The sequence below is a fragment of the Pan troglodytes genome, chromosome 1 (genome assembly GCF_028858775.2).
Source record: "Pan troglodytes isolate AG18354 chromosome 1, NHGRI_mPanTro3-v2.0_pri, whole genome shotgun sequence".
In the NCBI taxonomy this organism is placed as follows: domain Eukaryota; kingdom Metazoa; phylum Chordata; class Mammalia; order Primates; family Hominidae; genus Pan; species Pan troglodytes.
This window is the reverse complement of record NC_072398.2, coordinates 42,208,062-42,351,418: the sequence shown is the minus strand read 5'-3', so window position 1 is coordinate 42,351,418 and position 143,357 is coordinate 42,208,062. Positions and strand designations below refer to the sequence as shown.

Here is a 143,357-nt window from a genome sequence, read left to right as displayed (position 1 = left end):
TCATTGCAGGGCCCTTAACCGTAATCCCATCTGCAAAGTCCCCTTTGCCATGTAAGGGAACATAGCCACAGTCTGGGGACCAAGACATGGGCATCACTGGGGGCCAGGATTCTGCCACAGAGGCCCGTTGCACAGCCTTCTTGGCCTCATGCCCAACGTTGGCCCTTGTGTTTTGCTTCCTTCCCTGACTCAGCCCATTTCAGGAGGATGCTTTTGTGGTCAGCAAGGATTCAGGCTGGGGTTGGCTTTCAGGGAAAATGGCTGGGGCGAAGGGCCAGGAGGGGTCTGGCATGGTTAGTGGGGTCTTGCTACAGCTTTTCACCCCCATGCCCATGTCCCTGATCTTCCATGCTGGCATCGCCCTGCGAGTCCCTGTCTCTAGGGAGAGCTTAACACCTCTGCTAAATGCCTGGGTGGGATGGCAATGGAAACTTTTGTCCCTAAGGGCAGATGCTGGCTTGCATGGGTTCAGGAGCAGGTGTGCTTCTTGAACACCCTTAAGTAGTGTGAGATGTAAAGAGGAGCATAGAGACACTCCTGGGCCCCTGCCAAGTACCGATGCTGGGCTCTTCCCCTCCATCTCTTCATTATCAGAACCCTCTGAGGTAGTCAGTCTCGTTTCCAGCTTACCTGTAAGAAACTCCAGCTCAGAGGAGTAAAGGGACTCGCCCAGCATCACACAGCTAGTCAGGGATTCTGACCTGGATCTCCTGTTTCCAAGTTTAGAGCTTCTTTAAGAAAGCCCATGGACATCGTCTTGGTAAGGGAGTGCAGAGGGGGCGGGGAGGAGAGGAGATATGAGGCTGGATTCCACTCCACTGAGGAAGGTCTAGTTTTCTTTGCTATAGAAGGAGGGTGATAGTCCTAGGCCTGTGGCTGTTTTAAGGATTCAGTGAGATGGTGGATTTATTTATTTATCTGAGACAGAGTCTTACTCCATCACCCATGCTGGAGTGCAGTTGTGTGATCTTGGCTCACTGCAACCTCCGCCTCCCAGGTTCAAGGAATTCCCCTGCCTCGGCCTCCTGAGTAGCTAGAATTACAGGCACATACCACCATGCCCAGCTAATTTTTGTATTTTTAGAAGAGATGAGGTTTTACCATGTTGGCCAGGCTGGTCTCGAACTCCTGATCTCCAGTGATCCGGCCACCTCAGCCTCCCAAAAAGTGCTGGGCTTACAGGCATGAGCCACTGTGCCCAGCCTAGATGGTGGATTTAAATGCTTCCTAAAATGCCAGCTGCCAGGTGGCTTTTATCACCAGGAGGGTCCCACCCCTCAGTGCGCTGCTCAGCAGTAGGAGCACAGGGAGCCCCAGGCTTGGAGTCGAGTCAGTGGCCTAGGCCTGGTCCATGCTCCTGCCCTGAGCTTCACGGTGGGTCTCTGTGCCTTGGGGTGAGCAGGCAGTTGGGTTGGTAAACAATAACAGTAAATTTGGGGTTTTCCTTTGACTGGGTTGGAGACAGGAAATGCAGGAGGCTGTGAGTGACGAGTGGGTAGAGTGGGTAGCAGGTAGGTCGGGTAGGTCGGGCCTGCTCAGGGTGTGAAGGAAATTCAGTTATTCAAGGGAGGAGGGTGAGGGTGGTGAGGCTGGGGAAAGTGGCTGGCCCACTTACTGGTGAATATAAACAAACCCTCTGGGCACTCCCCAGGTGGGGCAGAGTGGGGACAGGGGAGGCTTTGAGGGGCAGCCACCGCATCCTCAGCCCTGAGAATGCAGCTCCTTTCGGGCTCTGTCTCTGGAAGCCTACATTTAGGGGCTCCAGCCGCCCCTGGGTCCTTTTGCTCACTTCATCTTCCTGTCGTCTCCCTGCACTCAGTCAGAACAGTGTGGCTCCCCAGCATACTCGACCACTAGATAATCCAGGCACTTGGTGTATGTCCTGTGCTTTGGGAGAAACAAATGAAGTGTAGGGCACAGTTCCTGCCCTTGAGAACCTAGTTGGGGAGATACAAAATGCCTGTGTGCAGCAGCAAGTGGCTTTGTCTTTCCTTTCCCTGTACCCACAGGCCTGGACACATTAGGGGCTGTTCCAGACTGAGAACAATGTGTCATTCAAGCCCAGGTGGCATAGGGCAGCCTCTTAGGGCCCCAGAGGTTTTCAGATGAGCATGAGTGAGGTGAAAAAACCAAAATGACAAAATAAACCACACCTTGGATCCTCGTCCTCTGGACGAAGATCTCACATCCATGCCTTGTTGGGGAGGATTTCAGTCCTCCCCAACCCAGGCATGTGAAGATTAAATGAGGCTGTGCCAAGACTTGGAAAGGTGGGGGAAGTGCAACTCGTGTGGAAAGATAGGACTGCCCCCTGGGCTCTGGGCCACCATTCAGACAGGTCAGTGCCTTGGCCTTTTCAGCCTAGGCTGCTCTTTTAAAAGAAGACCTTCAGCCACTATCCAAGAGTAAAAATGTCACATTTTCAACATTCAGCTCATCTTGAGCACCTCCTCTGTGTCATGCCCAGTGCTTAGGACTTTGGAGACACACAGATGAGTCCAGAAGTGGGTCTAGCCTTTGTGGAGCTCAGCACAGAGAAGTGGCGGGCATCGCTGTAACAGAAGGAGAACTGATGCTCTCCAGAACAGGAGCAGAAGTGGTTGGAGTGCATAAGGTGGAGCTATTCTGTTAGAGACCCAGGAGAGCTTCCTAGCAGCCCTTCAAGCTGGCACCTGACTGACAGTTTTGATGGCAGAAAATGGAATAGCATGATGGAGATTTCCCCATTGCATTTCTGCTCTCACTTCTCTCTGCAAGAGCTGGATCCTTCCTTCTCCAACAGGTTCACCCCTCCTTGTCTTGTGGTCTGAACTGCTGTCTGTCTGCTCATCTCGTTAGCTTGACTTTTGACCCCTCATGGGTTCTGCTCATGGAAATCTGATTTACTCCTCTCTGTGGGGTGCCCTTGGTGTTTTCTGTCCATTTTCCCTTTCCAGCCCCTCCAACTTGGATTCGCCTCATAAATGATGTTTGCTCCCTGAAAAACAAAATTTGGGGATGTGGTCTGATGGGGCTTTTGCCACGTTTCACTCAATTCATTAATTTTTAAAAAAGTGTTACAGTGGTACACCTTAAACTTAGATCTTTTGTAGTTAGGCACTTTCTGAATCATCATGGAAAATGATGACATTACATGAAATTGAGAGCCCTCCTGGAAGAGCAGGATGAGCAATTGTTAGGGGCTTCCTTGCCCCTCTTCCCTCTGCCACTAAAAGGCCTTTCTCATCCCTTTGTCCTCATGGTTCTTACTCCACTCAGTTTAAAAGTGGAGCCCTTGGGAGCCTCCCTGGCACTCACACACAAAAATGTCAATATACTTGGCGTCCACCCTTTCCATTTTTAACACACCACCATCTGGAACCCAGAATTACCTTGGAATTTACTTGTCTCCTCTAGAGGGAGTCATAATTGCTTGGAAGGTAAGTTACTGCCCAGAGCCTCTGGCCAGGAAGTCTTTTGGCTGTCAAGCCTGCAGGATTTCAGGTGGGGCTGCCAAGGTGGTGGAACCTGTGTTTGATAAGTCATTTTTAGGGACCAGGGCTGCCATGCAAATGCATTTGTTTGCATAACTTTCTTGCTCTCAGGGACAGTAAAGTTTCCTACTGCCATCCCACACCCCTGCCAGGATTTGCAAGTGAAATACCAGGACTGACTTTCCACTTTCCCCCTTCATGAGTCCTCCTCCCTTCCTAAGTCCTCCCCCACCCCTTGGTTTTGGTTTTGTCTCTGAGGTCCTGTGTGACCAAATACTACTCTCAACCTCTCTGATCCTAGGGTAGTAGTGTTTCCAGGACCCTGATATGCAAAGTATCTGTACAAGTTACGCAAATGAGCATCCTGTCTGGGTGGCTCTGGTCCTAGCCCCGGGCAGTTACTAGCTCTGACTACTGCTGTCCGAGTGTGTGAAACGTGATCTTGCTCCTTCCTCTGTCCAGGCAGCTGTGGGTCTCTTGTTCCTCAAACAGCTACTGCCTCTTGGGGTAATAAGGCCTCAAGTTTCAAAATGAGCTGAGTTCTCCTAGCCCTTACCTTCTGATCTGGAGACATGTGGTTCTGAATTCACCAGTCAAAGGTTTACTTTTGAAAGAAACCACGATCTCATCTAAGTCTAAGACAGAGACCTTGGTTAGCTGGAGTCTGTGGTGCAGAGAGACCTGGTATTTGTAGTAAGACCTAGAGGGGCCTTTGGTTTTCTGGCACTCAGCTGTCTCCTTTTCTGGTCACAAACCTATTCTAAGGAAATGGTCCTCATAGTGAGACTCTAGCCCTACCCACCCACAGGAGGGTCGAGGGCAGGAGGGGAAGGATGACAGCCAGGCATTCTTTGAGCCAGTGTGCAAGGAAGAGAAAGGGTAGACGAGAAATTCAGTCTGATCGGCTTATTTCAGGCTCTGAAAATGACAGCTGACTCAGGGTAGGTGCTTAGTATCTGTTGGATGGATGAAAGCATCTAAAGGAAAATTAACACAAGTAATTTTAGTAACTCAAACAAGACATTATATGTACATATACAGACATACAGAGTGAGGCGTGAACCTTTCTCTTTATAACGTCTCCACCTCAGTGATGCCAATTCCCTCTCCAGAAAAAACTTCATTGAACAGCTTTATTTTTTTTGAAATTTTTATCCAAAAAGTTTCTGAACATTTATCTAGATACAAATATACTTATAAGCACAACTGAGAAATTTCTTTGGCAGTTATAACAAGTACAAATGGAATCATTAGGCATATTGTTCTGCAACCTGCTTTTAAAAAATTGTGATAAAATACACTTAACTGAAAATTTACCATCGTAAACATTTTTAACTGTAAACTTCACTAGTATGTTCACATTGTTGTGCAACTGACAGACTTTTTCATACCCATGAAACAACATACAGCTTGCTTTTTTCACTTAGCATATCTTGTGAATTTCCATGACCAAACTCATAGAACTATCATTCTTTTTCTAAATAGTTGCAGAGTATTTTATAGTATGATGTACCACAATTTATCTGCTGTGGATGGATATTTCCCACCTCCTTTCTTTTTTATTTGTCTTTTAACCTCATTTGCACTGAAGGACTACCCTCCCCCCCTTTTTCTACTATTTATATAGATCTCACAAATATCTTGTACAGTATCTTCGAGTGTGTGTGTAAGGATTTCTGTAGTATAGATCCCTAGTAGTGGAATGGCAAGATCTAAGGGTATACACATTTTAGTTTTTGATAGGGACTGCCAAAAAGACAGTATCGATTTATGAATGAATGCACTTTGCATATTGCTTTCCAAGTGAGAGCTTTACGAAAGGGTTTGCTGTCAGCAGCAAATCTGGGGGTAGAGTCAGTCAGCTGAGAGTAAAAGGGCATTTGTAGCACTTCCCAAAACTGATAGATGTAGACCCTTGGCCACATTGTGGGCGAGTGGAAAAGTCAGATGTAGAGGGGTTTAGGGGATTCCTTCAACATCTCCCCACATCAGTGGCCCTGCTCACTCAATTATGGTTATTTGCATACATTTTGGGCGTGTAGGCAGAATGGCTCAAAGACAAAAATCTGAGGTTCAGCCTTGTTTGGCCTCCTGGTGTTTGATCTTGACCGGGCTACCTGTTTCTCTGACTGGCATGCAAATGCCTGTGGGGGATGACAAGTGTGCACATAACATAAGTGACATAAGGCCAACTCTGGTGGATGCTGTAAGAGAGGCCCAGAGTGCTGTGGGAAGTTACAGAGGAGGCACACCTCTGGTTAGGAATAGCAGGGAGGAGGAGGCGGCTTTGACTCTGGGTTGTAGGTGTTGTGGGGCACACAGGACACATGCAGGTCCCACTATACAGGAGCTCACTAGACAGGAGCTCAGCCACATTGCCTCCCAATGTGACACTGATTGTGTGCCCAGCCCTCTGCTGGGTACCGAATCTGAGGCATCAGTCTTGGGGATGGCTTGGGATGTGGTGGTCAGTAGCTCAGTTGCATATGGCACACGATAAATCTTTGGAGTTACTCTAAGCTGGGTCCCAACTATGAACAGATGACTTGTCCTCTCTGAGCCTCAGCTTGTCAATTGGTAAAATGGGAATTATTATTGAGGCATCCATGAACATGTGCCCCAGAGACCTCCTATTATGGGGAGCTTATTTGTCCAAGGGCCCCAGCTATGGCACTCTGAAATTCATTGTCTCATTTGTGTGGAGGCCACACTTCCTTCCTCGTGCTCCCAGTCAATGACAGTACAACAGGGATGTGAAGACGCACCCGTTCCTGGGAGAACCAGGACTCGAAGGATGGCCAGCTTTGCCCCTGGCAACTTCATAGACACTTGTGCCTGGGGCCCTTGTGCGCATCCTCCTCTCCCTCTTTCCTTAGTGGGGTCACACACCGGTGGTTCCCCAGCCTCGCTTCACACTCCCTATTTTCTCTCATAAAGAAATTTCCCCTAACTGAACCCTTGTATGTGTAATCCTGTTTTGGCATCTGCTTCTTGGAAAATCTAGACTACAATATTATCACCAACCTTAGAAGGTGGTGAGGACTAAATGAAAAATCAGGTAAAAAAATCATATGAAAGACTTAGCATAGTTAAATCATATAAACGATTATGGAAAAGCCTCAGCCTGGCACATAGTTAGCACTCATTATTATCATATATTCTCATGCATTATATAGTGGGTACTGTAGCCATCATTGTACCAGTGTGAGCAGGTTAATTTAACTTAGGAGACTGCATTTAGAAGTCAAGAAACCTGCTTTCCTGCCCCTTCCCTGCTCTATCTCCCGAGTTCTCTATCCCCTCACATGTGCCCTTTATATAAGAGTGGCAGTTGTTACTCTTAACTCCCTAGGCTGGCCCCGGACTCCTCTTTTTGGGATAAAGGTGATTAACGCCGTGTGGCTTTTGCTGAGAAGGGAGGCTGCTACAAGGGTCTGCTGCAGGGAAGTTCAGACTCAGTGGATTTGTAGCTCTTTAGCCCCGCAGAGAGGAGCCCCTGCCCTACTGAGCTGTAGGCTTGCTGGGAGGTAGCAGGAGTAGATGGGTGGGTCACTGAGGGGTGCTGGCAGCCGGGCAGTGTTGGCGGTGGGGGCTGAGGGAGGATGATGGGAAGACAGTGAGCCTCCGAGTGAAACAGACCATGAGAGGCGAGGTGAGTCACAGGTTTCTCTCAAAACCCCCATGCCCATGGTCTCTAGAATGTGCCGAAAGTGGAGCCCGCCATCCCCAGCCTAGGCCCCAGTTCTAAGAATGCCTCCCCTTCTCTCCCTCCCACAGTCGCCCAAATTAATCAGGTCCTCGGCTTTGGGGGGTATCGTTCTCTTTTAAGAATGCGGCAGAGAAAACCGCTGGGTTGTATCCCAGCAAAGGAGGCCACAGAGATTAGGGCTGATTGGGAGGAAATGTGAGAACAGCTGTGTCTAGTTTAGGTTTTAGAACCTGGCTCTTCCTGCTCACACCACCAAAGAAAATTTGGCTTGAGAGATTCAAAAGAGGTTGTGTGGTGTGTAGGCTGCAACCCTAGATTCCTACAGATCTGGATTCATGGTCTTGCTCTAGCACCCAGCAGCTCAGAGCCCTCAGTGTTTGTATGCCTCAATTCCCCAATTAGTAAAAACAGTGATTTAAGAGCATCTTTGTCATAGCACTGTTGTGAGAATGAGATAGCGAATCAGTGTTAACCTTTAGCCCAGTTCCTAAATTAAAGCCCTATGAAGAGCCTCTCAGCTCAGTTCAGAGACCGCCAGTTCCCCCTTGTGAGTCTTTCTTTTCTTTTGGATTTTTGATCTCCAAAGACTCCATAAGGAAGTGAAATAATTATCCCCATTTTATAGATTTGTAAACTGAGGATCAGCTTGATTAAGCACCTAGGAAACAATCCTTTGTAGTACAGGACCCTGAGGTTTAACAGAGGTTTATCGCCTCCTTGGGACACCACCCAAAGGCAAAAGGGAAGCAGTGAAAGCATTTGAAGCTCAGAGAGGCTCAAGGCCAAGCCACAGCTTAGGGACCTGCAAAGTTCGCGGAGCTGCAGAGCTGGACGGGTGGGGCAGAAGCCACTCTTTCCATCCTCCAGGTCCTTGCGGTGGAACATTCCTCAGTTATCAGCACAACTCATTTTGAGTTTTGTTCACATGTCACTTTTCCTTTTCTTTCTTTCTTTCTTTGTTTCTTTCTTTGTTTCTTTCTTTCTTTCTTTCCTTTCTTTCTTCTTTTTTTTCTTTTTAGAGGGAGTCTCGCTGTCTCCTAGGCTGGAGTGCAGTGGCGTGACCTTGGCTCACTGCAACCTCCGCCTCCTGGGTTCAAGTGACTCTTATGCCTCAGCCTCCCATGTAGCTGGGATTACAGGCACCCGCCACCAGGCCCGGCTACTATTTGTATTTTTTAGTCGAGACGGAGTTTCACCATGTTGGCCAGGCTGATCTCGAACTCCTGACCTCAAGTTACCCACCCGCTTTAGCCTCCCAAAGTGCTGGAATTACAGATGTGAGCCACTGCCCCCTGGCCACATGTCACTTTTTCAGTGACACCTACCCTTATTGTCTGATTTAGAACTGCAATTTTCCCTCCCACCTTTGACTCCTCACTCTGGGCATTCTCTATAACCCTTCATGGCTCTATTTTTAAAAATCGTTTTTATTGAATTACTGTGTACATACACACAGTTATCCTACTTAATTTTCCCCCATAGATCTGATCACCTTCTAAAAATCTGTACAACTTGTTTATAATGGCTGTCATGTAACCTCCACAAGGGCAGGGATTTGTGTCTGTTTTATCCATGGACACATCCCAGTGCCTGGCATATAGCAGCTCTCAGCTACTTATTGAAGGTTGGTGGGAAACTGCTGGCATCCAGTACTCTTTGCAGAGAATGAAGATGAACCTCCCTGACTTAACAGTTTCGTGGAGAACAACACAAGGCGCTGTATGAGTCAGTGCTAAGGGCTGTGGTAACGACAGCAGCACGTGCTGGGTGGGGCCAGGAGCAGGTCCCCAGAAGTCAGTGAGATCCAGGGAAGCCCTCCTAGAGGAGGTTAGTTGGCACTCCCATTTCTTTAGCTCCCCCATCAGCTGAGACAGCTCCCCCTGCCCTAATAGAGGGAAGGGTTCACTCTGTCAAACCCAGATACCTCCTGCTCTTTCTGCCCATTTCCTCTTGTTCTGCCCTCAGTGGGTCCTGTGGCGGTAACCGCACTAACCATTCCAGCCCATCTCATTCCTTACCCCACAGTCCCAGCAGGCTAAGTATGGGCTGCTGCAGACAAATTGCCCACAGGCTTGTGTAGCTTGGAAGGGGCAAGCAGCAGACAGCTTGCCCTTGGAGTAGGGTTGAACCCATGGATGCACATCCTGGCACTTGTCATGAAGCCCAACACATAGATGATGCTCAGTAAATATAGGATGAGTGGATGGATAAAGCTGAGAGTTAAAAGATGCCTGGAGGCCAGGTGCAATGGCTCATTTCTGTAATCTCAGTGCTTTAGGAAGCAGAGCAGGAGGATTGCTTGAGACCAGGAGTTCAAGGCTGCAGTAAGCTATGATACCACCACTGCACTCCAGCCTGGGTGGCAGTGCCCTAAAAAAAAAGAAGAAAAGAAAAATAAGATGCTCTGAGAAGACATTTAAATGACTCAGTCTCTGTCTAGACACAACAGTGGCATCATTTAAACAAATTTCTGTTTTTTTTGTTTTTTGTTTTTTACTTTACTATGTGTTTGTATTTAGCATTTTATTTTATGCCACTTTTCCCAAATGGAAGCTTGCGTGATTGTATTCTGTGTGGCACAAAATCAAGGAAATAAGAAAATAACAATGAGAATGTAGGGAGAGGAGGATACATACCAAAAGCCCTCAGTCAGTGGAGCCAAGTGGAGCTGAAACCCAGATAGTAAAGCCTGCTGTTGTCTAGATGTTCAGACCCCTGCTCCTCCAATGAGCCATTCTGAGGACAACCCTGGGCCACAACCCTACTGTGGGGGTAGGAGTATGTCCCTTGGTCCTCAAGCTTATAGGAGAAGTGGAGTGTCACAATTCTTACGGGGTCCCAATTCCTTTCTGTGTTTATATTAGTATCACATGTCCCTAAACAGGCATATTGAAGAGTAGGTTGAGACATGGGCATTCTGGGGTATTTCTGAGTCACAGAATCTCAGGGCTGGAGGCCCACAAAAGGATACCTTTGTTTATTTCTCAAACTTTCTGAAATCATAGATCACCAAATCATAATATTTGCCATGCTCCACCCTTGCAAACTTTTTACTTAAAAGATATACTGACTCCAAACCTCTGAATAGCCACATATAGAGCATAAACTAAGGGGATGGAATTGTTTTAGGTATTGTGGTTGCAAAAAGATAACATTTCATCAGTCTTCACTACCAGAACATAGAAAACTCTATTATTTTTCCCAATTCTAATAGCACACTTGCAATTGTTTTCATAGGATCTAGACTAGAGTTCCATGAACTCTATAATTGAAGTCACCAATCCCGGAATGTACTTACTCCTAAGAAGGAGTTCTGTAGCCACATTGGAAACCACACCCCTTTCTTCTTGATTTGTCCTCATAGGACATGAAGAGTGGTTGGTGATGCCTCTTTAGATTCATTCAGTGATAACTTACAGCCTGAGGCTTTCATGGGGAAGCCAATGAACACTGAACTTCAGAGCCTTGACTTGTGGCCGGATGCAGTGGCTCACACCTGTAATCCCAGCACTTCGGGAGGCCGAGGCAGGAGAATTGCTTGAACCTGAGAGACAAAGTTTGCAGTGAGCCGAGATCATGCCACTGCACTCCAGCCTGGGCAACACAGTTAGAATCCACCTCAAAAAAAAAAGAAAGAAATGTGCTCTGTCATAATTCTGGAGACTAGTGGTACAACATCAAGGTACCTACAGGCATGTTTCTTCTGAAGGCTCTGGAGAAGAATCCTCCTTATCTCTTTTAGTTTTTGGTGGTTGCTGGCAATCCTTTGTTCATGGGAGTTTAATTCCAATATCTGTCTCTGTCTTCATGTGGTTGTCTTTCCTATGTGTGTATGTCTCTGTGTCCAAATTTTAGTCTTATAAGGCCTAGTCATTGGATTAGGGCTCACTGTAATCCAGTGTGAACTCATTTTAACTTGATCACAACTGCAAAGACCCTATTTACAAACAGAGTCACATTCACAGGTACTGGAGGGTTAGGACTTGAACATAATTTTGGGAGACACAGTTCAACCCACAACACCCAGTATGGTCAACAACATGGTGCAGCTGCCACTAAAGGATCAGCGATAGTGGTGAGGCTGCATCACAACAGATGATCCTGGAGAAGGAGGATGATCTTCCTAAGCTGCCTGGACCAGGCCAGCTCCAGGGGTGTCAGCAGGACTTGACTCCTGTGGCTTCCCTTGGCTCCAAGACCTCACACTCCCATCTTCCCTTTCATCTTTCTGGCTGTTCCCCCTTGGTTTCCATTGCTGAGATCTCTTCCTCAACTCAACCATTAAATGACTGTGTTCCTCAGTGGCTTAAACTTTCTCTTCTCATTATATATATATATATATATATATATATATATATATATATATATATTTATATTTATTATTATTATTTTTTAAGCTGGTATCCTCTCCCATGGCTTTAGTTATTTATATACTGATGACTCCAGAATCTTCTGGAGACATCTCCTGAAATCCAATTAGACATCTCTACTTAGGTATCTTAGAGTAGCTCAGCTGAATACATTCCAAATTGCGCTCTTGTTTTTTTTTGAGATGGAGCCTCACTGTGTCACTCAGGCCGGAGTGCAGTGGTGTGATCTCAGCTCACTGCAACCTCCGCCTCCTGAGTTCAAACGATTCTCCTGCCTCAGCCTCCTGAGTAGCTGGGATTACAGGTGCGCACCACCATGCCTGGCTAATTTTTGTATTTTTAGTAGAGACAGGGTTTCATCATGTTGGCCAGGCTGGTCTCAAACTCCTGACCTCAAGTGATTCACCTGCCTTGGCCTCCCAAAGTGCTGGGATTATAGGCATGAGCCACCATGCCTGGCCTAAATTGGGCTCTTTATTGTAGTCCTTTTTAATTTAATCTAATTTAATTTTTGTTTTTTAAAGACTAGTCAAATGCAGTAGTGAGAAGCAGGAAAAGAGGATAACAAGGAGTTTGATCTGTAGCTGATAGTGAACAATCAATCGAGATAATTTACTACCTTTGGACCAGCCAATTCCCACCCCCTCTGCCCCCACACTTTTTAATTTTTTTAACCTAGGCTTCCTTCAAGATTTCCAGCCTCAGTAGGTGGCACCACCATCTGTCCATTTGCCTATGAAATCCTTGGTTTCTTCCTTTCCTTCACTCCTCACATCCAGCCAGTCACCAAGTCTAATTGACTTTACATTTGAACTAGCTCACAAATGTGTCTACATAATGTCCTAGTTATTTTGACTACCACTACCTTGGTTTCTGGCCACCCTCTGATTTTTTTTTTTTTTTTTTTTGCTTGGATTACTGTAACAGGTTTTGAAATGGTCTGCCAGCTTCTGGTTTTATTCTCTTCAAATCCACTTTCCATACAGCAGCCTGAATGCAAATACGATCATATTATTTTCCTGCTTCAATCTCTCCAGTGGAATCCCACCCTCTTTAGGATATGAGTCAACCTCCCTAACATGGCCTGCTAGACACTGCAAGCTCTGACCCCTACTTACTTCTCGAGCCTCATTTCTCTTTATTCCCTCTTCTTTCTGTCACTTCCCCTGCCCCCTGCTTTCTCCCCCACATTTTTCACATGCTGTTCTTTCAGCCCAGCACACTGTTCCTCCCTTGCTTTACATAATTAACTGACAGTCATAGTTCAGGTCTCAGCTTAAATGTCCTTTCTTCTAGGGAGGCCTTTCCTGACCCACAATTTGCTTGCTCCCATCAGTGCCTGGTCACCAAGTTGCACAACTCCAAGGGGTGAAATTTGCATTGTATTATGTGTGAATGGTGCCCCTGAAATGGTGCAATGCGCGGGCCAGCACACTTTGTTCCTCACTGTCACTGTTTAATTGTCTTCCCTCCTGGACTGCAAGCTCCAAGTCAGATTCTCCGATGTAAATCTTGTATTAAGTAAGAACTCAATCAATATTTGTTGAATCAATAAATGAGATCTTAACAGAGAAATGGCTAATTGGAATGTGTACAAGAAATATGAAACAAATTTCTGGAACCCTCCCCTCTTACAGAATAATTTAAGTAATTGAAGATATTTAGTTTGGACAAATGAAGATTTAGAACAGATATAATAGCTGCTTTCAATATTTGTAGGGCTAGTATGTGAAAATAGAATACATTTATTCTTTTTTTATCCCAGAAAGATAAATAAAAGAGCTGAAGATAGGTTATAGGGAAGCAAATTGGGGCCTGATAATAAAATTGAAATAAACTTCCAACCCTGAGAGTTGTCCAGAAATGAAACAGATGGCACCCAAAGTAATGAGTTCTGCTTCACTGCAAAGATTGAAGTCTGTAGGATCGAACTCCATCTGTAGGATCATTGAGGGCAGCAGCTGGACAAGAGAGTTTTGAGGCTCTAACTCAAAATTTTATCTGTGATTGTATGGCTGTGGGGAAAGTTTACTTTCTACTTAAACTCAAGCATTTATGTAATGCCTCTGTGTGCTGGGCACCACTGGAAACATGCAGAGATCTGCACTCATCCCTGTCTCAAAGGTTCACAGCCAGGTTGGAGGCACAGTGTCAAGTTCATAATCTGAAGGCAGAACCTTGCAGAGTATCGAGTGTCTAAAAGTTCAGTACAGAGTGAGGTCTGGCGTTATGCTGGAAGGCGTCACAGAAGAGGAGGGGCTTGAAAACAGACAGTGGACGGGCAAGAGCTGGAGAGGAGGGTCCACTTCAGGAGAAAGAGGCTGATGGTGGAGCCTGCAAGAGAAGCAGACGTGGCCAGTACACAGCCGGCGTGCCTCACACCTTTCATTTACAGCCTCGGAGTCTGCAGTGGGCTTTGTGGCGCTCTGGTTTCCCTAGCTGAAACCAATGAGGAAGATGGGATGGGGCTGGCCTGAGAATTTGCTAAAATGCAGGAGTCATGTCCCGTGGTGAAAGGGAATGAACTCCTCGTCTATCCTGAACTCCTTTAAATATTTGGGGTTCACTGGGTGAGTCGGAGATGACTTAGCTGCTCAGAAGAAGGAAGGGAGTAGGGGAAGCCTTGGATCAAAGGTGCCCAACAGTTTATAGCCTCAGACTTCACGTGTCTATTTTGTACATCTTTTGGCTGCAAGCACCTGAAAACCCAATTACCAATGACTTAAAGGAAAAATTATTATCTTACATATGGAAAATGCTGAGGTAGTTCTGATCTTGGATTGGTTAATTCATGGGTTTAACAAAAACATCAATGTCCTACTTCTTTCTGTTATTTCGTTTGTTGCTTTCCACATGTTGATTTATCCTCTTTGGCTGAGTCCCCTCATGGTTCCCAGAAGACTTTGGCAATTCCAGGCTTCAAATGTGGACATTTAGAGGCAGAAAAAAAGCCTAGCTTCCTTGCTTTTAAGAGTAAGAAAATATTTCCTGATACTCCTTCGGTCCTGGAGAGACTCAGACCTCTCTCCATGTTTTGTTATCCAGGTTATATCACAAACCCATTCCTAAATCAGTCACTGGACAGGCGAATTACCATGGAAGGGGCGCACTTCCCCTGAAGCACATGGATGCCCGATAACTGAACAAAATCAGGATTTGTTATCATGAGAGATAAGGATGTCATGTTTTCTCCTGAGTTAGGATGCTAAGTTCTTCAGGTATAATGGAGACCAGGGTAGAGATGACCTGGCCAGTACTATTTGCCTTACCTGAGCTGGGGGTCCCAGTCAGGATATGCTGGCTGTGCTAGGGTAGCTGTGGTTGGTTCCTTGGTGGGGACTGAGATTCTCACTGGAGCAGTAGGTTGTGGGTTCAACCAGATGACCTTTAAGGCAACTTACAATCCTTACCATGAGCCTGGTATTGTGCTGGGCCCACAGCACAGTATCTCTTACAATCTTCATCTCAGATCTGCAAGTGAAGAATTATTATTCCTATCTTCAGGTAAGGGATTAAAATTATGTAACTTTCCCAAGGTCAATAGTAAGTGAGAGTGGGAATATGAAATCCGGTTAGTCCACGTATAACATAAGTGTTTGTCCAGTGTATGTCTTGCTATGTCTTTCTTCCAACTTAAAATCTTCCAGGAGTCTGGAACAAGCCTGGGAGTGTGGCTTAGACCTGTACTTATCAAATTCTCTTTGGCTAAGAGCCAGATTTTTAAAAAATTTTGATCCATTATGGATCAAAATTTTTTGTAAAATATAAAAAAAGAAATACTTGGAAAATGAAATGAAAATATAATAAAGATATACAAAATACAAGCCCTGTTTTAAATTATTTAATATAACACACACACACAGACGCACGCGCGCGCACACACACACACACACACACACACAATCTGTCAAATTGCTATAAGATTTTCCAAACTCTTAATTTCTGTACTTACCTTGCCACAAGCTGGCAACAAACAGATCATGGACCAGCCCTGGTTTTCAGCCCACACTGAGTAGCACTGATTCAGATAGCTTTCTGCCTCCATCCTCTTCCCTGGACTGCAACTAAAGATATTCAACGATTGGATGCCTCTGCCGAGGTGACAGTGGGAGAATTACTGGTTGCAATGTTAAGGCAAACATCAGAGGAAGAGATTAGATTTTGCCCTGTTGTTTTCATAGGAACTTCTGTTTTCTTTCTTCCTTTCTTTTTTTCTTTTTTTTAGAAGAAGAAGAAAATTTTATTATTCAGTAAGCATTAAATAGAACGGGATGTTCGTCATAGGCAATTTGCACATAAATTGCAAAGTCAGAAAACAAAATTCACCCTTCTATACAGACAAGCCCATACAATCCTTTTTCCATACACGTTCTCAAGATAAACATGACTAGTCCTCAACTTGACTAGTCCTCAAGTAAGAGGACTTGACTGCACTATTTGTTACACATCCTAGATTCACCTGGTAGCAGGGGTGACCGTCTATGTTTGCTAATTGGATTTATCCAAAGGAAAAATAAATTTCTTCATATCTTTGTGACAAGAGGTGAGTTTTGGAGAGAGGTGCCTGCCCACCTTAGGCTCCTACTCTCCGGAGGAGACGGGAAGTAGGGGCACGGTCTTCCTTAATGATTGCATTTCAAAGAGATGGCTCCCGGGTACTTGAGAAAGACATTCCTGAAGGGAAGAAAGCTGGCAAGAGGCTTATTTACCTTTTAAAAAGATTTACATAATTTCAAACAGGTAGAGAAAGAACTTAAAATTACAAGTTTTCTAAAGTAAATGCTCACAAGGAAAGTTAAGCCTCTTTTTTGGAATTTTAAATTCAGAGGTACAAGTGCAGGTCTGTTACATGGGTAAACCTGTGTCGTGAGGGTCCACTGCACAGATTATTTCATCTCCTGGGTATTAAGCCTAGTGCCCATTAGTTATTTTTCCTGACCTTCTCCTTTCTCCCACCCTCCACCCTCCAGGACATCTATTTTCTTCAAGAGATTTATATTAGACTTGAGAAAACAATTTCTCCTTCCTTCCTTCCTTCCTTCCTTCCTTCCTTCCTTCCTTCCTTCCTTCCTTCCTTCCTTCCTTCCTTCCTTCCTTCCTCTCTCTTTCTTCTTTCTTTCTTTTCTTTCTTTCTTTCTTTGTTTTTCTCCTTCCTTCCTTCCTTTTTCTTTCTTTCTTCTTTCTTTCTCCCTCCCTTCCGTCCGTCCTTCCTTCCTTCCTTCCCTCTTTCTTTCTTTTCTTTCTTCTTTTTTTTTTCAGCGTCTTGGCTCTGTCACCCAGGCTGGAGTGCAGTGGCATGATCACAACTCATTGCAACCTCAAACTCCCGGGCTCAAGCGATCCTCCCTCCTCAGCTGCTCAAGTAGCTGGGATTACAGGCATGTACCACCACACCTAGCTAATTTTTTGTATTTTTTTGTAGAGATGGGGTTTTGCCACATTGCTCAGGCTGGTCTTGAACTCCTGAACTCAAGTGATCTACCTGCCTTGGCCTCCCAAAGTGCTGGGACTACAGGCGTGAGCCACTGTGCCCGGCCTCCTAGGAAACAATTTCTTGATGGTGATTTTCCATCTTTTTGCTGTGTAGGAAAGAGATTGAGCTCCATGGTAATAGGTGAGAGAGAAGAGACTCAAGGGACTAAGAACCTGTGCCACAAAAGGAAGGTCTGTTTTGGAGATTTGCTGGAGCTTCCCCATTGGATGTGTCATTGAATGATGATTCATCCCGGCCAAAAATAAAAGCTTCTTAAGCTGAGTGACTCTAAGTTTGTGTGTGGTTTACGCTTGGACATGCGTTACTTTTATGACATAAAAGTGACTTCAATCTGGTAAGATATATTTATAAACATAGAGGTCCTTTCATTTATTAGGAAATTCCAATTGTGTTACGGGGTCTTCCCAAGAGATCTAAATCTATTCTCCTCTAAGATTTAGGAAATCTAAGCCGGGCATGGTGTCACTCCTGTAGTCCAAACACCTTGGAAGGCCGAGACGGGTGGATCACTCAAGGCCAGGAGTTTGAGGCCAGCCTGGCCAACGTGGTGAAAGCCTGTCTCTACTAAAAATAGAAAAATTAGCCAGGTATGGTGGCATGCACCTGTAATCCCAGCTACTTGGGAGGCTGAGACATGGGAATCACTTGAACCTGGGAGGCAGAGGTTGGAATGAACCACTACACTCCAGCCTGGGTGACAGAGTGAGACTGTCAAAAAAAAAAAAAAAAAGTTTGAAGAAATCTGGAATGATCATTTGTCCAGTATATGAAACTCTGAGAATACTACACATGTGGAAACTAGAATCTATCAGAAACTCCGGGATGCTCAAATATCTTCTCCCTCTCTTCATTCACAAATGATTTGAACACTTATATTTTTCCTTCTACTGCTTTCTACTGATTTTCCTTCTACTGCTGTGAGTCTGATGGGCTTCAGTACCATTGTGGTTGACTTATCCAAATGTGACTTTTCAATTCTGTGACTTTTATATTTCCAATGACCTTTTCTTTGCCTCTACACAGCAATTTGCTCTAACAGTTACAGCCTGGATTTTGTTATTCCTCGGAAAGACACCACCTCCAAAAATCCCTTCATTTGAGCATTCCATTCTCTTGCCACAGCCTCCTCTCTTTAGTGATTCAGATACTCCCACTACAACTCTTCCTTGACCTCATGATCAACATGCTTCTTTTTCTTTTTTCAGCTCTCTCCTGCCTTTATTTCCTGCATTATTCAACTTAGACTGCTTGGTTCATCTTTTCATTCAGGCTCTTAGCTATACAGACATACCTTAGAGATATTGTGGATTTGGTTCCAGACCACTGCAAGACAGTGAATATCACAACAAAGCTAGTCCCACAAATTTTTTGGTTTCCCAGTGTATGTAAAAGTTATGTTTATACTAGACTGTAGTCTATTAAGTGTGCAATAGCGGTATGCCTAAAAAAGTACATCAATATACGTATCTTATTTGAAAATACTTTATTGCTAAAAATGCTAATGATCACATGAACCTTCAGTGAGCTGTAATCTTTTTGCTGGTGGAGGGTCTCACCTTGATGTTGATGGCTGCTGATTAAGGTGGTGGTTGCTGAAGGCTGAGGTAGATGTAGCAATTTCTTAAAATAGACAGCAGTGAAGTTTGCTGGATTGATTGACTCTTTCACAACAGATTTCTCTGTAGCATGTGATGCTGTTTGATAGCATTTTGCCTACAGTGGAACATCTTTCAAAAGTGGAGTCAGTTCTCTCAGGCCTGTCTGCTGCTTTACCAATTATGTTTATGGAGTACTCTAAATGCTTTGTTGTCATTTCAACAATATTCACAGCATCTTCCCCAGGAGTAGATTCCCTCTTAGAAACCACTTTCCTTGCTCATTCATAAGAAGCAACTCTTCATCTGTTCAAGTTTGATCATGAAATTGCAGCAACTCAGTCACATATTTTCAGTCTCCATTTCTAGTTCTCTTGCTATTTCCACCACATCTGCAGTGATTTCCTCCACTGAAGTCTTGAACTCCTCAAAGTCATTCATGAGGGTTGAAATTAACTTCTTCCAAACTTCTGCTAAAGTTGATATTTTGACCTTCTCCCATGAATCACGAGTGTTCTTAATGGCATCTAGAATGGTGAATCTTTTCCAGAATGGTTTCAATTTACCTTTCCCAAACCCATCAAAGGAATCATTATGGCAGCTATAGCCTCACACAATGCATTTCTTAAATAATAAGACTTGAAAGCCAAAATTACTCCCTGATCCAGGGGCTGCAGAGTAGATGTTAGCAGGCAGGAAAACAGCATTCACCTTTTTGTAAATCTCCATCAGATCTCTTGGGTGACCAGGAGCATTGTCAATGAGCAGTAATATTTTGAAAAACATCTTTTTTCTGAGCAGTAGATCTCAACAGTGGGCTTAAAATATTAAGTAAACCATGCTGTAAAGAGATGTATTGTCATCCTGGCTTTATTGTTCCATTGATAGAGCATAGGCAGAGTAGAATTAGTATAATTATTAAGGGTCCTAGGATTTTTAGAATGGTAAATGCCCTCAAGGTGGGCGGATCACGAGGTCAAGAGATCAAGACCATCCTGGCCAACATGGTGAAACCCCATCTCTACTAAAAATACAAAAATTAGCTGGGCATGGTTGCACGTGCCTGTAGTCCCAGCTACTCGAGAGGCTGAGGCAGGAGAATCACTTGAACCTGGGAGGCGGAGGTTGCAGTGAGCCAAGTTTGCGCCACTGCACTCCAGCCTGGTGACAGAGCGAGACTCCGTCTCAAAAAAAAAAAAATAAAAAATAAAAAAGGACCTTGGCCTCAACTTAGAGTCACCAACTGCATTAGCCCCTAACAAGACAGTAAGCCTGTCCTTGGAAGCTTTGAAGTTAGGCATTGACTTCTTTCTAGCTATGAAAGCCCTAGATGACATTTTCTTCCAATATAAGAATGTTTTATCTACATTGAAAATCCATTCTTTAATGTAGCCACTTTTATCCATGATCTTAGCTAGATCCTCTGGTTAATTTACTGCAGCTTCTACGTTAGCACTTGCTGTTTCACCTTGCACTTTTACGTTAAGAAGATGGCTCTTTTTCCTTAAATCTCATGAACCAACTACTCATAGCTTCCAACTTCTCTTCTGCAGCTTCTTCTAATCCAGAGCAAGGACCTTGAATTGAAGAGAGTGAGGGCCTTACTCTGGATTATGCTTTGACTTAAGGGATTGTTGTGGTGGATTTGATCTATCCAGACCCCTCAAACTTTCTCCATATCAGCAATAAGGCTGTTCCACTGACTTATCATCTGTGCATTCAGTGGAGTAGCACTTTTAATTTCCTTCAGAAACTTTTCCTTCACATTTACAGCTTGGCTGTTTGGTACAAAAGCCCTAGATTTTGGCCTGTCTCAGCTTTCAACATGCCTTCCTCACTAAGCTTAATCATCTCTAGGTTTTAATTTGAAGTAAGAGATGTGTGAGTCTTCCTTCTCCTTGAACACTTGGAGACCATTGTAGGATTATTAATTGGCCTAATTTCAATATTGTTACATCTCAAATAATAGAGAGGTCCTAGGAGAAGGAGAAAGCTGGAACAGCAGGCAGTTGGTGGAGCAGTCAGAGCACATACAACATAAATGAAATGTGAAATTACTTTCTAAACCCCATGGAGGGAAATGAACAATTCCCTTTTCCCCTAAAATAATGCTACTAAAGCAATTAGACTTAGTCTAGACAAGACAGAAGATGTATAAGTGAAACATTAGAAGATCCTTAAATGAAGAGCGAATTGTAGTTGTTGGTGAAAAACAAGATTAATTTTATATTTGCTACCATAAAGTTTTCGTGTATCACTTATATCAATAATGTTATCAAAAGCTTACAAAAACAAAAATAGATTTACTTTTTAAAATGTTGTTTTAATTTTAGAGAAAATTGACTATTTAAATTGAGTGAAACTGCATGCGACATATGAACAAATGTGACAGTTCAGTACAACATAAGAAAATCAGAGCAAGGAAAATATTTTTCTGACTTTGAAGGCAAAAATTCGTGCACAAATAATCCTCAAACTAATTTCAATAGAACCTATTTTCTGCTCATTGTAGAACAAGCCATAATCTCAACTGTAGAGAGATTTGAACAAATTGGTAACTTTGAAATAATTTAAGATGTAGCATATGGTCCTAGATATTGCTTTAAGAGATAAAAATTACAATGTAAGTGATAGCAATTTATAGGATGAAATTAAAGCATTTTATATTTTGTGCAAGAAAATAGAATACACATGACATTGATCAGTTAAGTTCTCTCTCTTATATGGACACAGTTTGTGGTGTCCCAAAACAACTACAGTATTAGCATCAAAGATCACTGATCACAGGACACCACAACAGACTGAATAATCAAGAAAACTTTGGAATATTCTGAGAATTACCAAAATGTGACACAGAGACACAAAGTGAGCACATGCTGTTGGAAAAATAGTGTCGATAGACTTGCTCGTCATGGATTGCCACGAACCTTCAATTTATGAAAAAACCCTGCATTATCTACAAAGCACAATAAAGTGAAGTGTAATAAAATGAGGTACACTTGTACTCTCAACTCCTCCTCCTCGTCTTTTTGTTATACTAACGGGGCAAAACAATTCTGCCTTCTACGTATTGCTCCCCCGGCTGCCAAAAGAATCCTGAGAAAAATGATACAGTCTGGCAGACCATTTCAATTCATGATCACCTACCTCAACTGGGCTCAACACTGCCTGGGAATCTACTACATTTCTCTAGAGTCGTTTGTCTTCCGTATCTCTGCAAACATCATTTCAAACCTTTGTTTCTCTCCTTAAACCGCCCTGCATTTTCTCCTTATTCATTCTCTTAAGAGTAAATATAAGTCATCTGATGAAATTAACCTCAACTTCCTGCCAACGATTCTTCAAACCAACCTGCTTCTGTACCCACCGTCTCTACTTTCTTCCTGTTATTATTCAGAGGAGGTGCCCTCTTCATTTCAAAGGTAGTTCTTTGCTCTGCCTGCATCCCACCCCGTCCTGCTTTCTGAGTAACCTGACTTCATCAGTTCTCCCATCTCACTCTTCTGTCTTCAACTTCTTCTTCTCCTCTCCTGGCCCAATGTCTTGAAACAGTTGTCCACGCTTGTCATCCTATTATTATTATTTGAGATGGAGTCTTGCTCTGTCACCCAGGCTGGAGTGCAATGGCATGATCTTGGCTCACTGCAACCTCCACCTCCCTGGTTCAAGTGATTCTCCCACCTCAGCTTCCCGAGTAGCTGGGATTACAGGCGTGCACCACCACACTCGACTAAATTTTGTATTTTTAGTAGAGATGGGGTTTCACCATGTTGGCCAGGCTGGCTGGTCTTGAACTTCTGACTTCAGATGATCTGCCTGCCTTGGCCTCCCAAAGTGCTGGGATTGAAGGCGTAAGCCACCACGCTGGTATAGCAGGCATGAGCCACCCCATTTTTTCACCTCCTATTTCATGTGCAACCATCCGTCTTCCATCCCTACCGCTCTACATCCCTACAGCTCTACATCCTTACAGCTCTTCTTGATAAAATCAACAGCACCTTTCATGTGTTCCATGCACTAGGGGCTCTTTTGTCTTGATTTTACTTGACGTTTTGATAGCATTTGATCCAGCTGACCATTCTCTTTCTCGAAATAGTTTCTTTCCTTGTCCTCAGGGATGCCACTCTCTTCTGGTGTTTCTTTTTATCACTCAGGCCACTCTTTAATGAGTTCCTTTGACAGCTTCTCCTGCTCTGGCTTATGAATATCTGGGTTCTTCGGAGCTTGGTTCTGGGCTCTCTTCTCTTCCATTCTGCACTGTTTTCCCTTGGTAATCTTACCCACTCCCACGATTTTACTCACCATCTTTGTATCAATGACCCCCACATAGTGATCTCCAGACTCAATCTTGATGTCCATCTGACCACGTGTATATTTTCACTTAAAGTCTCAGAGGCACCTCCAACTCAGCAGGACCAGTGTAGACCAGATCACCTTCCCCTTCAAACTTGCTGCTTCTCCACCCAACTGCTCAGACAAGAGATGAGGGTTCACCTTGGCCGTCGCCCACTCTCACCATTCTGACCTAAATAATTGCAGACTATTTGAAACCTTGCACTTCTCTCAATTCCTGTTTATTACCACCTTAGTCCAGACCACAATTTCTTCCTGTCTGGACTGGAAGCAAATGGCTCCTAAATGGTCTCATACAGAAGGTATATATTATCCTCTCTGTTTAATAGCCTTCAATGGCTTCCCTTTGCTCTTAGAGTCTAAATTTTTGACCATAGCCTACCATCCCTGAATGATCAGACCCATGCCCACTTCTTCAAGCTCATCTTAAATCTCTCCCCATCACATATAATATCCCTTACTCTCTGTGATTCATCTTTTAGTTTCTCAAAGAGTTTAAGTTTCTTCTTGCCTCAGGGCCTCAGAACATGAGATGGGATGGAGAAGTCAGAGAGCTGTGAAGAGAGCCCAGGGTCCAGCTGGGTCGTGAATTGGTACAAATTTACCTTTGCTCCAGAGATAAACCCCTTCTCCCCCGTTCTTTGCTGTTCTTAGTGGTCTTTAAATCTTCAAAATGCTCTACTTCTTACCACCTCTCTCTTCATTGGGCCAGCTCCTGCTCATCCTTCATGTCCAGTTGAATGTTACCATCTCATGAAAGCATCCCCTAGCCCTGAGTCTAGGTTAGTTGCTTTTTAAATCTCACACTTCTAATTAATAGAAATAATCGTGATTATAATAACATTATATAGTTAACTTTATAATATCTGTTTCCTCAACTAGCTATTAAATCCGTGTAGCTAGAGCCAGGATTGGTGGGAGGCTAAGGCAGGAGGATCACTTGCACCTAGGAGTTCAAATCCAGCCTGGGCAACACAGTGAGACCCCCATCTCTATTTAAAAAATTAAAAGAAATCCACGAGGGCAAGGATTATATCTGTCTTATTCACTGCTTTTTCTTCGACACCCAGCATAGTACCTGGAGCATAATAAGTTCTGAGTGAATAAGTGTGTATCTTGTAAAACCTCTGGCTTGGCTTGCCTCCAAGCCAGAGGTTTGGAGACTCCTTTCCAAAAAAAAAAAAAAAAAAAAAAAGAAAAAAGAAAAAGAAAAAGATGTAATAGATGACTGCCAAATAGAACTCTGATTGACATGAGGCAACCTGTCTTTCCACACAAAGTGGATGACTCCATCTTTGCAGATTATGGAGAAGCAATCTGCTTCTCTTTCGATTTGGGTGTCATGATCATCAGACATGAATGTGGAGATTATTATGTAGGGAGATTCAATTAGTTACTTAATGCCACATACTGACCAAAGTTACTAATTCAGCCTTGGTGAAGAGTATATAATAGGGTCAGTTTGCGGAAATAACATCCCACTTCCCTAAGTAATGCAGGAAGACTTCTTTAAATAAGCATAAGATTCTGGGTTGTATACTGGACACACAATGAGCTCTGTTATGCAATGGCTTCATGACCTTGGAAAATATTTTTTTCTTGAATAATAGTAAGGGAGAATAGAATAGTTGGCTGAATTCTCATATTTCATATTGCTAGCAGATCAGCAGCAATGATGGAGAAAGCATATTTGAGCAAAGTCCAGTGCTGTAATCAAATAAGCTTTCTACATGGTTAATCTAATCTATACTTAATAGTATGTGTAGCTATTATTGCTCTAAATGGCAGTTAGGCATGTATATTAAGCTGTTCACTGGATTTATAGAACTCTAGGGGCTATAATTCATAATGTGTATTTTTTTACTTCACCAAGCCAAGCATTTCTGAGGTCACCTTCAGGAAATTGAAAGTGGGCACTCAAAAATGGTTGCTTCCTTTCTTTCCCTTCCAAGTGCAGGGAGAAACCATTTACTCTTTCCGCCCAGAAATGGTGGTAGGGAGGCAGAAGGCACTGTAAGGAAAAGCCCAGGTCTATGATTGGTACCAGCGCAAGGCATGTCCAGCTATTTTCCATGGTGTTGGCACCTATTGTTCCATCTGGTTGGATGGGAGCATTTTCCCAAATGTCTGCGATAGAGCTGCTTTTATTAAGCATTTACTCTGTGCCAGGAGACTTTTATGTATTCAAGCCTTTATTTTTTCTGACGACACCTTGAAAGAGTAATTATTCTCTCCATGTTACAGAGGAGAATACCAAGCTAGGGAATGTCTCAAGGTCATGTAGCTGAGAAGTAAGTGGAAGCCTGGGCTCAGACTCCAGAGGCTGTGCATGTCACCCTGTGCTGTAGAGTCAGAGGTATGCTGTGTCACTTTCCTTAGGTCTTTTATGTCCCCCTTGTCCTCTCCAGCCAGGGTGCCAAGGAGGCCTCTGGAAGCTAAAGGCTCAATGGCAGCTCAATTCTGCTGGGGGAGGGAGCTGTTGATAATACACAGATAAATGGGAACTGCCTGGCAAATTAGGAGTGCAGATGCTGTAGACACAGGAATGAGTCCTGGAGGAGGAGTCCAGTGGGAATAGGCCTGGTGGACTGGAGGAGTCAGTGGCTGGAATGAGGAACTACAGGCTCGAACAGAATTTAGAGGTCATCTAGTTTAGCGGTTTTGAAGCTTTTAATTGAAGGACTGCTGCTATTAAATTTCTCCAGAGACTCTCTGTTTTAAAATGTTTTGGCTGCTTAAAAACTTTTTAAAGAAATAATTCCATTTTCTGATTGCCTTAATCAAAGATGTAATAGATGGGCTGGGCATGGTAGCTCATACCTGTAATCCTAGCACTTTGGGAGGCTGAGGCAGGTGGATCTCTGGAGGCCAGGAGTTCAAGACCAGCCTGGCCAACATGGTGAAACCCCGTCTCTACTAAAAATACAAAAATTAGCTGGGCGCGGTGGCGGGCACCTGTAATCTCAGCTACACGGGAGGCTGAGGCGTAAGAATCGCTTGAACCTGGGAGGCAGAGGTTACAGTGAGCTGAGATCGTGCCACTGCACACTCCAGCCTGAGCAACAGAGCAAGACTCCTTGGCATAAAAAAAAAAAAAAAAAAAAAAGAAAAGAAAAGAAAAGAAAAAGATGTAATAGATAACGGCCAAATAGAACTCTGACTGGCATGGGACAAACTGTCTTCCCACACAAAGTGGATGACTCCATCCAAACAGGGAGAAGTGCTTTTTAATGAGCTTGTGCAGACTTATGAGAGGAGGTGTTGCTAAATGCACAATTTCCATGAGGCTTTTTCAAATTTTGGAAATTTCTCAGACTACCCATCACCTGCTATAAGCGCTGTCACTCTTGTCCCCAGGGGCGACTGGCTCCACTGTAGTGGCCACAGGGGTGAATGGTTTTCCCCAAGGGAAACCATTGATTCAGACCTATTTTCTTATTTATTGTTGAGGAAACTGAGTCCCAGACAAGTTAAGTAAAATCTTTGAAGTCACCAAGTGAGTTAGTGCCTAGAAGGGGTATTGAATAATGGAACCCATGTGTCACCTGGGACCCACTAGCCCCTGAAGATATGCAATTGACTGGTTCATTCTGTAGCCAGTTCTGTCGCTTATGAAAGTTGAAAGATCTTCCCATCATTTAAAATTCTGGGTTTATGTTCTTACAATTCAGCTCCCATTTCCTTGGAGTGTTAGGTCTGGTTTTCCCTAAATCACCCCAGGACTAAAGCTGGTTCCCGTATTCCACAGTTAAAACTACTCATATAAGTGTTTTGAGGGGGACACATGTCACAGAATGGGAAGTTTTTGTCACTGAACTAACTTGCCTTTCTCCTTTCCTTTCCTTTCCTTTCTCTCTCTCTCTCTTCCTTCCTTTCTTTCTTTCTTCCTTTCTTTCTTTCTTTTTCTTTTTCTTTCTTTCTTTCTTTTTCTTTTTCTCTTTCTTCCTTCCTTCCTTCTCTCTTTCTTTCTTCCTTCTTTCTTTCTTTTTTTCTTTCATTCTTTTTCTTTTCTCTTTTCTTTCTTTCTTTTTTTTTTTTTTAAGTTTCGCTTTTGTTGCCCAGGCTGGAGTGCAATGGCACGATCTTGGCTCACTGCAACCCCTGCCTCCCAGGTTCTAGCGATTCTCCTGTCTCAGCCTCATAAGTAGCTGGGACTACAGGCTCGCGCCTGACTATTTTTTTTTTTTGTCTTTTTAGTAGAGATAGGGTTTCATCACGTTGGCCAGACTGGTCTTGAACTCCTGAACTCAGGTGATCCACCCGCCTCGGCCTCCCAAAGTGCTGGGATTACAGGTGGGAGCCACGGCACCTGGCCTCTTCTTTCTTTTCATCTCTGATCTCTTCCCCTTCCTTCTGCCTTGTGCTTCACTCCCAGGGTGGAAGAACCCATTTGCTTCTTCTCTAATTTCTGTCAGTGGCTGCATAGGTAACCACATTGTCATCACAGATTGCAGGGGCTTCTCACCGGTTCCACCTTCCTTACCTCCAAAGCCAGGATCACAGACAAACAGATTTTCATTCTCCACTGTTTTCCAAACTCAAGTGTAAGGGCACAGAGTAGACATGGAAGAGAGGAAATAGATGCTTTTCTTAGAGAAAAAAGGCTTGTTTGAAAAAAAAATCCCATCAAAACCTCATCTCTGTGCTCCCTGTTCAAAACACATATGTACCTTCATACCTGAGATTTCATTTGGCAGTTATAGCAAACCTGGTATATTAGTCAGCTCAGGCTGCCATAGCAAAATACCACAGACTGGGTGGCTTAAACAAGAAAAACGTGTTTTCTCACTGTTCTGGAGGCTAGGAAGTCCAAAATCAAGGTGCTGGCAAGGCAGGTTTCATTCTGAGTCCTCTTCTCTTGGCTTGGAGGTGGCCGTCATCTCACTGTGTGCTCACATGACCTCTTCTTTGAGCACACTTGGGGGTAGTAGGGGGAAGACAGCAAGCTCTCTAGTGTCTTCCTCATAAGGGCACTAATCTCATCCTGAGGGTCCCACCCTTATGACCTCATCTAACCCTACTCACCTCGAAAAGTTCCCCACTTCAAGTACCATCACATTGGGGGAAAGGGCTTTAAAATATGAATTTTGGTGAGACACAAACATTCAGGCCATAGCACCTGGGAAGACGTTTTGCTAGTATTCCAGATGAGAAACTAAGCCTTAGAGAAATAAATCTATTAGAGTGAGCCTATGAGAGAGGACTGGGGGTGGGAGTGTGCATGATGATGGCCTATCCAGGCACACTGAGGCCCACCCAACTCCTCCCCTTTTCCCTGCCAGTTCAAGAGCGCAAAACTATTTCTTCTAGATTCTTAAAAGGTTGTGATTGTTTTAAAATAGGTGCACAAATTCTTGGACACTCCTCCCTTCAAAAGGCAGAATCTAATTCTTTTTCCCTTGAATGTGGGCTAGACTTACTGGTTCACTTCTAACAAATGGAATATAGCAGAAGTGATGGTGTGAGATTTCTGGAATTAGGTCGTAAAATATACTGCAACTTTCTCCTTATTCTCTCTTGCATCATTGGCTCTGGGGAGGACAGCTGCCATGTTGTGAGGACACTCAAGAAGCTCTGTGAAGAGGAACCAAGGCCACCTGCCAACAGCCCTGTGAGTGTGCCATGTTACTCATGAATCCGTTAGCCCAGTCAGGCCACCAGGTGACTGCAGCCCTGGCTGTACTTCTGACAAAGCCTCATTAGAAATCCTGAGATGGAATTCCTAGTTGTCACTCCCAGACTCCTGACTTACAGAAGCTGTGAGATAACAAATGACTGTTGTTTTAAGCAGCTAAATTTTGAAGACAGCAATAGATAATTAATACAAAGAGAAAAGTATTTTATTCTATACTCAGTTCTCCATTCTCCATGTTACCCATGTGGCCAAGCCAGATTGACATTTCTCATGCTCCCAGACAGCCAGTGGGTCAAAGAAGAAATTAAAAGAGAAATTTAAAAACATCTTGAGACAAACAAAAGTGGATACACAACATACTATAAAACCTGTATCTTAATTTTTCATGATACAAACAGAATTATATTAGGAAAGAAGAATGATGCAGTAATTTACCTGTGAAAATGACTTTAGGAGTGTAGGATAATCATTAAGACCACGGACTGTCTTTTAATAGCTGGATGACCAAAGGTAAATTATATAGCATCTCTGGGTCTCATTTTCACTACATGAAAAAATGGAGATATTAATAGTGCCTAATAGTTTTACCTGATAATTAATGAGCTAATATATATCAAGTACTTAGCAAAATAGCCAGCAAATGACTTTAGTCAATGTTCATATTGCCATTAACATAAATATCAGGTATACTGGAATAATTATACACACAAACAGATGATAAATTGGAAGTGCAGAGCCTATGTTTTCTCCCAGGTTAACCTGTGATCAACTCATGATTTAAAAAGCTGGGTTAATATGGTTGTTTAGAAACCCTGACTGTCAAATATGATCTACAGAACGTTAGATTATTAAATCCCAATAAAGCAAATGTAACAGAAAAAAATGACTGAGTATCAGCTTCCTCTTGGAGAAAACAGCAATAATGCCATCTTATTGCTACATAATACATACCAGATGGCTTAAAATAAGTGACTAGCTTAATAAACTGTAGTTGCTTAATAAATTGTAGCTATCATTAACATCTTATCAGCTGTACAGCTTTTTTTCAGGTGAGTTTCTGTTTGTTTCAGATGCCCACTTCGCTCAGATGAAATGCCAGGCTCAAACTAAAGTCAGTATGCATTGCCTGGAAGGCTAATGGCCTAAGCCTTCCAGGCCAGGGGACTTGTGAACACTGAAAATTTAAGACAGGTCTCAGTTAATTTAGAAAGTTTATTTTGCCAAGGTTGAGGACATGTGCCCGTGACACAGCCTTGTCACACAGCCTCAGGAAGTTCTGATGACATGTGCCCAAGGTGGTTGGGGCACAGTTTGGTTTTATACATTTTAGGGAGACATGAGACATCAATCAATATATGTAAGAAGTACATTGGTTCCATCCAGAAAGATGGGGACAACTCAAAGCAGGGAAGGGGCTTCCAGGTCACAGGTAGGTAAGAGACAAATGGTTGCATTCTTTTGAGTTTCTGATTCTTTTCCGAAGGAGGCTATCAGATATGCATCTATCTCAGTGAACAGAGGGATGACTTTGAATAGAATGGGAGGCAGGTTTGCCCTGATTAGTTCCCAGCTTGACTTTTCCCTTTAGCTTGGTGATTTTGAGGCCCCAAGATTTTCCTTTCACAGACTCAGGATGTCTTCTTCAGTTCAGGATGGACAGCCTCAGAGTAGAGAGCTTCAGGCCCCCTCTCCTTATCTTCTGCTAACCTCCATTCTTACTCCTACCCTTTCATCTCAGAATTTTCGCTTTGATGTTTCCCACTTCCTTCCTATGGTTACTTTAACCGAAGTGAGTCAGGTCTTACTGAAAAACTGACCACAGCCTGTCCGCTCCCAGCCTTCCCCAGACCAGGGCTGCCCAGGCAGAGCGTGAGGGGGGACTAGTGTTTACTCAGCCCATTTTTTTCCTCCTCTCTCCTCTAAGTCACGGGGCTTTGAGTAGGGCTTCCCCAGCCACCGTGCCCCTCCCAGCAGACCGCAGTCAGAAGCCAATCTCACATTTGTCTGGTGGCTCAGAGAGGGGACAGAAAGAGCAGCAGCTTATGTCCTTGGCTATCCTCTCAAGTGGGCTAATTTGCTTATTTTCAACTCTGTTGGGTCCAGCCCTGTTGCCTCTGATCTCAGCTCAGAGAGGATTTGGCGGGAGTTTTTGGTTGTGATGACCAATAACAACCAACTATACGCACTGCGAACATCTCCTAGGGCCAGAAGCCCTGTTAGCTCATTATCTTAATCCTCAGGATAACCTAGGCAATTCGTATTCACCCTAAAAACTTCCCCTGGCTGGGTGTGGTGGCTCACGCCTGTAATCCCAGCACTTTGGGAGACTGAGGCAGGCGGATCACTTGAGGCCAGGAGTTCCTAACCAGCCTGGCCAACATGGTGAAACCCCATCTGTACTAAAAATGCAAAAAATTAGCCGGGCGTGGTGGCACATGCCTGTAGTCCCAGCTACTTGGGAGGCTGAGGCAGGAGAATCACTTGAACCTGGGAGGCGGAGGTTGCAGTGAGCTGAGATCATGCCATTGCACTCCAGCCTGGAGACAGGGCGAGACTCCGTCTCGAAAAGCAACAACAAAAACAAAAACAACCTCCAAAAAACCTTCCCCTGTTTACCTTTCTAATTTTGGTACCTACAGAATCTCCCCATTAGCCTTGAAAATCAGCATGATCTTTAAGGATTTAGGAGCAAATCTTTAAAGGATTGAGTTGTGGGAAGACCATGATGTCTTTGCTATTGGCTTTTGCAGTGAGAATAGCTTTTTCTCTGATCAGGTTTGGAGCCTTCCCTCTCTCCTGGGGCTGGGGGGTAGCTGGCTTCCTTTCTCTGAAATGCAGAATTCATTCACCCACTCTCTTTTGTCTTGGGAGCTTTGAGAGAACAATTTTAGTCAGACAAGAGTCAACTGACACCAGAACATGATGTGAATAAGATACATTTATTTATTCAAAATTAAAATCTGCTATGAAGACAGACAAACAATGTAACATTCCCAGAGGAATTGAATAAATTCTAGTTAAAACTGAGTTCTATTAGAACCAAATTTATTTTTATTTTTATTTTTTGAGACAGAGTCTTGCTCTGTCACCCAGGCTGGAGTACAGGGGCATGATATCAGCTCACTGCAACTTCCATCTCCTGGGTTCAAGCAATTCTCTTGCCTCAGCCTCCCAAGTAGCTGGGATTACAGGTGCGCGCCACCATGCCCGGCTAATTTTTGTATTTTTAGTAGAGACGGGGTTTCACCATGTTGACCAGGCTGGTTAGGAACTCCTGACCTCAAGTGATCCACCCGCCTCAGCCTCCCAAAGTGCTGGGATTACAGGTGTGAGCCACCACGCCCGGCCTAGAACCAAATTTAGGTTGTTATAAATAACAAGCTGGCCACAGCTTTCAAGAATGAAGTGGTTGGGGAATGAGGTTAGGGGAATCCCTCCGAGACACTGGAAGGTGAATTAATCATCAAAGGGGCTCCCTGGTTTCTCTTCCTAAGAGTATTTGTAGCAGTTGGGAAGCCCCAAGCCCACAGACAAGATAAATTAGAAGGAGGTCAGGGAAAACAGCTCAACAGCTAGAAAGCGTGGTCAGGCTTGGAATGGAAGCTTCTGTTGGCTCCCCAAAGAACATTTTTTTTCCTCCCTTATGTAACTTATAATTTATCTTAAAACACTCAAATACCATAGTGTGTCACCCTATGGAAACAGCTTAAAAACAGGTGAAAATAATAAATATTGAAAAAAAATTATAATATTGGGCTTCTTTCTAAACCGTTCACAGAGAAGCTCAGTAAATAAATAGAAATGGGGGTTGAGGTATCAGAGGTAATAAATATTCTATGAGAGAGGTACAATAAGGTTTCTCAAGGGGCTGGGTCAGCTATCCCAGAGCCCCAGATCCGATTTTGGAGACCTCTAATTTATGGCCTAGAGTCTATAGAGTCGCCACCCTGATGTCTCAGTTTCGTATCTTCATTGTCATGTAGGCTTCTATGTAGTTGATGAAGATGTCAAACTCACTCATGGCTTTGTAGATGCCTTTCTCTTGGAGCTGTGCAGAGAGATAAGAAACATTCAGTTAAAATCCCTTCTGGGGACTAAATAGGCTCCCCTCCCTCATGCTCATGGATGGGCATGACCTTGAGTGCAGAGGCTGCTTGTTCTCCCTCACGCTGGGAAGTAAACCAGAGGATAGGCCTAGCTGCCTTGGGAAAGGCTGTGCATTGACCTTCATCTCCTCCAGGCCTCCCCCTAGCAAGGGGAGCATTCATTTTGCAAAGCACTGTCTTCAAAATGATGCCTTTTCAACAATTTTAAAGGTCACGTACTCACATGATGATTATGCAGAGTTTGATGAAAAGACATTAGAGGAAGCGCTTCGAAAGCAAGACGGTGAGAGGAGAGGAGGGAGCCTTTTAAATGTCTGTGTTCTCCCACCAACACACTGAGCAGGCCCTGCCCTGCCGCCCTGACCTCCTATGAGAAATTCACACCCCCTGATGTTGGCACTCTGTGCAGTGTCTGTCCCCAGCCCACGAGGAGGACATAGGCCGCATGGTTTCTGGGAAATCAGACTGAAAAAGTTCACGCACAGTTGGAAGTGTGAAACCCCATTTCGTTTGGGAACTGACATTCTCAGGCACCTCGGCAGGTGCGAAGGGCAGATGGAAAGCGGGCTTGAACCAACTCCAGGTTAAGTGAGAATCCAGCTTCCTGCTCATTCTGAGTTCTAGGGAGTCTGGGCTGAACCCCCAGGTGTATTTGTATGTGCACATTTATGTGCCAGCTTCCTGCACGTGTGGGTTCAGCCTAGATTCCCAACAAGCTACTTTCTGTACTTTCTGTTTCCTTTGTCACTCTCCCCAGCATGCAGCTCACTGTGTTCAGAGGCTGGCCGGCCAGCCTAACCCGCAAGCCTGCAAAGGCAGCGAGCAGTCATTTAGAAACCCCCAAAGACACTTAACAGAAAACAAATACAATCAAGGCAGCAGCTCCTCACTGGCTGAGCAGGTCATACCATCTGTCAGGTTCCCACACTCTCTCCAATGAAGAATGGGGCCTATTGAGTCCCCACCACCTTCCATGCTTTGGGGTTGGGGAGTGGGCATGGGTTGTGCTCTGCAGACCCTCTCTGCCACCATCCAAGCTCACCTTATTAAAGGCATTCTTCACCTGCTCCACGGCCTTGCTCTTGTTTTCACAGGGAAGAAATCGATGCTGTGGAAGAAAAGAGAAAGTGTTGGTGATCCTGGCTCCCAGCTCCATGTCCATCACACTTGGGGGACAAGCTGGTGGCATCATGAGGAGGCCAGATTTATCCAAATGCCTCGCCTCACAGCTCCCAGAGAGAACTGAGCCCTGCTTCCATGGCCCTGGGAGTTAAATGTATTTCTCCAGGACTCACTCCAAGATGTTTGCAAGGCTTGGATGACAACCCAGGTCTTGGGATTCCTTCCTCCCCCAGAACTCTACAGTATCTCCTGCAGTGCTGAGCGAGGCATTCTTCAGCCTGTCCTTTTCTGCCTCTCTCTCCTGTCCCTCCCCGTCAGTCACAGCCACCGAGGAACACTTCTAAGCATCTGAGGAGGGAAGCTACTGGGACCAAACCCTTCACATAGCCTTGTCCTACAAATAGACACCAACTGATTTTCCAATATTGGTGACAGAACAGGGGAAACCATTAGTAGTGACGGCATCATTTCAGTTGGAGAAATAAATTACCTGGAGGAATTACTCATAGACACTAGCCTGGGGATGAATAGCCCCCTTGTCCCTTCTAAAATGCCAGGGGAAATCCTGTCAGTCAATCGGGCCCTTCTTAGAGCTTTGCTTTCAAAACATTGAGATTAAAAGAGGTGAATGATGTTTCCTCTGCTTGGGAACCTTAGCTCCCAGCCCAGGGTCTAGTTACAAAGAGGCAGTGGAGGCCTGACTGAAGCTCTGGGCTCCTTTTATGAAGAGAGAGGGGAGTAGTTAATAACCCACAAATGACTCACAAATAACAGGAAAGCTGTTTGCAAATTTCACATGTAAATGCCTAGCAGCCACCCCCAACGCCTGCTCAAAGAGAAATGAGCAAGAGATCTGACTCCAGGAGTCTTTCCTCATTTACAGCTAGCTCTGCCAGTCTGTGTCTTTGCTGTGTCTGTGGATGTGAGTGTCCCTGCTGGTCTGTAGGAGATGGTATTTTGGGGGCAGCTGCAAGGGAAAGAACTGATCTGCTACTTACACAGCGCCGTAGCCTCAGCCTGAGGGTCTTCAGGTTCTCCCCCAGGGAGTTCACATGCACCTTGATGTCTGGGTCTTGGTTCTCAGCTTGGGGCATCACCTCCTCCAGGTAAAACTGGATCATCTCAGACAAGGCTTGGCAACCCAGGTAACCCTAAGGGCAGGAGCCAAAGGTGAGTGAGAGATTGGCGGAGGTGGCTGGGAGGAGGGGCTGCTGCAACTAGCTTAAGAGGACAGCTTGGTTCTCGCGATCCTCCTTCACCAGAAGCTTCCCCCAAGGGACTGAGCCCTTTGTAAACCCTCTGGCTGCTGGATGTGCTGAGTTAACATCTTCCCACTTCTCCTTTTCAAAGCGAAGGAAACAGACCCAATTCCCTGCAATCAGGAAGCAGAGCCTCCCTTCCCTTAATCATGCTGCACACTCCCCCAGCACCCCGCCCCTGCTCTCACCTTAAAGTCCTCCAGCAAGGACTCCTTTAACAGCAAGTTGTCCAGCTGATCCTTCATTTGCTGCAGGAAGAACAAAAGGAGAATGAACTTGAGGTTTGGGGAAATAACTGAAATGCAGTCTTTTTGATGCCCTTTCATTTAGAGATTTTTTTTTTTTTAAATCAAATTGGCTCTGGCCCAAAAAAATCAAAAGGGGAGTTTTAAAAACAGAGGATTCAACAGTGATGGGACCATCACTTAAATCAGCTCCTCCTCCTCAGAGTCAAGTTATTTAAAAAATCTGGCCGATTTTGAAGGGAAAGCAGAAGCTTGACTCAGTCCTGGTCTTCTTTCTGCGGAGCTACATTCGGCTTTAAGGGACACCTATGTCAACCCTTCGGGGCCTTGAGCCCCCCCTCATGTCCTGTTCTCTGCTTTTCTTTCTCCCCACTGTAGACATCCAGTTTAGCTTGGAAAGAGCCCAGGGATTAAGAAGCTCCTTCTAATGCAGGTTTCCCTCATGTAGAGTGCTTCCCTAAACCACTGGTCTTTCAGGTCTGGAAATGCTCTAAGCAGAGGCAATTTAAATTTCCCTGCTGCAAGGCATGGGGAGCATCTTCACCTCGAATCAAACCTTTCTTTACTTCTCCTAGCCAATAAAGTATAGAGCGCCAGCAGGATCTTATAAGTTTCTCAGCACGAGAGAGAACGCATTTACTTTATAAGGCAGCTTTTCCTGCACATTTACTGTATCATCTGGCTTAGCTTAACTCACCAAACCCATGGCTTGATCTAGGATTCTCTTAAGAATTTAAGTTTGGGGGAATAGGTGTTGGGGATGGAGGTGGAGGCGCAGGAGGAGGGTTCTTATAGTTCCAGGAGAATGTCTAGTTCAGGCAGTCCCAGGAAGAGAGAAAGGACAGGAAGGAATCATACTCACAAAGAAAGTCTTCACTCTGCTGAAGGCATCTCGGAGATCTCGAAGCATGTTAGGCAGGTTGCCTGGGAAGTGGGTGCAGCTGTTCTCAGACTGGGTGCCCTGGCCTGGGCTGGCCCTCACCCCAGTCAGGAGGACCAGGCAACAGAGCAGTGCTGAGCTGTGCATGCCTTCTTTTGCAAGTCTGTCTTGTGGTTTGGTTTTGCAAGAGCAAGCCCCTGATGTGTAGACCTTCACCTCTCTGTCCCCCTTTTATATTGTAAGCTCAGGGAGGCCTCTTCATTCATTAAAAAGCCACAATCAAGGTTTCCCGGCACAGGATTTTTTCTGCTTAGAGCTCCTCCTTCTCTAACCTCTCTAATAAACTTAGTTTTCAATTTTTGCATCGTAAGCAAAAATGATTGGTTGAACATGAACTTCTGCATTACAGCTATTTTTAGGATGGGCTACCTCTCTTAGAATAATTTTTTAGCTTCTCAATTAAAAAAAGTTGATTTCCTGGGGAGAACAGCTGTTCTGTGCGCAGAGGCCCACAGCTGTGGGTTCCCATTCGCGTGTTCCTAGGTCACAGTGACGTGGACAAATTGCCCATTCCAGAATACAATGGGATTGAGAAATAATTGGGTCCCCCCAACCTGGGATGAATACCCAAGACTTCTCCTTGCTAACTTAGGCAGTCACCTTAGGTCTCTGGGCCTTAGTTTCCTCAAGTAAAAATGAGGGGGTGGGCTAAATATCCTCAAAGTTCCCAAGCAGCCCTTCCATTTTACTTTCCAGAGACTGGCTTCCTACAGGACAGGCGGGGTCACAGGATGTGTTCCAGGCTCCTTTACCCCGATTTCATTAGGATTCTCAGGCACATGTTTCCACCTCTTCAGCTGTCCCCCACCCCAACTGTGCTTGGGGGAAGTGGGTAAGAGTAGTCTGCACTTGCTGAAAGCTTCTTATATGCTAGTCAGGTAGTGCTCACCATGACCCCTACCATCTCTATTTTATAGTGAGCAAACTGAGGCACAGAGATGTTATATCACCTGTACAAGGGTACACCAGTGCCAACTGAGAATTTGGTTTCCTCACCCTACTGCACACCATCTCCAGCACATAGAATGAAACCTTGGATTAAATTGGCCTTAGAGTTTCTTTTAGTTGTAAGCTTCTGTGGCTGGAGTCTAAAGTTTAAAAGATGGGGCGGAAGAAGTTGAAATAACAAGGAAAAGAAGTCAGGATTCCATGGAGGCTGGATAGGAGGTCCCTTACTTTCCTCTTACCTATCCCTACTTCCCCTTCCCAAAGAAGCCTTAGTAGTGTTGTCTTGGATTTGTGTGTGTGTGTGTGTGTGTGTGTGTGTGTGTGTGTGTGTGTGTGTAGAAGGTAAGGGGAGCCAGTTGGGTTGCGGCGAGGAGTGTTGCTCTACCTGGGGAAGGACCGGGGCAGTGACATCAGGACTTCTTCAGATATCTGGAAAGTCTCTGGGGATCCTTTGATTGAGCCTTCACCTTCCCCTTCCACAGGGGCTTTGCCTGCCATTCCAGTTTAGACTGTAACTGGGAGGAACACTGACCTAGGTGCAGGAGGCCTGGGCTCTGCCTTGGCCCTGCCACTCTATAGTCAGGGCAAATCACTCATCCTCCCTGTGTCTGTTTTTCATCTGTCCCAACAGGGCAATAGCACCTGTCCTCCTGCCTGCCAGGGAGCATTGAGCTTAAGTAGCCATGGACCCAGATGGAGGGCATTTCCAGTGTTCTGCTAGTTCTTCACCTTTCTGCATCAGCAATGGGACAACTCCAGTGGCAGCAGGTTCTGAGCTTGCTGCACTAGAGAAGGTCACTCACTGCAAGGGGTGCAAACACCTTGGGGCCCAGCCAGCGCGGAGTGAGTGGGAGGGAGGGATGAGAGGGCCCACGCCCACCCTGTGGATGTCCCTGCTGTGTGACCTATGGATCAGGGTCAGGGGACTGTGGTGTCTCTTCCCAACTCTTCAGGGAGTGTCAATGTAGAAACCTAAGAATCAGGAAGTGAGAAAGAGCCTGCTAGAAACTAGTATGGAGCTAACTCAGAACTTACTGGTCCTGCCAGACTTAGACTGGCTTAAGGGTTCTGTCTGAGTTCTGCTGCCAGGAAGCAGAGAGAAGGGGACCAGGACCTGGGTTTCCCCTGCTTGCACCTTTCTCCTTCCCCCTCGGCTCCTGGGTTTTCTGGGCTGTGTCTGTGTTAGCCTGCAGGGCTAACCCCCTCTCTGAGCTGGGTGTTCCAGAAGTGGACTCAGCATGGACACCAGGCAGGCCAGGGGTTCTGAACTCTGGGTGAGGCTGTGAACCCCTCCTTCCTTTGTTTCCCATCATGCCTTGTGCTTACCTCACTAGGAAACCTGCAACCCTACGTGGTTATCATTCATGTACACACCATGCCTTGCCGAATCAGCTTTGAGCTCCCTGAAACAGGACATTGTTTTATTAATCTTTGCGTACTTGGTACTTAGCACCAAGTCTGGCCCTTGGAAGGTATCAGCTATACTTGGGATGGGCATAGAAGAGTGCCCTTTAAGCCTGGAGGGTGCGAGGCTAAGGAGGTGGTCTGGGCACAGGTAAGCATTCAGAAGGAGAGGGAGAGTGACTCAGGGATGCAGGCAGCCTCCCTTCAATTTTCTTATATGAGATGTGTGTGTAAATACACACACACACACACACACATACAAAATGTCAGGGAGAAGGGAGGTATGTAAAAGCCATTTGTACCTTTCTTTCATCTATAATCTGTTAAATAGGGCTGAGGTTAGGATCTGACTTCTTTTTTTTTTTTTGAGACAGAGTCTCGCTCTGTTGCCCAGGCTGGAGTGCAGTGGCATGATCTCAGCTCATGGCAAGCTCTGCCTCCCGAGTTCAAGCCATTCTCCTGCCTCAGCGTCCCGAGTAGCTGGGACTACAGGCACCCGCCACCACGCCCGGCTAATTTTTTTTTTTTTTGTATTTTTATTAGAGACGGGGTTTCACTGTGTTAACCAGGATGGTCTCGATCTCCTGACCTTATGATCCGCCCGCCTTGGCATCCCAGAGTGCTGAGATTACAGGCATGAGCCACTGTGCCCGGCCCGGATCTGACTTCTTTATTTGTTCTGAAATGCGTAGCTAATTATCTCAAGCCATTTGCTGAAGATTTGATTCTTTCCCCATTGATTTGAAATTACTGTCCACTCTCATTTCAAAATTTCAGAATTTAAGTGGTTGGAGAGAACCATAGGCAAGTTCCCTGGTGCAAGTCCTCATTTAGCATATGGAGATAACGGCTTCTCCATCAATATGTCTCATAGTATTTCTGTCAAGAGATAGATATGAACATTTGAATAAAGACCCTGTGCCCTTATATTGACAAAGCAACAAGAACAACAAACAGGACTCCTAGTTCTCAAGTTTTTGAAGATATCTGTTCATCTGAAAAGTCACTGGGGTCCACGGGGAAAAGTCCCAAGCCCATAGGTCATGTCTGAGACATGAATGCCAACACTCACATGTGAGGAGATTTGGGTTTGGATTTTGGTACAAGGCAAGAGCCCATGAAGAGAGGGAAGTGAGAAGGCAGGCACCTATGGATGGATAGAATGTCAGCCTGGGCACAATTTAGTCCTGTGAATTTCAAGAGGACACAAATGCCACTCTCACACTGTGAGCTTCTTGAGGCCAAAAGGCCTGAGTCCAGTTTGCCCTCAAGCCCAGATGCATAGTAGGCATCTAATCAATGCTTATTACACTGATTTTAAATGAATTTTTCCAGTGGGGGATGTACTGGGAAATCAGAAGGTTGTGGGAAGGGGAATACCTCTCTTCTTCCATCCCTGCTCCAAAATATTCTCTCATTTCTGTATTTAGCTGCAAATGAAGGAAAACCTGAGTAAGCATGGCTTTTAAAAGAGGGGATTTTATTTTATTTTCTGTCTCACTCATCAAGAAGCCCAAAGCAGGCACTCAGATGTCATCCAGGACCCGTTTTTTCTGCATTCTTGTTCTCCTAACCTTTGTTGCAAGGAGATAGGAGAGATAGGAGGTGGTAAAGTCCAAAGGTTTAAAGGCACACCAACCCAGGAGACCCTAATAATCTTTTTAGGAAGCTCCGCCCAGTAAGTTTCATCACTTTAGCTGCAGAGGAATCTGGGCAGGCAAGAACTGCTGGTGTGTGTGTGTGTGTGTGTGTGTGTGCTTATGCAAATAGATTTTGGAGGGTGCATTCTACAGTTTACAAGATCTTATAAAGAATCTGCCTCCCATTAGAGCAGTCATCGGCCAACCTCCCCAACAGCACTTGGGTTTTCCTGTTGAGAGCGGGGACTGAGAGACAGGACTAGCTGGATTTCCTAGACCAACTAAGAATCCCTAAGCCTAGCTGGGAAGGTGACCGCATCCACCTTTAAACACGGGGCTTGCAACTTAGCTCACACCCGACCAATCAGGTGGTAAAGAGAGCTCACTAAAATGCTAATTAGGCAAAAACAGGAGGTAAAGAAATAGCCAATCATCTATCGCCTGAGAGCACAGCGGGAGGGACAATGATCGGGACATAAACCCGGGCATCCAAGCCGGCAATAGCTACCCTCTTCGGGTCCCTTCCCTTTGTATGGGAGCTCTGTTTTCACTGTATTAAATCTTGCAACTACAAAAAAAAAAAAAAAAAAAAAAAGAATCTGCCTCCCTTGTCGGGCACGGTGGCTCACGCCTGTAATCCCAACACTTTGGGAGGCTGAGGTGGGCGGATCACGAGGTCAGGAGATTGAGACCACCCTGGCTAACACGGTGAAACCCTGTCTCTACTAAAAATAGAAAAAATTAGCCGGGCGTGGTGGCAGGTGCCTGTAGTCCCAGCTACTCGGGAGGCTGAGGCAGGAGAATGGCGTGAACCTGGGAGGCGGAGCTTGCAGTGAGCCGAGATCGCACCACTGCACTCCAGCCTGGGTGACAGAGCAAGACTCCGTCTCAAAAAAATTTAGCCAGGTGTGGTGGTGGGCGCCTGTAGTCCCAGCTACTTGGGAGGCTGGGCAGAAGAATGGCGTGAACCCGGGAGGCGGAGGTTGCAGTAAGCCGAGATCGCGTCACTGCACTCCAGCCTGGGCGACAGAGCGAGACTCCGTCTCAAAAAAAAAAAAAAAAAAAAAAAAAGAATCTGCCTCCCAGCTACTCTCATGCTAAGCAAAATGGCAGCCTTCTTGGTGTAGTTACCCCATGCCTTACTGCAATCCTGCAGCTCAAACCCAAGAGTGGGGAGCAGGCTAGCAGCCTTGTGAGGGTGGCTCTGGAGCTGCAGAGGGAAGGTTCAGGGATCCGGGCTTGCTGGACTCTGGGTTTAGACAGCTTGTTGGGCAACACGGTCAGCCGGCAGAGAGCAGGCAGGTTGACGATGCAGGCAGAGAAGGTGAGACCGTGCCCATCTTGGGGATGGGTGACAACTGTCCTGATGAAGAAGCCCCTCCGGGCTTGACTCCTATTTGCCATTAGTAGTTATTTTTTAAAGCTGATAACGGGAGTTTCATTTCTTCTTATCCAGGACATTTAGTGTGTAAAATAGCTTTGCCAGCTTGAAATTTCTAGTATTCCCTCGAATAAGCTTCCTCAGCTCCTAGGACAGAGGCTTCCTCAGAAGCTGTGCTGCAACAGACCCCAATGCCTATCACACACCCAAAGCGTGGCCAGTTTGGGGTGCAAGGAGACAGGAGTCTGTGAGCACTGTATTCCTCTGCGCTCTCCTGACATTGGCATTGATAGTGTCTGGGGTACTTCAGAATAAACGCCTGGTGGGCCAGAAGTTTAAGAGGAGCCCGGGCTGGGGCTGGCCCTTGGGTGGAATGGAACAAGGGTTATGCAAACCGGATTAAGCGCCCTTCCGAGGATCATGGCCGGCAGACACTGCAAACCACAGATGAACGGAAGGGCTGATCTTTGGGCAGCCAATGTGGAATTCCCCTTTGTGCAACTATGGCACCAAATCAGGCAATTTGGATTTTCCTTAGGGGATGGACACTGTGCTCTGTAACTTCTCATATGAGAAGTTTGGCTTATCAGGGACCAGGACACCAGGTGTTTGAGCCTTGGCCACCCAGAGGACCATAGTTGTTTCTGCTCTGTCTGCATGACTACCTAGGATAACTAGTGGGCTCCTGAGTGTGGGGCACAAATGGATTCTTTTAGCTCCAGGACTGTCCCTCTGGTGCGCTTTAGTTTGCTCCAGTCTCCACTGGATGGCTGGCACCTCCAACCCAACATATCCAAGCAGGGCTGGGTTTGTAGATAAGTGACTTCTGCAGTCACACAGGGTCCCATGACTAAAAAAGTCCTCCCCTTACTCTGCTACCACCATCTTGAAATTCTCAATAACTGTTGAGCAGGGGGTTCCACATTTTTATTTTGTACTGTCTTCCCCTGCCAATTTATGTAGTTGATTCTGTATCTGAGAGTAAAATCATCTCTCTCTGGTTTCACCTTCATCCAGCGCACCCTCGCTCAGTAAATGGAACTATCAATTAACTCTAGAAATGATTTGTTGGTCCCTCCCTCTTCCTTGCCAATCTATGTTCAATCTATCACCAGAACCTCCAGATTTTTCTTCATAAACATTTCTCTAATCTACTGATTTGTCTCCATTTCCATCATCACCAGCAATGACTGTCTGGTTCAAGCTGCTATCTGTTGGTAGAAGAGCTGAGGCAGGACTGGCTTGTCTGTCATAATATAAAAGAGTCTTGGGAGATGTCCGGGGTCCAGGGTCTAAAACCGCTCGTGGCCTTTGGAACACCAAGCTCTGTGCCAAAGGGTAGAAGGCTGCCCTGCTGCACCACAAATCTAAGCCCAGGGCATAAAATCCCTCCTGGCTTGGATGGAATGTGCACAGACTTGTTGGTTGCTCTCCCAGGCTCGTAAACATGCTCTCCATTATCTTGAGCAGCAGAGCATATTCTATATGTGTCAAAGAAAATGCTAAACCATCACAGCTATGCTTGATGCACCACTACCTTTCTACCCCCACATCCTCACGCCCTCACCTGTTTACCCCCACGTCCTCACCACCTGCTTCTTTGTTTGATCACCAATAAATAGTGTGGGCTCCCAGAGCTCGGGGCCTTTGCAGCCTCCATACCAGTGTTGGCCCACTGGACCCATTTTATGCACCCTTAACTTGTCTTTTCTCATTCCTTTGACTCTGCTGGACTTTGTAGCCCCCATGGCCTAGTGTTGGGTCTAATCACCCCAACACTGTCTCATCTCTCCTGGACTCCAAAATAAATGCCAAATTGTTATTCTAATATCCATTCCCTAGACTGTTCTCCATGTTGTAGCAAGAGTAATTATTTCCAAGCACCAATCTGATCATGACTCTGTTGCTACTTGAACCCTTCCATGGCTTCCCACTTTCCCTCTCTTGGTCAAATAAGGACTCATATTCTAATGTTTTCTATAACTTCCTTTATCATCTGACACTGCCTATCTCTTCTGCTTCAACTTGCGGCACTCTTCACTTTCTACTTCCCTCTGCACTCCAGCCTCATTGACTTTCTTCTTCTTTTTTTTCAAATGATCCGCATGCTCTCTCTCTCTCTCTTTTTTTTTTTTTTTAAAGAGACAGGGTCTTGCTATGTTGCCCAGGCTGTTTTTGAACTCCTAGGCTCAAGTAATCCTCTTGCCTCAGCCTCCAAGTGGCTGGGCTTACATTGCACCAGCCACTATGCCCAGTGATTTATCCCCTCTCTCTCCTATCACAGGGCCTTTGCGCATTTAGTTCTCCCTTCCTGCTCTCCTCCTGTCTTCATCCTTCAGCTCTCAGCTCAGATGTTCCTTCCTTAAATGAGTTCATCATTCCCCAGTCTAGGTCAGGCCCCCTGGGTGTATCTTCTCAGAACACCTTGCTCCCATCCCTCTGTAGTATTTATGTCAGTTTGTAATTAGACATGTGGCTATGTGATCATTTGATTGACCTCTGTCTCTCCTGTTAGACTGTGACCACTTCGAGGGCAGGGCCTGTATCTGTTTTTGATGAGTGTTGTTTGCTCAGTACTCAGCATGGTTCTGGGCACATCCAAGGTTCTCACTAAATATTTGTTGGCTGACTGGGCGGCTGAGCATGTGCTTCCTAAACTTTTTGTAGTGCTACATGGCTATATGTCTGTTCTTCCATCTCTTATAAAGTAGAAGTAGAGAATGGATTCATCTGAAGAAACCACTGTCCTTACAAACTATATGCCTATACCCATTATAGCTTTTCCAGTTTTTAAAAGAATTGATCTGATTACTAATTAGTGCTCTTCCAGGCTGATGTTAACTCCTCCATGGCTGCTGGAATGTTAAAATTCTATATGGACGTCAGAAGAGGAGGGGGTCTTAGACATTATCAAATTCACGTGTCTTATTTTATAAATGGGCAAACAGAGGCCTAGAGAAGAAGACTTTCCCAGGTCCTAGAGGTAGTTAATGGCAAAGGTAGAATCTGAATGCAATTCTTTTTCAGATCAGTACCTAATTCCTTTACTCACGTAAGTATCAAATCACTCTGGGTTCTCTGGGCCTGCAGCAACAATTAGGGGCAGCTGTCTAAGATGTGTTCAGTGTGTGAGGTTGTGGTGGTAAGAAGTTGAAAGTCTGTGACAATAAGTTTCCATCCATTAAACAGTTATGAATCTATTTTGTACTCCTTGGGTACCTTAAGTTTAGGAATTGGGAATGATAGTGAGGGTGGCTTAGATATTTTTGTCTTAGGGGAAGATTTCTGCCTTGGAGTGTTTTCAGACAGAATGGTGTTTCTATTTTGTCTCTGATCCATGAGTGTCACAGTGTTATAAAGCATAGTTTGGCCTGCCTTCCCACTGCAGTACCCCTACAGGAGCAACACCTTCCAGAAACCTTATAAAAGAGAGGAGAGGGGCCAGGCGCGGTGGCTCACGCCTGTAATCCCAGCACTTTGGGAGGCCGAGATGGGCAGATCACTAGGTCAGTAGTTCAAGACCAGCCTGGCCAACATGGTGAAACCCTGTCTCTACTAAAAATACAAAAATTAGCTGGGCGTGGTGAGGCTGAGTCAGGAGAATCGCTTGAATCCGGGAGGCTGAGGCTGCAGTGAGCAGAGATCGCGCCACTGTGCTCCAGCCTGGGTGACAGAGCAAGACTCTGTCTCAAAAAAAAACAAAAACAAAAAAAAAAAGAGAGAGAGGAGGAAGTTGAGCACTTTGCTCAGAAGGGCATCATCCTGCCCATTCTGGTCCTTACCTCTAAAACGTGCCACTGACTCTCAATCCTCCCCATACTCCGTGTGTTTTGTGCATTTTGGATGCACAGCTGCATCACACATGAAGATGCAGGTGCTTCCTCCCACCCTGGATTCATGCTACTTCCACTATGACTGTCATTTATATGTGCCCCTCTTAGCTCATAGACTAAGGAAGAAGGGAAAGGGAGTGGGTGCGAGCAACTGCGTCCAGCCTTGCCCCCGGTTCCCTAAGTCAGCTGTTGGCGAACTATGTGGATCCAGGACCCTTTTACACTCTTCAAAGTTATTGAGGACCCCCAAAGAGCTTTCACTTATGTGGGTTATATATACATATATATGTACATATGGTTATATATACATATATATGTACATATGGTTATATATACATATATATGTACATATGGTTATCTATACATATATATGTACATATGGTTATCTATACATATATATGTACATATGGTTATCTATACATATATATGTACATATGGTTATCTATACATATATATGTATATAGTTATCTATACATATATGTATATAGTTATCTATACATATATGTATATAGTTATCTATACACATATATGTATATAGTTATCTATACACATATATGTATATAGTTATCTATACACATATATGTATATAGTTATCTATACACATATGTATATAGTTATCTATACACATATGTATATAGTTATCTATACACATATGTATATAGTTATCTATACACATATGTATATAGTTATCTATACATATATATGTATATAGTTATATGTACATATATATGTATATAGTTATATGTACATATATATGTATATAGTTATATGTACATATATATGTATATAGTTATATGTACATATATATGTATATAGTTATATGTACATATATATGTATATAGTTATATGTACATATATATGTATATAGTTATATGTACATATATATGTATATAGTTATATGTACATATATATGTAAACATTTATCATATTAGAAAGTAAAACTGATAAATTTTTAAAAATACCTCCTATGACATCTTTTTAAAGTCATAAAAAATAATAAACCCTTACATGTTAACAGGGCATTTTTCAATGAGATGTAACTATTTTCCAAACCAAAACACATTTAGTGAGAAGAGTGGCAGTGTTCTGCATTTTTTTCCAAGCATTTTTAACTCTCTGGCTTGATAGAAGCAGGATCCTCACAACTGCTCCTACATGCGGCCTGTTGTAATATGCCGTTTTAGTTGGAGCATAAGAATTTTCCCCTGGAAAAGGGAAGACCTCTCAGGGTTTCTCAGACCACCCTTAGAGAATGAATGCTGTAACTGTTTCACAGAAATCTCTGGGTGAGGACAAGTAGGAGGAGAATGATCAAAGTGTGGCCTCAGAGGCAGGTGCAGAGGATGTACCCACAGGGCACTTGGCTTGGGTAGACAAGGGAGAAGCCCACTGCTGTCTTCTTTATTCAGAGTTTCCAAATAGCCAGGGTGGTCTTTCAGTTTAGCAGCTCCTGTGAGCCTCTCACATGTCACGGAGGCTACAGTGCCTCACAAGCAGTGTTTGTGGTTTCAAGTCAAAACCCATGGGAGTTCTGGGGTTGATTTGCCAGTGACCTGTCATTACTGTAAACCCCTTCTCCAAGGGGCCCCAGGCCTAGGACTAGGTTCTAGAGGCTGGGTGTGGTCAAGGGGCACAGAGCTGTTGGACAGGCTCTACTGCAGGCTTATTTTGGGCTCTGCTTTCTTCTTCTGCCTTTTATTCTCCTCTCTCCCTCCTCTTTAATTCTAAGGGGCATTAAAAACCCTGCTTAGTCTTTGGTAACTCTTGTGCTTTCTCAGTTTTTAGAACAACATTGAAAATAAAAACAGACATTTCCTAGCCCCACTGGCCAGAATTTGTCCAATTAAATCAATATCATTGGCTTGCCATTCTCGTCTCATCCCATGCAGATTTGCCTGGCACACACAGTAGGTGAGCTCTAAGTGCTCTGGTGAACTCAGAAATCATTTTATAAGGAGGGCACCCTTTTAGGAACTGGGTCAGACATTGTGTGGTCATATTAAAGCTCAATCCCTGGTTGCCCACCTGATTGTGGGAGACCATCTATAGAAGGAGGGGAAAAAGAAACTCCTTTTCCCAGGGTGCTGGACTAAGAACTCCAGAGGCCCTAAGTTGTCTCGACCTTCAGATGTAGTTCAAAATAGTTTAAGGAGGCCCAACAAGGTTCTGATACTCTTTTGATGATTTTAAAAGTATTCTTTTTAAGATTAAAATACTTAAAATACAAGGAATACTTTCTAAACAGTATTATTCTTTCAAGTAATTAAGGAGAATCTGTTTGTACCTTGGCTTTTGGGTGATCTGAGACTGTTCCCAGCAAGAACCTTGAATTCAGGTGCCTCAAGCAGTGGGTTGGATATAAATTGGTATCAGGTAGTCAACTGGTTTCACGAAAGCGGCTAAGGGTTGTGCACTGGAGCCTCTCTTATGTGGCAGACCTTATATACCTCTGACAGCAAAGGCTGGAAGTGCCTTCCCCACTTTGCTCAACCCCCAGCCCTACCCTGGGTCCAAGTGTTCTGTTATTGGAAACCCCAAGATGTGCTCTGTCTTTGGGCTTGTCTTTGCAGCAGAGCATGGTGGTTAAGTGTGCGGGCCCTGGAGTCAGACTGGGTTTGCAACCCAGCTCTGCCCTTTCCCATCTGTGTGACCTTGGGCAAGTTTCTGAGCCTCCCTGTGCGGCAGTATCTATATACAATTGGAGATGATAATTGGTGCTGTCGTAGTGTTGCAAGGGCGGAATGAGTGACTGTACACAATGCTTGGGTGAATACTTGACATACAGCAAGTAGTCAGCCCACCTGAAGTGTAGTGGTTGATGTTTTTCCTTGGGAATACTCAGCTGCTAAAAGCTAAGTATGTCTCTTCGTGGATCTGAAGACTTGGAACAGACCAATTTCAACTCCAATATTCTGAGGATGTTACAGGGAGACAGAGAAGTCAATCTCATAGTAGAAAGACTGACTGGCTCAGGCATTTAGGAGGCCTAGTTTCCAGCCCTGGACCTTCTACTATGAGATCCCAAACAAGTTCCTTTTCATCCCTTGGCCTTGCTTTCTGCATCAATAATCCAAGGGCTTGCCAGAGTTGTTTTTCTAAGAAGATTTCCAAAGCTAATGCCCTTAAATTTTGTGATTCCCCTATCTCTCCTCCCAGCCTGCCCCTTCTGTTCCCCTCGGCAGGAGCGAGCGAACATGAGTGGTTCTGATACATATTTTCCTTCCTTTCCAAATCCACCAGGTCAGCACAAGACCAGGCCCTGTCAGCCTCTTGTAGCTCATAGCTTCTGCCCAGCCCTGGAAGTGCCATTCTGTAAGAGAAACAAAACCTTTTCCTCCGGCAGCTTTTGCGTGTGTTCACCTGTATTTCCTTCTCGCAATCCTGGCCCCCAGCACTTTGAGGTTGCAGTTTCGTTGTGAGTCAGGCCTGCTGAGAGCAGTGGAAATCAGAAGAGCCTCCACTTGGTAGGGGAGGACGTGATGCTGCCTTTTCCTCAAGAGCATGGCCCCGGGGGCGGCGGGGGTGTGGAAGGGAGGTGGTCACCTTCCGGAAGTGGATTTCTCACATTGACTGTTTCAGGGAGAAAAGAAGATTACTGGAAAGCCCTAGAAAGCGCTTCACATCTCTTTCAGAAAGAACTTTGCGTTCTCAAGCAATTATCTGCACCACGCAGTAAAATGTCTGTGTTGCGTTGATGCCTGCGCGACGCAGGCCTATGCCGAGGAGGAAGTGTTCTTGGTGTACTTGGCTCCTGACGTGGGACTCAGATAATAAATTCCCTTGAGAGAGGTGACCATGGGATCCTGGATTCCCGTGGCAGAGCACAGTGAGGCCAGTCTGGGTGCTGGTTCAGTCCCAGGAGTTGCCAGCTGCTATGGGCTTTGAAGTATTAAAGTCCCCCAATGCCTCCATTGTATCCCATGGGAAAAGGCAAGCAGGCAGGGAGGAATGGCCAGTGCTAGAAACAGGATATCTGACCCCTGTGAAAACCACTGTGGATGAATACTCGGGTCATGCAGGCTCTGGATCAGCAGATTCTTGGATCCTTGAAGGAGGGTCCATGCAGGTAGACTTCAGGTAGACTGAAGACCCGTGGAACACAAACATATAGATAATGCAAAAGAACACATACACCACCCCCAATTTAGAAGTGCCTGTTTTCTATGGACTTGAGTGGCAACCATTGGCACTTCCTTAACCGTGCTTGTGAGAAATCCTTTACGAAATCACCAGCAACTTCTAGAGAGTCAGGAGGTCAAATACAGTGGTGGGAAAGAAGCCATGAAAATAACACTGAAATCCCTGGGTGGTTCTAATCCTGGAAGCTGAGTTCCTGTGGGGCTGATCTGTGAGCTGGGACAGGTGGGGAGGAGAGTAAGTCATCTGGGAGCATGTGGTTAAGCAGAGCAGAAGGTTAGCATTTCAATGGAGGGCTTACAGCCCCTCAGAGGGGAAAGTGCAGAGGGACCTCCAGAGAGGGCAGCCAGGGAGAGGGAGCAGAGTGTGACAGAAGTTGACCCAAGATGACCTCGACTATTTCAGATGTTGCCTGAGGCTGTTCATATGTCCAGTAGGAGAAAGAAGCTGTCCTTTGTAAATCTCATAGACCCCCAGCTCCCAAGAACCTGAACTAAGTTTGGTCCTATTTATAGTGTAACCCCTGCTTTGTAGGCTGTGAATGAATCAACATTTATAAGTAGAGTTTCTACAGAGATGTTGCTCCAGTTTCCAAAGAAGTGACTTACAGACATCTGTGCAAAATTGGAAAGCTACCTGCACCGAAGTGTATAAACATATATCTGGTCAAAGGGGTCACAGGATGTAAACTGTGTGTTAGGGAGGGGTGGTGACGGGGACTTGGGGTGGGGAAGTGAAAGGGGAGGGATATAGGACATCCTTAGAGGGTATCATGAGCAAGCAGGCCTCACCAAAGCTCTGCCATTGGAATCCAGAATCCCATGTACATCTTTACCAAGGATACCCTATCATATCTGTAAGATGGAAAACATAATGATACTTACCTGCTGGCTATGAGAAAAAAATGGGAAAAATGCTTGTCATAGTGCACGGTTTATAGCAAGCACTCAATGACTTTTACCTGACAAGCCATTGCTTACTCTGCAATGACTGTAACTGTACTGAGACTACTACAGCTACTACGGCCAGTACTATCACGACAGCTATGACTGTTGATATCACCACAATTTCTCTTTCTCTTCTGGGCTTCCTGAAATGACTGAACATTCAAAGATTGGTGCAAGTGGAGGGAGAGTTAGTGTCCCCACAGTCCTTTCTGTGTGAGTGAGGGTTGGCTGGGGACTACAAGGCAAGGTTCTTGGTGGAGTGGGACACAGGAGCTTCTGGTCACTGTGACCATAGCTGGGGCTGCTGTTTCATTTCAGGTAAAATCAGAGGGCTTTAGAGTAAACAGGAGGGGAGGAGGAGAGACTGAGTTGCAGCAGCCCACGTTGAGCCAGAACTTGCCTCTCTATTGGCAGCAGTGGTGGGAAAATTGAGGTTGAGGCTGCTAGTGCCACTGTAACCAAGGTGCGGGCCTGTGGAAATGGTGCAAGGGATGCTGAGCTCTTCATATTGACCTCACCCTTCTCCCCAGTACTTCCCAGCCTAGCTGAGCTAAAGGCCACATGGAGGTTTATTCAGCTGTAGTTACTGCCATCAACATTCTGAGAACAACAAATTAACATGTTAAATTCTGTTCTCCAGCCCCCAAGCCTCCGGAGAACAGAACGCATTCTTAAAGTCTTAGTTTTTCCAAACCACCAAGCCAGGTTCACTTTTCAAAGCACTCATTTTATCAGCAAAACTCCACTCTCACAAAGCCCAGGGCTTTCAGAACACAGCCCAACCTAGCTTGACATTTGCACTCCCAAATGCCTTCACAGCTTTCCTTCCCACAGGTTCTCTCCACAAGATCTCTGACCAAAACACGGGGGCTCTCACTATTGTCAGAATATGCCCTGTGCTCTCCCACGTCCTTACTTCCACTCATGGCTTCACTGGCCTGCAATGACCACCCTTCCTTTTTACCAACAGAATTCTTTCAATTCAGCACTGCCTCTTCCATGAGCCTTCCTTTAACAACCTGACTCCACTGAGATTTCATTTTTAAAAAAATCCTCCAGTGCTTATGACCATCCTTGGCAGTACTTTGTGTACCCTGCCTTAGAGTTGTGAGATGTCTTTGCCTGCATGGATGCATGTGTGCACATATGCATATGTGTGGGTGTATTGTGTGTATTTCATCCCTGTGGACTGGACACATGTTTTATATATGCCAGAGATAGAGAGGAGATGCAGTCTAGCTTGGTGTGAATATTTTTCTCATTTTGACTAAGGCACAGGTTTACGATTCTCAAATGGTAAAGACCTAGGTCCGGGAAAAGGAGGCCTGGGTTTCGGTCTTTCCTCTGTGTGACTGTGGAGATGTCTTCCACCTTCAATGAGTCTTGATTTCTGTCTCTGTGAAATGGAGAGACTCCTCAGTTCTTTCTCCTGCTTTACAGAGGATCAAAGAGATTTGTCAATAGGTTGAAATACTTTAAAGCCATAAAATAGCTAAATGCATGAAAGAGCCCCTCTGTGGTCTTGTCTTTGACTCAAGAAGGGAGGCTCTGGTGGCTTTTCTCAGAACCAGCAGTAGGACTAGGATCCAGGAGTTTCTCCTCTCCAGCCATGCCACAAACCACCAAGCTACACAATCTTTTCCTGGGCTGCGTTATCCTTTCCACTGCACCATGTGGTGCAGCCCCATCAGGTCTCGCTTTCCTTTCCACCAGCCACATTCATAGCCATGGGAATCCGTGTTTTTCAGCAAGCTTCCTTCTAAAATCCCCCTCTGCCCAGAGTTCCTGGGGACCCTGTGGACCTTCCTTCCTTGTGACATGGTTGGGGAAACACATTGGTCTTCAGACCTCTTATTCATCTTCACGATCCCGGAGGTGGCTTGAGCAATCTTATCTGTTGTGTGAGTGTGCTCACATGTGTGTGCGTGTGTGACTCTTTGCAGCTGTTCTATGACTAACTGATGCCAGCTATCTGATACTGTATACTGTGTGCCCACCATATGCTATAGACTAAGACATGTCCTGACCCAAGCCCTAGACCCCAGGCAAGGCCAATGGCAAACTACTACCTGTCTTAGTTGGTTTCCCCTATTGCTCTTTGATGTCTTACTATATACAAGACACTTCATATTGTTTCATTTTAAGTTTTACAACAATCTAAAGATTTGATCCAATCATTAAATCTATTTTATAGTAGCACAAAATAAGGCTCAAGTCTCCTGATAATCAGTTCATTCCTTTACCCATATCTCCATGCAGAGACAAATAATGTGACGCTAATAGTTAACTTTTTTTTTTTATCTCAACAGCTTTAGAGGTACAAGTGATTTTTGGTTACATGGATGAACTGTACAGTGGTGAAATCTAGGATTTTAGTGCACCTCATCCAGGCCTCTGACACCTCATCCCCTTCCCTCATTGCCCCTCACTGCCCCAGGACCAGATTAGTTGAGGCAGAAGCAGTTGGAGGTGCTAGAAAAGCATTAGGGTTTTCACCATCTCCAGAATCTGCTTAGCACATGTCTCAACCTAAGGCAGTGCAGGCAGGACGGAGGCAAGAGCCTTGATTCCATAGCGGTTTCTCTTAGCACAGATTCCAGAAAGTTGAGGATGACATGATAGATGACCCTTGATATCTTTCTTCATTCCTTTTTGCTAAGTTATTCTCTGTTGTGTGGTGCCTGTGTGTGTAAGGCATTTCTAGGCAGAGGAGCTTTCCTGGGTCTGGTCAGTTTTACCATCTCATCTGCTGATCAAGATATAAAAGATGGACAGTGTCTGTTGTTTCCACCAATAATCAGATACCAGTCAGAATGCCAGAGTGACCTTTTCCTTTTCCGCCTTGGAAAGAAAGAGATTGTTTCAAGGAACAGCTGTAGGGTTAGATAGAGAGGACTGACTGGAAAGTGATTTGATGATCTGAAGTCCTGGCATTCCATGAAGGTTGCTCTGGGCTTATAGTACAGTACGAGAGATCTTTGTTGAACTGAAGAAGATGCTCTGACCATTAGGGTCATTAGACACTATGGAACCTTCTCACTGAAGTTCCCTTTTTGGAAACTGCTAAACATTGTACCCAACAGGTAATTTTAAATCCCTTATCCCCTGCCCTTCTGAGGATCCAGTGACCATTATACCACCCCTTATGCCTTTGTGAATCCATAGCTTAGCTCCCACTTGTAAGTGAGAACATGGGTGTTTGGTTTTTGATTCCTGAGTTATATCACCTAGAATAATGGCCTCCAGTTCCATCCAAGTTGCTGCAAAGGACACTATTTTATACTTTTTTATGGCTGAGTGGTACTCCATGGTGTATATATGCCATGTTTTCTTTTTTTATGTTTCAGTAGTTTTTTTCGACTTTTAAGCTCGGGATGCATGTGCAGGTTTGTTACATAGGTAACCTTGTGTCATGGGGGTTTGTTGTCTTACTAATAACTAATGGGTATTAAGCCTAGTACCCATTAATTATTTTTCCTGATCCTTTCCCTCCTCCCACCCTCCAATAGGCCCAGTGTATGTTGTTCCCCTCTATGTGTCCATGTGTTCTCATCAATGAGCTCCGACTTACAAGTGAGAACATGTGGCATTTGGTTTTCTGTTCCTGTGTTAGTTTGCTAAGGATAATGGCCTTCAGCTCCTTTCATGTCCCTGCAAAGGATAGGATCTCATTCTTTTTTCACTAATTTGTTGGTGGACACTTAGGTTAGTTCCATATCTTTCCAATTGTGAATTGTGCTGCAGTAAACATATATGTGCAGTTAGTTGTCTTTTTGATCTATATAGTGACTTCTTTTCCTTTAAGTAGATACCCAGTAGTGGGATTGCAGGATTGAGTGGTAAATGTGCTTTTAGTTTTTTGAAAAATCTCCATACTCTTTTCCATAAAGGTTGTACTAATATACATTCCTACCAGCAGTGTATAAGCGTCCCCTTTTCACCACTTCCACACCGGCATCTATTGTTTCTTGACTTTTTAATAATGGCCATTCTGGCTGGGGTAAGGTGGTATCTCATTGTGGTTCTTCCAATAATTTTTAAAAGGCTGAAAAATGTCATCAGGGCACGGTCCTCTCATTGTGCCATCCTCTCAGTATCCCAGAAAAAAAACTGAGCCCCATGGCATGTTCTGTTTCTGTCTCTGATTGTGGCCTGCTTATGGTCATTCCTTCCTCGTCTACTGCAGGGGAAGGAAAATACCCAGCACCTCCCAGGTAGAAAAAGAAGGAAAAAATGTAAAATGTAAAAACCCAAGCTCGGCAACTATAGAAGATAAACAACGTTGAGTCTCAGTATGGTTCATCGGCAGAATTTTCCCCAGAGCCAACGGCCTGTGTCAGAGCTATATTTTCCACTCCGGCTACTGTGATTTGGTTGTGGCACTCTTGGTTTCTTTCATTTTGGTGGAGACAGACTCTGACGCAAGTTTAAGGCTCTGGCAGGTGTCTGGGGGTTTACGAACTTGTCCGGGCCTCTGACACCTCATCCCCTTCCCCCATTGCCCCCCACTGCCCAGGACCAGATTAGCTGAGGCAGAAGCAGTTAGAGGTGCTGGAAAGTTGTTAGGGTTTTCACCATCTCCAGAATCTGCTTAGCACACGCCTCAACCTAAGGCAGTGCAGGCAGGACGCAGGCAAGAGCCTCGATTCCATAGGGGTTTCTCTTAGCACAGATTCCAGAAAGTTGAGGATGACATGATAGATGACCTTTGATATCTTTCTTCATTCCTTTTTGCTAAGTTATTCTCTGTTGTGTGGTGCCTGCGTGTGTAAGGCATTTCTAGGCAGAGGGGCTTTCCCACATCTGGTCAGTTTTACCACCTCATTTGCTGATCAAGATACGAAGATGGACCGTGTATGTTGTATCCACCAATAAACAGATACCAGTCAGAATGCCAGAGTGACCTTTTCCTTTTCCTTCTTGGTAAGAAAGAGATTGTTTCAAGGGACAACTGTAGAGTTAGACAGAGAGGACTAATTGGAAAGTCATTTGTTCATTATCAGGACGGAGCTGGGCAAATTCCCAGCAGCTCTGCTGCTGGGTATGACCAGGAGGTCCTTAGGTTTTTTTTTTTTTTTTTTTTTTTTTAGATGGAGTTTCGGTCTTGTTGACCAGGCTGGAGTACAATGGCATGATCTTGGCTCACTGCAACCTCCACCTCCTGGGTTCAAGCGGTTCTTCTGCCTCAGCCTCCCGAGCAGCTGGGATCACAGGCGCCGGCCACCATGCCCAGCTAATTTTTGTATTTTTAGTAGAGACGGGGTTTCACCATGTTGGCCAGGCTGGTCTCGAACTCCTGGCCTCAAGTGATCTGCCCGCCTTGGCCTCCCAAAGTGCTGGGATTACAGGCATGAGCCACTGTGCCCAGTCCCTAGGTTCTGACTTTGGCTCTCTGCACACTGTGCTCAGTCCCAAAGCTTCCTGTGCCCCATGCCCAGCCCCAGTGCCCTCTCACTAGCGTTTTGGCTTTCAAAGCCTCAGTGTGGTTTCCTTCACCAAGAACTTCACCCTCATCAGAGGCTCCTTTCTCCTCCCCCTGTAAAAGCCCCGTTTTCTTAAAGGTAACTGGCCAACTGAACACTTTTAAAAATAGGTTGTAACTGCACCTCTCACCCTCCCAGAAAAAGACTTGTAGTTTTCACTGGTAATATCCCAGACAGGGTGTCTAAGTAAATTGGAACGTTCCTGGTCCTGTGCATGTGTGTGTGTGTGTGTGTGTGCATTTAAGTGTGGGTGGGGAGGCCCTGGGTCTTCCCAGGCTGGTTGGATTTATCATCTCTTCTGCCTTTCCCAACATTTAAGATGGGCAGTGCCACTCACGGGCAGATGCCCACTTCTCTGGAATTGCCCCATCCTGGTAATATTTGTGGCTTCTGAAGGCTGAGTCTGAGATGCCTTCTCTTGGTTCCAAGATTCTGAGAAAGCCTGGGGAATAGCATAAAAAGTCTACCCTGGAAATAGTATACAAGCAAACCAACTGCCCACCCACTTCCTGAGTGAACATTGCTGAGTGTTCCTGAGTCAGGGGCAGACCTAAATTCCTTAACCATCTTTTTCTTCCCTTTCCCAACCTGGCACGGCCTCATACCCCTCCGCCCCTCCATTAAAGGCTGTATTTATGAGCAATGATGGATGCTCCCTGACAGGGCCACCCTAGAAAAAGTTGTGTAATGACAAAAACATGATGCTCTGATTGACCCTTTGTGGTTAAGTACATTCACAATCCCCCCACCCCGCCTTTTTTTTCTGAGATGGAGTCTTGCTCTGTCGCGCATGCTGGCGTGGAATTGCATGATCTTGGCTCACTGCAAACTCCGCTTCCTGGGTTCAAGTGATTCTCCTGCCTCAGCCTCCCGAGTAGCTGGGATTAGAGGTGCATGCCACCACGCCCAGCTAATTTTTGTATTTTTAGTAGAGACAGGGTTTCACCATGTTGGCCAGGATGGTCTCGATCTCCTGACCTCATGATCCACCCGCCTCAGCCTCCTAAAGTGCTGGGATTACGGAAGTGAGCCACTATACCTGGCCAGATGTATGTACCTCTCTTAAGCCCATCTTATAGGTGAGGAATCTGAGTTCAGAGAGGTGATGTGCCCAATCCAAGCCTACACAGCTGATAAGTGTCAGAACCAGGATTGAATCCTGGGCAGTGTGGCTGCAGAGGCCACACTCTGCTGTCCCTTAACAGAGCTATGTGGAACTAATTGGCATATAATTAGCTGAAATGAAGTACTTCGTGGTGCCTGGCACAAAGGTACCACAATAAATATTAGTTCCCTTGCCCCAAGAATGGTTTGCATTTTAATGACTGTGGAATGAAGGGCTTTCAGGATCCATTGGAGTTAGAAGGATTTGCATCCGAGTGCATGAATGCGCTTGTGGGACACCCACGCAAGCCACTGACAATCCTCAGGGTTGGTCAGCCCCATCCTCAGAGGTTTATACCTGGAGCTAAATCCCGACGGGGACTTCTGCCGATGACTTTTATAGCTTCTGACATTTCAGTCTCTTCATCTCAGGGAGTTGGTTCTCTGAGGACTTTGGGGGTAACAGTTTTAAAAATAATGTAAGGCAGCTGGTGATGGCTGCTTTAGGGGCAGCATGTGAGCTGGGCCCCAGGAGGGGAAAGCCATGAATCAGGGGTCATGTAGCAAGACAGGGCTTTCCTACGGGCTGGATTTGGTCAGCATGGGCCCCTGGTTCCCTTGAGGGATTCCCCAACTGTGCGGCCTGGCAGTCGCACTCTGGTCGAATGCCTCCGATTCCCCCAGCCGGCCTGACTCACCCTGCATCACTCAGACCTCTGTCAAGGTGCTGCTCGGAGAGTCAAAGTGGCTGCAGCAGGCAATCCCCTTGCCCACTGCAAGGCTGGTTGGGAGGCTGAACAAAATGGCACATCCTCTCAACTCCAGAAAGGTTGGGCCTTCCTTTCACCCTCCATTTTATGCCTGGAACCTCAAACAACAGAAAAAAACACAAGGCAGAAAAAAATAATTATTATAGTTATTAATGCTTTCTGAACCTCTAACGCCACTCGATTAGTCACAGTCATAGTTCGAGTGCTTGTTATGATAACACCTCGGTGGCTTCCTTAACTGTTGGTAGTGATTAATGGCATCATCTGGTCGAAGGGCTAGGGAGGAGTGTGCCTGTTGACAAGAAAGAGGGGCTGAGTAGCAGGGGAAGGAGAGTGGGGACAGGGAGGTGTGGGTGGAAGCCTGGGCTAAGGCTAGCGTTACTGCACCTGAGTCAAGAGGGCAGATCCCTAAGTTAGAGACCACCACTTAATGTTCCAAAGACATCTAGGTGCTCCTGGGTCATGGCTCTTCAGGTGGTGGATGGGCAATGTTCTCTAGTACCTTAGACACCATGGCCAGGCCAATCTCTTTTCATCACCATCACCTTCAAGTTATTCCCCAGTTTGGTCACTGGGAGAGACTTCTCATTGGCCACCAGAACAACTCTAAATTCATATGAACCTTTCAGTTTCCCCACCTGCAACTTGGAAATAAAGATAACTGCCACTCTTATTGGGAGGATAAAATGAAATAACAGATGGAAAGTTCCTGGCACGGCATACAGTAGGCACTCAGTACGTGGTGGTTTATTTCACTCTATTTCTGTCTACGGTCCGTCACATCTTACACTTCATTGTCTGTCACCTGTTCCATGACTCCTGCCCTGCCTCCCACACATTCACTGATTCCCATGACCCCGTGTCCCTCCTTTGTGAAGCCTCTTCCCACTGTTCCAGCTCACGTCAACACCCCCTCTCTGAGCTCTTACACTATGGTTGGCCCCGGGTCCTCCTGTTGGGTCCTTCCTACTTGTAGCATGGGTGTAAGTTTCATCTTCTCACGTAGATTTTAGCTTCTCAAGTTCAGGAACTGGGCTCATTGCTTCTTTTGATTCTCATGCCTGACAAGTCACAAGGTGAGCAATAGGTTCTTTAGAAGAGACCTGCGAGGTGGGTAGGGGTGGGTGTGTGGCAATGGAAAGTTACCCAAAGTAATGGGGAAACCATCTGGGGCACTTCTGTTTGGGGATTTCCCTGGACCACGTTTTGTGACCTGTACCAAGCCCGGTGCTTTGTCAAGCTGGAATCCTGCTATGCTCCCCACTTTCCATACCTATTTCTGCCCATGGCACTCATGTGAATTGGCAAAAGTGCTGTGGGATGGAAAATATTGGAATCTCAGGGAAAAGGGTCAGTGAGTGCATCCTTCAGGGCAGGATGTGGGGTCCCAAAACTGCTTTGTGCCTGGCAGATCACCCAAACACTTCCTCCATTTCCCCATGCCAGCTAAAGCAACCTTGGCTGTTATGCTCTGGCCCAGGTGTCTTTCAGGGCCTTTCATTCTCCACACAAAAAGCTTAGGCATAGGGACCAGTCTAGATCCAGACACAAGGGCCAGCTGGAGAATTGGGAAGTACAGTAACACCTGGCCACCAAGGCTGGTACAGTTCAGCCTGACAACAGTCTGAGGGCAGTAGTCTGTCGTGAAAGGGGACAGATATGTCACCTTGAAGCTGCAGCACTTTTCTAGAGCAAGCCCACCTTCTTGAACATTTCAGTCTCTTTGCATCCAGCTGGGTGTATTCTGTCATATACACAAGTTGCCTTTGGCTCTGAGGCTGCTTTATAAGAACTAGTCCTGGATGGTGTTTGGTCAGGGATGAGGTTTGAGTTTGCTCAGCCCAAGCAGATATGCTTAAATTACTCTCAGATTGGATGCCTCAAGAGCCTGGCCTACTCCTCTCCTACTGACCATCTGTTTTCTACTCAACCCAAGCCAACTCACCATTTGACTCCTTCCCACACTTTTAGGATTGTGAACTGTAGAATGCTGGAGTTGGAAGGAGCTGTAGAGACTAGCTAGTCTACCTTCTTCCTCATTCTATGGATGGGCAGACAGACCCAAGACTTGGGGGCGATTTGCTATGAGCTTCTTACAGCCTCTGCATACTACACATGGATAACTGTTTACCTTCCTGCTTCTGGATCAGAGCCTGCCCTCAAGTTATCCCCCATAGCCCACTCTTGTTCCATCAGTTGTGTCTGAATCAAAGACTCCCTTCTTTTTATTCCTTCTATTAACAGCCTTAAAACTCACCTTCCCCAAGAAGAAGCCTTCTTTGATTAATTCAGTTCATTTTTGTATGAGGATTTTCCAGAGAAATAGAACCAATATAAATATATATATGTGTGTGTGTGTGTGTGTATGATTTATTATAAGGTATAAGGTATGGCTCACGTGATTATGGAGGCTGAGAAGCCCCATGATCACCTGTCTGCAGCTGGAGACCCAGGAATGCCAATGGTATAGTTCGAAGGCCAGTTGGAGAGTCCCATGGTCTAGATTCTAGTTCAGGTCTGAAGGCCTAAGAACCAGAAGCTCCCAGGCAGGAGAAGATGGATGTTTCAGTCCAAGCAGTCAGGCAGAAAAGGGGAATTCTCCTTTCCCCTACTTTTTTGTTCTACTGGAACGCTTCGTAGATCAGACTTACTACTTCATGCCTACTTACACTGGCAGGGGCAATCTGCTTCACTCGGTCCACAACTTCAAATGCTAATCTCTTCCAGAAACATTCTCACAGGCACACCCAGAAATCATGCTTAACCAGACATCTGGACATCCTGTGATTCAGTCAGGTTGACCATAAATTAGCCATCACAATCCTCCATTCTTTATGAGGCCGGTGGCTTGTACTATGTTAATTTTCACTTACCATTGTTTTTCCCCCATGAGTTCCTGTAGGATTACAGCCATACACCAAGTAATGGTGTTTCTGTCAATAATGGACCACATATATGATGGTGGTCTCATAAGATTATGATGCTGTATTTTACTATACCTTTTCTATGTTTAGATACACAAATAACCTACCATCATGTTACAATTGCCTGCAGTATTCAGTACAGCATCATGCTGTACAGGTTTGTAGCCTAGGAGCAATAGGCCTTACTGTATGGCCTATCTTATTGTGTAAATACACTCTATGATGTTTGCATAATGACAAAACCGCCTAATAAGGCATCTCTCAGAACATATCCCCAACGTTAAGTGACACATGACTGTATTTTAATGTGTTCTATATCACCTTCATTAGTCTGGCAGCTTCCTCCACCATTCTGGGAGGCCCAGACAGTAATGGCTGCCTTGCGACCTTTGTCTGGATTCTCACCCTTTGTCCAGCCTAGGACTACAGACTCAGGGATGTTCACAGCCCAGTAAATGGGAAGTATTGCTCGAAAACCGGATCACAAAGCCTCCTTGTGCTGAGGCTGGGGTAAGACTTGGAGGAAGAAGAACCTTCCCTGACTCCTTCGCTGGGGTCAGCCTCTAAGGGTCAGGGCTCACTCCCTGCAGTGTAGAGACTTTGCTGCGGGACAGGATGTGAACATCCTTGGCTTTTGCATGGTCAAGTTAAGTCACTTGTCCAGGGTCATAGTGACACAATCATTGCCAAACCTGTTCATTTCACCAGGGCCCCATGGGATTTTGCCAAGTCAGTCCTCCTTTGTACTTTCTTGCTCAACTGGTGTAGAATTCTAGAATTCTCAGGCAGGAAGGGAATTCATGGCGGAGGGTGGGGTGAGGTGGAGGTCATGTCGTACATCCTCCTAAGCAGACACATGGACGTCAGAGGCACCAGAGGGTTTCCACACTGACCTGCAGTCACCCATTTACACATACCCCACCTCTGAGAGTTCAGGTATTCTTGCAAATGTCTCCATTTCTGCTACTGTAGCTTATCCTGAGCCCTTTACTCTTTTTCCTGGAAAACAAGAAAATGTTTGGGAATTTGTATATTGGGAATGGGCAGGTGTCTACATTCATTTGCCTTAAAAAATTATTTGAAACATTGCCCTTTAAATGGAAAAATCATTTTCCTGATCTTTTTTCTCAAGGACATTTCCTGCTGCCTCCTCCAGACCTACTCTTATCACTCACAAACCCTAGAGGTTCCATGGCCGAAGGAGGACAGCAGCTGGCCATTTCAGACTATGTCCCCACATGGATCAGGACTCCCTGGGACATGATGGGAGTCTGGAGAAGGTGTCGTGGTTGGCAGGAAGTGCCACATTCAGGGATATTGACTTCTGGCTCTTTCTCCACGTGACTATGAGATGAAGCAATTTCTGAAGAGGGTTAAGATAAAAACCTTAGATGTCATCCAGCCTAATCCCTGATTTTACAGGCAGAAGAAGTGGATTTCAGAGCTAGCTAGTGGCAGAGCCGTGACTCACAGGCCACCGACCTCCTGACAGGCAGTCCTTTCTCAGAGAGCCCAGCACCTTCTGTGTTTGGTTGTGTTGAGGTGGAGTTGAAGGAGGAAGCATGGCACACCTGCTGTAGGTCATGGGGACAGATGACTTTCCCCAGACCTCTTGCTGCCTATTTCCTCTTTTAATGTTTTTTGAGATGGGGTCTCACTATATTGCCCAGGCTGGAGTGCAATGGCTCTTCATTCATAGGTGCGATCAAAGTGCACTGCAGCTGCCTAGTTCACATTCTTCACCTGGCCCGTTGTTCCATCCAGTCTTGACCTCGCTAGCCTGCAGGGGGCGTGTGCAAGCCCACACTACAGCCCAGGCATCCCCTCTGCAAGGGAAGTGGTGCTGTTGTGGACCTGTAGTCCTTGGGGGGCTTCAATTTGTATAGAAATGACAAGGACAGAGCAAAGGAAAGTGGGATTTAATTTTAAGCGCCCACCTTCCCACCCCCAAGTCAATTTCCTGTGACGCTAATAAAAGCTTCAGGATCTCTTACTTTCATTAGTCCTTTCCACAGCCAAAGTAATTATAAACACATTTTTTTTTTGAAAAGACAGTTCTCCCTCCCATTATATATGCCTCTGGGCCCCATAAAATCTGGCCACCCTCTTCCCCGACCGGATTTACCAAATGTCAGAGTCCCACAACGCACTGAGAAACACCACTGTCCTCCTGGAGCTCTCCCACACAATACAGGCCTTGATTGAGGGTGTGATTCGGTTCAGAGTAGCTGGGTTGAATTTTTGTAAAGAGGTTGCCGTGTGTGCACTTTTGCCGACCTCAAAGCCACCAGAAGGAGGGAGCTGAGTGTACCTTTTTGTAATGATGACTCTCTATGATTTTCTCCATAGAGCGGTGCTTGCACACACTGACAGGAGTCCAAGAATGTGCACTGAGGGAGCATTTCCGCACAGATCTGCATGTTCCTTACCACTCATACATGTGCACACACATATCCATGTGTGTGTGCCAGTGCTTTGGGGCTCCGTTCCATGGGGTGAGTAATTTCTGCTATAGGGACCCTGGATGTGGAGCCATTCTCTGGGACCAGAGATATCCAGTTTATTTCAAGACTCTGGAAGACTGGGTTTTCAGACCCCTATGAACTGACAGGACTGCCTTTGTCTGTCATAAAGTTCCTTATTGCCAGACTGCTGGCCAGGTTTAGGGGAGAAGGGGGGGTCACCATACTGGAGATGCTGAGGGTGAGTGAGGGAGTGTAGGGTGGAAAGGCAGACAAATAAACCATATCTGCATACCCCTTCCCCATCAGCTCCCATACTGGTCATGGCCCATTTCTTCACACAACAAAAGTCTTCACCAAGGTTGCTAGCTGCAATGGTACAGTCCAGCTAGCTGCAGCAAAAAGGGGGAATTTACTGTAAGGAGCCTGGGGTGTCTCAGAATATCCATGGGATGGAAGCTGCTGCACGACACAGAGGGACTGGAACCAGGAGCAGAAGTCATCAGAAAGCCAGAACTCAGCTTCTCGCTCTCTGAGGCCACGTAGTCACTCCTTTCTGCTTTTCTTGGCAGCTTTCTCTGCATCTCTGAGCAGTTTGCAGAGGACTGCAACTGCACAGCTCTAGAGGCTACCAGTCTTTAATTCAACGGACCAGCCAAGACTGACTAGTGCTCTAAAGTCCCAAGACCAAATTACTGGGAGACAGAGACTAACAGATCAGCTTAGGTCAGTTGTCCACTTTCCAATCAGCTATAGCCAGGAGACCAGGGTCACATGGCTGCCTGTGGACCAAGGTCAGGGTGGAAAACATCATCAATGGTGTCCCAAGTTAAATGGCTTGTCCTCTGTGAAGACCCTCTGATCAATCCTATGGAGGAAGTGACCTCTCTCCTGAATACCCACAGCACTTTCTCTTCTTGGTATGTATTGCTTTCTATCTTGTGTACTATTATTTTTATAAACATCTCATCCCCTCTCCCACTTATCTATAAGCAAGTTTGTTTATCTCCATATATTTCACAGCTTGCACAAAAAAAGATATATTTAATAATTATCCAAAGTCATTGATAATCTTCAGATAAATCAATTTTCAGGAACTTAAGCAACTTGGCCAAGTGTTTCATTTCACTGAATTGTCCAGGCTTGATTAAATGCAATTAATTCAACCAATTTTTATTGAGTGCCTTTTACACACCAGACTGCTGAGGGCACAACACTGAACAAGACAAAGTCCATACCCCATTGAGCTTCCAGTGTAGTGGTGAAGACCATCAATCAGTCAACACCGTTTCCTCTAAACTAGGCTTTCAGCTGGGTGCCAAGGATAGAAATGTGTAAGTCTCCAGCATTGCCCTGGAGGAGTTGTCTCCCTGGGGCAGGGCAGTGGTGGTGGGGTGGGGGGGAAGGTCACAGATGAATGGTCTGATATGTTGCTGTGCAACATGACAGTATTATTAGTTAAGGGTTGGGGAAGAAGTGCTGTAAGACCCCAAAGAGAGAGTGATTTACCACCTGGAGGAGGAGGGTGTGATCAAGGGAGGTTTTGCTAAGAACAGTGACACATGACTGAACTTGAAGGGTGAATAGGAGTTTGCCAGGGAGAGTGGGAGTTGAGTATGTGAGTGTGCATGTGTTTAGGGAACCGGGATGGGGAAAGGAGACAGGAATGATGGTGATCAAGCCCTTCCAGATGAAGTCATTTATCTGGAAAAAGATTTTAGGCATTGTGAAAGAGCTGCTGTGTCTGGAGGAAGGTGAGACATTTAGTATATCTGGAACACAAAAAATATGGGGAAAAGAATGGGGAGATTGGCCCTGGCCCCTCCTGGCTGTGTGTGCTAAGTCCGGGAGGCAGTGGGTAAGTAGCCACTGCCAATTGCCTTGGGGTCTGGAAGGCAATGATGTTGGCTGGGCATGAGGACCAGGCACAGCCTGGAGACCAACCACCTCTGGCCAGAAACATATTCCAGAAGGCCTTAGGATGAGACATTACTCCTGCCTGTGGTCGTTGACCTCTGGCTCATGGAGCGAGATGGCTGGATGCTGAGATTCTGGTGAAATTTGTCACTCCCAAATTGCAACCTTCCTCAGAAAGCACTGGATCTTCTAACTTTCACTCTCTCCCTAGTGGAGTGGGATTTTCTAAATTTTGCAATTGAATTTAAGAAATCAAAGAAAGTTGTCCATTCGTAGTTTAAAAAAAAAAAAAACAACCACAGATGTCTGCCTCCAGACCCCTGTGTCTTTTGAATTACAAGCCTGTAGCCCATGGCCTTCTAGCCAATGATATGAGTGGGACTAGAGATGAGGGATTTCCATGGACTGCTCCTGCTCTGGAATGTTCCTTGGAGATGACAGATCTGCTCTCCACTGTCCTCATGTGCCTGGAGGCGGGGGGTGGAATGGAGGCAACTTCCTGGACCTTTCCCTGGCCAGACTCAAGGCCATTGGCACCTGGTCCTCTTCTCTTTCCAGCTCTGTCTCTGTGCCCTCCCCATTCCTGGTCAGCCTCCAGCACTGTTGGCCCACCTGCCTATCTCAGACCTCTATGGCTCTGGGTCAGTCTTAGACAAACTACTCCCTCTCCTCTCCCTGTCAAACATCACTTATCCTTCCAGTCAAAGTTCTGTGTCTCTATAAAGGCTTCTCCATCCCACCTGAGTCAGACCGAAGAGCTCCCTCTTCTGTGCTGTCCCAGCACTTTTGAGTCACTTCTATTATTACCCCCACTTCCTTGGAGGACAGTTATTTGTTCTTATGTTCATATTGTTCTTATGTTCTTATGTTAAGTAGACTGAATTTCTTGGGGACTAGACCTTAATCATCTCTATATCCCTGGTCATGAGCAACAGTGCCTGACACATCACAGACTCACAATACATACTCTATTTGTCAATGAAGGGTGATTATCTGGGTATCTTGACTGTTGGGATTGAGGTAGGATGAAGGCAGCTTTGGGAAGAACTCCAGTGAGCAGAAAAAGGGAAGGGACATTTGGGTGGAAGAAACAGTTTGAACGAAGGCACCTCCATAGAAAGGCATGGACAAACATGGGAGCTTGCAGGGAAGGAGGGGAAGGGGAGGCTGCAGCACAGGGGGCTCCGAGCATGGTCCTGAGCTCCTTGTGTGCATCAGTGAATGCACCAGGCCTTTGCAGAAACTTGATGTATTGGCACTGATCCATAGAGAAGGGAACAGAGGCCCAGGAAGGAAGGTCACACAGCTTATGAGTTGGTGATGGAGATGGGATTAGACCATTCCATTAGACTTTAAAACACATGGCTTATTGGGGCCCTAGAGAACACCTAGTAATTCAGGTTGCCTGGTGCCTACAGTAAGTCAGTAGGTTGTGAGAGGAAAGGTGTACATGACAGAATTATATTATTCATAATATCTGGGTGGTTTTTTTTTCTGCCTTCCATGTGCCAAAACCTGGGCTAAGCATTTTTATATATTATCTCATCAAAACGAACAGCACCTTTATCAAGCGATTACCCCTATTTTACAGATAAGGAAACTAAATGTCAGAGAGTTCAATAATTTTCCCAAGATCACGAAGCCAATAAGTGATGGAGTCATGACTTAAATTCAGGTCTTTTGATGACACAACCCAGACCAATTGGGAAAGAGCTTCATGGGTAAATCGTGAGTCATACTTAATTTCAATTCCTGGTGACATAATGAAGGTACAAATTTTCAATTTTTTTTTTCTTTTTTTTTTGCCATGGGTAAGTTCCAAGCCTGGGCTTCTCTTCCAACACTGTCCCTCCCTTCCCTGTATAGTTCTGCTCACTTGTCCTGTCTTCTTGCTCTGTCCTCTATGCCCACATGTATAGAACTGGATCCCCAATCAAGGCTAACTGCTAGCCTTAAAGAAAGACCTATCTTTTGGCAGATAAGAAGGACTGTTAAGGAAGACGAGGGGACAGGAAAGCAAGGGGAATGTCAAAGAAATAAGGGGCCTGGCCAATATCTCAAGAACAGAAGCAGCTGTGGCCCTGGAAGGGTGGGGGGGACGTCATTTCCTTTTCCAGATCCCTTTTTTCCTTTGAGGTTCAGTCCCAAATGGGTAAAGTTCAAATACTAGTCTTACTCAGAATTCCCTAGTCCTGCTTGCTCAAAAGGTGGATTTTCTGGCCTCACTCCAATCTTCAAAACATCTTTTTGTGGGGCTTGAGAGTCTGCCTTTTAAAATAGCACCCCAGAGAGTCTACGCATTGAGGGCCTTGGCTTCTGTAATGCAGTTACATCCATGGGCTTTCGCTGTTGCTGCTGAGAGAACTTGGGGTGCCAGGAAGTTGGGGTTGGATGCCTTCCAGTTCCCTGCCCTAATCAGAGGCATTGACCTGGAGGCCCTGTGTAGGAGTCCCCATCTTTCGGAATTAGTGATGTGGTTAGAGTAGCAACGTGACTCTGTGGACGGAAGAAGGTAGGTCGGATGTGAGAGTCTCCCTCCATGAACATGTGTGCGTCATCTGAGTCAAAGCTTGTATCTTTACTCTCAAAAACAAGTCATTTTTGTTCCTGTCAGCATCTTGGCCAGCCCACAACAAAGAGTACAAGCTGGATGCTTGTACTGTGCTGCGATAAAGAGGCCCAGACACAGGCCTCAGGTGATCCTACAGAGCATGGCTGGAGAGAACAGGAAAGGATTATTCCCCTGGGGGCTGATGGGGCTGGCTTCAGCAACACAAAAACATGCTTACAGAAAACTGCTGGAGGACATAGGAGTGATCTGCTTGCAATGAGGTTTTTCAACCACCAGGAATGGGGTGACCTAGTCCAGAGCCCTCTAATAAAGTGACTTTCAAACTGACTGCACTTCAAAATAATCCTAAGCTTTAACAAATAGAGATGCCCAGGCTTCATCCCAGATGTACGAAATTCAACTCTCAGGGACAGGGTCTGGGACTCTGTGCAAAGCCCCCTGGGAATTCTGGAACAACTAATCTGGCATTGCTCTAGGAAATAGCACTTGGAAAGCACTCCAGCAAAGTGGGAGGGAAAATTATTCCAGCTTGAACACTACAATATCAAGTAATCCTTTCTCTCTTCGCCCTGTCTCTTCCCTTCCCTTTCTTGCTCTCTGTAACAGGCAGGAGGCTCAGAAGAGCTTCTTCTCTCACGCTTCTTGCAGGGCAGTACAGGGAAAGATGTAGCTGTGTAAATTCCAGGAGGGCTTCAGGTATATTTAAATATGGGTTGCTTGCCACATTCACCTGCCTATCAAGTTTGCAGATGACAACGGCAGAATGTGGCACCCAGGTCTTGAAAGTCATGAAGCAGAATTGGATAACATCTGTCCGAGTCATGACAAAGAGGGTTCCTGTGCTGGGAGTGGGGGCTAATGAACCTGGAGATCCTTTCCAACACAGACATTCCCTGATGCCGATGATAACCTTTTCAAATTGTTGTTTTCTTGATTTTTATCTGTTTCTGGCACCTCATTTGATTCCCTATATGACAATAAACCCCAGGTTGAGTGCACTGAAATAATTTAGGTAATGAGAAGCTGAAAGTTACTACAGATGGAAGGAATTAGGGTGTATAAAGTGTGCATTGTGTGAGTCATAGGCTGTGTCTTTAAGCAACAAGTTTTATTGGTGTCAGCATCTTTCTAGGCACAATGCAAACCCAGTGAGGATGAGATTTGGGGTTTAAAAGTCTTTCTGACCAGAGATGCCTGAGGGAATGACCCAGGGATCAAACAGAGATGCAAGAGAGCAAGGCTTCAAGGAAACTCACCTCAGCCTGTTTCCTCAACTGCTTTCCGCACCTTTGTTTGCGGGTGGAAGAATAGAAAATGGGCTTGAATTTTTCAATCTAAAATTCTCTGTTCAAACCTGAAATTCTCTTACCTTATAGGAAGAGCAGCTGTATCTTTCAAGGATAGAATGGGTGCTAACTGCGTGGGTGAAATTATCTGAATCCCAGAGAAATGCTCTTTAGAAGAATCCACCAGACTCCTTCCTTTCTAAATCATACCCTTCTTCGAAGTTCCTTTCAATCCTTGGATCCTCTGTGGACACTGTTCTGATCATTCAAGCACTAAATGATCACCTGCTGTCTGCATACCTGGCTCTGATTCTAGAGTACACACCTGTATCGGCACAATTTATTTAGCTATTAGTCATGTATGTGTTTCTGATAGCTCTCAGTTAGCTGCCTGGGATGAATATTTACCTTTTTGTGCTAGTTTTACCTTCTCAATGGGACTTTGAGCAAATTAAGAGTGAAAACACATCTGTACTGATCCGTTTACATGTCCAATAAATAGATTTTAGTGCCAACTTGTGCAGCCATTGCTCTAGGTCTTGATACAGATATATACCAGGTGGTAGAGGCTATAAAGACAAAGCAGGCTAAGGGGAGTTAAATGATAGATTCAGGAAAATCATTGAGCTGAAAAATGAATAATAACCTCATTCACTTTTTTCTGTTTATCAAAGAATGCCATATGCTAGATGCTAAAACAATTTACATCTGTGTGACTAGAGCAAGCCATTATAAAAAGGAAACAATCCAAATGGAAGAAATATTTTATCAGGCTGGAAAACACAGTTATTGAATTAAACTCCAAAATGGAAGCCATAGCTTACAAATGGACACTGCAGAAAACTGAATTAATGAGTAAAAGGCAAACTGAAGATAAATTTCCTAGAACACAAAAGCAAAAGATAAAGAAATGAAAATGAAAGAATAGAGTAAATGTGAAATACAGATATCAAAGAGCTAACCTACACATAACAGGAGTTCCTAAAGATAATGAACAGATTCTTTTGGAGCAGAAGCCATATGTAGAAAATATAATGGCTTTAAGTAAAATCTTATTTTAAAAACTGAATGCGCTTACTGTATTCATCAGGAGTCTGGATCGTGTCAGGCTCAGTTCAAACCAGCTTAAACAAAAAAGGAATTTTGCTGGCTCACTTAATGAAGTCCAAGGGTTCACTAGGAATCCATCCCTGCTGCTCTTGCTTTTCTCTGGATTGCCATCATTCTTGGGAGGGTTGTTCCTGTAGGGTGACATTCAGTATCTCCAGACTCACATTCTCCCAGTTTACCAATCCCAGTGGAAAAGAGAGTTCTAATACATGTACCATTAACCTTGGGTTAATCCTCGTTGATTTTGATTGGCTTGGCTTGGGTCATGTACTCACCCTTGAATCAATCTATGCAACTGAGAAGGGTTGTTGCCTTAATTTCACCGGCAGCACACACCCACTCCTGGGATGAGAGGATGGGTCAGCTTTACCTAGAGTCATATGGACTGCAAATAAGGGAAATATCATTTCCCAGAGGAAAATGGGGTTGCTACTTTCAGAAGAAAGGGGGATGAATGCTAGGTAGGCTAAATAACATCACATTGGGCAGATAGAAAAGAGCTACTACTCTGAAATATATTCAGGTAGAACTTTTACATCTAAAATACTACAAAAACTCAATAAATAAGTAGGCAGGGAGAAAACAAGTCAAGCATTCTTCAGATTTATTTTCCATAACTCTAAATGTGAGAAGACAATGAAACAAAGTATTTTAATCTGTGAAGGAAAGAAGTTGTGTGACCTGAGAATTCTATGCCTAGGTAAATTGTCACTCATAACGTATGCACTCGGAAAATACAATTCCCGGAACTCTCCCTGAACAAACCAGTAAAAAATGTATCACAATAAGGATAAATTAGAGTTGGTACAAATTATCACCCAGTCCTATCATTCTACCTCTGAAATATATTACAATTTGGTCCCCTTTCCACTATCAATCTGGTATCGTGTTAGTCCAAGTCAATATCATATTTTATCTGGACCATTGTCACAGCCTATTAAGTTGCCTGTCTCTTCCACTCTCAACCCTTCTAAGCCATTTTGTACATGTCATCCAATGGTCTAGTAAACCAGATCATGTCACTTCCTTGCTTAAAATAATTTTACAGCTTCTTATGGGTATTAGTTCATTCTCCCACTGCTATAAAAACATACCCAAGACTGGGTAATTTATAAAGGAAAGAGGTTTAATTGACTCACAGTCCTGCAGGGCTGGGGAGGCCTCAGGAAACTTACAATCATGGCAGAAGTGGAAGCAAACATGTCCTTCTTCATATGGTGGCAGGAAGAAGTGCTGAGCAAAGAGGGAAAAGCCCCTTATAAAACCAGCAGATCTCATGAGAACTCACCCACTATTACGAGAACAGCAGCATGGGGGTAACTGCTCCCATAATTCAATTACCTCCCACCAGGTCCCTCCCATGACATGTGGGAATTATGGGAACTACAATTCAAGATGAGATTTGGGTGGAGATACAGCCAAACCATATCCTATGGCATGTAGAGTCAACTCAAGTTCCTTACTATGACCTTCAAGACCTTGCCTGATTCCACCTCTGCAGTTATTCCCAGCCCAGCCACACTATCCTCTACTCACCATGCTATAGTCATATAGCCACTGATCAGTTCTTGCTGTGCACATGCTAAGCTCCTTCTTCTCTCAGGGCCTTCACTCATGTTGTTCCCTCAACCTGGAACTCTCTTCCCTCAACCCTTTCTTTTCCTGGCTCCTTCTTTCTCATTACATCTCAGCTTACTTATATCACCTCTTCAGATGTTCTCTGGTCTCAAAATCTGAAAATAAGGTTCCTTTGTTTTTTTGGCACCCTTATCTCAGACCACTAATCACAAATTGTAGCTATATATTTATGTGTTTAGTTGTGTTACATTTGTCTTCTCTTAGAGTATGAACCCCACAAAAGCAGGGACCATGTTTATTTTATTTGTCACTGAATTCCCAGGTCTTAGCACTGTGTATGACAAAGAAATGGTGTGCAATTTATATTTGTAGGAGGAAGGCAAAAAGAAACATTGAAATGATGTAACTATATATAGAAGCAAATATATAGAAAGAAGTTATGGGAATTGATTTAACTATAATTTCTAAGGTGATGGTAAACTTTTTTTCTATTAAAGAGATGAACTATGATGTTAAAAAATGGAGCAGAAAGCATATTTAAAACAGTAAAGAAACACATTCATTATGTAGTGCTTTTGGTTCCTAATTTGGTGCCATAAAAATTGATATAGGCCAGGTGTGGCGGCTCATGCCTGTAATCCCAACACTTTGGGAGGCTGAGGCAGGCAGATCACTTGAGGCCAGGAGTTCAAGACCAGCCTGGCCAACATGGCGAAACCCTGTCTCTACCAAAAATACAAAAATTAGCCAGGTGTGGTGACATATGCCTGTAATCCCAGCTACTCTGGTGGCTGAGGCACGAAAATCATTTGAACCCTGAAGGCGGAGGTTGCGGTGAGCCAAGATTGCACTACTGCACTCCAGCCTGAGAAACAGGGTGAGACTCCATCTAAACAAAAACAAACAACAACAAAAAACAAACCATACCAAACAAAAGATATTGACTGATGTGATGTGAAGCTCTGAGAGTAGAATTAACCGTGCATGTAGAGTGACTGTGGCCTTGAAGGAAGGATAGAATTCAGAAAATTAGGGAGAGGTATGAAGGGAATTGTGTGTGTGCGTGTGTGTGTGTGTGTGTGTGCGCGCGCATGTGCACGCATGGTGGGGTGAGGCAGGAAAAAACTAGGTGAGCAGAGATCTGGCACTGAGACAGAGTAAATGGAGTGAAGTGGGAGGGTGAGGAGCCCCTAAGACTTCCAGGTACAAGAAAACTCGTGGTAGGTTAAACTCACAGAGGGTAGTGTAGAAAGTGTTGCCATGAGGACAAAGCATCCACCTTAGAGGGGCTTGTTGCTATGTATGTGTGCCTGCAGTTGACACAAGTCTTAGCAGGAGTCCTAAGAAAAGGCTCCCAGCCCATTTGGTCTGTGGACAATAAGGACCCCTTGTGGTGCATCAAAGAAGGTGAGACACAGATGTAGTGAAGAGGCTGCAGGGGCTAGAGATGCTGGCCAGGAAAGGACAGCCTGGGTGGGGCATCATGAGTGAAGAGGGTGCATGAGGATTCTGTATGACAGAGAAGGAAGGCAGAAGGTTCTGGAAACAAACTTGTACTACTCCCCATGAACTCAAAAGCAGGTCTTGTTTAGGGGGAGAGAGCAAAGCTGCTCTCTGTTCTTGGCAAACAGTCTTTGTGTATGTTGATCATGATGTCCCTCAAAGCAGCCCCCATGGGCGTTGCCCCCACTGCTTCACCTAGGAGCTGTGAGGAGTGGTAGATACAGCATTCCTAGGCAGCAGACCTGGGCTGGAATACCTGTCTCTGCTATTTGCTATCTGTGTAAACCCAAGCTGGTTCATTATCTTAAGACTGCTCTCATCTGAAAGGAAGGGATAATAATGCATGATTTCCACATCCCTATGTGAGATCTCCACATGTGATAGGCTTTTTAGTCTGTACTGTTAGTTGTACTTGGTGTGGGGTGGGTGGGCATGAACTTCAGAAGATGCTGTGGGCCTGACCTCCACTGGCTTTTCCTGCAGGTCTTCACTTTAGCTCAGCTTCAAGGGAAGACTCTGTTGGCCAACTGGGTAGAATATTTCTCTGCCCAGCCCACAGTTCTGGTAGGGACTTCAAAAGATGATTTTATGCTGCACCATTGTAGACTGAAAAAGTACCATACCAACCTCTGGGCATCTATCTAGTTTTAGGAAAATCACCAGAAAAGGTGAATCTGCCCTCTTGATCTACTGTAAGTAGCATGTAAAGTATAAGGCGGGTTGTGCAATTGGCACTAGATGGCACTGTAGCAGCCTGGGTGCATTAGATGAGACCTGCTTCAAACAAGAAATATAGTGGCTGGGAGGTGGGGTTGGGCCCAGGATAATGATAAGGACAAATTTCCATTAAATGACTTGCAAGATACTGTCCTTCATTTATAATGAGTCTGACAGGAACTTCCCCAGATTCATCAGTAGATTGCATGTTGCAGCTCAGCAATCACCACCAGGTGTGGAATCAACCATCCCAACCACGTTTGTGAAAAACCTTATAACAACTTCACTTGGGGCAGTTTCCTTCAAGGGAATGAATTCTCCTTCTTCTCAAGACCCATCCCAACCTCTCTTTATTGCCACTCGTCTCACCATTAGGGTCGGATCTCACCCTTCTTTGGGGGTTGGAGGGCATGGACAAAGTCCGACTCAGAATAGTTTATACACTAAAAGAAGTGCAAGACTTTACTAATAAATACTGGCAGAATCTTGGGAAATATGTGTGAGAATAGATTCTAAGGGTGTTAGACCAAGGAGGATAGAATATAGCACTGGATTGGATTGAATTTATTGGGGTTATTTATGAGACATTCTGGGTTTAGTGAGCTAGCTCTTGCAACTGGAAGTGGCTCTAAAATTTCTTGGTTGGCTGACTAAACCTTGGACTCAATGGTGGCATATGTTCAATAAGGCTGGAATGTCAGAACTTCCCTGACACAATGTAGAGGAAGGCATCCAAGACTTAAGGAGGAAGGAATGATGGAGTGACTTTATCACATGAAATCTCTACATCTACCAGCCTCACATCCATCCCCCAGAATGCCTAGAGGACAATCCTTTCATAAAGACATTAAGAAACACATTGAAGAAGGTAGCACTTGCATCTCTGAAAAGCTCTGTGGTGGCTGTCTTCTATAAGCCAGGTATGATGGTGAAAGACACCTCCATTGAGTTGAATCTCTGATTTTAATAGAAATGATGAGACTCCCATATAGCAGAGGCCAAATGCTATAATTTAACCATTAGAGACAAGGGGACTGCAAATACTGACATAGTTTGGATGCCTGTCCCCTCCAAATCTCATGCTGAAATGTGATCCCCAATGCTGGAGTTGGAGGTGGGGCCTACTGGGAAGTGTTTGGGTCAGGAGGACAGATCCTTCATGAATGGCTTGGTGCCCTCCTCAGAGTAATGAGTGAGTTCTCACTCTATTTGTTCACATGAGAGCTAGTTGTTTAAAAGAGCATGGCATCTCTCTTGCTTCCTATCTCACCATGTAACATGCCCCCTTTGCTTTCCACCATGATTGGATTCTTCCTGGAGCCCTCACCAGAAGCAGATGCCAGTGCAATGCTTCTTGCACAGTCTGCAGAACTGCGAGCCAAAATAAACCTCTTTTCTTTATAAAGTTTCCAGCCTCAGGTATTCCTGTATAGAAATGCAAAATAGACTAAGACAAATAGCATAAAAAACAGAAAGGGCATAGTGATAATCAAACTGTTTTGAAACCTAGAGATTTTTAGTGAGGCGAATTGATCACGGTGCATCTAGGAATGAAAAAGATGGCCAGCTACTAAAATGTCATCTGAGCTATATAAAAAGTTTGGTGACCCCACACCTCTACTAAAAATACAAAAAAATTAGCCAGGTGTGGTGGCAGGAACCTGTAGTCCCAGCTACTCAGGAGGCTGAGGCAGGAGAATGGCGAGAACGCAGGAAGTGGAGCCTGTAGTGAGCCGAGATCTTGCCACTGCACTCCAGCCTGGGTGACAGAGCAAGACTCCGTCTCAAAAAAAAAAAAAAAAAAAAAAAAAAAAAAAGTTTGGTGACCAAAAACTTGAGCTGCCTTTCATTCTATTTCCAGACCTAGGCCAGTTCCAGACTTAGAATCTCTTGATTGAAGGTGGACAAATGACGCATCCTGTGGATTTCAGTTAATATCTTTCTCCAGCTATTCTTGTGCTTGCTCAATGGCCCTGAGCATAAAGTGGCCATAATGTCAGGGATGAGGACTATGCATGGATTTAACAACATGGACTTACCCTAGTCAAGGCGTTTTTGAATACCAACACTGCTGAATGCCTAGCTTGCCAACTAAACTAAGCCTCTGTTATGGTACAACTCCCTAAAAGGCCCAGCCAGCCCCCAGGGGCAGATTGATTACAGTGCAACCCTTCCATCATGGAAGGAAGGAAAAATGTTTCCTTAGTGCAGGAGATATGAATTCTGAGTACAGATTTGCTTTCCTGTCCAAAAATCTTCTGGCAGCTGTGACTACAAAATATGGTGTACTGCATACAACATTTCTTCTGATCAAGAAAGTAATTTCAAAAGAACTGCAGCAATGGGTTTATGCCCATAGAATTAACTGGTACAACCACATATGCTAATCCCCAGAAGCAGATGGCTTAATAGAAAGATTTGATGGTCTACTGAAGATTCAGTTATGGTACCAGTTGGGAGATTACAGTCTGAAAGGATGGGGTTTTACATTACAGGATGTAGATTATACTTTGAATCACAGAACCAACTATATGTTTCCATATTTCCCATAGCCAGACTACACAGGTCTGGGAATCAGTGGTGGAAGGGGAACTAGCTCTTCACACTCTCACATCTCGTAGCCTACTCACAGAATTTTTGCTTTTCATCCCTGTGCCTTTGAACTCTGTTGGTTTGGAGTCTTGGTTCCTAAGGAACAAATGTCTCTACCAGGAAATACATCAATGTCCCATTGGTTTGGAAGATGAGACTACCATTTGGCCATTTGGGGATCCTCATGATGCCAAACCAACAGGCTAAGAAGAAGGTTACTCTATGACTGGGGCGACTGATTACCAAAGTGAAATTGGATTGCTGCCACTCAATGGGCCCAAAGAGGACAATATCTGGAACCCAGGGGGATTTTCTGGGGTGCCTTTTAGGATTTTCAAGTCCAATAGTAAAAGTTAACGGAAGATGACCACTTCTCCAGCCCCTGGCTAAAGGCATAACCACTGATGATTCAGACCCTTCAGGCCAGATGGATTACCCCACCACATAAAAAACCCCAACCGTGTGAGGTGCTGGATGAAGGCAAAGGAAACATAAAATAGGCAGTGGAAGAAGGAAGTTATAAATATAATTATGGCCTCATGACTAGTTAGTTGCTTACTGTGTGTATTTGTATATATTAATTATTTTATTCTTTCTTCTTATTCATATCATTTTATACAGGTTTTGTTGGAAGTTAACTTTGCAATTTGGTTTTTAGAAAACATATTCAGATGGGACTGTGACTGAATTTGAGAAGTAATTCAAACAGATACAATGACTTGAGACTATAATCCTGAATTTGGGGAGAAGGTGATGCTTGCCTGTTTTATATGCTGAATAGTTGCATTTTGTTGGGAGGAAATGAATTGTTTTGTGGTTGTATAAAAGTTCAAATTTTTGTGGAGCAGTGTAATGGATGCTAAATAGCCAAAGGGGTGGACTGTATCAGTTATTGCCTCTCAGTTCTAAACCCAACCTTCTATAGTCTGCTTTGCGATCCTAGAGACTGGACCCTAAAAACCACATTTCTGCATTGCCAGTTGGCTCTGCCAATAGGGGCACTAGCTGGAGACTTCAAAGCTGGAGGCAGAAAAAGGGGTTTTCTCCTTCCTATATGCTTCCTGAGGGTTTCCCGTCTGCTTGTGGTTCCTGTGAGTGTTACCCCAGAGAAGCTCCTTCATCATAACTTTTTTTCCCTTGTAGCAGCAGCTAAATCTAGTTTTCAGTTTTTCTAACTTGCAGAATCAGCTTCAGCATGTGTCCCTTGGGGACACCAGCAATAGCCAGCCAGTGTCTCTTCTGCAGAGATTTGGATCCTAATCCCCTGGATCCCTCCCTGTGGACTAAGACAACAAGCACTGGCCAAGCAATGCCTCTTACAGATCTGAGTTTCAGTTCCTTGGGGCTTCTCTACTAAGTTTCTAATTTTTAATAATTTTAACCTTTTCTCTTTGCCTCTTGGCTCTCAGCAGTTGCAACCTTTATGATATTTTAGAGTTCTCTTTTAACTTTTTTTAGTTACTGTGGTTGTTAGTTTTATATATCAGTTTGGCTTGGCTGTAGTACCTAGTTATTTAATTAAGCACTAATCAGGTATTGTTGTGAAGGTATGTTGCAGAGCTACACTAAATTGACTTTAAGTAAAGGAGATGGCCCTCAATAGGGTGGGCGGGCCTCATTCAATCAGTTGAATGACCTGAAGAGCAAAAACTGAGGATTCCTGGAGGAAGAAGAAATTCTCAAGACTGCAAATTAGCTCTTGTCTGACAGTTTCCAGCCTGCCAATCTGCCCTACAGGTTTCAGGCTTGCTAGCCCCCATGGTTGTATCAGTTAATTTCTTGAAATAAATCTTTTTATATGTAGTAAGAGATGCTGGTTCTGTTTTTCTGAAGATCCCTGGCTGATATAGTTATCTAGTTAGTATCTTTGTACCTATTTGCACATATTTAAAAAACTGTTGCGGTTTCCATCTCCTGATTGAACTCTAACTGATTCAAGCAATGCACAATTGGAAGTTTTCAATAAAGACTCCTATACTAAGTGTAAGTTTGAACGGCAATTATGAGCACAGATTGCAGCCAGTAAATATTAATAGAACATTGCTTAGGCAGAGAATATGCCAAACCCAAGTATGTAGCTTAGAAGAGCAGCAAGAGAAAATGGTTAACACATAGAGCAGGTAAACAGCATTCTGCAGAGGATAATGGAGGGAATCAGAATGCTTTGGGCCTGGCGTGGTGGCTCACACCTGTAATCCCGGCACTTTAGGAGGCTAAGGTGGGCAGATCACATGAGGCCAGGCATTCGAGATCAGCCTAACCAATATGGCGAAACCCTGTCTCTACTAAAAACACACAAAAAATTAACCAGGCATAGTGACGGCCCCCTGTAATCCCAGCTACTCGAGGGGCTGAGGCATGAGAATCACTTGAACCTGGGAGGCGGAGGTTGAAGTGAGTCGAGACTGTGCCACTGCACTCCAGCCTGGGCAACAGAGTGAAACTCTGTCACACACACACACACACACACACACACACACACACACACAATTCACTTTGAACATATGCAGAGTGGAAGCACAACTACTTTCTATGAATAGCAATGTGAGTCCTACTAGGACAGGACTGTGTCAATGCAGAAGAAAAAGCGAATGGAACCCCTTGGGTCAAATAGAAGATTAGAAGTTAGAAAAGAGGAAACAACCCTGGATCACAGCAGAAGTTACTTACTTGAGACAGTTCTGTGTCACTAATCATCTGAAACCTTAGAGACCTAAAACAACAACAATCATTTATTTTGCTGACAAATATACAATCTGGGCAGGGCTCAGTACAGATAGATCATTTCTGTTCCATATAATTTTAGCTGAAACAGCTCAATGAGGACTGCCAGATCCACTTTCAAGATATCTCATTCATATGGCTGAGGCTGGCTCTCTGGGAGCTCTGCCAGAGCAGTGGGCTGTGAACCTCCTTCCCATGTGAGTCTATCTCCAGGATGTTTGGGATCATTTATGGCTGGGTTCCAAGAACAAACAGCCTGAGAGAGAAAATGAGAAACTGATGGAGTCTTAATGTCTGGACCAAAAAACTTGGTTCTGCTGCATTCTATCAGTTAAGTGGTCACAGTACCCAGATTCGAGGGCAGGAGATATAGATGTCATGTCTCAGTGAGAAGAATGTCAAATAATTTTGGTACCATGTTTTAAGATGGCCACAGAGGAAATAATTAGAACAGGCAGCCAAAATTTTACTCTTGAGAATTCCTAACAGGCCAAGTTAACTGCTAAATAAAGTGTATGTAGTTCTCTTTGGGTTGGGTGGATTTAGTCACACAAGTCCTTTTAAAATCCTGAGTTAAAAATATTCCTTTTTTTACTATTATTTATGACTCAGTTAGGTCAATCCTACCTGATTATCCACCATGATTTTGGAGATTAACATCAGGAAAATAGGAGTGGCATAATCCTATATGAAACATAGTCTTGGTAAGAAAATGACACCAAGCAAATCATAACCAGACATATCTTAAAAGCAACTATATAAAAGAGACATCCATGGGGAGAGGAAGAAAGATAAAAATGATAGCAAATTTCTCATTGGAAGTAATGCAAATAAGAAGATGGCGAAGCAGTATCTTTAAAGTACAGTAAGTCCTCACTTAACATTGTAGATAGGTTCTTGAAAATGGCAACTTTTAGCAAAATGATGTACAGCAGACCCTTGAATAACATTGTTTCCTTCGACATTTTTTCATTACAATGTTGATGAGAAAAAAATGCTTTTATTATACATTGTTTTGTTTAAAGTTTCCAAGAACCTACTGATGCCATTGAGGACCTACTGTACTGAAAACAAAACAAAACAAAACAAAAAAACCTGCCGGCCTAAAATTCTATACCCAGTGAAATTATCTCTGAAAAATAAAGATGAAATAAAGGCTTTTCAGGCATATAAAAGTTGAAAAAATGCATTGCCAGCAGACCTGCACTACAAGAAATGTTAATGTCCTTTAAGCAGGAAGAAAATGATATCAGATGGAATTCTGAATATACACAAAGAAATAAAGGGCACTGGAAATGGTACTACATGGGTAAATGTGTAAGATTTTAAAAATATCTTTAAAAGATAATTATTTTAAAAAAATAATGTACTTTGGAATTTATAAAATAGGTATAGGTAAAATGTATGAAAATAATAGCATAAAAGCTGGGAGTGAAGAAATGGAAGTACACTATCATAAGGCTCTTATACCTTACATGAAATATACAGTATGATTTGAAGGCAGACTGTGGTGAATTAAAAGCCTATGGTATATTTGAAACCCTAAAGCAGCCACTGCCACTAATATAATAAAACAAAGTTATATACAATAAGTCAACAAAGGAGATAAAATGGAATAATGAAAATACTTAATGAAATCAAAAGAAGGCAGAAAAAAGAGCAAAGGTATTTAAAAAAGATGGTACAAATAGAAAACAAATAGCAAGAGGATAGCCCCAAACCTAGCCATATCAATAATCACATTAAATACAAATGGCCTAAATATGACCATTAAAAAGGAGACATAATCAGACTGAATTTTTAAAAAAAATACATGAGAACAAACTATATGAGAGACATACTTTAAAAACACAAATAGGTTAACAGTGAAAGAATGCAGAAAATGGAGAAAGATATACTATGCTAATGAACTGTCCCTCAGTGAGTAAAAGAAACCAACGACTAAATTTTTGGGCTTATAGGATAGCAGATAAGAAAAGAAACAACTTGCTGAAAAGCTGAAACTGAAACTGTGCACCAAAGAGTAAGAAACCAGTAACTAACAGAAACTCTTGAGCTGGCAGGATATCAGATAGGAAGTAACTTGCTGAAACGCTGAAACTCCCTTGGCTTCTGATATCAAGAAAAAAAAAACTGGCTGAAATCACTTGGAACCAAGATGGCCTACTGGAGTTTGCACAGAATGAGCTTGCTGACATCACAGCCTAAATTTCCACCATATGTTTCATACTAACTCCCCCTGATTTGCACATGAGACCTGTGATCTAGCATGAAGAGATAACTGCGCATGCCTAAGGACTTTCCAGACCTCCCTTTCCTTCCACCAATCACCTACTGATCTCAGAATCTACCCCCTGAACTTTTCCTAAAATAAATATTGTCTTGAAGCCAGCACAGGGAGACAGATTTGAGCTTGACACTCTTATTTTCTTGTGAGTCAACTTGCAATATAAAGCTTTTCTTTTCTCAAAAACTCAATGTCATAATATTGGCTTCTAGCACATCCAGCAGCAAGATACTTTTGTGCAGTAACACTAATAACGGTCAAAAGAAAGCTGGCTATCTACATATGTCTACCTATTTGTCTAGAGGTATAAATCTCATCTATATCTCTATCACACATATTTCAGAGAGGCATATTACCAGGGATAAAGAAGGTCATTTCATAATGATAAAGAGGTAAATTTATCAAGAGGACATAACAGTCTTAAGTGTTTATGCACCTAATAACAGAGCTTTAAAGTAGATAAAACTTCACAGAACTACAAGGAGATATAGAAAAATTTACAATTATGGTAGAAGATTTCTTTTTTTTTTTTTTAATTTGAGACAAAGTCTTTCTCTTTTGCCCAGGCTGGAGTGCAATGGTGCAATCTTGTCTCACTGCAACCTCTGCCTTCTGGGTTCAAGCGATTCTCCTGCCTCAGCCTCCTGAGTAGCTGAGATTACAGGCATGTGCCACCACTACCAGCTAATAGTAGTATTTTTAGTAGAGATGGGGTTTCACCATGTTGGCCAGGCTGGTCTCAAACTCCTGACCTCAAGTGTTCTGCCTGCCTCAGCCTCCAAAAGTGCTGGGATTGCAGGCGTGAGCCACCACGCCCGGCCAGTTATGGTAGAAGATTTCAATACCCATTTCTCAATAATCCATAGAATAAGGAGGCAGAGTTAGCAAGGATATAGTAGACTTAAATAACACTGTCAACCAAGTTGACCTAATTAACATATATAGAACACTCTACCTAACAATATTAGAATGTTCATCCTTTTTGAGTGCAAACAGAATCTTTACCAAGACAGACCATATTCTGGGCTGATAAACTGGAAGTAGCTCAAATGTCCATCAGAAGGAGAATGGGCAAACAAATTGCGGCATAGCCATATAATGGCTACTACTAAGCATTAGAAAGAAATCAACTGGTCATACATGCAACACCATGGACAAATCTCAAGATAATTATGTTCAGTTGAAACCGGACAAAAAATACTACATACTGTATGATTCTATTTACATAATATACTAGAAAACCCAAATTAGTCTATACTTTCGGAAAGCAGATTAGTGCTTGCCTGAGCAGGGTTCGAGTGGGGATGTGGGTGAGAGGGTAGGAGAAAAGGATTAAAATGGAGCAGGAGAAACTGCTGGGGCTACTGAGTATGTTCACAGTTTAATTGAGGTGATGGTTTTATGGATGTCTGGATATGCCAAAGCTTATCAAATTGTACACTTTCGTTACAATAAAAAGTCAGCCCATTTAGAAGTTTATAAAGAAAAGTGAAAATTGTTTCTCTGCTCCAGATCTTACTTAGGTTTAGAGTTTGTATTTTCTTTCTTTCTTTCTTTTTTCTTTCTTTCTTTTTTTTTTTTTTTTTTTTGAGGCAGAGTCTAGTTCTGTCACCCAGACTGGAGTGCAGTGGCATGATCTTGGCTCACTGCAACCTCCGCCTCCCAGGTTCAAGCGATTCTCCTGCATCAGCCTCCTGAGTAGCTGGGATTACAGGCACCTGCCACAGCGCCCAGGTAATTTTTGTATTTTTAGTAGAGATGGGGTTTCACTGTGTTGGCCAGGCTGGTCTCGAACTCCTGACCTCGTGATCTGCCTGCCTTGGCCTCCCAAAGTGCTGGGATTATAGGCGTGAGCCACTGCACCCAGCTTTTTTTTTTCTTTTAAGGGATGGGTCTTGCTGTGTTGCTTGGGCTGGCCTCAAACTCCTGGGCTCAAGCAATCCTCCTGTCTCAGAGTTTAGCATTTCTTAACATCATCTTAACCCACACTGTTCAATATAATAACCTACTAGCCACAAGTGGCCATCCAAATTTAAATTAATTACAATTAAAATGTAAAACTGGGCTAGGTACAGTAGCTCACGCCTGTAATCCCAGCACTTTGGGAGGCTGAGGCGGGCGGATCACGAGGTCAGGAGTTCCAGATCAGCCTGGCCAATATGGTGAAACCCCATCTCTACTAAAAATACAAAAATTAGCCGGGTGTGGTGGTGTGCGCCTGTAGTTCTAGCTACTCGGGAGGCTGAGGCAGAAGAATCACTTGAACCTGGGAGGTGGAGGTTGCAGTGAGCCAAGATGTGACACTAACTCTACCCTGGGTGACAGAGCAAGACTCCGTCTAAAAAAAAAAAAAGGAAAACTCAGTCCTTAGTTGCAATAGGCACATTCCAAGAACTCAATAGCCATTTGTGGCTAGAGGCCAACATATTGGAGAGTTCAGATTATAGAACATTTCTGCCATTAGAGAAAGTTCTTTTGGATAGATTTTTCCTGGGCTATGTAGAGACTCAGCACTATTACAAGCAACTTAGATCTTTCACTGGCCACTTATTGAGCACTTACTTTTGCCAGAAACTGCCAGGTCCTTTATATGAATTATCTCTAATTCTTGCAGGGAAAGTCTAAGAGAAGCTTGAATAATTTTCCAAGGGTCACAGTTACTAACTGGTATACCTAACATGTAAACCTATGTCTACCTAACCCCAAAGCCTAAATTCTTATGTGGGTCTCATATCTCCTGTGACTGGGCCATACCCCTTTCCTTCTATACTTGTGAAGGATTCTTTTCATATTCAACCACGGAGTCTTATATTTATCCCTCCTAAATTTTATCTTGTTCGATTAAGCTTATTGCTCCAGATTGTCAAAATATTTTAGGATCCTCATCCTATCATTCCATATGCTCACTCGCCTTCCAAGCTTCATGTATTTACTGACTTTGATAAATATGGCCCCCCTAAACTTCATCTGAGTGATCGATAAAAGTCATTGCTAAGACAAGGGAAAGGATGAAGGCCTGTGGTCGGCTATCAGAAACCCTCCCGCTTGAGGTTGACATCAGTTTACCAGTCTGTAACCTTCAAGATACCAGCATACCAACCCACTTCTACTCTTATCTCCAGATTCTGAGGGATATGTTCTATATTTGGAGCCTAAAGACCTACTAGCACCATCTAGAATCATATGCTGGTTATAAATGACTTCCAGATGTTAGCCAAACAATGTTTGCTTCTAACCAAACATAAGGGCCAGAAGGATCAAGATATTGGCACCAGTGTTGATGCTTGTCATTTCCACTTAGCCCTCCTTGCTGCCCTCACCTCTAAAGTGGTTGTTTGATAATTTGTTGCTAAAAGCAAACCATCCCACAACAGCGGCTTCAAATAATAGCAATCATTTATTTGCTGATGAATTTGAAATGTGGACATGGCTGGGTGAGAACAGTGGGCCTCTACTTTACTGTGGCATTGGCTGAGCTTAAAGAACAGCTGTGGACTGGCACAATGAGGTTCCTCTAGCACAACTCTGAGAGTCTTGTCAGCTTTTCTCATGGCTTCCTGCCGCCTCCTCCCCACCCCGCTTTCAAACACTGCCCATATTGACCAACATGTGTTTCCCACAATGTGCCATCATTGACCATCTCTAGGGCTCCATCCAGTGTGCCTGTCCTTTTCCATGAATCCTCGAAGACTCAGCCAAGGTGTCACCTCTACCTAGAAGCCTTCCCTGATATCCCCTGCCCCCACACAACTTGGTTTGCATTACTGTCTCTCTACTGTGTTCCACAGCATGCTTTATTTCCCCTTTTCAAAGCACTTATCCCACTGTAATGGATTATCCTCTTTGTTTGCCTGTCTTTCCCATGAGATCCTCAGCTCTTCAGGGGATGAAATTGTTGTCATTTTGCATTCCCAGACCATAGCATAGTGTGTAAGATATAGTGGGTGCTCAATCTGTTGAATCAATGAGTGATATGATGATGACAGGTTCTGGAAGTTAAAATGATACTATCGAAATACCAGATTAGCAACAGGACCTGGCACCTGTAAAGAGCCACAGTGAAGCAGGTTCTACCGGACATAAGATTAAATGTGTTCAAGTCCATAAAGCATTTGGAGCAGTGTCTCTCACATAGTAGGCGCCATATAAGCATTTGTTGTTGCTATTATCATTGTTACGATGCCTGCGGCTTTCAGGTGTAGAGCTGTCTTTGCCAAAGGTTCTTTTTGCTCTCCCATTAGAGTTTTTCTTTAACAGGGACCTTGGACGACGTTGGCACTTCCTCCTCCTCTGGGAGTTCCCTGGGAGGAATCCTCTGGAAGAGAAAGTGTGTTCAAGACTAACAGAGTCTGCATGTGTTTTTCTCTTGGCAAAGGCTCAGTCCCTGCTCTAGCACCATTAGCTTCGCTCCTATTGGCTTCCACTGCAGCAGGTGGATGCAGGGATCACCACCTGCCAGGTGCTTCTAAGCTTCCCCAGGCACAGCAGGGTTAAGAAAAGGGAGAAGTGAGTTCAGGGACAGAGTGCTCTGGTATGCCGCCACCCTGGGATCAACAGCTCCCATTCCCCCAGGATGTCCTTTGTGGGAAGGCTGGAAGGAAAGCCGCCCACTGAAATGAAAACTCCTCACACTTTGGGAGAGGGTTTGGTCTGCACCTTAATTTGGAAGAGGTGTCCAGGTTCTTCGAGTTCCCACAGGCCTTGTTCTTGCCCTGCCTTTCTTGGGTAGCCGGAAGCTGACAAGTCCCAGAGTTCTCTCGTCATGTCCGTGCCCCACCGTGCCTGGAATCTGGAGGAACTTGAGCACGGCAGTTTTAGCCTGAACTGTGATTAATATTTGGTGCTGGGAAAACTGGGGGTTCTGGGCTAAGCCTGAAATTATTCTGGGCAAGGGGGAAAGGGGAATTTCCAAGATGCCCTCGAGAGAATGAGCGGGGCAGGGTCCTGGGTAAGAGGCTTGCATGAAGGGGGAAATGGAGAAGGGTGATAGGGAAACACCCCTGGGTAGAAGGGCTAAGAAGCAAGATAAGTGGGAATGGCAGCTGCAGGGCCCACGAAGAGCCATAGCTATGGGCAAAGTTGGCACAAGAATCCTGGAGGAGAATGCTGGAGGCTGGTGGGTGATATGGAGGAAAGAATGGGGTTGAGATGTTCTACTTGTGTTCCTCCTCCATGTCTCAGGTTAAACCTCACTCCTTAGAGAGGCCTTTCCTGATCTTCATAACCCTCATTCCATTCCGGAGTCAGTCTCCGTGGGTCTGGATCTCAGCTCCTCACTTACAAGCTGGACAACCTTGTCCAAGTGTTTAAACTCTTTTAACTTCAGCTTTATCAATCTGTGTTATGTGGCTAAAGATAGTACCTTCTCACAAGGTTGTAAGGATTAAATAAATTAATATATTGAAAATGCTTAGCACAGAGCCCAGGTCTTGACTGGTAAGAGTGATCATGACATCTGTTTAATGGCCTGTCTCTCCTACTACTGTGAGGTCTGTGGGGCCGGGAATATGCTGTCCACTTTGGTGTCCCCCAACGGTTCGGTGTCCCCCAAACCTAGTGCAGGGCCTGGCTTGTTGTAGGGGCCCAGTTGAATGAATGTGTAAGTGACCAGGGTGGACTCAGGTGGTTGCATCCTTGTGGGGGTTAGGGTCTAGGGTTATATTTCACTGCATGGATCCTTTCTTTTTCTTTCTTTTTTTTTTTTGTTTGAAATGAAGTCTCACTCTGTTGCCTGGGCTGGAGTATAGTGGTGTGATCTCGGCTCACTGCAACCTCTACCTCCTAGGTTCCAGTGATTTTCCTGTCTCAGCCTCCTGAGTAGCTGGGACTAAAGGCATGTGCCACCATGCCTGGCTAATTTTTGTCTTTGTAGTAGAGACGGGGTTTCTCCATGTTGGCCAGGCTGGTCTCAAAACCCTGACCTCAAGTGATCCACTAGCCTCGGCATCCCAAAGTGCTGGGAGGCATCTGCCACCGCACCTGGCCTAAACATTTTTTTTCTAGGTGATCCAAGTTAGAAAAGACACAAGATGGCTGGGTGTGGTGGCTCACTCCTGTAATCCCAGCACTTTGGGAGGCTGAGGTGGGCGGATCACGAGGTCAGGAGATTGAGACCATCCTGGCAAACATGGTGAAACCCCTTCTCTACTAAAAATACAAAAAAAATTAGCTGGGTGTGGTGGCGTGCGCCTGCAGTCCCAGCTACTTGGGTTGCTGAGGCAGGAGAATGGTGTGAACCCGGGAGGTGGAGACTGCAGTGAGCCGAGATCATGCCACTGCACTCTAACCTGGTGACAGCGAGACTCCGTCTAAAAAAAAAAAAAAAAAAAAAGACACCAAGACACCAAGATTATTCCTGGATAGAATAACTGTGGATGACCATTTTTCTTTCCTTCTAGTTTTTTATTCCATTATCTATTTTATTTTTGTGTTCTCTATAATTTTTCCATACCAAAGCAAGGATTACTTTTCTAATGGCTGAGAAAAGAAAATGTTATTAAACAAACATAACACTCTCCGTTGTCTGGAGGTGAGGAGCCATCACTGAAGGATAAGAATGGGTAAGAAATGCAGGGAATAAACAGTGTGTGATGGGAAGGCTTCTCAGCCTTCCAAGGCTTGTTGGAGGTTTCACAGGATGTTCCTGCCAAGGGAATTCTCAAAGCTCAAAGCCATGGGGGTGGAGGCCCTGCTTCCCTCCGTCTTAAGAAGGATGTGACTTGGGCAAGTTTCAGTTTTAGCAGGATCGCCGTGTCTTCAGAGGGAAAGAATGTTCTCAACCTTGAATCTTTTGCCAAGAAATGGTCCTGAGTGTTTTGAGGGGCAAAACTGCTGCTCCTGCTGCTCACTCAAGCACTGTTACTTGATATCAGTGGATTATTTCTCTCCAGAGGCTTGGGGCCCCTGGATAGAGGGCAACCCTAGCTGTTGCCCCAGGGGGAAGGCAGGGAGGAGGCTCGGACGGAGTTAAGAAGCCTAGGTAGGCTGAGTTCTATCTCTAGCTGGCTGCATGATCCTTCAATCATTGAGCCTTAGCCTTCCCATCTAAAGAAAGGAGGACATCTTCCCTATTGATATGGAAGATCTTCCCTGTTGACATGGAATTCCGAGTGTGAAGTAATGCTATATGTGAAAAATGCCCTGGAGATCATAAAGTGATGGACAGATGCTGTTTGTGAATGAGAAGAGTATTGGTGGAATAGAGGAAAACATAGACTCTCTTCAGTGAGTTAAGTTTATGTTTCTTGCATCTGCCGATTCAAAAACATGTATGGCATTTCCTCCTTCTTGTAGGAGATTCCTGTATGTTATACTGTCTGTTCCTCATTTGCCACATGTTATAGATGAGAAAACTGGGGCTAAGGGAAGATAGACTGACCTGGTTTTCCCAAGATCACAGAGCTAGTAAGAGTAGGGGAGGAATTATCACCCCCATTTCTCCGGATGAGGAAACTGAGGCACAGAGAGATTAATTCATTTGTCTGAAGTTATAGAACCAGCAAGTGTGAAAGTTATACCTGAGTCTAAAAGAAAAAAATCTTTTTTTTGAGATGGAGTTTTGTTCTTGTTGCCCAGGCTGGAGTGCAATGGCACGATCTTGGCTCACTGCAACCTCTGCCTCCTGGGTTCAAGTGATTATCCTGCCTTAGCCTCCTGGGATTACAGGCGCCCATCACCACACCCTGCTAATTTTCTGTATTTTTAGTAGAGATGGGGTTTCACTGTGTTGGCCAGGCTGTTCTCGAACTCCTGACCTCAGGCGATCTGTCCACCTCGGCCTCCCAAAGTGCTGGGATTATAGGCATGAGCCACTGCGCCAGGCCCCCTGAATCCAAATCTTTTAATGTTACTAATTTAGGGTTCATGGACTCTTGAGGGGTTCTCAGAAAGACATCAGAAGGAAAGTTTGCATATGTGTACATTTTTGTGGGGAGAGGGATTCCATATATTGAATCAACTTCTCAAATGAATCAGAAATCTTGGACCTGTAGTTGGTGCATAAGTAACTCTTTCTGTATTTAAACATTGATCATACTACAAGAAAAGCTTTAGTGATGGCAAGTTACTCTGGCACTTAAAATGTGCTTAATTGTTACTGTGCTTCAAGGCTGTGAGTCAAAATGATTGATTTGCCTTTGATGCAGCTGGCCAACTTGAATTTTTCTTTCTCCTGGCTTAATAACTCTTCAATATCTATAAGATGTCAAGATCAAAATTTTTCCTTCTGATACCACATTTTGTTTAATCTTCAACTTAGGTGCAAACCCTAGAAGAAAAAAGACTGTAATTCAACTCTTCAGTAGCCAGGATTGCCTGTCTCCAACCCCTTCTGAATCTAGTTATGTTGGATACTGGGAGAGAAGCATGTAGACTCTTTGGGCCTGACCTTTCTGATTTTTCTCTGGAAGGGCTTCACTGAAGGGGCACAGAAGAATAATGTTTCTACAGCATAGATCCAGGGGCTCCTCCCCACCAGGAACCCAGCTTAGCAGGCAGGCTGTTCATGTGGAACTCGCCAAAACCCCGTGCAGGTGGATGTGCGGACACACCAAAGAACTGCACGATTGTCCCTGCCATTGGAAGGTCTCATTCCCTGTCATTCCTTCATTCAGTCAACAAACTTGGAGGACCCAGTATGTGCTACATTTTGAGGATAAAGTGATGAACAACACAGACAAGATCCCTGCCCTTGTGGAGTCTATATTCAAACCAGAGCTTGACCTTCAAACTGAGAGACCAACTTAAAAATGGGGCCATTTGGCCACTAACTGTTATACACCCTCTGCTTGGGACACACGGTCTCAGCCCTCCTCCACCTTCAAGTCTGATGGGAGAGAGATTTCAGAGTGGTCCAAACAATCTAAAGTAAAAGTGAACAGAGTTCAAAATAAGTCCTCAAGGGCTGAGGGGAGACCAAGGGGAAGATAATGCGGTGAGGGCACTGAGAGAGGGATTCCTAGAGGAATTGCACCTTGCTTTGAATTTTAGCCCTAAGCTGCAAATCCTAGCTAACTTCTAAGTAGATGCTGACAGCTGGCTTCTATTTGGCCTGCCATATTGAATGGCTTTGTCCCCAGGACATGGTGGAGATTTAGACAACCCAGGGCAGAAAATCCTCTAGGAAAGGAAGTCTGAACTACACCGCTGGCTTTCTGAAAGGACAGGATTTGAGGAGCTGGGATGGTAGTAGGGGAGAGGGCAGCTGGGTGGGGTTTCTTCCAGGAAACAATGTGGATGCAAGATGCAGTCCTCGTCCCTGGCCTGCCCTTACCGCTTTAGTATTTCAGATGAGTCAGGTCTCACTCTGCCACCTGCTTTCTGTAACTCTGCAGCAGGCCAGCAGCCTCCAGTCCACCCTCTCCTCCTCCCAGGGCTCTGGGGTGAAGCCCTCCCCAGGAACTCCCTGGCTCCCAGTACCCATGGGAGAAGCTCTTTTCAACTGACATGATTTATTTTAACAATAAGGGGAAAAAACCACATCCGATTTCCACAGAATTAGAGTTCCTCCTGACACGCCTGGACTTGCCAGTTGGGAAGGACACTCTCAAGCCGTCCTCTATGCCATTTGCCGTTCTGCTGTTCCTTTGCTTGGAGGGAAGAGATGCCTGTTTCTATAGGGAGGAAGTTTGAAGTGAGAAGAGAGGACAAAGATTCTGTGAATGGAAAGAGCACTGGACTGAGAGTTCAGGGATGTGGCCTCCGGTCCCAGCTCCACCACTACTCAGTTGTCTGACGAAGGAAACAGAAAGTTGTGATACAATGTGGGTGACACATTGCCTAGAAAGAAGTGCCGTTGTGATACGTTTATGTTGGTGGGATGGGGGAAAGAAATAACAGGTTCGTATGGAGTGTTATGAAAGAATTAAATCTTAACCTTCCATTGGGGTAAGCTGATGGAAACAACCATAGCAAAGGACAGACTGAATATTTTTTTATTCTCTTTATAGAAAATAACAGTAAAAAAAAGTATTGACATAGGAGAAGGAAACAAAAAGTTGTCAGGAGTTAATGAATAGAAATATTATTTTTTTCTGGATTTTATGGTGTTTGTGTTATTTGTTAGCTTTTATGAATTTGTAATTTGTTGTAATTTCTTTCTAAATAAGTATTTACTTTTGTCTCTAATTTTGTCCATCTATTTTTGAATTCAATTTTCAAATTCAAAATGCTTCTCTCGGCCGGGCACGGTGGCTCACGCCTGTAATCCCAGCACTTTGGGAGGTCGAGGCGGGTGGATCACGAGGTCAGAAGATCGAGACCATCCTGGCTAACACAGTGAAACCCCGTCTCTACTAAAAATACAAAAAATTAGCCAGGCGAGGTGGTGGGCGCCTGTAGTCCCAGCTACTTGGGAGGCTGAGGCAGGAGAATGGCGTGAACCCCGGGGGGCGGAGCCTGCAGTGAACCGAGATCGTGCCACTGCACTCCAGCCTGGGTGACAGCGAGACTCCGTCTCAAAAAAAAAAAAAAAAAAAGAACAAAATGCTTCTCTCTGGGCCTCAGCTGTTTCCTCATCTGTAAATGAGAAGGGTGGGCCAGATACTCTTTCATGTCTGGTGTAATGAAGCCCTGGAGTGGGCTGCCTATGACTGCACCCAGCTGTACCACACCCCACCTGGGTGTCTTTGGGTGAGGTACTTGGTAGCTCCAAGTCTCATCTTCCTTATCCAAAATGATGGACACAAAAATAGTATTGACCTCATGGAATAGGTGTGAAGATGAAAACAGACAATGCATATGGATGCTTCACACAGACCCTGGGGTGGCAAATGTGCTCAGTACTTGTTAGCTATTAGTGTGAGTCTACTCTTTTAGTCTATGAATTTTGTTAGAGGAACTCCTGCTTACCAGGCCTCTGGTTTAATAAAACATGACTGGAGTGACTCCATCCTGAAGTGAGTAGGCTAGGCACTCACAAGTCACCTATAGGGTTAATGCTTTATGGTCTGAAAATAGCCACATTTCTAAGCTCACCACCACTTATAATTACAGAAGATTGATGGCTATATAGGACATCTCCCACCAAGCCTGCAGAATGTCCAGATGTCCCAAGTGCAGCCCACTTTACTCAGAGATAATGTCAGTGAGCAGACTCAAGTTGAAGGATTGATGGTCACTAGAGCACCAACAGCCCCTACCTTTAGTGAGCACATCTGCACATTCCAAGTTTAATCATAGCTCCTTATAGCTTCTTATAAGCAGAGATGTTCCTAAAGGACAGGGGTTCCTCCTCCTGCTTTCTGGGCATGCCCTACTCTCTAATGGAGTAGTTTCCAATAAATTTGCTTCTTTGTCTGTGCTCCAATTCTTTCCTGTGTGAGATCTAAGAACCCACTCTTGGGGTCTAGATTGGGATCCTCTTTTCTGGCAACATCTTGAGTATGTGACCATGAGAAATGTTAGAAACTGGAGTGAAAGGTACATAAACATTTGAACCCAATGCCATTCTCTGGTTCTCCCAGAGGCACAGTAAAAAAAAGTATTGACATAGAAGAAGGAAACAAAAAGTTGTCAGGAGTTAAAGAATAAAGATTTTTTTTTCTGGATTTTGTGGTGTTTGTGGTATTTGTTAGCTTTTATGATTTGTAATTTGTTGTAATTTCTCTTTCTAAATAAACGTTTACTTTTGTCTCTAATTTTGTACTTCTATTTTTGAATTCAATTTATTTTCCCGCAGACAGGGTCTCACTCTGTTGCCCAGGCTGGAGTGCAATGGTGAAATTATGGCAGACTGCAGTCTTCAACTCCTGACCTCAAGCAATTGTCCTGCCTCCTCAACTTCCTGACTACAGGTGTGCATGAGGACTATAGGCAGGCATGTGCCAACACATGCAGCTTTTTTTTTTTTTTTTTTTTTTTTCAGAGATGTGGTCTCGCTTTGTTGCCTACACTGGTCTCAAACTCTTGGCCTCAAGGGATCCTCCCACCTCGGCTTCCCAAAGTGCAGAGATTACAGGTGTGAGCCACTGTGCCCAGCCTGAATTCAATTTCTTAAAAGGACTCTCCCCACACAATTGTATGAGCTATGCATGGCCAGATTTAGCAAATACAAATACAAGACACCCAGTTAACTTGGAATTTCAGGTAGATAAACACTGAGATGTTTTCGTTGAAATTCAAAGTTAAATATGCATCTTGTATCCAGCGGGAATATAAAAAAGGAAAGTAGTGGTCAACTCAACCAGGGTTGAAGTGGGGAGGAGGAGGGGAGTAGGGAGAGGAAAGGAAGAGGGGAGAAGTTTCACAAAGGAAGTCACACTGGAGCTAGGTTTTGAACATTAGGTTGATGTTTACAAGGTAGGTGAGGCAGCGGGGCTTTCTAGGTGAGATGAGCCTGTGAGGTGTGGGAGATCTGCAAGAGAGATGAGGCGGAAAATGTAGGCGAAGTCCAGGCTGTGATGGGTCTGGATGCTGTGGGGAGCAGATTTTCTGCTACTGGGAGGCCCCAGGGCGTTATGCTGGGAGTTTTAGACTGGAGAGTTCCAAGACTGGGTTTGCATTTTAAAAAGTCCACCTACCTAGGGAAGTGTGGATTGTTCAGGAGAGGAATGGGGAGGCATCAGTTGGGCTCTTTCCATTACTATCCCTCCATCCCATCACCACTGGGGCTCTTTCATAACATTTGAACCACAGAGCCCATTGACATAAGATGTGTCACCCAGGGTCTGAGGCTTTGAACAGACTTTGACCGAGATCCCTGTGGGCAAAAAAGGAGGAGGAGAAGGAAGTACAGGCTGAAGTGGCATAGGTGCCCAATGTGGATTTGAGCTTCCCTCCCCAGGAGCACAGGTGTGGCCAGTTTGGATTTCCTTAAGTCCTCAGCTTCCTGGGTAATGACAAGTCAGAACAGCATGGCTTGGGAGAGTTATGTCACCTCCTCTGCTGAATGGGCTTGAGGTTCCTCACAAGTCTAGGTTTCTTTCCACTCTACCTAATCCTAGAGTGAAAGGGCAGCATGGGGTTAGAAAGGGCGCTGAGCCAGAGGTAAGGAGATAGAGGTTTGAGAGCAGTTGTGCCACTTCCTTGCGGTGCCATGGAGGGCTGGTTCACTTCTCTATTTCCTCATCGCTGTAATGTGAACACTGAACTGAGTTATCTCTGTTATATTTTCTGACTCTCATTTCCAAATATCACAATAAAGGAGAGCCAACCCCACTGAAAATGAGGAATAAAAGAGAGAGAAAAGATATAAAAACAAAAACAAAACAAAGGAGAAACTTCTTTAGGTTTAAATTTCCCAGTTCTTTTTCTCACCGTTTTTTTTTGTTTTATTTTCAAAGCTATACAGAAGTTCACACATATCATTATGATCTAGATATATTTACCAAGACATTTAAACATTTATGTATTCTGTTTTAAAATCCCTATTAGCTTCCCAAATAAAATACCCATCCATCATTATCAGTTTTTTATATATATATATATATTTGAGATGGAGTCTTGCTCTGTTGCCCAGGCTGGAGTGCAGTGGTGCGGTCTCGGCTCACTGCAAGCTCTGCCTCCCGGGTTCATGCCATTCTCCCGCCTCTGCCTGCCGAGTAGCTGGAATTACAGGTGCTGCCACCACGCCCGGCTAATTTTTTGTATTTTTAGTAGAGACAGGGTTTCACCACATTGGCTAGGATGATCTCGATCTCCTGACCTCGTGATCCGCCCGCCTTGGCCTCCCAAAGTGCTGGGATTACAGGCGTGAGCCACCGCTCCTGGCCTATATTTCTTTTTTTACAAATTCGTTCTCAGTCATACTTCTTCATATTTTATAGTCCTCATAATGATAGGTTCTTTCTCAAATCTAACCAAAATTACTCATATAGATCTAATGCATTTCATCTAAATCCTGCAATGGGCCACACATTGCTCAACTCCATGGAGCCTCATTCCCATAGAAGGCAATAGGCATGGTACCCTCTGGAATTATGCAATTTTTGTATGCGCTCAAGACTCAGTACTTAGGAATGGCCAGGATCCACTCTTTTAAGGGAAGGAAATTGCCCTGGCATCATTATGAAAAATTTGTGAGGTTGGAGTGCATGTTAGGTGGGGATAAGGAATTGGAAGACATGAGAGAGTTGTGTCCAGAACATGTCAAACTCAAAGCATTCTCCATTCAGGCTTGCCAATCTTCCCTCACATTCTTTCTGCTTCCCAACTCAACAAGTGGAAAATTGAGCTCTGATATCTCAATGGTGGGTCCATTGGTCCCAGAAGTCCTAATTCTAAGGCAGATGCAACCTTGTGTCTGGAGACCAGATTCATAATTGAATTGCAATCCTGGGAAAGATGCCATTCTATCTCAATCTATATTCTTATTTTTGATATTAGGGGTCAGGCAGCAAGGCTTAAGATGAAGAGAACTTATTTCTTATTGTTCCCCCTTCTTCCTGATTTAGGAGCTCTAAAGGGAATTATAAAATTGATAATAAATGTCATTTTCAAGTTGCTTATTATGCGCCAGGTACTGTGCTGAGGAATTATGTGTAATCACTTCATCTTCATGCTGCGCCTACATGGTGAACGTGCAGTAGGCATGATGTGTGCCATTTTACAGATGAGTAAACTGGCACTGAGATTAAGTGGCTTGCCTTCAGTCTGACAGCCATAGAAAGCAGAGCCAGTCAACCCAGCTTCCAGTACCAGCGATTATGGTACACCACATGCTGGAAGAGGAGCTATAAACACATCACTTATTTCCCTTCCCCTGCAAGCTTCCTGATATGACATATCTGCCCTGAAATGAAAGCTAGGTCAGAACATATAGCCTGAGCACAAGGGGTGAATGTGGGGTGAGACTCAGCATGGACAGTGTTGCAAATCCCCTTACATGTGCAGCTGGGCTCTGAGCTGCTATTCTCACATGTGCAGAGGGACTCTGAGCCAGGCAGCTCAGGCCCTGCTGGGAAAATAGCACCCACCTCCCTCCATCCCACCCCTCTGGGGGAAACAAGGGTGGGGGTAGGGGAGATTCCCGAGGTCAAGAGTAGCTCTTTGCCCCCTCTCCAAAGGAGCAGAAAGATGTCCATTAGCTCCTAACAAAGGTGTCTTCTCCTTTTCCAGGTGCCTGGCACACAGGATAGAAATACATAATATTTATTAAGGAGTACTTACTATGATACAGGTCCTTTAGCTCATTCAAATCCTCACAGTTTTATTTTACCTATTTTATGGAGCTTCAGAAAGGCTTTAAGTAGCTTTTCCAGTGTCTATAGACCTAATGCATTTCATCCAGACTCTGCAATAGGGCCACATATTGCTCAACTCCATGGAGCCTCATTCCCATAGAAGGCAATAGGCATGGTACCCTTTCTGAGCAAGGCAGAGAGGGTACCTGCCTGGCCATACCCTCGTCTTATTTCCTTACTTGTTTTCTTTCTTCTTTAAGATATAGCTGATTAATCATTATTATGAAATGCCTCTTTCTTCTGGGTCTTGACATGCAGCTTCTAGGAAAAATGACAAACTCCCCATCTCCATGCAAATGAGAATTTTTTTGCAATTCTATGTTCATACAGAAAAATCCAAGTTAGGTCACTTTCCTGAGAGCTGTGGCATGCTACCAAGAAGAGAAGGGAGATAAGGAAGAAGAGAAGAGAGAGAACCAGGGTTTAAATCCAGAACTACATTGTGAACCACTATAGTCTACCACTTCCCTCAACACTTACCATTTTATTATGTCCAAGATGCTGGACCACAAGACATCAAGTCCCTGGGGTTTCTTTCCCTTGCACCTGTCCCGTAAAAGGCCCTGATCTTTCCTGTCCCTTTTCCTTCTCTGCCGGTGCCCTGTGGCCCTCTCTGTCTCCCGAATCTGGCTGCAGGAACAGGGTTTGTACCAGCCCAGTGGGGTCTCATAATCGCACCTCATCCCAAGGTCACTTCATTTGGTTAAAAATAAGCTCCATTTATTCTGGGAGTCTGTGTTTGGGGATGTCAAAAGACAAAATTACAACACATTTAGTTTAAAGATCTTAATTGGCTTTTATTTGCAATTCTAGAATCAGGCAACATCCTATTTTATAAAAATAGAATGAGTGGTCCCATGAGCTGACAGAGGAGAGTGGTTTTGTAGGCAGACAACTGCTAGAGGAAGCAGAAACAGAGAACAAAAAGCAAACTGGTCATTTAAAAGTTACTTTCCTTGTAAAGGTTAGAGCAGAGGAGACTTCCTTATATGCTAGCTAAAACTGGCTTGTTTCAGGATTTGGCTATTATCTTTCTCTCTCCTGATTTCTCAGAAGGTTAGATAAACAGTTTAGTTTCAGCTTGGTGGTGTGGAACTTCATTCAGCATGAGCGACTCCATTTAGGTTTGGCCTATTGGCCTAGTGCAGTAACTCAGTCCAAACCAATCACCCCCTGGAAATTTTATTTAATGGGAAGAAACTGTTTATACCCTATCTTTTCATTGCCCCAAACCTGATCCCTAGAGAACTTCTTGGTAAAGAGTTTATGTAAAAAGGTAATTTAGTTAGAGAGTCTTCTAGCCCAAGAATAAGGATTTCAGGTCCTGGCTCTGCCACTGGCTGATCTTAAACCTCTCTTCTTTCCAGTCTCATTTTCTCTCTCTCTGCATTAATCAAGAATGAGAGAACCCTCCAGGGGACAAGATGAAGGGGAAACAGATGATGTGCAAAGAAATCCTTGCTTTATGAGGGGAAAAAGTGTTCCTCATGAAGTTCAACAAAATGATGCAGGTAAAGCAGTTAGCTAGCACCTGGCACATGGCAGACACTCATAGCTGCCTAAGGCATTGGAGAACTGGATCGTGCTGCAGCCAGAGGCACCTGCAGAGCCTCATGGGCTGGCTGCTGCAGGGTGTGGCTGATTGAGAGTGCTTTTGTGAGTTGGCCTGCAGGGTACACTTGGTAACGTGCCACAGCTCCCAGGAAAGTGACCTAAGTTGGATTTTTCTGCATGGACATAGAATTGCAAAAAATTCTCATTTGCATGGAGATGGGGAGTTTATTTTTCCTAGAAGCTGCATGTCAAGACCCAGAAGAAAGAGGCATTTCATAATAATGATTAATCAGCTATATCTTAAAGAAGAAAGAAAACAATTAAGGAAATACGATACTAAGAAAACAAGGGGAAGAACAATCTCCCCAAGGTGGATCCACCCAGCAAACCTTGACAGCATTTCCTCTTATCCACCTGAATAAAAATGACCAGCCCTTTCCAAATGGCAGAGAGCACTGAGAGGAGACACAAGGAGCAGCCCGCAAGCACCAAGTGAGAGGTGAGGCTCACGCTGTCCGTCGTCAGGGGCTCCTATGCACCGCCATCCTAGCGCTCCTCCTTCACTGCCGCAGGGAGGTGACCTGTTACCATTGTGTATGGCTATGATGTTCCAGATGCTGGGCATTTGGTAGAATGGGAAGGGGTACTCTATAGAAAAGGTGAATTTTCTAGTATCTTATTTTCAACGAGAAGAGATAGAGAGTGGGAAAGAAGGAGTGAAGGAAGGAAAGGTCAAGGATTTAATGTCTTTACTATTGCTTTTTTGTTCCAAGAACGGTGTCGGGCACTTTATAATGTGTTATCATTGTTTAATCCTTTGCAATGTGAAATATCTTTTTAAATGTAAGGAGCATCACTGGTTCAGAAATGGGTTCCTGTCTGTCTGGTGTCAGGGGAGCTACTGGGATCCCAGGCTGTGATGTCAGACGGAAACAATGTTGTAAGTGGGGTGGAGTAGCAGTAAAGACAGCCAGCTCAGGGACTGGCCCGCCTTCTCTCAAACCCTGGCTTGGGCAGGTTACTTCATTTTTTTGGTAAAATGGGAACAGAAACAGAGCCTACTTCATAGGGTGGTTGTGAGCATTAAATGAGAAAATTACGTAAAATTCTTGGGACAGTGCCCAATGCACATGGCACGCAGAATAAATGTTACCTACTACTAATATCTGAATTAGCCAAGATGTCTGGAATTGCCTCACCAAGTTAAGGGAGACATCTTTCTCCTCCACAAAATGCGCAAGTCTCCTGGCATGGGATGAGCAGGCAATATCTGCCTGCTTCTGAGAGTTACCTTGTCAGAAGAAAAACTGCACTCTCTTGGCTTTCTAGAAGCACCCCAGTAGCCTTCTGAGGGGACAGAGCTCTGGGGCACTCTCTACAAACTTCCCTGGCAATGGGGCCCATCCTTGTTTAGCCAGAAAGAGAGGTTGATAAAAGAGGAAAGGAGCTCTTTGGCCTAATGCCTGCCACGTGGTAAGGTCTCGACATACAGCTGTCTATTCCCTGGGAATGATGCCCAGTTAAGGAGAGACAGGCAAAAATGGTTTCTAAACAGGATTTGCTGTTTCTGGCTTTCCAGAGAAGGAGCTGGGAATCCTGAGGAAGGCATGGGGAGTGGGGGCAGCGGGGGTTCACACTCACATGTGTGAGTTACAGCAGCTTTAACTATAGCTCTACAGTCCTCGCAGCTGGCTCCCTGTGTCTGATGCCCTCCTCTCCTCCACGGCCACACATGATACACTTACCTTGGCACACACAGCTGTAAATGGGAGATCTCAGTGGGCACCATGCAAAGTGCATAGCAGAGGTCTGCTTTCGTCACATGTGTTGTCATAAGACGTGCGTTAAGGCTAAGCTCTATTTATAAGCTTGTGAAATGTGGGTGAAAACAGAGATAACCCCATAAGCTGTACCATTATATTTTATGCACTTTTCTCTGTGCGCATTATATGGCACAATACAAAGTGATTAAATGAAGAGGCAGCAAGAAAGACAGAGGCAAGAAGGGTAAGAGAATGAGAAGAGGTGGCAAACCTCTCAGGGTCTGGCCCTGGCTATGAAGCAGCTGGCTGCAAACATGCTCCTCATACCCTTTGGCTCAGCAGATGACTGACGGGAAGTTGACAAGCTGCCCTCTACCATTGGCTTCTTCCCCTAGCTCCTTATTGTGGCTAATTAGTTCTTGAAGATGCCTTGTGCCTCCCTTTCCCATCCTCTCCAGAAGGTGAAATCTCCACAGCTGGCTTCAAACAAATGATTTTAAGCAGATACACTCTTGAGGTTTATAAGAAAAGGGTGTTACTTATTTCGGGGGCAAACATCAAAAACCAAGTGTGTTTTTATGGTTTTTCACATCTGTTGCCGAATTCCTAGGGCATCTTACCAACCCTGCTTTTCCTATTTAATTTATTAAAAACAATGCTTTTCACCCCTGTTGACAAAGTAGGCTGTGTTGAGTCATAGGAGAGTGATATGCACACAAGTATGCTTCCTGGGACTTAAGAGAGTGGTGTATCGTGTTTTCTGGGGTGGAGGTGGGGGCATGGGGTGAGGGTGGGGAAGAACTCATATCCAGTTGACTCAAGAAAACCAGAGGAGATACATACCCCTGTAACTCCTCAAGGCTGAAGTGTTTAGTGTTGTTTTCTTGTATTCCTCCCGGCCTGCCTTCGAGGCTGGAAAGGAGCGTCAATCAGGGGTCTTCTTTTTCATTGCCCTCCACTCTTGGCTGGACAGCTGACTTCCTCTCCTTTCTGCAGGCATGAAGTTACAGTGTGTTTCCCTTTGGCTTCTGGGTACAATACTGTTATTGTGCTCAGTAGACAACCACGGTCTCAGGAGATGTCTGATTTCCACAGACATGCACCATATAGAAGAGAGTTTCCAAGAAATCAAAAGAGCCATCGTGAGTATGGGTTGGTGTAAAGGTGTGGATGACGGGGTATGCCTCCCCTTACATCTTAGCTTGAAAATGAGTTCCTTCTCATTGCCTTTTGCATCTCAGAAGAACATAGGATACCGATTGCTTATGTCTGTTCTTATGTTTCCCTCCACAGCAAGCTAAGGACACCTTCCCAAATGTCACTATCCTGTCCACATTGGAGACTCTGCAGATCATTAAGGTATTGGCCTGTGTCTGCTTTTTCCAGTATTTTTATCTTCATGTCTAAATGGCTCTGGGCTGAGAAAGAAATCCCTACCTTGTCCCCTTCTCTTTCCTAATCTCCAATGTACTCTAAATGCACCAGGCTTCTTTGTCAGATGATGTCTTAGGGCACGCTAGTGTCCCAGGGACATGTAACCCCTGGGAGGAATTAAAGAAGTGCTGCTTCCTAGAGAGTGATTGGGGGTGCCAGGTGCTCAGAGGGGACAGGATTTCTGTGGCTTGGGGGTAATTTTGGAAGGTCCCATGGAGGTAGCTAAGAAAACAAACAATGACTTAACCCAAGGAGGTTGTAGATCAGTGAATAAGAGGGAGGAAGGAATTTGGGCAGGATAAGATAATGGGTGTAAGATCAGTGAAGGTCGGACATAGAGGTGACCAGGTTTGTGACCCAAAGGACATATAAGTGAGTGGTGGGAGATGAGGTGAAAAAATACCCTGGAGTCATTTTATAAAGGTCCCTGGAGCCAGGCTGAGCCTCAGGCTTATAATACAGACAATAGGCTGGGTGCAGTGGCTTATGCCTGTAATTTCAGCATTTTGGGAGGCTGAGGCTGGTAGGATTGCTTGAGATCAGGGGCTTGAGACCAGCCTGAGCAACATAGCATGACCTCGTCTCTACAAAACAAAACAAAACAATTATCAGGGCATAGTGGCATGCAACTCTAGTCCCAGCTACTTGGGCGGCTGAGCTGGGAGGATTGCTTGAGCCTGGGAGGTCAAAGCTGCAGTGAGCCATGATTGTGTCACTGCACTCCAGCCTGGGTGCCAGATTGAGACACCCAAAAAGAATAAAAGAATGTGTGTTAGGGCATGCTAGTGTCCCAAGGACTTGGAATCCCTGGGAGGAATTAAAGAAGTGCCGCTTCCTAGAGAGTGATTGGGAGCTCCCAGTGCTCAGAGGGGATTAGGATTTCTGTGGCTTAGGGGTAATTTTGGAAGGCCCCATGGGGGTATAAAAGAATAAAAGAAAATAATAGCAGCAATAGAGAGTCAATGAGATTTTTGACCCCAAAGTTATATGATCATAAATTGTTTTAGAAAGACAGTCTGGTGCTGTTCTTACAATGGACAACGTGAGGCAGGAAAGCCAGTGACAAGATCTGCCCAATCATCTAGACAGGAGGTGATGAAAGTATGTTACAAAATAGCTGGCTTACCAGGTGATCATTCATTTTACAAAAAGGCCCATGAGACATGCCTTTAAAAGAGAGTTCCTCCAGTCCTGGGAAGTATTCTAGACAGATCCAGTTTTGGGAGGGATTTTGTATGACAGAGTGTAAGATATATTTGTATTGAGTTACTTTTTTCTCAGGTTTCTCTGCATACGTGAGACACACACACACACACCTCTTCATAATTCTTCTAAGCAGTGATTTATTTGTGGTGAAGAAATGTAGCCACTTACTAAATAATATTCTAGCCAACTGTATTATAGACACAGAAGATATGACAGCTAGAAGGGACCCAAAAGACCATCTATTCCAAAACCATCATTTTCAAATGAGGACAGGGAGACCTTGGGAGGGAGCATGACTAGTTAGTGGCAGAGTTAGGAATAGACCCCCAAATATATGCCCCCATCTTCAGATTCTTTCTCCTCTCAAGGTTGGGAAGTAGCTCATGTGGAATAAGAAAAGGAGTCAATAAGGATTCAAGTTCCTTCCCTTCCTTTCCCTTCCCTTCCCTTCCCTTCCCTTCCCTTCCCTTCCCTTCCTCTCTCCTTCCCTTCCTTTCTCAGCCCCACCTTCCTTTTTTCTGCAGTGTTCCTTTTTCTAGTACCACAGTCTTTGATAGTGCAGAGGGGTGTAACATTTTGCCCTTCTGGTTAAGAGAATCAGCAACAGTGAAGGAAGAGAAGGGTTTTTGTGTTGCCATCTAGGAAAAGCTGACACTGGGGCCAAGGAGGCTTTGCTTCTTGAATGAAGATGGGTGTGCTGTCCCACCGTTAACCACTCCCTGCTTAGACTGCACAGTTAATCTTCTGCAGAGTAACTGGCTCTCAGGGCAGATGGCGGGCAAACTTCTAGAAGGAAACTGTCTAGCCAACTTCACTGGGCTGTGCCTGGGAATTTAGAGACTATTTCTTTGGGACATCTGCACTCTGCAGGCTGCAGACCTACCCAAATATGCCCATTTCTGCAGCTGTCGGTCTCTCTTGCAAATCTCAGCCTCATTCCAATGACCTTTCTGGTTTAAAAGGACAGACTACAGGAGAGCTGAGCAGTGTGGTCCAGAGTAAGGTGGCCAGAATGAATGCAATGTGATTACAGTTGGAGGAATGCATACCTAGCAGGATGACTGGCATGCAACAGCCCTTGCATGTTGGCAGATGGGAGACATAACAGAGAGGCAACTTCAGCCCCTGTAGTGTAGGGAAGTTCTTTTCAAGAAAGCTGCTCAGCCATCAGTCCTTTTAAAAAGGAGGCAACTGGTTCCTGGAAAGATTTCAGTGGAAGTTAGTGATGACACGCTAGGGATACTGTAGAGAGAATTAGCCTATGATGGATTCTGGGCCCCATCCTTAGTAAATGTATTTCTCGGCCATACAGAAAAAGGGGAGAACTGGAATCTCTTCTCACTACTTTTGTCATAAGTAGCTTTGATGGGAATAAGAGAGGATGAACACTCTGAGACCATTACGAATTTTTCCAAAATGACTTTTAGTTCTCTCATGTATCGCTGCCCCTACTCAAATGGACTGCCCTGGTCTCCAACATAATGAGAGAAGAGGCCTCTAGTGTTTCCCTAATTTGTGTTTGTAGCCCTTAGATGTGTGCTGCGTGACCAAGAACCTCCTGGAGTTCTACGTGGACAGGGTGTTCAAGGATCATCAGGAGCCAAACCCCAAAATCTTGAGAAAAGTCAGCAGCATTGCCAACTCTTTCCTCTACATGCAGAAAACTCTGCAGCAATGTGTGAGTCACTGGGTCAGAATTCCAGCATCTGCTCCCCGTCTGCCCCAGGAGAGGCCAGGAAGTGCTGGCCCCCATTGGCCTCCTGATATGGTGCTTGGAGTCAAAGGAAATTCTCTGCGCACGTCCACAGGGAGAACTGTGGAGAACCTCTCCCAGTGGCCACTGCTTCCCCAGGGCTCCCTGCCTGCTGACAGCTCCTCAGATGGTCTCCTCCTAGATAACCCTCCCGGGGTGACCAACTTATGTCAACATATTCCTTAGTAAGAGGCATGGCAAGGACTCTAGTTCTACTGTAAGCATACCCCTGGTTTCTTTATTTCTGGCCCTTTGGTGTCTTTACATCAATAAACCTCTGGGTAGTTCCTTGGTATGGCCTATCCCTAAAGGTTACCTAGAAATTCATTGCGATCTATTCAAATCCAACATCAGAAACAAAACCAACACAAACCAACAAAAACTTAGACCAGGAGAGAACCTGGGCTCTAGCCCCATTCCTGCTGATTTCCTGTGAGACTTTATGGCAAGTGACTTCACCTCTCTGTGCCTCGGATTCTAAAATTGTTAGAAGAGTTGATGGCCCCTGTCCTACTTGCATTAATATGATAATGGACTCAAATAAATTCACCTAACCAGTTGTTTAATTAATAATTCATTAAAATTAATTATCTAATTAATAATTAATATTTAACAAATGTTTGTTGAGTGCCTACCCTGTGGGATGCAGCACTCAAGAGTGGTGATAAGACAGATATGGTGCCTGCTTTCCCAGTGCTGACAGTCTGATGTGTTCTAAATGCAGAAAAAACAAAAGGCGTGGGCAGATGCAGGTGACTCTACAGACAAGCTCTATTCTTCCGTGGCTGCTCCCACCTGAGTTTACTCATCTGACTCTCACCGTGGGAGGGAAGAGAAATGTCACTTCTCATGTGGGGAGGCAGGAGTAAGAGAGGGCCAGAGTGGAAATGTCCTCTGATAGGAGCTTCCTCCACTTTATCACAGCAGGAACAGAGGCAGTGTCACTGCAGGCAGGAAGCCACCAATGCCACCAGAGTCATCCACGACAACTATGATCAGGTAAGATCTGGGAAGAGGTTGGGGAAGATGGAAGATGAGAGGTAGATCAGGAGGGTGCCAGGCCTTCAGCCTCCTCTCCACTTAAATTCATGCATTCACTCTATAAGCAGCCATTGTGGGCAGGCCTCAATTCTCTGTGTCTGTAAAGAGAGTTTTGATTTTACCTCATTTGCTAATCTCCTGGGCTCCCCATCTCCATCATTCCTCCACCATTTTCTCATACCCTCATATATCAAGCCTGACCTGTATGATTTGGGGAAAGCACCCACTGCTTAAGATGGGATGACACAGAGGGAGCAAAGATCCCCCATGAAATGTGAGCTGTTACGCCTGAAACGTGTTACCTGCACGCTGTCACTGCGATCACTACCTGCCCCCCATATTGTGTGTAGTGATGAAGACATGGTACTTCTCATGTTGATGTTGGTGTAAAATGCACATCTCACGTGGATGTAGAGGAAGAAGCAGTGTTTCTCATGAGCATCAGTTCAAGATCTTGTTAAAATGCAGATTCTGGCTCAGCAGGGCTGGGATGAGCCTGAGTTTCTGCATTTAGATCACACTGTCAAATGATACCAATGCTTTGAAGAGCAAGAGTTAGGGAGTCTGTTATGGGCTCTGCTTCTTTGTGGAGAGACTCTGTAAGATAATGTTATAGAAATAGCTAAGAGTTACATGGTTCTTACTATAAGCCAGGTATTGCTCTAGGCATACAACAAGTATTAACACACATTCGTCCTTCCCAACAATGCTATGAGTCATTATCTGCATTGGATACATTAAGAAACTGAGGCTCGAGCAGGTAAAGTAACTAAACTAAGTTCACACTGCAACTGCACGGCAGAGGTAGGATTCAATTCCATGCTGGCTGGCTCTACAGGACGTGCTAAAAGCATGAACTCAGTCTGCTGAGGAAGGAGGTGGAATAAGGCAGGAGACTTGGGTTTCATTTCCAGCTCTGTTACTAACTGGCTGTGTGACATTGGGTAGAACACTTGCTCTAGGGGCTTTAGTGCTCTAATATGTCAAATGAGGACAACATGCTCTCCCTACCCACTGTCCAGCACCTCAGGGACAAAGATGTTCTGGGATAACAGAAGCACTAAAGCAAGCTGGTGTGGAGAAGAAAATCAGCGGAACTGGCCAGTAAGGCAGATTTTTTTTTTCCTGTGAAAAACAGAGGAAAAAAGAAAACCTGAGGGAAAAGAATGAAGAATTTTAAAGTTCTGTTTATAAGGAGCTGACATAATTTAACTACTTGTTTGTGGGGAAAAAAAATTGGTTGCCTGCGAGGAAAATAATATTGAGTCTGTATGTTATGCAAATATATTTCGTGACAAAAAACAAAAACAGAAACAAAACCTTGTGGGAACCAGCATATGAAGAAAGGGACTTGAAAACCATTACACAGTCTAGAAAGGTGGGTTCTTATGTTGATCTCTGATTTCAGCTGGAGGTCCGCGCTGCTGCCATTAAATCCCTGGGAGAGCTCGACGTCTTTCTAGCCTGGATTAATAAGAATCATGAAGTAACGTCCTCAGCTTGATGACAAGGAACCTGTATAGTGATCCAGGGATGAACACCCCCTGTGCGGTTTACTGTGGGAGACAGCCCACCTTGAAGGGGAAGGAGATGGGGAAGGCCCCGTGCAGCTGAAAGTCCCACTGGCTGGCCTCGGGCTGTCTGATTCCACTTGAAAATAGCCAAAAAGTCTACTGTGGTATTTATAATAAACTCTATCTGCTGAAAGGGCCTGCAGGCCATCCTGGGAGTAAAGGGCTGCCTCCCCTCTAATTTATTGTGAAGTCATATAGTCCGTGTCTGTGATGTGAGCCAAGTGATATCCTGTAGTACACATTGTACTGAGTGGTTTTTCTGAATAAATTCCATATTTTACCTATGAATGGAAGGATCTTTTCATTCAGGGAGAGTCAGTCAAGACTGAGGACAGGGTGTTACTGACAGAGGGATGGTTGTCATGGTGACAAAGCTGAACAAGCACAGACACAAGTAAGTAGAGAGGCCACTGGGTAGAGAGGCCGAAAAGGGTACCAACATCTAGATGGACACTGCATAGATGATTCAGAGCACAAATGTGTATCTTTCAGATTTCATATCACATGCTTTCATGGAAAGAACAAGACCTCTGAAGTCCAATTGATCTGGTTCCAATCCTATGTGACTTTGAACGAAGCACTTAACGTTTCTAAGACTCAGTGTCCTCTATTGTAAGGTGGAGATATTAACACCAGTCCTGTAGTGTTAATGCTGTGAGCATCGAGTAAGGAAAAGGTCTCTCATGACCTCAGCAGGGTGGGAGACAGCACGGTGCAATATAAAGACTGCCGACTCAGGGGCCACCTTCTGGTTCTAAGGCATCTCCTGCCATGAATTTCCCAGGGCAGGTCAGTACATTTCTTTGGTCCTTAGTTGTTGGTATTGTGGGTACTGACCCTTCTGTACTACCTGCTCCATATAATTATTTATTTATTTATGGAGACAGGGTCTCACTTTGTCACCCAGGCTGGAGCACAGTGGCATGGTCATAGCTCACTGTAGTCTCAAACTCCTAGCTCAATCAATCCTCCCTCCTCGGCCTCCCAAAGTTCTGGCATTACAGACTTAAGCCACCACACCTGCCTCTATATAATCATTTTAAAGCTGGAGTCATTATGAGGGCTTTGACAACCCTGATATCTGCACACCCCCCCCTCCTGGCTGTTTTCCCTAACTGTGTCCCTGCTCCTTCCCCGGGCTCACTGTGACCCAGCCACAGTTGTTTGCTCTGTGTTTCTCAAACACACCAGGCATGTTCTCACCATACAGTGTATGCACTTTGTGTACATGCACACTCATAAACTGAGGTAGGGTTAAAAAATAAAACAAACCCTCCACACATTATGCGTTAATGGGATTCATACGCTATTAGGGAGCAGGGTTGTTTGCTGAGGACCTAACTTTTCCAAAGTGACCTTGGGTGGGCACCCACCCTGAGCAGGCTGGGTGATGGCAGTTATAGCATTTCTGATCTTTTATCACTGCCCTGGGATGTGCTTCCCCCGGACACCTGCATGGCTTGCACCTCCACGTCTTTCAGACCTTCACTCCAAAGGTCTCCTATTGGAGGATAACCCCCCATTTCCACCTTCAGCACACTTTGTACCCCTTTCCTGTTTATCTAGCATCCTATTTTGTTTATTAGCTGTTTCTCCACATGAATGTAAGCTTCATGAGTGTAGGGATGGTTTAGTTTGTTCACTGCCTGGCACTTAGTAGGTGTTAAATTCACAATTCACCTAGATTATTTATTCAAGAAATGTGAATAACCACAAACATGTATATAGTGCTTCCTATATGCCAGCCGATAGTCTAAGAAATATACTTCTTGTAATATAATATAAATACATATATATATATTTCATTTAATTCTCACAACAATCCTATTGTAGGGTTTTTAGAATGAAATAAAATGAAAAAGGCCACCTCATTGATTGTTAGCAGTATGGATAATTAAACCCTAAGAAGGAAACTAGGCACAGAGAGGTTAAGTAACTTACCCTAGGCCACACATCGCATAAGTAGAAGAGCTGAGCTTCCAATCCAGGCAGCCGCATTCCAGAATGAACTATAATGTCCACAATAATGTACATATGTTGAGTTCATCATGTGCCAGGCACCAAGGTGAGAACTTAACTTATGGCTCCTCCTTTACTCCTCACGATAGTTCTCTAAGGTAAGATTATAATTATAATGTGAATAACTCTGCACTTTGGGAGGCTGAGGTGGGTGGATCACTAGGTCAGGAGTTCGAGACCAGCCAGGTCAACACAGTGAAACTCCGTCTCTACTAAAAATATAAAAAATAGCCAGGCATGGTGGCGGGCGCCTATAATCCCAGCTACTGGGGAGGCTGAGGCAAGAGAATTGCTTGAACTCGGGTGGCAGAGGTTGCAGTGAGCCGAGATTGTTTCACTGCACTCCAGCCTGGGTGACAGAGCTAGACTCTGTCTCAAAAAAAAAAAAAATTGTCTGGAGATTAGTGAGGTTTGACAATACACCTAAGGCCATGTTTCTAGTTGTAGAACAGAGATTCAAACTCCGGGTGTCCTACTCCAAAGCCTGAGCCCTCCATCATGATGGTTTGTGGCTTGTGCATCTTGCTCATGTGACAAGAAGCCCACAAGAGAAGGTGATTTACTGGCATAATGACCTGCACCTGTAGGAAATATTGTTATTATCAATGGTAGTAGAAGTACTAGTAGGAGAGGAGGAGGAGCAGGAGGAAGATAATTGAAGAAGAGCTCATCCTTTCTGAAATGGCTAGTATCTTGCTTAAAACTCTCCTAGGTCTCTTGTTTGCTTCCTTTCCTCGTCTACTTTTCCTTTCTCCTTTTTCAGACTTGAAGAATATGTCCCAATGCTTTTTGAGTTCGCAGTAGGTCTGGCATAGTGGTGTGTGTGTGTGTGTGTGTGTGTGTGCGTGTGTGTGTTTGTGTGTGTTTCTTCACAGAGCTGGTGCTTAAGAAATACATGCTAAGAACCCAAGAGTAACATTATCTCCCAAACCATGCTGAGTCCTCTGTCAGCCCCTAGTAGGTACCCTTGAAAAATCTGGAGCTCACTTCCACTGCTAAGGTGCAAGGGGAGGGAACCCATGTCACGCACCAGGGCCATGACAGGTACTTTACACATAGGACCTCATTCAAGCCTCAGAGGAAGCCAAGGGGGTTGGAGTTCTTATCCTCACACGGTCAGTGAAGGCATCTCAGGCTCAGGGAGGTGGGGGAGCTTGCCCAAGTCCACAAAGCTTTGCGATGGCAGATCCAGAAAATGAATCCAGGCCCCATCTTCCTGGCTTTGGTGCCCTCTCCTTTTGCTGCTAGGGGAGTTCATTTTATCCTGGACAAGACTGTATAACCTAGGGCCCAGGTTACTATGTTGAATGCCAGCAATGCAGATAACTAAACCCAGATGCACCAAAAGGGGCTTGGACTAACTAGCCACAAGCTTCTGAAGTTACACATGAAATTATGGACATACACAGAGCAAAGGAGCAGAGGCCAACTTCTGAGTGTGTCACGCAATGTTCCTGGCCCAGCTGAGGCCTGGGCTCCTCCTGGGGATGCTCTATCCTCCTTCCATCTTCCAGAGCAAATTATTAATAACCACACATGTTCATACTGCTGAAACTTCATACTGCTGAAAAAGGCACTGAAGAGGTAGGAAAAACAGTCTTGAATCGCTGATGCCACCCTGTCCCCAATCCCCCAGCAGTGGCAGTGTGGTGCAGAGAGCAGTTTTGTGTGCTGGGGAGAGGGAGAGCGCAGCAATTGTGAGGCATTGAAATCAGTACTGTCCTTGTTACAGGAGAAAGCAAAACTGGAACACATTCACCTGATGGCCACCCATGGAGGGAGATTTAAACCAGCCCTACCCAGAGGGGAGTCACTGACCCCAACAGTCAGAACTTGAGTTTCTGCAAGCCTTACCACTGTGGGCTAAAGTGCTCTGGGGTTCCAAATAAACTTGAAATTCAGTCTAGGCCAGAAGGACTGCAACTCCTAGGCAAGTACTAGTGTTGAACTGGGCCCAGAGCCAGCAGACTAGGGTGTGAATGCACACAATATACTGAGACACCAACCAAGGCAGCTAAAGTGGTACCAGCATTACCCCTCCTCTAACCCCAGGCTGCACAGCTCATAGTTCAAAATAATGAGACTCCTTCCTTCCACTTGAGGAGTGGAGACAAAAGAGTAGGGAGGACTTTGTCTTGTATCTTGGATACCAGCTCAACCACAGAAGGATAGGGCACTGGTCAGTCATGAGGCCCCCTTTACAGGCCCTAGCTCCCACTTGACATTTCTAGGCACCCCCTGGGCCAGAAGGGAACCAGTTGCCTAGAAGGGAAGAACCCAGTTTTGGCAGGATGCATCACTGGCTAACTGAAGAGCCCTTGGGCCCTGAATAACCAGCAATGATATCCAGGTACTATGTCGACGGCCTTGGGTGAGACTCTGAGACTTGCTGGCTTCACATGAGACTCAGCACATTCCTAACTATGGTAGCTATGGGGTGAGACTTCTTCTGCTTGGGAAAAGTGGAGGGAAATGTAAAGGGGACTTTGTTTTGCACCTTAGGTACCAGCTTGGACACAATGGGGTACAGAACCAACTGGGCTCCTGGGGTCCCTGATTCTAGGACTTGGCTCTTGGATGGCATTTCTGAACCTGCCCTGGGGAACAGTGGAGCCCACAGCCCTGAAGGGTGAGTCCCAGGCCTAGAAGCATTCACCGCAAGCTGACTGAAGAGCCCTTGGGAACACTGGCAGTAGTGTGGCAGTACTCTCTGTGGGCCTGAAGTGGCGGTAGCCATCCGATGAGGCTCTCCTGCCTTTGGAAAGCGGTAGAAAGAGTGGGAAAGTCTACATCTTGTGATTTGAGTGCCAGCTCAGGTGCAGTACAATAAAGAACAGAACACAGGGTAGACTCCTGAGGTTTTTTACTCTAGTCTCTGACTCCTAGATAGCACCTCTGGGGGCCTGGGGAACTTGTCACCCTGATAAGAAGACTCTAGTCCCTGACTTCCAGATAGCACCTCTGGGGGCCTGGGGGAACTTGTCACCCTGATAAGAATGACACAGGCCTGGCTGGCTTTGCTACCTGCTGATTGTAGGGCCCCAGGGCCTTGAGCAAACACAGGCAGTAGCTAGGCAATGGTTACAGAAGGCCTTGGGTGAGACCCAGTGCTGTGGTGGCTTCAGGTCTGACCCAGCACAGTCCTTGGTGGCCACAGGGGTGCTTGTGTCACTCCACCCTGAGCTCCAGGTGTCTCAAAACAGAGAGATAGACTGTTTGGGAGAAAGTAAGGGAAGAAAACAGGAATCTTTGCCTGGTAATCCAGAGAATTCTTCTGGATCTTGTCCAAGATTGTCAAGGTGGTACCTCTACAAGTCTGCAAGAATCACAGTGTTACTGGGCTTGGGGTGCCCCCTAAAGCAGATAGAGCTTAGATCACAACACTCAAGTCCTTTTGAACATCTGGAAAGCCTTCCTAAGAAGGACAGGTACAAACAAGCCCAGACTGTGAAGATTACAATACCTAACTCTTACAATTAATAGCTAAATGCCTAGACACAGAGAAACATCTACAAGCATCAAGATAATCTAGGAAAATATTACCTCACCTAGTGAAATAAATAAGGCACCAGGGACCAACCAATCCTGGAGAAACAGAGATACGTGACCTTTCAGGGAGAGAATTCAAAATAGCTGCGTTGAGAAAACCCAAAGAAATTCAAGATCACACAGAGAAGGAATTCAGAATTCTATCAGATAAATTTAACAAAGAGATTGAAATAATGAGAAAAATAAAGCAGAAATTCTGGAGCTGAAAAATGCAATTGGCATACTGAAGAATACATCAGAGTTTGTTTTTCGTTTTTGGTTTTTTTTTTTTTTTTTTTTGACAGAGTCTCACTCTGTTGCCCAGGCTGGAGTGCAGTGGGCGATCTCGGCTCACTGCAAGCTCCGCCTCCCAGGTTCACGCCATTCTCCCACCTCAGCCTCCCCAGTAGCTGGGACTACAGGCACCTGCCACTGCTTCCGGCTAATTTTGTTTTTGTATTTTTAGTAGAGACGGGGTTTCACCATGTTAGCCAGGATGGTCTCAATCTCCTGACCTCGTGATCTGCCCGCCTCGGCCTCCCAAAGTGCTGGGATTACAGGCGTGAGCCACTGCGCCCGGCCACATCAGAGTTTTTTAATAGCAGAATTCAGCAAGCAGAAGACAGGCTATTTGAAAATATACAGCAAGAGGAGACAAAAGAAAAAGTAATAAAAAACAATGAAGCACGCCTACAGGATCTAGAAAATAACTTCAAAAGGGCAAATCTAAGAGTTATTGGCCTTAAAGAGGAAGTACAGGGGTAGGGGTAGAAAATTTATTGAAAGGAATAATAACAGAGAACTTCTCAAGCCCAGAGAAAGATATTAATATTGAAGTACAAGAAGTTTATAGAACACCAAGCAAATTTAACTCAAAGGAGACTACCTCAAGGCATTTAATAATCAAACTCCCAAAAGTCAAAGATAAAGAAAGGATCCTAAAAGCAGCAATAAAAAAGAAACAACATACACCGTAGCTTCAATACATCTGGCAGCAGACTTTTCAGTGGAAACCTTGTAGGCCAAGAGAGAGTGGCATCATGACCTATTTAAAGTGCTGAAGGAAAAAACTTTTACTGTAGAATATCAGATCTAGTGAAAATAGCCTTCAAAGATGAAAAAGAAATAAGGACTTTCCAAGACAAACAAAAGCTGAGGGATTTCATCAACACCAGACCTGTCCTGCAAGAGATGTTAAAGGGAGTGCTTTAATCAGAAAGAAAAGGATGTTAATAAGCAGTAAGGAATCATTTGAAAGTACAAAACTCACTGGTAATAGTAAGTGCACAGAAAAATACAGAATATTATAACACTGTAACTGTTGTATGTAAACTACTTTTATCTTAAGTAGAAAGACTAAACAATGAAAAATTATGAAATATAGTAACTTCCACTTGAGTGGAACAAGTTTTCGAGACACAGACAGTACAATAAGATATAAATAGTAACAACAAAAAGTTAAAAAGTGTGGGAACGAAGTTAAGGCATAGAGTCTTTATTAGTTTTTTTTTTTTGCTTGCTTTTTGTTTCCTTGTTTATGCAAACAGTGTTAAGTTGTTATCAAGTTAAATTAACGGACTATAAAATAGTATTTGCAAGCCTCATGGTAACCTCAAACCAAAAAACATACAATGGATACACACAGGCACAAAAATGAAAAGCAAGAAACTAAATTCTATCACCAGAGAAAATCGCTTTCACTAAAAGGAAGACAGGAAGGAAAGACAGAAGAAAGGGAAGGTCACAAACCAGCCAGAAAACAAATCACAAAATGGCAGGAGTAAGTCCTTACTTATCAATAATAACACTGAATGTAAATGGACTAAATGCTCCAATCAAAAGACATAGAGTGACTGAACGGATTTTTTAAAAAAGACCCAACGATCTACTGCCTACAAGAAACATATTTCATCTATTAAGACACACAGAGTGAAAATAAAGGGATGGACAAACATATTCCACGCAAATTGAAACCAAAAAATAGCAGGAGTGGCTACAGTTAAATCAGACAAAATAGATTTCAAGACAAAAGCTGTAAGAAGAGACAAAGAAGGTCACTACATAATGAAAATGGGTCAATTCAGCAAGAGGATATAACAATTATAAATACATATGAACTTGATACTGGAGCACCCAGATATAAAGCAAATATTAGAACAAAAGAGAGATAGACCCTGATACAATAAAAGCTGGAGACTTCAACAGCCCACTTTCAGCACTGAAAAGATCTTCCAGACAGAAAATCCACAAAGAAACTTAATCTGCACTATAGACCAAAAGAACCTAATAGATATTTACAGAACATTTCATCCAACTGCGGCAGAACACACATTCTTTTCCTCATGAGGCACATGGCTCATTCTCAAGGATAGACCACATGTTAGGTCATAAAACAAGTCAAAACATTTTAAAAAATTTGAGATACCAAGCATCTTCTCTGACCACAATGGAATAAAACTAGAAACGAACAACAAGAGGAATTTTGGAAATTATACAAATACATGGAAATTAAACAATATGCTCCTGAATAACCAGCAGGTAAATGAAGAAGGAAATTGAAAAATTTCTTGAAGCAAATGATAACAGAAACACAAGATGCCAAAACCTAAGGGATACAGGAAAAGCAGTACTAAAAAGTAAGTTTATAGCTATAAGTGCCTACATGAAAAAAGAAGAGAAGTGTCAACTAAATAACTTAACAATACATCTTAAACAACTTGAGAAGTAAGAGCAAACCGAATCCAAAATTAGTAGAAGAAAAGAAATAATAAAATCAGAGCAGAAATAAAAGAAATTGAAATGAAGAAAACAATACAAAAGATCAATGAAACAAAAAGTTGGTTTTTTGAAAAGTTAAACAAAGTGGACAAACCTTTAGCCAGACTAACTAGGAAAAAAGATTCAAATAAATAAAATCGGAGATGAAAAAGGAGACATTACAACTGATACCGCAGAAATTCAAAGGATCATTAGTGGGTTACTATGAGCAACTATATGCCAAGAAATTGGAAAATCTAGAAGAAATGAAAAAATGAAAAAATTCCTAGACACATACAACCTATCAAGCTTTTGAAGAAATCCAAAACCTGAACAGACCAATAACAAGTAACAAGATTAAAGCTGTAATAAAAAGTCTCCCAGTGGAAAAAAAAGCCCGGGACCCGATGGCTTCACTGCTGAATTCTACAAGCATTTAAAGAAGAACTAGTACCAATCTTACTCAAACTATTCTGAAAAATAGAGGAAGAGGGAATATTTCCAAACTCCTTCTATGAGGCCAGTATTATCATTGGCTCATTCTCAAGGATAGACCATATGTTAGGTCACAAAACAAGTCAAAACATTTTTAAAAAAAGGAAATATCAAGCATCTTCTCTGACCACAATGGAAGAAAACTAGAAACCAATAGCAAGAGGAATTTTGGAAATTATACAGATACATGGAAATTAAACAATACACTCCTGAACCACAGAAATTCAAAGGATCATTAGTGGTTACTATGAACCATTAAAGACAAAACCAAGCAAAGACCTCTCAAAAAAAGAAAACTACAGGCCAATATCTCTGATAACTATTGATGCAAAAATCCTCAACAAAATACTGGCAAACCGAATTTCACAATACATTGAGATCATTCATCCTGACCAAGTGGGGTTTATCCCTGGCATGCAAGGATGTTTCAACATATGCAAATGAATCCATGTGATACATCATATCAACAGAATGAAGGATAAAAACCATGTGATTATTTCAATTGATGCTGAAAAAGCATTTGGTAAAATTTAACATCCCTTCATAAAAATCCCCAAAAAACTGGATATAAAAGGAACATACTTCAACATAATAAAAGCCATATAGGACATACTCACAGCGAGTATCATACTGAATGAGGAAAAACTGAAAGCCTTTCCCCTAAGATATGGAACACCATGAGGATGTCCACTTTCACCACTGTTATTAAATGTAGTACTTGAAGTGCTAGCTAGAGCAATCAGGCAAAAGAAAGAAATAAAGGGCATCCAAATTGGAAAAGAAAAAGCCAAATTATTCTTGTTTACACATGACATAATCTTATATTTGGAAAAACCTAAAGACTCAACCAAAAACTATTAGAACTGATAAACACATTCAGTAAAGTGGCAGAATACAAAATTAACATACAAAAATCAGTTGCATTTCTCTATGCCAGTAGTGAACAATCTGAAAAATACATCAAGAAAGTAATCTCATTTACACTAGGCACAAATAAAATTAAATACCTAGGGATTAACAGAAGAGGTGAAAAGTCTCTATAATGACGATGATAAAACACTGATAAAAGAAATTGATGAGGACACCAAAAAATGGAAAGATATTCCATGTTCATGGATTGGAAGAACCAATATTGTTAAAATGTCCATACTACCCAAAGCAATCTACAGATTCAATGGAATCCCTATCAAAATACAGACATTCTTCATAGAAATAGAAAAACTATCCTAAAATTTATATGGAACCACAAAAGACCCTGAATAGTCGAAGCTATCCTAAGCAAAAAGAACAAAACTGGAGGAATCATATTATCTGACTTTAAATTATATTTCAGAGCTATAGTAACCAAAACAGCATGGTACTGGCATAAAAACAGACATATACACCAATGGAACAGAATAGAGAACCCAGAAACAAATCTACACACTTACAGTGAACTCATTTTTGACAAAGGTGCCAAGAACATACACTGGGAAAAAGACAGTCTCTTCAATAAATGGTGCTTGGAAAACTGGATATCCATATGCAGAAGAATGAAATGAGACCCCTACCTTTCACCATATACAAAATTCAAATCAAAATGGATTAAAGACTTAAATCTAAGACCCCAAACCATGAAACTACTACAAGAAAACATTAGGGAAACTCTCCAGGACATTGGCCCAGGCAAAAATTTCTTCAGCAATATTTCACAAGCCCAGGTAACCAAAACAAACATAGATGAATGGGATCACATCAAGTTTTTCTGTACAGCAAAGAATACAATCAACAAAGTGAAAAGGCAATCAACAGAATGAGAGAAAATATTTTAAAACTACCCATATGATGAGGGATTAATCATCAAAATATATAAGGAGCTCAAATAATTCTCTAGGAAAACATCTAATAACCCAATCAAAACATGGGCAAAAGATTTGAATAGACATTTCTCTAAAGAAGGCATACAAATGGCAAACAAGCGTATGAAAAGGTGCTCAACGTCACTGATCATCAGAGAAATGCAAATCAAAACTACAACGAGATATCATGTCACTCCAGTTAAAAAGCCTTATATCTAAAAGACAGGCAATAATAAATGCTGGCAAAGATATGGAGAAAAGTGAACCCTCGTACACTGTTAATGGGAATGTAAATTAGTACAACCACTACAGAGAACAGTTTGGAGGTTCCTCACAAAACTAAAAATAGAGCTACCATACAATCCAGCAATCCCACTGCTGGGTATGTACTCAAAGGAACGGAAACATTGTATTGAAGAGATGTCTGCACTCCCATGTTTGCTGTAGCTCTGTTCACAATAGCCAAGATCTGGAAAATAACCTAAGTGTCTGTAAACAGATGAATGGATAAAGAAAATGTGGTACATAAACACAGTGGAATACTATTCAGCCATAAAAAAGAATGAGGTTCAGTCATTTGCAACAACATGAATGCAACTGGAGATCATTATGTTAAGTGAAATAAGCCAGGCACAGAAAGACAAATATCACATGTTCTCACTTATTTGTGTGACTGAAAAATCAAAACAATTGAACCCATGGAGATAGAGAGTAGAAGGATGGTTGCCAGAGGCTGAGAAGAGTAGTAGGGGGTTTGGGGGGAAGGGGTGATGGTTAATGGGTAAAAAAAAAAAAAAAAATAGAATGAATGGGACCTGGTGTTTGATGACCCAACAAGGTGACTATAGTCAATAGTAATTTGTTTGTACATTTTAGAATAACTAGAAGAGTATAACTGGACTGTTTGTAACATGGGAGATAAGTGCTTGAGGGGACGGATGCCCCAATTTTTATGGTGTGGTTGTCACACATTGTATGCCTGTATCAAGGCATCTCATGTGCCCCATAAATATATACACCTGCTGTGTACTCACAAAAATTAAAAATTTTAATAAATGTTGATTGTCCTATTTAATGATTCTTAACTTTCTGATTTTATTTCCCATGTAACAGTGTTGTTTTAGGAGAGTTTTACTTGTACATTTATTTATTTATTTATAACTAGCAAGTATGAAGGCAAGAGACTCTGGCCCAGAGCAGCTGTACTTTCCTCTAGGTCTGCATCTCCAGATGGCTCTCTGCCGTGTCCTGGCAATGGCTCTTGCAGTTTCTGCATGGCCAACCAGGCTCCAGGTAGCCTTCCTGGTTCTCCCTGCTACTCAGGTACCCCTCCCGCAGGCTGGTCCAGTGCTCTGTTCTTCCTCTGTCACAGTACTCATCAGTGTAGGACTCTTCCCTTGACTCTATCCAGACCCCTGCTTTGTTCAGCACTGATTGTCATGCCTAGAACAACCGTTAGCTCATAAGATGCACTCAATACTCCCCATGCAGCCATGAGCAATGCCTGACTGTGGGTGGCAGGGCTAAGCAATTATTCCTGGATGTAGGTCCACAGCAGGAGTCAGCATGTCACATTTGGCCAAGGACTTCGGGAGAGGATAAATTCTTAAAAAGTTGCTATGAGCTCAAGTTACATTGGTTTTTTTGTTTGTTTTTGTTTCTTAAGTAGCAGGTGAGATAAGGCATTCCAGAGATAGAGTTCTTTTTTTTGAAATGGAGTCTCACTCTGTGGACCAGGCTAGAGTGCAGTGGTGTGATCTTGGCTCACTGCAAGCTCCGCCTCCCAGGTTCAAGCGATTCTCCTGCCTCAGCCTCCCGAGTAGCTGGGATTACAGGTGTGCACCACCACACCTGGCTAATTTTTGTATTTTTTTTAGTAGAGATGGGGTTTCACCATGTTGGCCAGGCTGGTCTCGAACTCCTTCTGACCTCAGGTGATCTGCCTGCCTTGGCACCTCAAAGTGCTGGGATTACAGGTGTGAGCCACAGCACTCGGCCCAAGATAGAGCATTCTCTAGAACTGCAGTCTCCAACCTTTTTGGCACCAGTGACTGGTTTTGTGGAAGACAATTTTGCCACCAGGTCAAGGGTGGGGAGGGCGGATGGCTTTGGGATGAAACTGTTCCACCTCAGATCATCAGGCATTAGTTAGATTCTCATAAGGAGTGCAAGTTAGATCCCTCACATGCGTAGTTCACTGGGGTTCACATCCTATGAGAATCTAATGCCACCGCTGATCTGACAGGTGGTAGAGCTCAGGCAGTAATGCTCGCTGGCCTGCAGCTCACCTCCTACTGTGGCCTGGTTCCTAACAGGCCACCAACCAGTACTGGTCCATGGCCTGGGGGTTGGGGACCCCTGCTCTAGAGCATTCTAGAGACGTCTATATACTTCGCATTCTGTTACTGAAAGACATTCAATTAGTTCAGTTTCAGAGCTCTGCCACAGAACCACCTTCAGCGAAGATTCAAGTGCTGTAAATGAGGCTGGATCCAGAACTAGGTCCCATGGAAGGACCATCATGGGAGTGGGAGTGGGTTCAGAATCTAGCTTTCATATCAGGAGATAAGTGTGACTCAGCACACTCCGGTCTGGATGCCTCTGCTGATCACTTCCCTAGACTATGTAAGAGCACTCTGTGCCTCAATTTCCTTATTTGGAAAATGAAGAGAATAAGCACACATACTTCATGGGGTTGCATGAGAATTAAAGGAACTAGTATTTCATGAAGTCCATAGTGCCTGGCACACAGTAAGTGCTACAAACAAACAACAAAAGAGCCTGTGGTCACCTTCTAGTGCATCTTAACTCTACCCCCAGCACAGGCTTAACTTCCCAAGAACTGCAGCGCTTCCCCCAGGGCAGACAGCAGTCTTCCTCTTGCTCCTTCTTCTCTACCTCCACTCTTAGTTGTGTTCCTTGGGACCCAGAATGGTTTTCCAGTTCTTGACAAGTCAGAGATACCTCAGTATCCATTTCCTGTCTCAGATTCTGAGCTTCCGAGGGTACAGCTACTTTGTAAATGGCTGCACTCAGTATATAAATGTTCATTGAATGAATGAATACATGCATGAAGCAAAGGCGGAGCCCACTTAAAGGAAGCCTGTGGCTTTGTCATTGGTTTCGGAACTTCTCAGCCTTCCTTTTATCCTCCACTTGGATCCTCTGCCTCTGTTCCATGTCCTTGGTTTCTAGCTCCACGGCAAAGGAGTCAGTTTTCTGTCTGTCCTTCTTGCCTTTCATTTCTCTTTCACCCCTGATTATTGTCCTATGGTCCTTAACTTCACATCCTGAAGCCTGAAGACTAGTGTCTCCACTCAACTCCTTGGCTGGCCAGGGCTCTGGGTGTCTTGCTAACTGGGGCCCTTCTCACCTAGGAGTGGTGCAGTCCCAAGCGTGCAGGCTAGAGGGCATCATCTGTTCCGACAAGGTCAGTAGTGGCAGAAGCAGCACCTTCTCACTTGGGCCAGAGGTTCAGCTTTTTCAGACCAGCCGCCCTATGAGTGGGGAGAAAGAACTCAAGACTTCACCTCTTCTTCCTCACCTCCTCAATGGCTCCAAAATGTCCCTCACACCTCGCTCAAGAAGAGCAAGGTGTAAGTCTAGATGAGATACCCCTGAGGCAGAGTGCAGGCAGGGTCCTTCTGATACCACTAGGTGGCTAGAAATGGTGTCTAATGTGAAAGTTGTTGGATAGTAGAAATCTCAGTCTCTCTGTAGGAAACCAGTGAATGAAAAAGTACTTTGAAAGCCAGAGTTTGAGACCAGCCTGGGCAAAATAGCGAGACACCACAGCTACAAAAATAAAAAATTAGCCAGGCATGGTGGTGAATGCCTGTAGTCCTAGCTACTAAGGAGGCTAAGATGTGAGAGTTGCTTAAACCCAGGAGTTTGAGGTTACAGTGAGCTATGACTATACCACCGCACCCCAGCCTGGATGACAAAACAAGACCCTGTCTCTATATGTCTCTCTAAAAAAAAAAAGGTGCTTTGAATTTGAAATTAGGGAAACACATCCGTAAGGAAGTCCGTTGACCTATTATGACGTATGATGTTGGTCTAGATTCTGAGTGGGTTACCAAAGGAAAACAGTCACTGATTCTTAGAACGTCTCAGAGTGTAGTTTCTCAAGTTCTTGCTCACAGTTCATTGCAATTCCACCGTTTTTTTCAACTTTCTTCAATACCTGCTCCTGAACCCCGCCCAGCATCCCCGGGTCACCATACCTCAGGTGCAGGAGGTAGAAGTGCTCTCTGGCCTCAGGAATTTTGTTCCATTTTTCCTTACTGGAAGGAGTAAGGGTTCTTCTGACCCTGCCACATTCTCCATCCTCAAAGCTCACAAACCCATTAGTCTGTCAATGGGTTTGTGACATACTAACCCTTGCTCAAACCAGACATTCTCTAAGAAATCTCAGATACCCTCCTTGCCCCTCAGAAGGAATCTCAGTGCCTTTTTCCTCTCCTCACCCAAATGCCTATTATGAACATAGACTCTGATTTTTTTAGGAATGTCCTGATAACAAAAATCCTTCCCATCATCCCCTTTATGTCACCTCATTTTTCTCAGACTATGTGTCACAACTGGGGAGTTGTGGTCACCATGCCCACAGGTATTACAGCAAGGCCTCTTAACCTTTTGTGTGCCATGGATTCCTTTGGCATGCCAGTGAAGCTTATGAACTCAGAATAATATTTCTAAATGCATAAAGTAAAAGAAATAGGGTTATAAAGGAAACTGGTAGTAGTAAAATACAGCTATCAAAATGTGGAAATGACAAATAGGTAATATATATGTGCTTCTTTATTAATGCATTAATGCATGATCTAGCAGTAGGCCTACAAACTGCTGACATTTCTAAGTAGTAATGAATATAAGTGATATTTTGAGATACCTGAAACCACTGTAATGTGATACAAAAATATTTGTGATTTCCATCAGTGGCAAAGTCATTGGTACTGCTAATACTATTGTGGTTTGTATTTGTTGCTTATCCTTATAATTGAAGAAAATGCTGAATTTCAATTAGGGGTTAGCAAAAAAAAAAAAAAAAGACATAGTGTCTTCTCATCTACCTTCTCCCAAGTTAAGAACTCCTGCATTAGAGGGTCTGTTGCTTTCATGATGCTATGAGGTCCCATGGAGGGGGGTCCCAAGAGACCACATCTTTTCCACTTTGGTAGCCCTTGGGTCAATCCAGCTCAGTGCTCACACATGGGAGACTCTCTGTGCTTATTTGTGAAATTAAAAGGAAAAGAACTGGCTGGTTGTGGTGGCTCATGCCTGTAATCCCAGGACTTTGGGAGGCTGAGGCAGGTGGATCGCTTGAGCCTAGGAGTTTGAGACCAGCCTGGGCAACATGGTCAAACCGTGTCTCTACTAAAAACACAAAAATTAGCCAGGCATGGTGGCGTGCACCTGTAATCCCAGCTACTTGGGAGGCTGAGTCATGAGAATTGCTTAAACCCAAGAGGTGGAGGTTGCAGTGAGCAGAGATCACGCCACTGCACTCCAGCCTGGGTGACAGAGTGAGACTCGGTCTCAAAAAATAAATTAATAAAATAAAATAAAATAAAAGGGAAAGAACTGGTACATCCCTACTCTCTCAGGTGAAGAAACTGTTAAGTCAAGTCCTTGTCTGGATTTTTGTTCCCAACTCCAATTCCAGAGGAGGAAATAAATGCCCAGTGTCTCTTGCTCTGCAGGCACGGGGCAGGAGGAATTAACCAACTTTGGGGATCCAGCTATGTCAGAAGAAGTCTCAGGAGAAAGCCTGGAAACAAGTTGAGCTGGTTAAACAGAGCATGATGAAAAAACGCAGGAAAGGGAAATGATGTCACTCATGCTGGCAGCTTTGAGGACAAGGAAGCGAAAATGTACGCTTCTGATAGTTAACTACCCTGCCTATCCCACCCTGCTGTCTCCCAGGAAGGTAGCTGGAACTGCAAGTGGGGCAAAGCTCCCAGCACTACCAGCCAGTGGCAAGGGCCTTCACCTGCCCACCTTTTGAACTGAGGTTTTTCCTCCAGCAGAACCGAAGGCCCATGTGCTTCCCTGCAAAGTGATGCAACTGGGCAGGAAGCTCAGATGTCAGCAACTGTGATGTCCTAGATAGGGAAAACCCTGCACTGCAAACTCAGGTCTTGTTTTGGAAAAAAAGGAGTGGCTGGATTTCCTTCTTGCTGTCTAGAAAATTGTTTCCTGCCCAAAAATGGCTTGATTCGGAAGCTGAGTTTGTTTCCTAGGAAGGGATTCTCCTTCTCTTCCTTCTGCGCGGCTTACCTTTACAATGCCACTGGCACCGATTATAGCCTGACTCCCGGGTTTGGAACCTCACTTTCTCAAGCTGGCTTGATGTGCCCATGAAATGTACCCCTGGCTTCTCTAACACAGTTGCATCCACCATCTGTTCCACTGGAGCACTAGCAAGGTGCCAAGCACTTGCTGCCCTTGAAGACCCCATGGTTCATGCGCAGCTATTCCCACATCTCTCCCCCACTATAAGAGTCTTCAGTGGCCCTATGGCCTTAAGGGGGAAAAGTCAAGAATTACAGAATTAAGAAAGCCAAGTAGAAAGGGGCTTAATAAATCATTTCATTTATTTTCCCATAATTTACCGATAAGGAAAGGAAGTTATTTTACCAAGACCACACAATGAGGTGAAGGTAAAGCTAGAGCTAGAACTTCAGTTTCTAGACTCCCAGATCAAATTCATATTCCTTGGTATGGTATTCTTGGTCACTGATATTACAGCCATATTTCCAATTTGATTCTCCACGGCTTCTCCCCATGAAACCGAGCTCCAGCCAAACAAATCTATTTGCCAGTCCTCAAGTACCTTGTGGGTTTTTCTGTCCTCTCATTTCTGTTTTGAGTGTCCTTTGTTCAACTTCGCCCTCCTCTCTATCCCTCCTTAGCATCTCTGCTCATTTAAATTCTGCCTACCCTTCAAGGCTTATCTCAAGCTCTCCTATGTGATAGTGCCCTCCTCTGTGCCCCTTGGCACTTAACTTTCTGCACGCTCAGCAGTATTGATCTTGGTTCTGCAAACGTACCTCTTATCCTCCAACAAGGCTGTAGGCAGGTAGTGGCCAGAGACCTGCCCGGGGCATCTCTGTAATCCTCACAGCATTCAGCACAGTGTCTTGCACATAGTAGGCATTTAATAAATATTTATTGAAAGAATGGCTTTTAAGATCTATCAGACACAAGGATGATAAAAATGATCTTATGTGTTTATAGGTTTATATAAATATGCATATATATATATATATATATATATAACTCCTGGGTGAGGCAGACAGACGATGTAGGTGTTATCTCCATTTTATTAATGAAACTGAATGCCCGAAAGGTGTAAAAACTAGACTTGGGTCACCCAAGTTCACCCTGAAAGTTGGTGAGAAAGTGAATATTAGGATTGGGTCTCCTGGCTCTCAGTCCCGTGTGATCTTCAGTGCTAATACCCTCTACATTGTTTCCACTGAAGACTCATTTCTTCTACCAGAATTATGAGATGGGAAAAGCTTCCTTCTCAGTCTCATTTTTAAGAAAAGCTATTTACTATAGGAGTTTCTCATGCGTTAAGAGTGTCATGTACTGGAATGAACACTTACTGAATACAACTTTGGGGTCTGCCTTTTACCAGTTGAATGACCTTGGGCAAGTTACTTCACCTCTCTGAACTATGGTTTCCCCATGTATACAATGAAGGAATTAGACTTGTACTTAAAAATCACTTCTTGCTCTAACAGTCCAGGAGGAATAGTCTATCATCAGATAAGGAAATTCTTGCCATTGAGGTAGAATTCCTTATTTGAAAAAATCTGTGGGCCCTCCAGGACTTACTGGAGAAGATGTGTGTCAGGGGAGCCCCAGGGTCCCCTCATAAGTTAAATCATAGAGCTCAGGCTTTAGAACATAGCAGAAAGAAGGAACAGTGACAAATCAATATATTCATTCCATAGTCATCAAACGTTCACTGAGCACCTGCTAGGAGCCTTTGGGTGTTGGGACCAAGAAGATGAACAAGGAGCTCTCAGGTTTGTGAGAGATAGAGACATGCAACTAAAAAATTGTAGTTGACTGTAATAAATACAAAAAGCAATATACAAGGCAAAGTTAAGGTGAAAAGGTGGGAGGAATCAGTTCTGCCTTGGGAAATGGGGGTGAAGAGACAGATTAGGGTGGGGCAGGGGAAGTTTTGCAGAGGAGATGAGGTAAGTTGGTATCTGTACAGAATGTGATGTGGAATGTGGTAAGTGAATTTTAAAAGAATAAAGTATTTTGAACTGGGTGTGGGATCATACCTGTAATCCCAACAATTTGGGAGGCTGAGGAGGGTGTATTGTTTGAGCCCAAGAGTTTGAGACCAGCCTGAGCAACATGGTGAAACCCCCATCTCTACAAAATATACAAAAAAATTAGCCAAATATGGTGGCACGCACCATAGTCCCAAGTACTCGGGAGGCTGAGATGGGGGGACCACTTGAGCCCAGGAAATTGCAGTGAGCTGTGATTGTGCCACTGCACTCCAGCCTGGGAGACAGAGAGGGACCCTGTCTTAAAAACAACTCAAAAAAAAAAAAAGGATAAAGTATTTTGAGATAGGAAAAGGGGAGACTTGATTATTAAAATAGAATTGGGAGGCCAAAATGGGCGGATCACGAGGTCAGGAGATTGAGACCATCCTGGCTAACATGGTGAAACCCCATCTCTACTAAAAATACAAAAAAAATTAGCCGGGCAGGGTGGTGGGCACCTGTAGTCCCAGCTACTCGGGAGGCTGAGGGAGGAGAATGGCATGAACCTGGCAAGTGGAGCTTGCAGTGAGCCGAGATCGCACCACTGTACTCCAGCCTGGGCGACAGAGTGAGACCTGTCTCAAAAAAAAAAAAACAACAAAACAGATTTGGGATTGTGTGTGAATACTAAGTTTAATTAATCATTACAGGTAACTTAAAACAATGCAATTGGGTTCTTCTTGGTTAATGAAAAGGAATTGACTGACATGACTGGCTTATACAAGCCTAGATTTACTGAAAATCTTGATTTCAACTATTCTCATCAGACCACATCTCCCGATTTTACTTTAATCACACTTATATATGATCATGAGAAATGGTTAACTTGGCACCAATGATGGAAAAATAGGCATGAGCTTAAACAGTTTAAGAGATATTTAGATTAGATATTTGTACATATTTTCAACATTTATCAAGCATTACAATAAAAAACCATGGTCTTTATTTTCAGGAAACTTTAAGAAGATATCAAAAGATGTTGAAAAGAACATTCTGATCCAAAAGGTAGAAACACAAAGAGTCATTGAATGTCAGAACAGGAAAAGACCTTACACACTGTTTAGTCTGTTTCTCTCATTTTACAGATTTGTAAACTGAGATCCAGAAAGACACAATCATATGCCAAAGTCATACTGTAATGTGGAGTCTTTGGACTCAAATATAAGACTTCAGAATTTTAGATATTTAATTTTTAATAAGTTGATAAAGAACATATGATAGTCTCTACCATCTTTATGATTTCCAAGGCATTGTCTGTAATTCATCCCAGGTTCTTTGAATTTAATTTTGTCCGGGAGCATGGTCCTACATGATGGACTAGTCCCAGCCTAAAAAATTTTCCAGTGTTATTAGGGAGAAAAGACCAAGTTCCATGAAACAGAGGACAACATTAGATGCTTTCACTGCCAAAGAAAAATCTGCTATTGGAAGTCAGAGAAGGGAGGGATCGGTATAGCCCAGAGTTGTTCAGGAATAAAGGATTTGGGTTTCATCTTTAATGATGACTAGAGGGAAGGGTGGCCATGTTGGAGAGCAATGGTGGGGATAGCAAGGGCTGAGGAAAAACAGCAGGAATGAGCCCACAGTGTCTGGAGTTGCAGAGAAACTTGGTTAAGGGGAACTGGGTTTAGAGGAGAGAGCAGGAGAATCTCCCAGAATTCTCTTCCAGTTCAGTAACTCAGATCTTCTCTATCCATCATTTTATCAAGCAGGAAGGTGGAGCCAGAAGGAGGCACATCCTTTATCCACAGCTACAACCAGTAATCCCCTCAGGCAGTGCTTCTTCCAGGAGGAAGGTGTTGGGGTAATCCGTCCTGCAATTAAGCTGCTGTAGTGCTTGAGGAAGAACAATGCCACCAGAGAAATTCCAAGGGAGTTCCAGCCCTCACCTGCCTGAGCTCACTTCCTTCATGTGACATGTATATACAGATATAAATAATTGGAAGCCTTTCAACTTGAAACAGGCTCCTAGGAGACCAGAAGCAGCAGCCTTTCCTGAGCTCAGGTAAGAGATCTTACCCTCTACTGACACTGCTCACGTTGTTCTGAGGATCACCTACTTCTCCTAATCATTTACCCAGGTATGTTCACGGTCACATCTAAAGGACCCTTTTCCACGAGGACAAAATCTCTTTGAGGACAAATAATCATCATGTTTATCTTTGTACTTCAGTACCTAGCACAACATTCAAGACAGCGGGTGCTCATTAAATGCTCATCAAATTGTTAGTTCAGGACAACTAACATCAATCTCTACTTAAAATGAATTGATCACTTGCTCTGTGCTAAGTGTATAAATCATAGATTATTGTATTTAAATAATCGATTTAAAATCAAAACAATTTCTGGGTTAAGTTTAATTATCACCATTTTGGGGTTAAGAAAATTAAACTCAGAGGTGAGTTGACTTGTCCAAGATCACATAGAGGTAGGGTGGCCAACTCATTCCAGTTTACCTGTGGTTTTTCCAGTTTTAAAACTGAAATTTTCGTATTTCAGGAACCATCCCCTGCCCCCCAACCTCAGTCCTGGGTAAACTGGAATGACCCACATCAATGGAAACTAGTAAAGCAAGGATTTATTTGGACCCAGTTCTCTTGTCTCCAAACCCAGAGTCCTCTTTGATTCTTTTGGGTTTGGTTTGCTTTTTTCCTTTTCCTACATTTGACAGTATCTCGAGTGGTCACAAATGTAAAAAATGTCTAGCATATTGCCTGGCATATAGGAAAAATTCAGTAAGTGATAATGATTATCAGTGCTGTGCCAAGCTATGGAGCCAGCCATATATATATGGATGTGTGCATATATATATATATATATATATATATATATATATGATGTGTGTGTATATATATGTCTTTATAAATTTTATGTATTTATTTCTTTCAAAAATATTAAAGTATTTGAGAAAATTGAAAAATTAAAAAGTAGGTTTATTACGACTCATGACTTTAAGTTTAAATATTTTATTTCTGCCCCAAACAAAATTTATTATAATTTTACTGTCCTGGTTTTAAGGGAAGGAAACTCATCAATAATATTTTCATCATATGCTTTTGAGAAACAAAGTTAACCATTAAGAATGAAACATGAAAACATGTGAATAGTGGTACAAATTTTTCCTTTTGCTTCAATATGGCTCAGCATGGCACTGTCGAATTTTGTCTTTATATAAAATTTTGATATTTTGTTTGTCATAAGCTTTTTAATTCATTTTGATATTGGATTAAAATATTTTTATCTTGATGACTGAGGTTTTTTAGTGCTCCCTTAAATTTTGCACCTAAAATGAGTGCCTCAATTGTTTTACCCTAACCTCAGCCCATTATTATTTTATCTTAAAACTCAGCAAACACCCTAACCTGCTCTCTTACTGAGGAGCCTCGCCCAAGAATAAATGAGTTCCGTCATTGCCTTTCTTCTCTGACTTTTGGGACCATTTGCTTGGTCTAGGACCTGAGTTGCAGGTCCAGGAAAGGGTGTACTCTCGAATCCACCCAGGAGTGCCTGACTACAGTCCTCCTGCAGAGGGCGCTGTGGAGTCCCAGACACTTGAGTGTTAGGTGGAATCGGGCTGATTGCCCATCACGTCTTGCCTTTCCCTGGCAGTAGGCTTGTTATGAAATCATTGACTTTCTATTTGCCTCTGGGGCTTAAACGAATCTGTTACCCTCAAATAACCTATCTGATCTCAGACAAATGCCAAACAGAGCTCAGTTTCTCTGCCCTGTGGGTGGCCATAAAATCCAGACAATTTCCCCTTAGGTGTTTTCGATGGCGCAGCCACAGCTTCTGTGAGATTCGATTTCTCCCCAGTTCCCCTGTGGGTCTGAGGGGACCAGAAGGGTGAGCTACGTTGGCTTTCTGGAAGGGGAGGCTATATGCGTCAATTCCCCAAAACAAGTTTTGACATTTCCCCTGAAATGTCATTCTCTATCTATTCACTGCAAGTGCCTGCTGTTCCAGGCCTTACCTGCTGGGCACTAACGGCGGAGCCAGGATGGGGACAGAATAAAGGAGCCACGACCTGTGGCACCAACTCGCACTCAGACTCTGAACTCAGACCTGAAATCTTCTCTTCACGGGAGGCTCGGCAGTTTTTCTTAGTAAGTTGCGTGCATGGGCCACACTGTCTGAGGCCAGATAAGGCTGTTCTCTTCCCCTGACCCCCCACCCCTCACCCCGTGGACACTTGGAGGAGGGGAAAATCAGTAAGTCATGCTCTCTTCTTTGAATTCCTAGCTCCTGTGGTCTCCAGATTTCAGGCCTAAGATGAAAGCCTCTAGTCTTGCCTTCAGCCTTCTCTCTGCTGCGTTTTATCTCCTATGGACTCCTTCCACTGGACTGAAGACACTCAATTTGGGAAGCTGTGTGATCGCCACAAACCTTCAGGAAATACGAAATGGATTTTCTGAGATACGGGGCAGTGTGGTACGTAAGCGGGTATCTACCTCTCCTGAAAGCCTTTTCTCTTCCTTCCTTGTCTGTTTCTCTTTCCTGGCAGTCCTGGCAGTGTAATCATAAAAAGAGGCAGGCTGGGGATTCCTTACCCGGGGGATGTATTCCAAAGAAATAACTGTAGTTCAAATATGTAAAATGTTTTGGGAAAGGACACCTCCCACTAGTTCTTGGCAGGGAGTGGATGAGAAGTCTTGATATTGAAGACCCTGGCAGCAGGCACTGACTCATCCTTGCTTGTTTTGTCTTCTTCTGTTTAGCAAGCCAAAGATGGAAACATTGACATCAGAATCTTAAGGAGGACTGAGTCTTTGCAAGACACAAAGGTATGTGCTTGGCCCAGACAAACTCTGGGAGGAGGAGTGGAGTGGGAGCATCTCCATCACCCTGGTCTTGTCTCTGCTCTCCCCTTTCCCCTCACCAATATACCTGTGTTTTTTTGCAGCCTGCGAATCGATGCTGCCTCCTGCGCCATTTGCTAAGACTGTATCTGGACAGGGTATTTAAAAACTACCAGACCCCTGACCATTATACTCTCCGGAAGATCAGCAGCCTTGCCAATTCCTTTCTTACCATCAAGAAGGACCTCCGGCTCTGTGTGAGTGTGGGTCTTGGGTGACAGGATGCATCTCAGCACACAGCTTCAATGGCTTAGCAACTAAACTCTTTCCTACCTCCATTTAATGGATGGAGAAACTGAGTCCAAAAGTTCTAATAATCTGTGTTGAGACATGTGACTAGGTAATAAGAACTCAGTTTTATTGACTTTTTGGTATACGCTCTAGGCAAAAAGTACTTTGCAAAGTCTAAAGAACTATAAGATGCTAACTATTTGATATTAATGATAACTCTGTTGTCTTTGAAATTATACTTTTTCTGTAGGTGAGGTATCCTACAGTATATTAGTGCATCCTCTGTCTAGGCAGTCAATTAGTAGACCATTGAGCTTGACCTCAGAATATAGTCTGAATAGGACCTAGGAATTCAATTCTTTTTTTTTTTTTTCTCATGGGGGCTCAAAGAGCTCTGGGATAGAGCTCCTAGACTACAGCTGGGGGTTGTGGGGAGGCCAGATGGGGTACGGGGATGGCAAATGCCTTCAGTACTGCCTGCCTATTTCTAAAAAAGAAGTGATGAGTTCCATGTTTGAGCCTAAAAGATGGCTTCCTCTCCTAGCTGATGATGAACTTAATGATTCCAAATGTGAGGTCTGAAAGAGCTTTTCTATAGGAATAAGCATCCTCAGGGTTGTGGGTGAAAGAGTAGAATTTCTACCTGCTTCATGTCAATGGCAAAAAATCAGAATCTGTAATATAATCTATTATTCTTTGGGTCCTTTTCAGCATGCCCACATGACATGCCATTGTGGGGAGGAAGCAATGAAGAAATACAGCCAGATTCTGAGTCACTTTGAAAAGGTATATGCGACTTTGGCATTGATTGGGATGGGTGTGTTTTAAGAACTGAGATCATAGGTAGGTGGGATGGTTATTCACTGTTAGACATCCTGTAGCCTTCAGGTTCATAGCCCTCTGAAATCATGAGGACCAGCCCTTGCTTTAACCCAGGGGACACCCATCCAGGCTCTAGAGGAGTACCCTCTCTGGGTGATGCTCTGGAAATGGAAAGGGAATGGCCATGATTCCATCAAGTCACTACAGTGACATCTGGATCTTTTAGCTGCACAAACCAGAGGCAATAGTTTTACAGTGTTCACACACTTGTATGTATCTTTGAAAACACTCACAATTTCACACACACACCCATGCCATTCAATTTCTCACCTTCACACCTTCTCATGTCTGCCAGGAAGGCCTGGATTTCACTCCTCACTGACTAAATCCTACTCATCCTTTAAAGACTCAGCCTGGGCATCACTTTCAGGACGGTGCTGGCTCCTTCTCTCAGAGTTAGATGCCTCCCACATCATCTTGTAGGAATATCATCCCTTTATTCACCACACTACATTTTAGTTGCCTGTTTTTGCCAGTCTCCTCACTCAGCTGTGGATAGGAATTGTGCCATTCACCTTTTCATCCCTAACCATCAGCTAGGTGATTGGCACAATCAATATCTGTTTAACTGATGTGTGCACCATAGGCAACCCCTACACACACACACAGGCACGCACACACACACACACACACACACACACGTTTCTTAAAGAAAATAGCTTGATTATTTTGATCTCTGTGATTCAAGAGTCTTAAGTAGCAGTTTTACTTCTGCTACCCCCTTGCACCTCAGTTTCTGTACATAAGACCAGGGTGATGAACTCAATGATTTCCCTTCCTTGTGTGATATCTTGAGATTCTATAACTTCTTTAAGTGCTTCATCTTGAAAAGAATGCTCTGCTCACAATTGTCAGCAGACCTATCCATAAAAGAGAGAAGTAACCCTGGAGCAAATGCTGTCTCATGAATTGCTAACCACATGGGTGTGTGTCTCTTTCAGCTGGAACCTCAGGCAGCAGTTGTGAAGGCTTTGGGGGAACTAGACATTCTTCTGCAATGGATGGAGGAGACAGAATAGGAGGAAAGTGATGATGCTGCTAAGAGTATTCGAGGTCAAGAGCTCCAGTCTTCAATACCTGCAGACGAGGCATGACCCCAAACCACCATCTCTTTACTGTACTAGTCTAGTGCTGGTCACAGTGTATCTTATTTATGCATTACTTGCTTCCTTGCATGATTGTCTTTATGCATCCCCAATCTTAATTGAGACCATACTTGTATAAGATTTTTGTAATATCTTTCTGCTATTGGATATATTTATTAGTTAATATATTTATTTATTTTTTGCTATTTAATGTATTTATTTTTTTACTTGGACATTAGACTTTAAAAAAATTCACAGATTATATTTATAACCTGACTAGAGCAGGTGATGTATTTTTATACAGTAAAAAAAAAAAAACCTTGTAAATTCTAGAAGAGTGACTAGGGGGGTTATTCATTTGTATTCAACTAAGGACATATTTACTCATTGCTGATGCTCTGTGAGATATTTGAAATTGAACCAATGACTACTTAGGATGGGTTGTGGAATAAGTTTTGATGTGGAATTGCACATCTACCTTACAATTACTGACCATCCCCAGTAGACTCCCCAGTCCCATAATTGTGTATCTTCCAGCCAGGAATCCTACACGGCCAGCATGTATTTCTACAAATAAAGTTTTCTTTGCATAACATCTGCTTGGAGTTTGCAAATGTTTCAAGAGCAGAGACCATGTTGAGGATAAGTTTGAATCTCATTTCACCCCAGGTCCTCTTGCTCCTTTGAGGAAGAAGATGTAGGAACCTGGACCTTCTCTCTCCTGCAGATTTCATCCTCAGCTCTATCTCCTAATTCATACTGCTCTGACCCCACGACTGCCCTCCTCTCAAAAGGACTGTGACAGTGAGGGGCTTCAGCCATCTCTGCTTTCGCCTCATTGGCTTGGAGCACTGCCCTTTCTATACCTCTGTTTTCTTTCTCACCCCATACTCTTGCAAGACAAATTACAATGGGCATGAGGCTCTATTATAAAGGTTAAAAACACACAGGTTCAAAGTGTAGGTCTAGAGTCTTGCCCAGGGAGGTGTATGAGCCCCCTTTTGAGGCCCTTCCATTTTGGATTCTGTCCAGCCTCAGAGTTTAGGTTGTTACCAGATCAAGTCCTTACCTTTGTGTCCAACTATTAAGTCAGTGTTTTCTTTCCAGGCCCCCTTCAGGTTGAGTGTCCCTGGACACCGAGGAGCCAGAGTTCTGGCCTGGCCTGGTTCCTTCCTTCTTCCCCCACCTCACTCTGAAGCGCACCCCCAATTTAGCTGCTTAGTTTTCTCAGTCTCAGAAACAACAGTCTCAGGCTGATTCCCTGGGTCCTAAAGATAACTCTCCTTACTGCTTTAATTGCTACTCCCTGTTCTTAGCCTGGGCCCTGATATAGTTTCAATGACTTTAACTTTTGATAACTCTCATTATACAAGTAACAACTGCCCAACAGAAAAGAAATTTTGGAAGAAAACAGAAATATAAAGAAGAAAATTAAAATCGCCCATAATCTCACCACCCTCAGACAACCACTTTTAAACATTTATGCTTATTTTTTCCAGATATTTTTTGATGGGTTCAAATCATGACTCAGCTCTCATTACCTGAGTGATTTGTGGGGGCAAAACTGAACTTTATTTGGACTTAATTTCTTCCTTTGGGAAACAGAATGGTAATATCTACTTTACAGGGTGACGGAAGAGGTGGTCTTTTATGTTCCTTTGATTTGCTCCCTTGCTTTTGCAAGTTCATACTCCCACTATTGTTGCCCATTTTCTATCAGGTTTTTACCCCTTTTCACCCTTCATCTATCAGGTTTTTCAGTTGCATATTTCCTGATTCTCTCTGACCAATCTGATAAACAACTTGGCTTCAACTCTGAAGAAACAGAGTTGAGAGGTCAACCGCATGGAACTCAGTGCTAAAATTAGAATCATCACCTCCAAGGGATGCTACATGGCAAGGAGGAAGCTGGTTTCATCTGCTAAGGATATGGTGAGTGTCTCCCAGATGGCCATGTCTGAGTTTGACCACAGAGCTAAAGACACAGCTCCTCTATTTGCTTCCTAGGAAGGCTTTTTCTTTTCTTTTCTTTTCTTTTTTTTGAGACAGGTCTTGCTCTGTTTCCCACGCTGGTCTTGAACTCCTAAGCTCAAGAAATCTTCCCACCTCAGCCTCCCGAGTAGCTGGGAATAGAAGTGCATACCACCATACCTAGCTAATTTTTGTATTTTTTGTAGAGACAGCCTGTTGCCCTGGCTGGTCTCGAACTCCTGAGCTCAAGTGATCCACCTGCCTCGGCCTCCAAAATGCTGAGATTACAGGACTGAAGCCAACATGCCCAGCCTTAGGAAGCATTTTTGACTCTTCTGAAAGTCTGGGCAATAGGAAGCCTTGGTCTTTGGGGACTCCATGTCACTATGTTGCCATTGTCTTGTTACCCTTTGCCTGTCTATTCATCTTCCCTGAAGAACCCATCTTCTCCTCCAAGTCATTTGTCTCTTTTCTTCTTGACTTACTGTAGCACTACATGAGGGAATTCAACAATGTTGAATAATGAGGAATTCAACAATGGAGACATCAAAGTAGACTGGAGGTTAAGGGAAAACTGCACAAAGATGGGACCATTGAGGACAGACACTGAAGAATGGTTTATGATAGTCACTTCTGATTACAATAACCAAAATTATTATTGTCAAGTATTAAGCACTTAGCATGTGCCAGGTGTTGTAATGGAAGCTTCACATATAGTACACTATTTAATCCTTAAAACAACCTTAGTCTTATTGAAACAACTAATCTTACTACCAGCTTGCAAATGACAGTGTGCTCAGAAATGGTAAGTAATTTGTGCAAGGTTTTACAGCTAATAGAAGTCAGAACCAAGATATGAATGTGGGTGGTCTGATACTACAGCCCTACATACTTTTGGACTTTCTTGTCCTTTTTCCCAACAATGGCATCTTGTCTTCAGAAGCACAGCAGAAAGGAATAATGAGGTTTGGTTTCCTAGAGACATAAGTAAAAATTCTGACTCTGACTCTCACTGTCTTGGACAAGGGACATCACCATCTTCAGTTTTTCATCTGCAAGGTGGGGATATTACTTGCCAGACTGAATGGATATGAGGACTAAATGAGATTGCAATAGCTAATTTGTACCAGTACTTATAATGTAAGTGTTCTAAGCATGTTACAAATATCTGGCCATCTAATTTGCACAAGAGCATGATGAGATATTTCCATTATTATTCCCATTTTACAGATGAGGAAATTGAAGATGAGAGGTAAAATATCATGTTCAAGTTCACTAGCTACCAATGGTGGAGATAAAATATGAATGCACGTGGGAAGACTGGAGAACCATGCTTTTAACCCCTGGACTTTGCTGGATGGGTAGAATGCCCAGGACATACAAAGCACCTGACCAGCAGCAGCTCTGGCCACTATCAGAGGAAAATGATGAGGTTTCCTGCCAAGCTATAGCACTAAAAATTAATTTCCTGGTGCAACTTACCTCTGTGACATCTGTGCTGAATTTTGTTTTTCTATGGGTCTAAATCTTGTTTCTTCAACAAGCAGAGCATAAGTTCCTTTGGAGATGACAAGATAAATACGTTAAATCTCAGGTTGACCTATCAGGTCTGGTTAGTATTAGCGGTTAGACCTTAAATAGGCCACTCCCCTTCTCTGGAGGGAGTATATATTCTGCTGAGAGACTGAATATACAAACAGACAGTGGCCAGGCCATATCTAAAAATAGAACTCTGACCCACAATCTGCAACAACCAGCCCAGGAAGCCAATCCATTATCTACAGTAACCAGCCCAGGAAGCCAGCCTACTCTCAATATGTCAGACTCTCAGGAAGTAAGATCACTATCACTAGCAATCAGCCCCGGAAGCAATAACACCTTTAACAATTGGCTCTAAATGGGCAGGACTTGATTAATAATTGACAGCTTCTGTAATTTTTGTCCCTGCTTCCAACTTAGGATAGGCCAGAGAAAGTCAAAAATATAAACCCCAATCACATAGGATGCCCACTTCTAGTCAGCATGCCTACAGCTTCTCCATGCAAACAGCCTCCAATCAGGGGATACCTGAAGCTTTTCTTTATCCAAGTCTAAAGCTTTCCTACTCCTCTGCCTGCCTTGACATCTCTGCCAAAATGCAGGTGATGATGGCTGACTCCCTCTCTAGAGGAAGCTCTGAATAAATAGCCTTGCTTGTTCTCATTTGGGTGGTTTTCAATTATTTCCACACTGCATTTGTAAAATGACAGGGTTGGAATAGATGATTCTGGGTTCTAGAAACTAGATGTGTTACCACTGTCTCAGGGAACCAGATGTAGCTGCTGCCACAATTGCCTTCCATTGGCGAAAAGGAACCTACATGGTTTCTGTATCACCAGCTTTGGATTCAGAGTTCAATGAATGCATCTGATTGCACAGGCCGAGATGAGATGAGGCCATGTGCTCTGGATGACAAGGAGGCTGGACAAGCTTCCTCTGATGGGAGATGGGCTCTTTCTCAAAAGGAGAGGCATCCCAAACTTAGGAATGAGGTCCATGCCCAGGTGACCAAAAAGACTTTAAAAAGTCTACTATATCCCTCATTTCCACCATGCCTTGGGGTTGCTCAGACTCCCTATTTGTAAAGATTCAGGTCTTTTCTAACATACTCCACTGTAGCTTTGTCTGCCTGTCCCTCTCCATATGGATGGAGAACAAACGGACCATTCCCTCGCTGGACTCCTAAGTTCCTGGAAGTTAGGGCTATGTTGTCTTTTTAGCTTTTTAGCCTGCCACACCCTACCCCATCTCAGCACAGTATAATGCTACATTATTAATAAGGACTGAATCTGAAAGCAAGATAATGGAAAGTGTTTTTTAAAAAATATATCAAATGTAGTTGCTTTTTATTTGTAAATGGCTGTTAGCTAATTTTTTCATGAGTTAAAGGCCTTTGGCCTTTGTTAGAAAACAGATAATCCACCCTGCTCTGCAAACTGGGCCTTGCTCACGGGAGGCAGTACAATAAATGGCAAAAGAATGACTGAATATAGCCACTCACTTATTTCACTGGGAGATTGGGAACAAAAAAGGTGACATTTGCCAGTTCAGTTCAACTGTCAGGAGCACAGTGAGTCAATCACTTAACGGGAAGAGAGTAGGACTCAGAGGCCTGGAGGCAGGAAGCCATGAATTGTAAGAGTGCTCACACCTTTCTGTGTACATTCTTAGTCTTCTAGAATGTTAGAAGTGGGAAGGAATGTTCATAGAGAATATGCAGATCTACATAGAGAATATGCAGATCATTTTCGAGGGTCCAGAGAGGAAAAGTGATTTGCCAAAGGTTAATACAGTGAGTTATGGCCGAGTTGGCATTAAAATTCAGTTCCTGGCTGGGCATGGTGGTGCATGCCTGTAATCCCAGTACTTTGGGAGGAAGAAGTGGGTGGACTGCTTGAGCCAGGAGTTTGAGACCAGTCTGGGCAACATAGTAAGACCTTGCCTCTACAAAAAAAAAAAAAAAAAAAAAAAAAAATTAGGTGAGAGGATCTCTTGAGCCTGGGAGATTAAGGCTGTATTTAACCATGATCCTGCACTACACTCCTGACTGGGTGACAGAGTAAGCCTCAGAAAAAAAACAAAAAAAATTCAAGTCCCTATACATCCAGGTCCAGTAAACCTCAGTTCAATTCAAGAAGAACTAAATGTTATCCAGATTACAAATGAAGAATGTATTTATTCATAGATGACATGATTATCTAGGTAGAAATATCCAATGGAATTTACAAAAAGCAACAAACTAGGTGCAATGGCTCATGCTTGTAATCCCAGGACTTTGAGAGGTTGAGGCAGGAGGATCACTTGAGCTCAGGAGTTCGAGTCCAGCCTGGGCAGTAGAGTAAGGCCCCATCTCTACGAAAAGTTAGCTAGGTGTGGTGGCAAGCATCTGTGGTCCCAGCTACACAGGAGGCTGAGGTGGGAGGATTACTTGGGCCCAGGAAGCCAACGATGTAGTGTGCTGTGTTCCGACCACTGCACTGCAGCTTTGGTGACAGAGGAAGACCCAGTCTCAGCAATAACAACAAAAGCAACTAGAACTAATAAGAAAGCTTAGTGAAGTTGCAGAATACAAGATCAATATAAAAAAACAAGTTGTATTTCCATATACCAGCAACACACTCTTGGAACTTGAAATTTTTAAAGATTACTAATTACAATAGCATAAAAAATGAAAATACTTGGGGATAAATCAGGGACAGAAGATTTAAAACATCTCTACTGGAAACTGCAAACCATTGCTGGGAGAAATTAAAGGCGATCTAAATCATAAATATATACCGTATTCATGGGTGAAAAGATTCAACTTTATTAAGATGTTCTCCCCAACATGATCTATAAACTTAAGGCATTCACAATCAAAATTCCAGCTGCTTTGTTTTAGGTAAAATTTATAAACCAATTTTAAAATTAATATAAAATGAAACAGATTAAAAATGGCCAGAATAACTTTTAAAAAGAACAAAATTGGAGGATTAATATTATCTGATTTCAAATTTATACAAAGCTATGGCAATTCAGACAGTATAGTATTGATGTAAAGATAGAAGATCGAAAAATAGATCAATGGAACAGAATAGAAAGTCTTGAAAAGATCCATGTATATATGGACAATTGATTTTCAACAAACTACAACAGCAATTTGGTTAAGATAAAATAGTCTTTTAAAGAGATGGTGCTATAGTAGTTGGGTAGCCAAACAGCAAAAAAAACCAAGGCAAAACAAAACAAAAAAACATAAAATAAAAACAAAAAACCCAAAAAACCAAAACAAAAATCAAACAACAACAACAACAAAAACCCTTGGATTCATACCTCACTTCATAATTAAAACTTAACTAAAAATGGACCCTGGATCTAAGTGTACAACTACACAACTTCTCAAGGAAAACTCTTGTGACTTTGGATTAGTCAAAAATTCTTTAGATTTAACAGCAAAAGCACAATCTATAAAAGAACAAATTGGTAAGTTGTACTACATCAAAGTTAAAAATTTCTGTTCTTCAAAAGACATCTAAGAAAATGAAAAGATAATCCATAGTCAGGGAGAAAACATTTATAAATCCTGTATATGATAAAGAACTTGTGTCCAGAAAACATAAAGAATACTCAGAACTCAATTACAAGAAAACAATGCAATTTTCTAAATGAGCAAAAGATTTGGACACCAAAGAAGATAAACAAATGCCTGCCTCCACCCTCCCCCCTCCCCCCAAAAACACATGAAAAGATGCCCAACATCATTTGTCAGTACGTAAGTGCAAATTAAAGCCACAATAAGATAGCACACCTGTTAGAATGGCTACAATTAAAAAGAATGACCACACTAAGTGTTGGAGAGGTTGTGGAAGAACTAAAATTGTCTTATACTGCTGATGATAAGAATGTAAAATGGCACAACCACTTTGGAAAACAGTTTATTGGTTTCTTAAAAAGCTATATGACCCAACTATTCCACTTCTACATATTCATCCAAGAGAAAAGGAAGAATATGTCCATACAAACACTTATACAAGAACGTTCATGTCAGCTTTATTTTTAATAGTCAGCAATTTCAAACAATCTTAATGTCATTAACAAGTGAATAGGTAAACTAATTGCAGTAGATATGTGCATTATCTTGATGGTGGTGAAGGTTTTATAGGTATATACATATGTCGAAACTTATCAAACTGTATACTTTAAATATGTGCAGTTTATTGCATGCTAATTATTGCCCAGTAAAGGTGTGAAAAATTCAATTCAAGATAATTTCTTTTCTAGGCATTGTGGATGTTACAAATGCATAAAGAGAGTATGTGGTAGGGCAGTCATGTCCAGCAATATGAGGCCCAATGTGATTAAGGCAAGACGTTCATGCAGGGAGGTCAGGGAAGTCTTTCTGAAAAATGGATCTTGGATTGGACTTTTAAGGTCCAATTTGATGTCAGTGAGGGGCATGGGAAGACAGGGACCTTGAAGTCCTGCTAGCCCAGGGAAGTGGCTCAATCCTGAACTAATATCAATATTCTCTATCACATTTATGGCATATCATAGTTCAAAATACTTTTATTTAAATTATTTAATTTGTTTCTTTATGTACCACCTCCTATGAAAGTGATTGAGAGAGGCTTATATGAACACATACAATACAACAAGAGTTAAAGAAAATAGATGAAACACGTGGAATACGGACAATATAATGAAATTGTGATAAGATCATTTCACAAAGGATATATGATAAGGTTCTGAATCATAAGTTGGTAGAAGGATTAAAATTTGGCTCTGAACTTTCTAAAGGATGGAACAAAGAGAGAAGCATGATCATTACAAAAAGTACTGAGCATTCTTTACCAATAACTTGGAAAAGGAAAAAAGGAACAACTTACCAAGCACTTTGTCTAGGTTCTCTCATTCAAACCTCACATACCCTGAACAGTGGGCCTGTCTTTCCTACAGATGGCAGAGATCAGTGATTTCTGGAGCTGTTATGGAGATGGTTAATATGTGGAAGTAGCTCCCTCTTTGTCTTGCATAAAGGAGGGAACTGCTGCTGGTCTTTAAATGAATCTTTTCACTGAGAAGGATTCAGAAAGAATCTAAAAAATTCTTTTCAGAGACAGAAAACCAGCTTTGGGGACGGGTGCAGTGGCTTACGCCTGTAATCCCAGCACTTTGGGGGGCCAAGGTGGGCAGATCACTTGAGGCCAGGAGTTTGAGACCAGCATGACCAACATGGCAAAACCCCATACATGCAAAACTTAGCCAGGTGTGCTGGTGGACACCTGAAATCCCAGCTACTTGGGATGATGAGGCAGGAGAGTCTCTTAAACTGGGAGGTGGAGGCTTAAGTGAGCAAAGATTGTGCCACTGCACAATTAACTGCAACGAAGCAAGACTCTATCTCAAAAAAAAAAAAAAAAAAAAGAAAAAGAAAAAAGGAGAAAAGAAAACCAGCTTTGGATCATCTCAATCTATGATTAGATCAAGATGATATGGAATTACTAATCCCCTAGCTTTCTTCTAGACACAAATGTAAATCCACCTCAGAGGAAGATACTATTATTACAATGTGAAAACATCTGAAAGTATTAGAGACGTAACAAAACAGGCATAACTATAGGGCCAAGGTTTGGGAGATGAAAACTCACAGAAGTGAGCCCAGTGTTGGGGGATGCTTTTCCCCTAGGGATATAATCTAAATTCACAAAAATTGATGTAAGTTTGGAAGACTGAGAGGCTGCAAATAAAGGTATTTTTCTCAGAGCCTGCTAAAGAAGGCTCTGGCAACCTCCTTTCCAGGCTTTGGGTTGGGATCTCAAGGTGCTACAACCTAGGAGTGAAATTGCCTTTGCAAAAATTATGACAGTGAGAGAAATCTGACAGAAAAATTATGACAGTGAAATAAATCTGACATAACTAACTCCATCTTTCCTGTAATCTTCAAGTTGCCCTTGTCCACTCCTGGGCATAAGCCAAGCTAACTATGGGAGGAATTTAGTTTATAGTTTAACTTTAAAACAAAGATGATAATACTCCCTTCCTGAAACTAACTTGCTCCTTGCTCAGGGACTGAAACTACCTGTGCAAAACTAAACTTAGCAATATGGTTAGAATTATAGTTCAGGAGTCATGTAGCCAGAGGTCACAAAATTTGTAACCTCCCCAATTTCTCCTATAGATAGCATCACTATTGTCAACCTAAGATTGGTATTTGAGGTATTTTCCAGACCCTGCATTTTGATGGACCAGCTGATGGTCCACCTGAACCAGTAACCCATACCAAGAAACTTGCCCGTTTGGTGTTGTGACCCCCACCCAGAAACTGACTCAGCATAAGAAGACAGCTTTGATCCCCTATGATTTCATCCCTGACCCAACCAATCAGCATTCTCCATTCCCTAGATCCCTGCCTTCCAAATATCCTTGAAAAGCCCCAGCCTCTGAGTTTTTGAGGAGGCTGATTTGAGTAACAATTACTCCCATCCATTTGCTCAGCTACCTAGCCCTATGATTATTAAACTCTTTCTCTGCTGTAATATCACTGTCTTGGTGGATTGGCTTTATCTGTGCAGTAGACAAGAAGAACCCACCTGGTGGTAACAGGAGAAATGGCAATTCATAAATAGGTTAGTTATACCAGGGACAGAAAACCAGCTTTAAATCATCTCAGTCTATGATTAGATCAAGGTAATATGGGATTACTAATCCCCTAGCTTCCTTCCAGAAGCAAATGTAAATCCATCTCAG

General features: G+C 43.9%; 3 protein-coding genes across 10 annotated transcripts; 2 read left to right on the top strand and 1 right to left on the bottom strand.

The window, feature by feature from the left end:
• Positions 1–31,549: 31,549 nt before the first annotated feature.
• IL10 (interleukin 10) lies at positions 31,550–38,525 on the bottom strand. Of its 3 annotated transcripts, XM_016927617.2 has the most exons (6): positions 38,285–38,525; positions 36,224–37,389; positions 35,305–35,364; positions 34,856–35,008; positions 33,778–33,843; positions 31,550–32,677 (listed from the first exon to the last, which is right to left on the bottom strand). In XM_016927617.2, the coding sequence occupies exons 2-6, from the start codon at positions 36,386–36,388 to the stop codon at positions 32,585–32,587; spliced, it is 537 nt and encodes a 178-aa protein (XP_016783106.1). In that variant the 5' UTR covers positions 36,389–37,389; positions 38,285–38,525; the 3' UTR covers positions 31,550–32,584. The 3 variants fall into 3 exon arrangements, with proteins under 3 accessions (XP_016783106.1, NP_001129092.2, XP_063654249.1); NM_001135620.2 differs by lacking the exon at positions 38,285–38,525 and having other exon boundaries at positions 32,585–32,677; positions 36,224–36,388; XM_063798179.1 differs by lacking the exons at positions 31,550–32,677; positions 33,778–33,843; positions 38,285–38,525 and having other exon boundaries at positions 34,628–35,008; positions 36,224–36,553.
• On the top strand, positions 34,684–107,713 carry IL19 (interleukin 19). 6 transcript variants are annotated; one of them, XM_063792669.1, is made up of 11 exons: positions 34,700–35,027; positions 63,222–63,367; positions 63,907–64,254; positions 66,843–66,979; positions 93,298–93,412; positions 98,167–98,852; positions 101,113–101,258; positions 101,410–101,475; positions 104,282–104,434; positions 105,434–105,508; positions 106,959–107,410. In XM_063792669.1, exons 7-11 carry the CDS (start codon positions 101,115–101,117, stop codon positions 107,052–107,054), a joined length of 534 nt encoding a protein of 177 aa, XP_063648739.1. In that variant the 5' UTR covers positions 34,700–35,027; positions 63,222–63,367; positions 63,907–64,254; positions 66,843–66,979; positions 93,298–93,412; positions 98,167–98,852; positions 101,113–101,114; the 3' UTR covers positions 107,055–107,410. The 6 variants fall into 6 exon arrangements, 4 of the variants coding, with proteins under 4 accessions (XP_063648741.1, XP_063648739.1, XP_001165125.3 ...); XM_063792671.1 differs by lacking the exons at positions 63,907–64,254; positions 98,167–98,852 and having other exon boundaries at positions 34,690–34,779; positions 106,959–107,713; XM_001165125.6 differs by lacking the exons at positions 34,700–35,027; positions 63,222–63,367; positions 63,907–64,254; positions 66,843–66,979; positions 93,298–93,412 and having other exon boundaries at positions 106,959–107,412.
• Positions 107,714–130,106: 22,393 nt separating this feature from the next.
• Positions 130,107–133,136, top strand: IL20 (interleukin 20). Its single transcript, XM_001165196.6, has 6 exons — positions 130,107–130,170; positions 130,307–130,495; positions 130,783–130,848; positions 130,968–131,120; positions 131,866–131,940; positions 132,978–133,136. The coding sequence occupies exons 2-6, from the start codon at positions 130,337–130,339 to the stop codon at positions 133,053–133,055; spliced, it is 531 nt and encodes a 176-aa protein (XP_001165196.2). The 5' UTR covers positions 130,107–130,170; positions 130,307–130,336; the 3' UTR covers positions 133,056–133,136.
• The last annotated feature ends 10,221 nt before the right edge of the window (positions 133,137–143,357 follow it).

Excerpts from the sequence above, each read along its gene's own strand:
- IL20 (XM_001165196.6), top strand. The coding sequence starts at position 130,337 with ATGAAAGCCTCTAGTCTTGCCTTCAGCCTTCTCTCTGCTGCGTTTTAT. Across the intron at positions 130,849-130,967 it reads AGTCTTTGCAAGACACAAAG|CCTGCGAATCGATGCTGCCT; the intron begins GTATGTGCTTGG and ends GTTTTTTTGCAG. Across the intron at positions 131,121-131,865 it reads AGAAGGACCTCCGGCTCTGT|CATGCCCACATGACATGCCA; the intron begins GTGAGTGTGGGT and ends GGTCCTTTTCAG.
- IL10 (XM_063798179.1), bottom strand. The coding sequence starts at position 36,388 with ATGCACAGCTCAGCACTGCTCTGTTGCCTGGTCCTCCTGACTGGGGTG. Across the intron at positions 35,365-36,223 it reads GCAGAGTGAAGACTTTCTTT|CAAATGAAGGATCAGCTGGA; the intron begins GTGAGTATGATT and ends TTCTTCCTGCAG. Across the intron at positions 35,009-35,304 it reads CCTTGCTGGAGGACTTTAAG|GGTTACCTGGGTTGCCAAGC; the intron begins GTGAGAGCAGGG and ends TCCTGCCCTTAG.
- IL19 (XM_016937510.3), top strand. The coding sequence starts at position 101,115 with ATGAAGTTACAGTGTGTTTCCCTTTGGCTTCTGGGTACAATACTGTTA. Across the intron at positions 101,259-101,409 it reads AAGAAATCAAAAGAGCCATC|CAAGCTAAGGACACCTTCCC; the intron begins GTGAGTATGGGT and ends TTCCCTCCACAG. Across the intron at positions 101,476-104,281 it reads AGACTCTGCAGATCATTAAG|CCCTTAGATGTGTGCTGCGT; the intron begins GTATTGGCCTGT and ends TTGTGTTTGTAG.